The sequence below is a fragment of the Lampetra planeri genome, chromosome 46 (assembly GCF_965212315.1).
Source record: "Lampetra planeri chromosome 46, kcLamPlan1.2.h2, whole genome shotgun sequence".
Classification (NCBI taxonomy): Eukaryota; Metazoa; Chordata; class Hyperoartia; order Petromyzontiformes; family Petromyzontidae; genus Lampetra; species Lampetra planeri.
In genome coordinates this window covers 2,088,158-2,232,336 of record NC_136152.1, presented here as the reverse complement: position 1 = coordinate 2,232,336, position 144,179 = coordinate 2,088,158, and the positions used below count along the sequence as shown (strand labels likewise).

Below are 144,179 nucleotides of genomic sequence, written 5' to 3'. Positions count from 1 at the left end.
AACCATGCGCTGGTGAATGGAACTCAAAGCCAGGGTTTGTGCCAAGGTACAAACGCGATTAGCAGGAAGAAAAAAAAAACCCCCAAGCAAATATCCTGCTCAAAGAGCATTCAGAAGCAGTGTTCATCTCCTGAAAGTCCACATTCCTATGACGGGTTCGAGTCGTTCCACAGGACAGCCACTGTTGACTTCCCCCCAAAGCGGTAATCGTTTTATCGACGCCGTAGGGGCGATGATGGGCTGATTCACGCCACAAATCGGGGATTGATCTCGGCAACATCGCGAGACCGCTCGCTCTACCGCTGAGACTCGCGGCCGCGCGTTCTGTGCAGGGGGCAGCAGCGTTTGTCGGTGTCCGGGTCGCGTACGGTGGGGTCGAGTGTGGGTCACTCCCACCTCGACTTGACCAGCGTGGAAGTCGGCCACAAAGACGGAAATCCCGACTACGTCTTGGCTGGGAATGGCTCAAACGACTTCGCGTCAACTAAATGCATCTTCTTCTTGGTTCTTTCGGTAAAGTCACGTAAAAGGGAGATAATAAAATAATAAAAATAAAACATAATAAAAGAATATATTTTAATATTTTTAATAAATAATACATTTTAATATTTTATTATGTTTTATTTTCATTATTTTATTATCTCCCTTCTACGTAACTTTACCGAAAGAACCAAGAAGATGCATTTAGTTGACGCAAAAAATAAAACATAATAAAATAATACATTTTAATATTTTATTATGTTTTATTTTTATTATTTTATTATCTCCCTTCTGCGTGACTTTACCGAAAGAACCAAGAAGATGAATCCCTGCAGTCACGAAAGCTTTAAATCGGAAAAAAACTAAATGCATCTCGGCCTTCCGCAGCCTTGCGGGGGTGAATGTGACGACAAAAATAAGTTGGCAGCACGAGGAGAGGCACAGGCGGGCGGTGGTGGTGGTGGCGGTGGTGGCGGCGGTGGTGGTAGTGGTGGCGGTGGTGGTGGTGGCGGCGGTGGCGGTGGTGGCGGTGGTGGTGGTGGTGGCGGATCGCGGTGGTGATGGCGGTGGCGGTGGTGGCGGGTAGCGGTGGCGGCGGTGGTGATGGTGGTGGCGGTGGTGGTGGCGGTGGTGGCGGTGGTGGCGGTGGTGGCGGTGGTGGTGGCGGTGGTGGTGGTGGCGGCGGCGGTGGTGGTGGTGGCGGTGGCGGCGGCGGCGGTGGTGGCGGCGGTGGTGTTGGTGGTGGTGGCGGCGGTGGTGTTGGTGGTGGTGGCGGTGGTGGTGGTGGCGGTGGTGGCGGGTGGCGGTGATGGTGGTGGCGGTGGCGGCGGTGGCGGCGGTGGTGGCGGTGGTGGTGACGGCGGTGGTGTTGGTGGTGGTGGTGGTGGCGGTGGCGGCGGTGGTGGCGGTGGTGGTGGCGGCGGTGGTGGTGGTGGTGGCGGTGGCGGCGGTGGTGGCGGTGGCGGTGTTGGTGGTGGTGGCGGTGGTGGCGGTAGCGGTGGCGGCGGTGGTGATGGTGGTGGCGGTGGTGGTGGCGGTGGTGGCGGTGGTGGCGGTGGTGGCGGTGGTGGTGGCGGTGGTGGTGGTGGCGGCGGCGGTGGTGGTGGTGGCGGTGGCGGCGGCGGCGGTGGTGGCGGCGGTGGTGTTGGTGGTGGTGGCGGCGGTGGTGTTGGTGGTGGTGGCGGTGGTGGTGGTGGCGGTGGTGGCGGTGGCGGTGATGGTGGTGGCGGGTGGCGGTGGTGGCGGTGGCGGCGGTGGTGGCGGTGGTGGTGACGGCGGTGGTGTTGGTGGTGGTGGTGGTGGCGGTGGCGGCGGTGGTGGCGGTGGTGGTGGCGGCGGTGGTGGTGGTGGTGGCGGTGGCGGCGGTGGTGGCGGGTGGCGGTGTTGGTGGTGGTGGCGGTGGTGGTGGTGGCGGTGGTGGTGGTGGTGGTGGCGGTGGCGGCGGTGGTGGTGGTGGTGGTGGTGGTGGCGGTGGCGGCGGCGGTGGTGGTGGCGGTGGCGGTGGTGGCGGTGGCTACGCTGCACGTGGCCTGTGATCCATCGCCGCGAGGGTTGGTGGATCACCGCACAGATGTTGCGACACTCCCGCGCCGTGTGCGTCGTGGATGAGCCGTACCCTGGCTCTCCGGGAAAAAAGCAACAAAAAAATGTGGACTCCGCCTGTTACATCTGCAAGGGATAGCGTGTTTCCCCCTCGCACCGCGTGTGTTTTCTCCGCGTGCTCCGGTTTCCTCCCCCGCGTGCAAACGCTCATGAATTGGCCGACAACGCACCGATGTCGGCAATTGTTGTTGCCGGATCATCGCGTGGCAGCTGCTGCTGCTGACTACCCGCTCCTCTGTTCCTTCCTCCCCGCGCCACTCATTCGCCCCCTCTCACCGAGAGTGAAGCGGACACCGACGATGTTACAAGTGGACACTGTAACATCGTCGTCGTCGTCAGCAGCCACCACCACAACCCTCAACGCATCTGTCAAGTGTTACCGCCAGATGCGTCGAGCCTTGCTACGCGCGCACACACACGTGTACACACACGCACGTGTTGTACACACACGCGTGGTGTACACACACACACGCATAGTGTACACACACACACACACGTGTTGTACACACACACGTGTTGTACACACACACGTGTTGTACACACACACACACGTGTTGTACACACACACACGCATGGTGTACACACACACGTGTTGTACACACACACACGTGTTGTACACACACACACACGTGTTGTACACACACGTGTTGTACACACACGTGTTGTACACACACGCATGGTGTACACACACACACACGTGTTGTACACACACACACGTGTTGTACACACACACACACGTGTTGTACACACACGTGTTGTACACACACGCATGGTGTACACACACACACACGTGTTGTACACACACACACGTGTTGTACACACACACACGTGTTGTACACACACACACGTGTTGTACACACACACACGTGTTGTACACACACACACACACACGTGTACACATACACACACGTGTACACATACACACGTGTACTACACACACACGTGTTGTACACACACACACGTGTTGTACACACACACACACACGTGTACTACACACACACACGTGTTGTACACACACACACGCGCATTCTTTGCACGCACGTGGCCTGCCCGCAATTGCAGAACCACCAATCGCTGATGACGTGTAAGGGGGGATTGTTGTGAGTTGTCGTAGGAAATGGGGGGGGGGGGGAGTTGGTAGGGGGGGCGAGAGAAGGGGGTACAAAGGGGACCTTGTGAGGGGCACTCACCACCCAGGGTCACGTCACCCAAACGCCCAGACCGGGAACAAAGTACCCCCTTGTTTAACTTCGGGGGTTCCCTTCCTCCCCCCACTGCTCTGCCCCCCTCCCCCCCCAAGGGGGTCTTCAAGGCCGCCCATTGTGTTGCACGGGCTCAGGGTCCCCTTCTCGCTGCTCAATCAACTGGGGGTCTCTCATGGGAGAGGAGGGTGGGGTGGGTGGTGGTGGTGGTTGGGTGGGGGGGGGTCTCTAAGGGTCTCTAGGGGGTCTCCCACTGTGCACGGGGCGGGCGAGACGCGACGGGAGGGCCCCCCGGGAAGGACCCCCCCCCCCACCCCCAATGCGGGCGATTCTTCCCATCAAAGCCACCGCTGTGTGGCTGTGATGCAGGTAACGGGGGGGGGGGGTGGAGATCGCGAGAATGTGACAATCGCTCCGCCCCCTTTCACCGCCCCGCCCCCCCTCCAAAGCCCCGCCTCTACCACCCCCCCCCCCCAACGCAGCCCCCCCCCTCCACCCCCCCGCCAATGCAGCCCCCAGTGGCCAGGCAGCGTTGTCCAGGGTGGGTTGCCGGTGGTGTCGACAAGCACGTGGGGGGGGGGGGGGCTCCAGCGTCACGTGGGGGGGGGGGGCTCTAGCGACACGTGGGGGGGGGGGGGGCGGGGGCTCTAGCGTCACGTGTGGGGGGGCTCCAGAGACACGTGGGGGGGGGCTCTAGCGTCACGTGGGGGGGGGCTCCAGAGACACGTGGGGGGGGGGGGGCTCAATCGACACGTGGGGGGGGGGGGCTCTAGCGACACGTGGGGGGGGGGGCTCTAGCGACACGTGGGGGGGGGGCTCTAGCGACACGTGGGGGGGGGGCTCTAGCGATACGTGGGGGGGGAGGCTCAATCGACACGTGGGGGGGGGGGGGCTCTAGCGACACGTGGGGGGGGGGGGCTCTAGCGACACGTGGGGGGGGGGGCTCTAGCGTCACGTGGGGGGGGGGGGCTCTAGCGTCACGTGGGGGGGGGGGCTCTAGCGTCACGTGGGGGGGGGCTCCAGAGACACGTGGGGGGGGGGGGCTCAATCGACACGTGGGGGGGGGGGGCTCTAGCGACACGTGGGGGGGGGGGCTCTAGCGACACGTGGGGGGGGGGCTCTAGCGATACGTGGGGGGGGAGGCTCAATCGACACGTGGGGGGGGGGGCTCTAGCGACACGTGGGGGGGGGGGGCTCTAGCGACACGTGGGGGGGGGGCTCTAGCGTCACGTGGGGGGGGGGGGCTCTAGCGTCACGTGGGGGGGGGGGCTCTAGCGTCACGTGGGGGGGGGGGCTCTAGCGATACGTGGGTCTGTGCCATTGGACAATGCGCATCGAGGCCGCCTCTCTAGCCGAGCCGATTCCGCCACTCCGTCTCCCCGCGGGGGGGGGGGGGGGGTGCCTCTCCTGTCGTGGTTCGTGACCATCACGACGCCTCCTGCCCCTTCTACCCCTTAGACTGATGTTCTCTGCAAGGCCGTAGCCATGGAGTTAACATTGGGGGGGACCAAATCTTCCCCCACCCTCAGAAAAAAAAAAAATCTAAATTTGAAAACGAATTTCCTGCCTAAAATATTTAAAAATGCACTAACACATAGGAGGGACTTTTTTACAATAATATCTAACAGTGTATTGTATTACATTGCTCTGTTTTTTTTCTTTTTTACCTTTTCTTGTTTCATTGCTTGTAATGGCAGAGATTAGGGATTCATAAAGTACAACCATAACCACAATCATATCAACAGAAATCTATTTTATAGCAATATTATGGGGCGGGACATTTGGAGCATATTTGAATATGGGGGGGGGATGTGTGTGTGTCCCAATATATATTATAATTACGGCCTTGGTTCCAGTGGCGGCTCCTGCAAAATCTCTCGGGGGGGGCAAATGTCTGGATGATTGATAAGGATAAGGTCCACCCATGCAAAGGATAAATTAACAGCTTAAGCATGTCAAGGCAACTTCACTTCTTTAATATTAATGAAAAATAAAGTGACTCTTACAATACATCTTGTTTGTTTCTATACTCACTATTAAAACAAACCACTCAAGTTTATTTTATTAAAGATTCCACTAGGTGGCGACAAATAATATTGTTGGATGCAACGTGCTTACGTATGATGACGTAAGCACGTATGATGACGTAAGCACGTTAGTGCGAGCCCTCCCGGAAGCCATAGAGAATGCATTGCAGCGCCCCCCGTTCGAAAAAAAAACATCTTTGAATGTAAGTCTATGGGACCACTCGGGGCGATTCTCAGCCGGAGGGAAATCGCCCAAAAAGAGGCGGTACTCCACAGAACGTAGCATGACGCTGATTGGACTATATCCAGAGGCACAGTGACGGCTAGCGTGACTCTGTGGTTGAATGACATTGGTGGTGCGTCGCCCAATCACCCTAATGAAGAAACCGCCCCTGCTTGGTTCTCTGATATAAACACAAAATACGTTCTTATAACCTTACCTATGTTCTGTAATCCACGGAGAAAAATATATAAACACATTCCTGCGGAGGGAGCTGGTAGGAACGTTGGGTTGCTCAGTCAATAGCCAGGGTCAACGGCGGCGTGGTGTATTCCGCAAATATGCCCGACTGTGAGGGCGGGCACAAGCCGGCGTGAGTAGGTTAAACATTGAGTTTTATAAGGGCACCACGGGGTGACCAGCCCCTAACTCCCCACCCACCACCCACCCAGCCCCACCCTCCCCACCCAGCCCCTCCCCACCCTCACCACCCAGCCCCTCCCTCCCCACCCAGCCCCTCCCTGCACGACGGACACAATAATCCCCTGTGGGCTGGTGTAACCAGGAGGTTCCTACCAGTATTAGTTATTTAAAACACAATTCGCGCTCGTTTCCCGTTTCTTTGTTTCATCAACAAACGGTTTTGGCGAAATGACGACGGTGGCGATGACCGTGTCACGTGACTCTGGGGGGGCACGGGTTCGTGTTTCGCATTCTGTCGAAACGAATGCCGCAGCGATGGTCATCACGGGGCAATCGATGCGAATCGATCAACCTACGCTTCCCAATCCGCACGCAAGGCGACATCCCCACCCGTGTAGCCTTCACAGACCGTTGGGGCAAGTGCTGTTAGCGAGCACCGATGAAGGCCGGCACTGTGGCACGCGAGGGGGTGGGTGGCCAACACCACGCCCGGCGGCCTTTGTCTCCCTAGTGGCGATTTTTACACAGCGCACCGGTTTCCGATGATCGTCACTGGTGTTGGCCGTGAGCGGGAATCGAACTTGGGTGGCCGGGTTCGTAGCGCAGCGCGCGAACCGCTACACCGTAACTACAAAGACAAAGATCCCCCGTGTAGGCCTAATACATCGTTGGGGTAAGTGCTGTTTATCGAGCACATGGAGGCCGGCAGGGCACACAAGGGGGTGGGTGGGCCAGCACCATTCTCACCAACACACCCACTCACCCAATAACTCACCCACCCACCCACTCACCCATCCACTAACCCACCCACCCACTCACCCAATAACTCACCCACCCACTCACCCAATAACTCACCGACCCACTCACCCACCCATTCACCCACCCACTCACCCACCCACTCACCCAAGAACTCACCCACCCACTCACCCAATAACTCACCCACCCAATCACCCACTCACCCACTCACTCACCCAATAACTCACCCACCCACCCACTCACCCACTCACCAACCCACTCACCCAACAACTCACCCACCCACTCACCACACCGCACGTCATCCCTCCTCCTCCCATCATCATCATCGTCGTCGTCTCATCGACCAAAGTTCTTCGAAGCACGCAACACAATTCACAACTTTGAACAGCGCTGTTAGTTGCTGGTCACTTGGCGCCATGGCCCTTTGTGCTGAGCAAACCGTGTCATACATATACGGGTGCTCCAAAATAAATGTTAACACTCATATGCAACTATCGTTTTTAATGTTAAAAGAACGGATAATACTACACGGTAACATGATAACGTAATCTTCTTGGTTCTTTCGGTAAAGTCACGTAGAAGGGAAATAATAAAATAATAAAAATATAACATCATAAAATACAATTATTTTATGTTTTATTTGGATTTATTTTTATTATTTTATTATTTCCCTTCTACGTGACTTTACCGAAAGAAACAAGAAGATGAATCCCTGCAGTCACGAAAGCTTTAAATCGAAAAACAAATGTAATGTTAATAGCTTCAAAAAGTTAAAGAGTCTCCACTCGTTCGCCATCGTTGTCAACGCATTGCCTGGAATCTTCTCCCGGTGGTCTCCAAAGCCCGGAGGAGGCAAATTTCTCGTGGTATTGTTGCAAATTCTCAGAAGTTTAACATTGTTTTGGGAAGCATCCTGCATTACAGACGGCATTCACACAGGCGAACGTAGAGCGGCCAAAACTTTCGGAAGAAAAACAACAACCACCCCCCCCCTCCTCCACAAGCGATACAAAACAAAGGGGCAGAGCAGCGAGGCGATCAAAACCTCGCTCTGCTACTCCAAATCGCGGCGCTGACTCTGAACATCTTCCCGAAGCGCCACACCCCGAGAGAAGGGGGGGGGGAAACGCCATCATCGTCATCAGCCATGGTCAATCCACTGCTGGACGAAGGCCTTCCCAATCCACCGCCGCCGCCACTTACTACCCACACACTCACACAGAGAGTTAATCGCTCCATCTCCCACCGGTTGTCCCCTTCTCTCGCAGCGGACGAGAGAAAAAGAACACCCCCGTTACGTGCGATCAGCTGTTCCGAGCTGTCAAAAGCCACGCCGACAGTGACCAAAAACCCACCCCCTTTGTCGACTTGCCACAGCGCGGTGGGTCGCTCCTGCGATCGTCGCGTGATCCGTCAACCCCACCCACAGCGATGGGTGGATAGCCCCCCCCCCCACACGCCCGCATCCCTCTCCTTCTGCAGCCCCCCAAAACATCGTCGTCTCTTCTCTCTGTGAGACACAAGCGCCCCCCACCCCACGCGCCCCCCCAAAACCCGCGCTCACCCCCCCCCCCGCGCTCACCCCCCCCCCGCGCTCACCCCCCCCCCCGCGCTCACCCCCCCCCCCCGCGCTCACCCCCCCTCCCGCGCTTAGCCCCCCCCCCCAACACCGACAAATACCTTTGACTCCGGCCATGGTGGTGCTGGTGGTGGTGCTGCACCGCTCGAGTGGAGAGCGAGGAGCGCTCGCTGGGAGCGCCGTGACGCACGTCCGGGAGGAGACGGAGCGCTGGCGGTGAGAGACGGGGGGGGGGTAAGAGCAGTGCGCTGTTGCCACCTTCCACCACTACCACTACCATCACCATCTCCACCCGTCCCGTCGCAACAAAACGCGGACGAGTTATTTTTGGTTTGTTAAATCGGCCCGCGTGCGCTCAGCACCGTGCAGTTCGCTGAGCAACAACCACAACAAAGTTCAACGCAAGCGCCGCCGCGTTTCGGTGTTAGAAAAAACAACGGCGATTATATTCCTGTATGCCATCGTACGGGACTTGTCCCGGAAAAAGCCGGACGGGTGGCAACCCCAGGGTTGGCGAGTTGGACAGAAAACAATGGTTAGTCCTTAGTTCCGTCCTATACCCCCCCTCCTCCTCCAGCCTCGCCTTCCTACCCACATCTTACCCCACCGCATGGAACACACCGCTTTAACAGCTGTCGTGTGTACCCACGTATACTGCGGAGGTGATATACACACACACACAAATTGATAACTATAAAAACTATTGCCCCCCCATCATTAAAAAGTGCCGCGCTGGGAGATCGCACGTGTCACGGATAATTCTGCGGGAGAGGGAAAAAAATGCATCCACAGGAACAACATTAGGGGCCGTCCATAAATGACGTCACGCGATTTTGGACGATTTTAAACTATTGTCATTGTAGTACGTATTTTATGTGGCGTTGCACTCTGATGTTGTAGGAGAAAACATTTATTAAAAAGTCTATTTAATTAAGTGGAACATGTCGTCTATATTTATTTAAAGTTGCGCATTTTGATGTGACGTCACATTTCTCAAACTCCCCCCCCCCCTCGTCACACATCGTCACAAATGTCTGACCTCCCCCCCCTAGGTGCGTGACGTCATTTATGGACGGCCCCTTCGTGGTGGGATACTGTTGGTAGTGGTGGGGTATGGTGACCCAAGTTCGATTCCCACTCACGGCCAACACCAATGACGATTATCTAAACCGGTTCTGGGCCTCCCCAAGGTCGACTCAGCCTCAAATGAGTAGCTGGTGCAGTGTGTAGACATCGCCACTGAGGAGACAAAGGCGGCCGGGCGTGGTGCTGGCCACCCACCCCCTCGTGTGCCGTACCGGCCTTATTCGGTGCTCGCTTACAGCACTTGCCCCGACAGTCTGTTCAGGCTATACGGGGGATCTTTGTCTTTGTAGTTATGGTGTAGCGGTTCGCGTGCTGCGCTACGAGCCCGGTCACCCAAGTTCGATTCCCGAATCAATGTTTTGTAAACCGGGAATGCAGCCTGGTAGTCCAGGCATGAATTTTGGCAACGTGCTGTAACAAACCGCGAACCAGAACCACCACCCCCTGCCTGCCCCATTGCCACGCAGTGTATGCACCAGAGGTGTGGACTCGAGTCATGTGACTTGGACTCGAGTCAGACTCGAGTCATGAATTTGATGACTTGCGACTCGACTTGGACTTGCATAGCAATGACTTTGTCCCACCTATGAGATGTGGACTCGAGTCATGTGACTTGGACTCGAGTCAGACTCGAGTCATGAATTTGATGACTTGCGACTCGACTTGGACTTGCATAACAATGACTTTGTCCCACCTATGAGATGTGGACTCGAGTCATGTGACTTGGACTCGAGTCAGACTCGAGTCATGAATTTGATGACTTGCGACTCGACTTGGACTTGCATAACAATGACTTTGTCCCACCTCTGGTATGCACGTTGACCTTATATTCTTGGTTCTTTCGGTAAAGGCACGTAGATGGTTCAAAGAAAATAACAAAAACCCAAGACGTTTCGATCACAACACAAGCGATCGTCATCGGGAGGGAAAGAGGATGGCGATCGCTTGTATTGTTTCCCTTCTACGTGACTTTACCGAAAGAACCAAGAATATGAATCCCTGCAGTCACGAAAGCTTTAAATCACGTTGAACTTCTTTCACACCGCACGTTCGCCAATCGGAGGTGCGTGGTAAGGACATCGTGCGCTCTCCCGTTTTCTTAACATTTATTTTCACGGTTGTGCTGTACAAAACTTGGACGTGTTTTTTTAAGTTGTGCACCACGTGTTTGCTCGCCGCGATGTTCAGCGTTCAGAAGTTAAATTTAGCTCCTGAAAGAATCTCCCCGCGCGTGGATTGAAATGCCAAGGCACGTGGTACAACACCCCAACGTGTTACAAATCCCTAAGAGACACGCAACGGCGATGGTCAGAGGGATCGACGTTCTGCCAAGCGCTCACGAAGTGGTGGTGTTATTTCACCACGGTCAAGCCAATGATTAGCCACATTCAACAATTTGGGGTTTGCCGATTTTCTCAGGAAAGAATCATAGCAATGGCTGCGTTACTCATCTGGCTAAGGAGGCATCGAAGAAGCGTGGCTTATTTCATTTATTTTTGAATGCCAAAGCCTTTCGTGAACTTCGGATCATTACCACTGCTGTACAAATGAACCTTATGGCGGGACCCCGGGGTCCCAAATAAACGGAAGTCAAATCGCAATTAATTTATTTTTGGCGACTCCGTCCCACCGCGCACATCAACGCCGCGACTCACCTGGCACGGATCATTCTGTTGTCGTGTCGTCCAAACGCAAGGAGGCCGAATGCGCAAAACAAAACTTTGAAACTTTGATTAGCGCATCGTGTACAGCTCGTCGAGAGAAATCGGTTGCCGTATCGTTCGCCTTCAAGACGTAAAATGACGTCGCAACGCAGTTTGTGCGGGAGCCGGGGGCATACGGGACCCTGCCATCAGGTTCAAATTGTTGCCCAAGTTTGAATCCTGTTCTCAAATCTAAAATAAAGGCACTCAGTTCGTACCCATCTCTTGACAGAATTCTATTTGAAGCAAAGTCGTGGGGAATGAGTTACCCATTCAGGGATTCGCTTCAGGTCACTTGCACACTTTCCTGTCAAGTTTTTGTACTTCGCAGTACATGGGGGCAGCGAGTCCAAAAAGTTAAATACATTTTGCTGTATATTGCATTAAAATGTAAATGCCAGCACTTGTTTAAAAATAAATGTCAATACTTTATAGATGTTTAAAATTTCATTGTAATGTTGCATCAATTCATGTGAATTTTTCGATCAAAATACGTACGAAGCATTGCCAAAAGTCTCAGACGACGGTGTCAGCAAAGCGGAATGAGCAATCTTAAAAAATTGCTACCAAGACGAAACACGACGACATCGCGTTAATGCAAAACACAAACGGTCAGAAGCTGCAAATCAAAAGGCATTTTATACACGTTTTTATTTCAAAATACGACAGGTTCGCTAAATACAAAAATATGCTTTTTGCGTCCGAAGTAAATGCAAAACTCCTCCACGGAGGCATGTTTTCGGCTCCTATACATCATAAACAAAATCACCAAGGTATCTTTTCGTGCTAACAATAGTGACGTCGCTTCCACCGCCACTCAACACTCTGTCAGCAAGAAGAGCAATCTTTGTAAATTGCCAATGGAAAAATTACCCATGTCATGCTTGCATGGCGCAAAGGTGCAGCTGCAAAAGTGGATTATCACTTGTGAAACTAGCATTTGCAGAATAAGTGGTGCTGCGTTTGGGATACTTATTTTACATATGATGGTTTGCTCTATGCAGATGTTTAAACAACAATCCCCCATGTGAACCTTATGGCGGTACCCCGGGGTACCAAATAATAAAAAATGGCCGAGGCAATTAAATATTTTATTTCTGGGACACTTTTTTTCCAGGGGTGTACTTAACTCCGCGACTGGGGTACCAATCGATCCGACATCGGTGCTACTCCGCAATGTCGAAACGCAGCGTGGACGATTGCGCCGAAACCCTGAACGCTCGTGTGCACCGTAGTGCATCGTGTACAGCTCGTTAAGATGAGTCGATTGCCACATCACCGACCATCAACAGACTAAAAATTACGGCATCACAGACATTATGCGAGAGCCGAGGTGCTATGGTACCCCGGGGTACCGCCATAAGGTTCATAGAGCCTTTACAGACTGTTGGGGAAAGTGTCTTAGCGAGCATCGATGAAGGCTGGCATGGCACACGTGGGGGCGGGTTCACCAACACCACACCCAGTCGCCTTTGTCTCCCCAGTGGCGACGTTTACACACCGCACCAGGCACTCATTTGAGGCTGAGTCGACAAAGGGGAGGCCTAGAAGCGGTTCAGATAATCGTCACCTGGTGTTGGCCGGGTCGCCGGGTTCGTAGCGCAGCGCGCGCTAACCGCTACACCACCGCTCCACACTCATTCTATGCAGCAACAAATGGAAAACAAATTCCATTTGCATTAAAAGAGAGGACCAGAAAAAATTACACACGTGCAATGTTCTCAAAGCCAAATTGACAGGCAAAGTTGTGATGCATGCACAAGTACATACACACGGCTAGCTTTATTTACAGCCTCGCTTAGTCGTTACAATTCAAAAAAGATTTCACATTTCCAAACGCTTATTAAATACTGTGTGCATCCAAATTGAAAAATGTGAAATATGCATAAAAAAATGTTGACATTCTCTGTGGCACACTTTTACACCTTGAGCTTTAAATCATGTCGAGTTAAAACTAAGCGCATTTTTTACTAGGTTTATTAAAATGTATCTTTATTGATAAGCACAAATAAACATCCTTTAAAAAGCAAAACACCTAACAATAAACAGAACACGGCACGGCGGTGTGAACGTTGGCATGTTTCAAACAGTTTCATCGTTGATGCTTTTGACTTGTGAAATTGACAATCGATCCTGATCGTAATTAATAACAAATTACTTTGATTAGTCAGTCTACTTGTGGGGAGACGCGTGGTGGTGACGGTGTTGTTGCCCCTTGCCGGGAGGTTGTGATGACACAGCCACGCCTTTCTGCTGACTTCCCTTGATTTGTGTGAAAAACAACGAGGCTTGGTCGTAACGTAGATTGCGAACGTTGTAGACGTTACCTGCGGGAGGGGGGGGGGGGACCGGTAGCCACAAGAGGACAGCGCGGGCATTAGACACGGGGGCACAAACGTCACGAGTTTAAACGTACGTATTCCACGTTCGTACAGTGGGGAGTTTATCGGCAATATCTACGTTCACGTCGAGGTTGCTGAGCCGGTGGGGCGGCTACAGGTCTGGTTCATATCTGAAATGCTGCCAGCGAATGATGACAGTGGGTAGTGCTGCTAAATCAGGTGTGCGGGGCGGGAAGGAAGGACAACAAACTCAATACGTAAAGCAGTTTTGAAAGAAATTCGTTTTCAAAAACTCGGTGGTGTTCTGGACCATGGCTTCTGCACTCCTGCTGTAAAACTGTCGAATCTATTTGAGTGAAGTGACTCTTACCGGGCGGTACAACAAACATGTCTCCAGTCTGCAGGATGTAGTTGGAGTTGTGGATGGTAATGGCAACTTTTCCCTGTATGACGTTGAACAGCTGCAGAGGAAAACATTGCACGCAATTCATTTCCGTTAAGGTGCAAGAGTCGTTAATATCCTTTCTCGTGTTTGCATTGTGAGAAATGCATTTATACATCGCACAATGTAGAAATCCATTGTTTACATTTTCATAACTAAAACCCTTGCATAGTTACGCTGTAATAAACTTTTTTTTATTTTACCAGGTAAGGTCCACTGAGTGATGTAGCTCTTTTTCAGTAGGAACCTGGCCACAATTGATAGCTAAAAATGTAGTGGCTTATCATGTGGACATTTATAGCAACTAAATCCTTTAAACGCATGTTCATTCTAAATGTGGAGGGAAAAACAGGAGGACCCGGAAAAAGAAATCCACGTGACCACGGGGAGAACATGCGAACTTCAAATATACAACAGGCGTCAAGGGTTGGGGGATGGAACCCATGGCCTCCTGTATACCAGGCAAGGTTGTTAACACCACGGCACCATTTCAGGAGAGGTAGGAGAGTGGCCCCTGGAGAGGAGAGGAGTGAGATGAGGGGACAGGCACATGGGAGGGGGAGCAGCAGAGCAAGACGACAGGGGGAGTCACCATGCCAATGCTCACCATGGTGTCCATGTTGACGTACTGCAGCCCCTTCTCTTGCTGTGGTCGCAGGATGAAGTAGCCGCAGGCGAACGTGGGTTGACTCAGTGCCTTCCACACGCCCAACGCGTCCGTGGGCTGCAGGGCCTGCCGGTGGGGCCCCAGGTACGCGCACATGTCCTGCGTACGCACGCAGTCTTCGCGCACAACGGACATCCCCCGAATGTGGTAAGAGATCAAAGGAACGTGCAGCCTGCCAGTAGGGGGCCGATGATTGCTACGTGCTACGTCATATTTCAGATTTGGCAAATTTAGACCACGATGCCCGGCACACGACGTTGTCGAATGTTATAAGGCGATCTTGAACGTCCACTCTGAATAATAATTAATGATTGACCTAGGAAGCCACATTCAGCGAAAGGAGTAATTTGTATGTTTTTATGTAAGGATGTTTTTTCACCCAGTGAATGAGTGTTTATACACGTGTGGGGGGAAGAAAAGAAACCGGAGCACCCAGAGGAGAAATCCCCCACAGACAGGACAGACGATTTTAGTCCACACTTGTTGCGTTGCCTTCTCCCGGCGAGCCAGGGCATGGGGGCATCTCGACACCCACGGGAAAGGAGTTTCACAACGTTCACGTAAGCCACCAACCCTCGGTCTCTACAGTGCTCGATTACAAGCACCCGTCACCACCGCCAGGCTAAGCGGACGCCACGTATTTTTATGGTCGATACACCCCCCCACAGTATTAACCAGGGCGGCATGCCAGAATGAAAGCTCATGTCACTGCTTGGGGAAAGGCTTTCACTTGAAGAAGCTATAGGGAGCCCCTCTACAATGAAGAATGGTGACCTCTTTCACAGTGGCCAGAGGCCTTGTAATAAGAAAGGGTGGGCGTACTCGCTTGACCCGACCACCACGTGACCCACCATTTCGACTGTGGTGTCGCTATTTATACTACCGGATGGACAGAGGTGGAATATTTAATAAACCTTCCCATTGTTTCAACTTCCACACCAGGAGATGGAAGTGCAACCGCCAGATAGCAATCCCAGGGTAGTAACCATGACACCATTCCACTGGTAATAACTTCTTCCCCCCCCCACCCCCCATAACATTTGCATTATCCTAATTTCTTATTCTTTAATAATAATATCCACATTCCAAGTAACGCACATTTATTTTTGGTACAGCAGGCCGCCCCATGCAGTTTGCCATTGGGGGTTTGTCAGTGTGGGTTGGAGTTGGGGGTCCCAAGCGAAATCCTTTTGACAGTGGTTTGGGTCTCCCAAGTTTTGGATTTTCTATAGGGGCAAGTCCCTAAAAGCAACAACAACTTTATGCTAAGGCAGTGGTTCTTAAGCTTTACTGCAGCCTCAATCGTTAAAAAGGCTATCATATTCTTAAAATAATATTTTATTGTTTCCCTTCTACGTGACTTTACCGAAAGAACCAAGAATATGAATCCCTGCAGTCACGAAAGCTTTTAGTCAAAAGGCTATCATGTTAATGAATACTTAGGTTTGATGAAACAAAGTCATTGCACTTATGGACTTCATGTGTTTCGATGATTTACCTTCTAAAAAAATCTGGCATGTCTCGCACCCCCCCAGAAAGGGCATCTTGCACCCCAAGGGGGTGGCGTGCACCGCAGGTTAAGAACCACCGTGCTAAAGTTGAATTCATAATGGATCATCTTCATGACCGTTGTCGTGCCCCACCCCCCAAATTTCAAAGACAAACATATTGACAGAGCTATTGAATGCACTGACACCTTAGGTGGGAAAAACTCAAAACCACAATCAATCCACATTTCCCTCCCTGCAGCTCACTCCACTACCTTTTCCACTCATCTCTCTCCCCCTCCATGACTCTCCCTTCCCATCTCACACTACTCCCCTCCACTCACTATCCCCTCCATGCATTCTCCTGGCTCTCCCCTCCCCTCCAATCACTCTCCTGCCTCTCCCATCCAACTCTTCTCCGCCACAGTTACTGTCCGCCAAGGGCTGGACCACTCACCCATGACGAACTCTTCGTTCTCGTTGAGACCCTGCACAGGTGTGCCTTCATTAAAGTCCGCGAGGTCCATCTCCTCCGGTATGTCTTCCGTTTGGATCGACAGATTCACTGACCCAGGAGACGAGATATGCGGTTACTCAACAGAACCGACGTCACAGCGAACAGAAACTCGCCACCACCACCATCTGCAGCACCAACCACCACCATCGCCAGCACTCCCACCATCATTATCATCAGCACCGACACTAGTTGCACTACCCAAGCAAGAACACCAGCAGTATCACCTTCAGCAACAGCAGCAGACGGACCATTTCCACTACCAGCACAGTAGTTAGTGGCATTTTGGCTATTTTACACAGTACTCTGAAAAGCTCATCGGCAAAGATACCTGGTAGGTTGGCGTTGTGGTCGCTGGAAACGGAGAATGGTGTGACCCGTGGGTTCTTCGGTCTACGAATGTTGGTTTTCATATTCTTCTTTTGGGCCTGTTGGGGGTTCACCTGCTCTGGAGAGATGATTCCCGATACTAGAAATCCACCTGCGTCATACATTCGCACACAAAATCACCACACCAACTTGTTTCGCAAATAGCATTTTGACAACTTATACAAATGTTGGCGGTGGTCACCATTACATGGACGGCGACATTGCCTTGCGGTAGCTTGTTAACCGCTAGTTGCAGGCTCACTGGTTCGAATCCAGCAGCCGTCCCGGTTACTACTGCGAGTGCAGTAACCACACGCTGCCTGGCTTCAAAAGTGGGCGTTAAAGATTCTCCAAAGTCTTTCCCAACACTGGGCCTATTGCGCACCGCGTCAGAGTCCACATTTAAAATAAATAAATAAAATCACGCAAATTACTCAATTGGGTCTATAAATAGCAATCATCGCCCCCCTATTGGCAGCCTAAATTCCCCAGGTCACGTTTGCAAGACTAATCGTGGTGTCTTGCGTTGTCACCTGGTTAAGCAAGATAAACTTATAATTATATGCCACGCCGTCAGTAGCGAAATACGCAGAAACCACAGCATTGGTGAAGACCTGTACATGATACAATATATACTTTGGAATTTTCCTACAATGTTATTCCGACTGTGCCGTCTATGTCATGATATGTGAAATATAATTCATTTGGCTCACAGGGCTATACCAAATAAATGAAACTGAAATCATTGATTTGGCACTCACAATTGTATTGCAACCCGTTGTGTTAGAGAACAGACCTCGGAAGCAACTACCACAGAGCTACCTCCGAGATTCCTACAAGCAAACTCTGGTCCACTCGGTAAGGAGGCAGCACTTTTCAGTCCACTCGACTCCAGAAAGTATAGTTTGTCGCATGACAGTCACGACGATATTTTAATTCTCAAGGGCTGGAATTTCACCAAATTAAGCGTGGAACTAAAGTTAATGTACAGGGCTTCTTGCGCAGCCATTGGTGGCCAGGCTGAGAGCTTCAACTTACCAACCTTGAGGTTCCGGTTTAAATTACAAGTGGCTGAAATCTGGACCTCCGAGCCACCCGTTCCACTTTAGACCAGAGAATGAATGTAAAGACCTCAGCATTAAGACACACACCTGCCAATAATGACCTACAGTATGGATCGAGAGAGAAGCACACATACACACACCTGATCGCCGGAGCTTGTACTTGATGCGCTCTCCAGCCCAGAATTTCAGTGCGGGTACGCGTGTGCGCTCCGAGCGCCGCATGCCCGGAGTGTTTGTCGGCAACCCTGAAAGCGGACAAACGGCGAGTTCAGCAGCGGCAAGCTCGTGTGGTTATAAGGCAGCGGTCGGGAACCTATGGCTCGCGAGCCATATATGGCTCTTCCGGTGACGGCATATGGCTCCCAGACAATTTTGAGTTGAAAAAAATAATAATAATAAAATAAAAATAAAATCAGTTTGGAACTGATTTTAAAATACTTGTGATATTGCTTAATAATACTGTGTCATTTTAAAGTAAACAGAAATTAGTTTTGAAGATCAAATTTCTCGGGTCACGGGTCCCGTGACCAGAAGTCGCATTAAAAGTAGGACATATTTAATTTATTATACGTTAAAAATACTATATGGCTCTCAATGAAATATATTTAGAAATATTTGGCTTTTATGGCTCTCCCAGTCAAAAAGGTTCCCGACCCCTGTTATAAGGTAACGGGAAAAAGGTGCAGCCCTGACATTACTTTTCCACTCGCGCGCCACGGCTGCTGAAGGAAGGGCCCTCACGATAGAGCTCTACAAAGAACCCACACTCTAGAGCAGGGGTGTCCAAACTTTTTGCAAAGAGGGCCACATTTGATAAAGTGAAGATGCCCCGGGGGCCAATAGTTACTTTTGACATTTTTTTTACCACAAAAGTTACGTGGAAATACACTGTTATAAAACAATTTTCATTGTCACAATTACCTTTATTTTTCAAATGACAATGTAACCAAATATAAGCCACTCAGGCAAACGTGAACAACTCTAAAAACGCAATTCTGCCTTTCATTCAGTCAGATAACATTGAACAAACTGTATAGAATACCTTAAATTTCCATGAGTTTTATGATGTATTTATTCTGACAGAGCTGGCGAGCCATAAATAACACATTATAAGACCGAAGCTGCGTGCCGTATGAAATCTGCCCGCGGACTTTTGACATGCCTGCTCTAGAGTATAACTTGGCCTACGCTTTCAAGCGGCAAGAGCTGGGGAGAAACAACACTTTACCTCGCCACACGTGACCCCGTCAACACTGTCCGGGGTGAACAAGTTTCAAGTCTATTGCTTAACCAGGTGAAAGGAAGGGACAAGGATAGTCTCATTTACAAGAGTGGCCTGGGTCATCAAAATGACAAGAGAAATAACTAATACGGTGGACAAATATAAAATACACTTCGTGTAATAAACGTTGGCTAGGACATTACTGTTAACACCAGAGGAAAGTTAAGTTAAAGAAACATCTAAATAGATTCATAGTGGCGATTGTACATGAACGTAAACTGAACAGGGGAAGGGGGTCTCATATCTGTCCATTCTTTTGCCGGCTTCACTGGGAGATGGAATTGCCGACTCCCTGGATTGTAAAATTGGGGGAAAAAATACTAAATTGCCGTCACTCACTGATCTTCTTGTGGTGGTGCTGCTGCTTTTTCGGGCACTGGACTCCCTCCATAGAGTCATCCTGCATGCTCTCCTCAGAGTCTGTGAAAGCGCCGTGAGAAAATGGACAAACTGTAAGGTACGAGAGCTATTTGGCGTAGTCTCCCGGGGTGCAGGATACCTCCGACGTGCCGCGCAATGCAGCCGATGACGAAGTTACCAAGCATTCGCCCATCACCCCTCGCATTCAACGGCGCTACGTTTCTTCCTCGACCGTGTGTAATCCGATTTGTCAAGGAATCGAACCGACAATCAATTATTTAATTAATTGGATACCCAAGCTCTACTCTATAGTAACTTACAATGGGTGCCGTGATGCTTGGACGATGGCTTGTTGCCATAGACATTGTGATTCTCCAACGGTGTGCCATCCACTTCCGACCTGACACGCACGCAAAATGCACGCAGAAGAACTTGCCAGTAGATACTTCACTACGTTTTCAAGATTGATGTTTAGGTTCACTATGTATGCATCTAATCGTGCACACAGACATCGATTGTAGACAATTTATGTAAATTATAGGAGGCAAATGTTATGTTTAGGCTAATAGAAGGAGACAAATATTACAAGACAAGTGAATACAAAAATGTTTCTAGAAACAACTTATGAGCACCATTCTTCTGGGAAACAGAGGGCAAATTTGTATATGTTATTTGTCAAGTCTGTTTGTACGCTGAAGGTTAAAATGTAAGTTTGTATATTCTTTGGGCCTTTCGATAAAGTCACGGAGATGGTTCAATGAAAATAACAAAAAACTCCGGCGTTTCGATCACAACACAAGCGATCGCCATCCTCTTTCCTCCCGATGACCATCGCTTGTGTTGTGATCGAAACGTCTTGGTTTCTTGTTATTTTCTTTTAACCATCTACGTGACTTTACCCAAAGACCCAAAGAATAAGAATTCCTGCAGTCGCGAAAGCTTTAAGTCAAGTTGTAAGTTTGTACAAAAGAGTGCAAAAGACCCGACCCTATGAACTTGACTATTGCTAATTTACGGTAAAAGCTAATGGTCACAAAACACTCTGAATAATTATCGATCTTGAGGTGGTCAGGCAGTGCAGAAACAAGACAACCAAGCTGGAAACATTGAGGTCCTGGGTTCAAATCCAGACACCTGTGAGTTGTGTGTGCTGCCCCCCCTTCAATGTGTGGAACAGACTTCAATTGAAGGGATCTCCCAGGTTGTTACGGGATCCGTTTCTGTGGGCCGTTCTCTAAGAGAAAGGGTTGCAGTGCTGCGAGAGGTCCGAATGGATGCTCCGTTCTAGATTTGAAGCTTTCGTGACTGCAAGGATTCATACTCTTAGGCTTTTTCGGTGAAGTCACGTAGGTAAAAATAAATAATTAAAGTAAAAATTATAGAAATTAAATTATAAATTGCACAAATATAGAACGCTTCACGAATTTGCGTGTCATCCAAATTCGTGAAGCGTTCTATATTTTTGTGATTTATAATTTTATTATTTATTTTTACCTACGTGACTTTACCGAAAAAACCTAAGAGTATGGATGCTCCATCTCATGACATTGATAATGTAAATCAGGATAACAGTGGGGGGGGAAACGTAACATTGAAAAATAAGTGAATCCTCAATTTGATTGGGGAGGCAGAACATTTACTTTTTTTTAACAACACAAAAACATTGTAGACCACTTACGGCTCCTCTATTGATGTGTTCTCAGACAGTGTGGTTCCCACTGTGCTGTCGCTCGTGACGGTGTTAGTCTCTTGATAATCGGGATCATCATGGTTATCAGCGCTATTGTCGTAGGATTCACTGTAGACCTCCGGGGAAGGCGATGGCCTTTGAGATTTCCTTCCCTTGCTGCCCTGTGTGGCCTCAGGCCTGTCCTTAAACAATACTCCGCTTGTCCGTTGTCGATGCAGTGCCTTTTTCACAGATTCCTGGACGGAACTCTGGGGTAGCTTGTTTTGGGAGAGGTGTACTTCAGCAGAATCATTTCTGCTAGATACAAAACACAACAAAGTATTAAATCAGTGTCTTAATCCCACAATACGTCCGTTGAGATGTACACTTTATTTGCGGTTAACACAATATTTTTTACGACTCTTCAGTTTTGTATCTCTGCCTCCTTACATTTTGCTTTGTGTTTTTTTGTAGTTTTAAATAATTTGCACCGATTTCTCACATTTCCCCCACATTCGTAAAATGCACTAACCATTACTAAGGTATGTTAGTTAATTCATTTTTAAATGTTTCCGCTGGGCTACTTAAACGAGGAAGGACAAATTACAGAGACAATGAAAAAGAGAAAAAAACTATTTTGAGTGTAATCGCGAGTCAATTAAAAAAATCCATCAACTTGTGGAGGAAGGAGGGGATGGTGAGATTGCATAGTGACATGCCTAAAAGCAATTACTAAAACCTAACCTAAAGTCACCAAAGCAGAGGAATAAGGAGATCCTATCAAGGACAGGTCATGATCTCATCATCATCATCACGAAAATCATTACTAATAGTGTCAGCGTCACAAGTATCTCCTTAATCATCAATATCAACTTAAAATAAATATCTTAATATTAGGGAATAATGCTTATAACACAACTTGAATAGAAATGGGACACTTTTTTTTATTGCGACCATGCAACAACTAATTCCGTTTTCGGCTGGCCTCTTGATATTTTTAAAGGTTGGGCATTTGCTGAGCAACCTTGTAAAAAAAAGTTTACAAATGAAACACTACTATCCTATGTCTAGCCAGGCAGCTCAGAGGCAGGGCGAGCGACTGAGAGTTCAAATCCTGGCTGGAGGTCCGAGTTAGCCCATCAGCCCACCAGGGTCAATAAATTAGGGACCACTTTGTGGATAAGTGAATCAGTGATTGCCCCATTGAGAGACTGGCTCCCCCACCAATATTTGGTATTTCCACCCCTGGTTCTACAAGGCTGCAAAATAGGATATGCGTACTGACCGAATGCGCATTTGAGCAGGAAAATATACTTTTTAACCTCACCAATGAACATGAGCCGCCAATTCGGACGCAAGACTTAAGAGAGCCTCTTAATGAGCAGGTAGATGATCTGGCTCCGCACACCTTTGCTGCAGGGACGAATCCGTGTCCGTCACCATCGGCTCAGACTGTTGCTGCCACTTGCTGTGGCTTGCGGGCGTGTGCTGGAGAGGGCTCTTTTGGCGTGCCGAGCTCGGCACGCTCGCGGCGGAGGGAAGCTTGAGCCTGGAGCATGGCGTTAAGACCCTACCCACACGCAAAAGGAGATAAAACTCGTTAGGCAGATCGGTTAATTTATTACAGAACAAGTCCAACGTGGCGGCTACTCACAAAACATGTGTGCGAGTCCATGAAGATGTAAATCACACATTTTATTATTCAGCAGAACCTCTAACCTTTTCTACGAATTTACGCTGAAGTAGAGTTGTACGACTGCAGGTAGGTAATGCTCCACTGTTATATTGTTGATCCTTCCTTGGATTTAGTGACATGTACTGGCTATGTGATAAGTGTTGCTGATTGTCACTTATTCTCCCCCGACTCCCGTCCCCATCACTGCCCCCGTTGATGTTTTGCATATCTCTTATTGCACGTGTTGTTAATTCCTGTAACTTCGAGCTGCCATAAGCAAGCACAAATTATTACATTGTTTTTCTGTTCCTCAAATTGTTTTTATTTACAAACAATATTCCTTTTAAAAGAATGATATGGACTAAAATCTTACTTTTGCACAAATTAGACCCTTCTTTATTTGTTTTTGGGTTGTACCACGTATTGTTCGGTATGATGTCTGACGTTTTGCTCCACGTTTGAAGCCGAGGCTTCCAGCCAAACAAGACATGGTACAACCCAAAACACATGAGCTATACTATAGAGCACACATAGACCCTTGTTTGTTATCTTATATCCTCCAACGTGACCATCCATGCTAAACCTCACCGGCTTTGCTGCTGCTGCTGCGAGCAGTCCTTCTTTGACGCCGAGTTTGGGGTATCCATGTAGACTTCACTGAAGGTGGAGAAGGCCGAGCGATGGCCTTTCTGGGCTAGCATGGGCAGCCTTGTGCCAAAGGTGGACTTGCGAGGGGGTGGCGTCGGCGACTGCGAGGTCAATGTGCTGCCCCCCTCATTGCCACCCATCTCCTGGTTTCCTTGCATGTGCTCGTCCCACTTCTTCTGGCTCGAGACAAAGTTCACCGTTTCCCGCTGTCTCTTTCGCACGTGATGGCTGCCCTGCTTGAGAATGGACTTTGGCGTGTAAACTGGGATCGGGGCCTCCTCTCGGCCACGGCTTTCCCTCTTCTGCTTCTTGGCCGAGTGATTCGGTTTCTCAGACTTGGCAACTTTTTCCGGAGGGGACGGTGATGCAGACCGTGATGATGGAGAGGGCGATGGCGGTGAATGCGGTGGGCAGGAGGACTTATACTTATTTTGCGAGTGGGACGGAGGCTGCTGGGGGGTGGAGACCGCCGCCTGCCTGCCACTGCGATCATAATTGGGAACAGTGGAGGGGTCGATATCCGTCACAATCCACCAATTGCCTGGTGGCTTGGATACGCGACGGCCGAGCGTCGTCTTGGATTGTTTCTGCTTTGGTTTTGATATAGCCTGTGTCGGTCTCATCGCTTCCTTCTGATACATTTTATTCTTTGAAGGCAATGCCTTGCCGGTGATGTCGCCCCCACGGCGATCTAAAGCAAACACATTACAAGTAATTGACCCAACAAGATTAATATATGTGGAAAATTTCAGGGTTTTTTGTTTGAGGTGCCAGGTAACAAACTGATTCTGTGTAAGGAAATGCTAATCCGACCAAATCCATATTGTCAGGAATGTATCCCATATCTCGGACACTCACAGACAATGCACGTTCTCCATAGACACATTTTTTTTTTTAAAGCGGCCTTTTCACCATGGCGTCACATAGCACTTTAACACACGGTAAGCAACTTCCATCAGATCTGATGTCAAACATTTGAAAAGGTACCCCCCTTGTAGCAGCTGTTCCCGTGAGTACAAGGTGATGCAGCACTGAACCAGCAAATAGACATGAGTCTACTCTTTGGTTCTTTCGGTAAAGTCACGTAGGTAAAGAAAATAAAATCAATTAAATCACGACGTTTCGGACACAACACAAGCGTCCATCATCAGGTGGAATAACCACAGCAAAAAGCAGTTGCTGAAATAGGCATAAGAGCTGCTGGTAACAAGGGATTATATAGATGAGGGGGGGGGGCAAAGATAGGGAGGGTGGAGGAGAGCATTAACATCAACTGTGAAGCAGGCGGCACTTAATATTTTGCGATGAATACACCCGCAGTAAAAACCAGGGTGGTTGCCGGGCTGGAAACGCCCCAATCTCTGCAATAAGCAGCAAGCGCATTACTTCAGTGCCATGCCACCACCCCGGCAAACATACGGTTTTATAGTCTCATTTACACATGATTTTCTTCAGGCCGGATTATTGAGTTTACTGCACCCATTACCCAAAACACAAATCCACGTGCTCACCTTCCGCCTGAGAATCCGTGGATTCATCGTCTTCCACAAAACGTCGGCTGGCTTGGACTGGGCGACCGCCCTTTACCTCGGACAGTGACGATGACTCGGCACTGTCGTTCTCCTGCTCCTCTTCCTGCAACTCCTCCTCTTCGGACTTCTCATCGTCCTCAAAGTCTGCTCGCCTCTTGTTCGTGCTCTTCGGGTTGCTTTTATCCGCTGCGTGGTAAGAGGCGCTGGTGCGCTGCACCTTTAAGGAACTTGACGCACGTTCTGTGGTCTTATCAGCCACGCTCGCTATCTGTGGCGGCTGAAAAGTGCTCGGCCTCGATTTCACCAACCTGCTGCTCCCGAGGTGACGAGTAGACTCGGTTTCCTCCACTTCCACAGCCTGCGACTTGGATAACGATTTTGTCGTAACATTCGAGGCGGGAGCTACAGAGTCTTTCTTGTATGCCTTCTTACCTTCGCCGCTGGGTGTGGCAATCCTTGCATTCGCCTGCGAACCTGTGGCGGTAACAGCAAGGGCCGATGGGCCAGTAGCAGCAGCACGCGTGTCCGCGTTCACACTTTTGTTTCTCGTTACCTCTCGGTTTCGGACATTGTTTTGCTTGGCAGGCCAGATCTCCTTGGCATTATTCTTCCTCTTGGAGCGTGGCAGGGAGAGCCACCCTTCTGAGCTCATGTCATCATCCATGACCTCAAAGTCGTCGCAGAACTCATCGTCCGCCTCAAGAATGGCAAGGTACTTGCTCGTAGAGAGGTTTGGCCTTGGCGCCACGCTGCTCGCCCCGAGCAGACAATGGAAGGAGACGAACGTTAAGTCATTGTACATCAAATACATGCAATCCGATTGACACATTTGTTCATTGAAAGCTTGCCTTTTGCCAAGAGGGCAAAATCATGTTTTTTTCTCTGCCTTCTTTGCCGACTTATCAGCATTGGGTTAATTCACAAATAGAATAAGCAACTGTTGAGAAACAATGCCGAGATCAACATGGGGATTCCTCGAATACATTTTTTCTAATGAATTAATCCAGCAAAGTCTTGCTGTATCTCACTTTTTCAGGAGGGTGCGACATTGAGATATATTGCCAATTCCATTACAAAGCACTGTTGTGTGTGTGGGAGAAAACTGAAATACTTAAAAGAAAACCCAAGCATGAGGGGATAACAAAAGGTCCACACAGATGGCATCATGCAGTACCTTGAGACTGTGGCCTTCAATGGTGTTGTTTTCGGAGGGTTTACACCATGAGGTGGAGCTGCCACAGAGAGTTTTTCCGAGCCTTCAACATCGTCGAACATCAACCTGGGGACAATACAATCCTGCAGTCATTCATACAGATCCATAAACTACAACTCCCATTTTCCACTGTGCAACCCGAGCCGTGCAGTGGCCATGCCAAGCCAACCTGGAGAGGCCTCAGGAGGCACCAGGTTGTCCTTTTTTTCCACTGCAGTAACAGAGCAGTGTCATTGACGTCATGCACAATAAACGAGTAGAAACGCATATAGGTGACGTGGCTAAAGCTGCGTCTCCTCAGGTGTAACTGACTGCAGTCACAATGAACGCATCAAATAGCATATTTACAGATTCAGGCTTAAAAGTTATGTGCTTTCCACAACAAAATATATATTTTAAAAGATGAAAGGAGTTGCTTGCCTCTTTTTGGAAACAGCGCCCTTGAGCACGGAGCGGGGACTCGGCATTTCATAGACTCGCGACACCGAACCAGTGGGATTCTGTCCTCTGTCCAACTCGTTGGTGACACGGGGAGTGACCTTATTCAAAACCTTGGACAACAACTTGCAGGTGGAAACAATCTTGTCCGGAACAGCGCTGTGCCTGGTTGGAACTGCATCATGTTCTACGTCATAACCAAGATAAAACGCAAATCAGCACTGATTAAGAGCAGCATAACCTTCAATACAATTCACAAATGATTACCACAGAATGCGTAAAATAACATCTAAACAAAGGGTCCGTTTTCGTAGTTGTGATGTGTGTTCAGGTTGTGCCACGTGCAGAACTCTTTCTAAATAAGCTCCCAGCAGCGAAACATTGGACATCGTGTCAAACACACCGGTAAAAACCTGAAGACACAATGGAGAGCTGTACACAGCTCAATCACAAAAATCCTACGCAATTTTTAATTTCTTCCTTTGCACGTGACCGTCTGTCCCTTCCTCCAGCTAAACGCTTGTCTAATAATATGTAGTATGGCCGGGGTGGAGGGTGGGCATATTGTCAGCGCGACGCACAAACTCGGCTCATCGCTGTGGGTTCCACCCAGCCAGACAGGAATCCAGGCATGGAGCCAACAAGCAATTGAAAAAAATGAACCCGTAAAAACAAAGTTTTTCACTATAAATCCTTTATATGCGTGGCATCGGTTTTATTTTATTATTCATTTCAGTTTTTCTTGAGTAAGAGTTTCATTTTTATCACATTGGTATTTTAAATTAAATGAACATTTTTTTTTCCTAAAAAGTGGGAAAAAAATTCACGAAAATAAATTGTCACGCACAACGAGTCTGTGTGCAAAATGTCAGCTCGATTGGATCACGGGAAGTGGGTTAAAAAACGACCGAAAGATTTGCACGGTCGTAAGCGCGCAAGCAAGCAAGCAAGCGAACTTAATATAAAGGATTTAAAAATAATAATGTACGATTATTTTGATATCCATCAATCAAAGGGCCTTTTGGATCAACGTCTCTTGCTTAACTCATCAACTTTTTAACTATTTCCATTTTTTCATGCGCTAGGATTGTATGACGTGTTTAAACTCATATGTCATTTATTGGCAAAATCCCTCCATAAATACTGTGGAACATTCAGTACAATACACATCATGCAATCCTAGCACATGAAAAGATGGAAATAGTTCAGCAATTGATGAGCTAAGCAAATTACGTTCACCCAAAAGGCCCTTTGATTGATGGATATCATATCATCATACAATATTATATATTTTTTTAAATTGCTAGCTGGCTTCATGCCTGAATTTCTGGCTGGCATCGCTTTAAGTACCCACAAACATGGTTATCAAAACGAATCTTCTCCAGTCAGACAACCCGAAACACTCCTTGAGCTTACCTTCATCCAAAGTCTCTATTTCATCCAATTTCAGCCGGTCCACAAAAGCCTGCTCCTTCAAATGTTCCTCCCTCTGCTGTAAAGAAGCAACGCTGTTATCGAACTACGGCAGTACGCTTCAAAAGCTTCAATCGTAACAAACGGGAAATTGAAATATAGAACAAAGCATTACCTGCTTCAGTGACTGGCCAAAGGATTCCTCTCTTTGAACAAAGGTCCTATGAACATTGTTCGTTGACGGCCTTTTCACAGAGTCAGCCAGTCCCAGACTTCTGCGTGCGTTAGCTAGCATCTGACTTTCACAAGCATCAGGCGGCGCTTGGCTTCTGTGCACGTCAACCGCCACGTGGCTTCTTCGTGGGTCATATCGGTGTAGGCTTTTGCGCAAGTCGCCATGCGGGGCTGGGCTTTTGTGAACATTGCTCCTGTTTTCGGACCCGATTTCTGGGATGAAGGAAATCTCGTCACCGCTGTCCTCAGCTGCAAAGGCAACAAGAGGTTGTGAGCACAAACGTGGCAGCATCAGAAATGCACCCCTGTAGCCGGCATCTCCGATTACCGCGGCTTGCTATGTACGGTGCGACAGAAGTTCAACATACATATAATACACGCAAGCTTTACTTACGTCAGACCAGGCAAACGGCGTATGTTCATTGTTCTTTACACAGAATAACAAGATGTTACAAATATTGTAGAAGCCACTGAACAAAAACAACAATAACACAAACAAGCTTATTACAAAGTCAGGCTAGTAATGCTTAAAAATGTATAACAATTATTAGTAAACTTTGACTCACGTAAATCAGCAAAGTAGTCGTTGATGTTTGCAGCACCATCCCAAACATTTATATTAAGTTGTCTCCCTGTCCGCCTGTGGAAATTTTTTAGAAGGGACACAAGGTGTTAAAAATGTGATGAGACACAAGGGGGTTAAATACCACACTGAGATTCTGGCCTCAAATCTGAGTTGCAGTTGCCCAAAATTAAACCAGGTTCATGTGGATGGGGTCAGCTCGTTATGCACAAAAAAACATCACATTGTCTTCATTTCACTTCATTTGGATACATTCCAATGCTAACATTTAAAAAAACATAATAAAAGATTGTTTTTCCGAAATTCAACAAATGAAAGTACATTTGAGCCGTGCCTCTCTTAAGTTTTGTAACGTAATTTTCTGCTCTTCTCACTGTAAATTGGAAGTAAAAATCATCCGTATCATGAACTGATACTGACAGCACAATTGGAATACAAGTGGGAGACAAACACAATTTTAAATGTGAATAGAGCTACAACAACAATTCAGACAGGATGTCCGGGCAGGTTGGGGAGGTTGAATCAACCCATCATCCCTCTGGGGTCGATATTATACTCATTGGTTTGTGGCCAATTCAAAAGTGGTTACCCTATGGATGGATTAATCTGGACTTTGCACTGGCTCGATAGGGCTGTAAACTGGAGGTACGCACACAACCTCAATGTTCATTCGAGCCGAAAATCCCTTCCACTCCATGTCCACTCACCTTCCAAAACGAATGTCCGGGCATAGGCTCCTCTGCATACTTTGTGGACGACTCTGGAAATGAATGTCAAATGCACAAGCGACTAAAATAAGAACAGAAGTCCGACTGCTCTGGTAATCCGCGGTGGATTTAAAACGCTCATGACCTGGAAACCGTAGATGTGGGGCTAACGCAGCGCTGCAGTGAAACGCGGAGGTAACATTTCATTTTACTTTGCAGGCATTGACGGTGCGCTTTTGCCATTGCTATGTATTACATCTTCACCCTCGCTCCATCTGAGATGTGGGCACCAATTTCCATGCTTCTGCGGCAGCTCCAATTGTCTCCTCTTCTCAGGGAGAAGTGCGGAAATTTGCGTCCGATTATGTGGACAGCCTCATTCATTACGCGGGTATCCACCTCCGTGGAATTAGTCTCGTGTCACGCTCTGTAATCCGTATATTTCCCTGTATTTTTTTTATTTTCGGCTATTAATGCACATCTTTCGCCGTTTTATTCTATCCAACCCCTAGCGGTGCGTCGTGGATTACAGGATCCGATCCACGATATGCTCCCACCCACATCAACGTGGATTAATTGGAGTTCTACTATAATCGTTGTACACGTGACATTACACACATTTACATTCGTCGCGTACGTAATTTACGACCAAACAGAAATGGTAAATGATACATTGCAAAACAATGCCTATCTGCTATTTTAGTGTTTATGTCATTTACCTCTCTAATAATCAGTAACCATGGCCTATTCACTGCTGGATAACAATATCCCTTCCCCTACGGTTCCTGAATGACGAAGTCCACCTGTGGAGCATATTTTTAATCTTGCATTCAATGGTGTGACCGGTGTTAGCCCTCTTCAAAATCCCAAGCCAGACGAGTGGGACAGGACAATCATAATACGGAACCAGATTGTCTCCATTGAACCAAAACAGAGGACATTATAATGCAGCATACATTGCCACCATCTCTTATATTACACATGTATGTTTTGGGTTAGATCGCGTCAATATGTGTCGTTAAACCTCCCACCACCCGACACGGCCAATTAGTAAGGTTTGTTACGTAAACAGAACATGCCAATGCGTTACTGGTACAGCACACCGGTGTGCTGGAGAGCAAACTCATATTTGCAATCTTATATCTTTATATTTGCACTTGTTTACCCAGGAAAGGTTCACTGAGGCTCGTGACTCTTTAGTTAGAGGGTCCTGCCAAGTTTTTGAAGCGGGGACCGATGTCTGTTGTGTACAATATACAGGTAGTCCTCGTCTTACGATGGAGATGCGTTACGACGACCCCATCGTAAGTCGAAAATAGCCTACCCTCCAGGAGTCTTAAAGAATGGTGATAATTTAGCAAAACAGAGCAATTTACAGTACCGTACTGTATAAACTATATACTATGTGTATTTATTAATTACAATACTGTATTGCACCATAAAATGTAAAGTAAAAAAAACCAAGGTAAATTCTTAGCCTACCTAAATGAACTGCAATTTAATAGAAAGTGTTTTCAGGAAACAATCCTATCTGCTATAAAAAAAAACTTTTAACATGCATTGAACGTATCGTATCGTGGTAACCTTAAAATGAAATCGCTAAAGCTACGTATCATACATGCAGTGAACGTATCCTAACGTATATTGTACTGTGCTCACCAAGATTATGTCCGTCGTCTGCGAACTTGAACGATGTTGTTGATGGCAATTTTGTCGTATAGCTATCGCCATCGTAAGATCGAAATAGCGTAAGTCGGACCGTCGTAACTCGGGGACTCTATACAGGTTACCGCTACTACGATCCCCTTTTGAAACGTAGCTAATTTGGTCCAATCCCCGAAGCAGCGGCGGTCATTCCACATTGCTATGACAGGGTCACGGCCACGGCCTCTATTACCATTATAATCATCACCCCGTGCTCAATCCACTGCTGGATTAGTGAAGGCGGGGAGAGCGAGAACCCCACCGATGTTGGCTGTGGAACCAGCACGACAACAACTCGCCACTAAGTGGCGGTGACGCCACCACGACGCTCGTGCCAGGCTAGGTGCACCTTGAGGTTGACTGTGATAAGTGGCTGATGCACCCCCCGGTACACGCAGAATCGTGAGACAAATGCCTTCTTCGTGCAACAGCGGTAAGCTCCAAAAGGTTGATAGTGTTATCGAGTGTGCACAGTCTGCGTTAGCGAGTCGCACACGAAAGTATTTTTGTAGAATGTGTTAAGACTTTTAAACAACGAACACGGATTAAGCTCGCGGTAGAGACATCGCAAACTCACCGCCCCCCGACTCGCTCACTCACTTACCATAGTCGTCTAGTCAAAGCCGGCACAAGAACGACGTTCCGGCGAGGCTCCTTTTCCTTCATAAAATCTGAGAACCGAAGTTTAAGCGATTAATTTTGTAAATTTTGCTAAACTTTGTCGGGGCCCTCGTGAGGAGAACGCCGACCGAGCTAAAAAATGGCGCCAACGGCAACGGGCGTTGGAAAGGCGCAGCTCCCATTGGTCAGTTTAAAATCCGTAGCGGCCAATGGGGGGCCGGCTTACTGGTTTGATCACGTGACCCCGGGTGGGGGGAGGAGCTATGTTCATAATAACAAGAATAAATTTCGAAAATAATAAAAATATAAACCGATAAAATAAATTTCGATTTAAAGCTTTCGTGACTGCAGGGATTCATATTCTTGGTTCTTTCGGTAAAGTTATTACGTAGAAGGGAAATAATAAAATAATAAAAATACAAATATTAAATTCTCACGACGTTTCGATTGTAATCTGATGATGATTGCTTGTGTTGCAATCGAAACGTGAGAATTTTCTTGTTTTATTTTTATTATTTTATTATTTCCCTTCTACTTGACTTTACCGCAAGAACCAATTAATAACACATTCCTGCGGAGGGAGCTGGTAGGAACGTTGGGTTGCTCGGTCAATGGCCAGGGTCAACGGCGGCGTGGTGTATTCCGCAAATATGCCCGACTGTGAGGGCGGGCACAAGCCGGCGTGAGTAGGTTAAACGTTGAGTTTTATAAGGGCACCACGGGGTGACCAGCCCCTCCCCACCCAGCCCCACCCCTCCCACCCCCCACCCAGCCCCACCCCTCTCCACCCAGCCCGACCCCTCCCATTTTTTGATGCACGACGGACGGACACAATAATCCCCTGTGGGCTGGTGGAACCAGGTGGTTCCTACCAGTATGAATCCCTGCAGTCACGAAAGCTTTAAATCGAAATTTAAAGCCCACTTAGGTATGATCTTATTGTTGTTCAAAGGCGACCTGGCCACAAATGATAGCTCAACAAAGTGGCTTCTCTTAACAGTATATAGTACTGTAGTTGATATATACCGTACATTTTACGTTTTTAAATTACTGTATTATAAATCACTTGTTATTCATACTATACGAATATTGCTCATTTTAATGATGCTTTTCTATTGCATTATTGCTTTTATTATTGGCAAAATACGATAGAACAACCATTGCAATAACAAACGATTACGCGAGAATACTGATGTGGACTCGAGTCATGTGACTTGGACTCGAGTCAGACTCGAGTCATGAATTTGATGACTTGCGACTCGACTTGGACTTGCATAACAATGACTTTGTCCCACCTCTGGAGAATAGTATTCATTGCTTAAACTATCAACACATTTCAATGAATATCTCGAGTGCACAGATATCTCTGCTGTCGATATCCACAGTATCCCCCAATTCATTCTTTGCCTTAGGTTTCAGGGGCGATGCGTCGACAAGGCAGCGGAGTGCAGCCGTGCCACGGGGTGTACCTCTTCTGCCCACAACATTCCGGTCATGCGGAGGCCTCTCATCCAGCAGTGGATCTGCACCAAGGGCTGTGCACGTGGCAGGTTGTGGTGGTGGTGGGTGTTGTGCACGTGGCAGGTTGTGGTGGTGGTGGGTGTTGTGTACGTGGCAGGTTGTGGTGGTGGGTGTGGTCACGTGGCAGGTTGTGGTGGTGGTGGTGGGTGTGGTCACGTGGCAGGTTGTGGTGGTAGTGGTGGGTGTTGTGCACTTGGCAGGTTGTGGTGGGTGTTGTGTACGTGGCAGGTTGTGGTGGTGGGTGTGGTCACGTGGCAGGTTGTGGTGGTGGTGGGTGTGGTCACGTGGCAGGTTGTGGTGGTGCTGGGTGTGGTTACGTGGCAGGTTGTGGTGGTGGTGGGTGTTGTGTGCGTGGCAGGTTGTGGTGGTGGTGGGTGTGGTCACGTGGCAGGTTGTGGTGGTGGTGGTGGGTGTTGTGCACGTGGCAGGTTGTGGTGGTGGGTGTTGTGCACGTGGCAGGTTGTGGTGGTGCTGGGTGTGGTTACGTGGCAGGTTGTGGTGGTGGTGGGTGTTGTGTGCGTGGCAGGTTGTGGTGGTGGTGGGTGTGGTCACGTGGCAGGTTGTGGTGGTGGTGGTGGGTGTTGTGCACGTGGCAAGTTGTCGTGGTGGCTGCACCGGCGCTGATGTTCTGTAGAGGGAGCCCGCACCCCATTGGCGCGTGCCACAAATACACGCTTCTGCATTGTCGTCTGCAGAATCAGAGTCATTTATTTAGACTGGAGGAATCAGTTGTCCAGTAGGGCTGATGTTGTGATGTTGGCGACTTCATATAGCTCCTGTGTGAGTCTATGGGTCTCAGTGCGAGTGTACGGGTTCTTCTTCTTGGTTCTTTCGGTAAAGTCACGTAGAAGGGAAGTAATAAAATAATACAAATAAAACATAATAATTATGTTTTATTTTTATTATGTTTTATTTTTATTATTTTATTACTTCCCTTCTACGTGACTTTACCGAAAGAACCAAGAAGATTAATCCCTGCAGTCACGAAAGCTTTAAATCGAAAAATGTACGGGTTCTGTATGATAATCTATAGATGTGTGTGAGTCTATGGGTCTCAGTGCGAGTGTACGGGTCTGTATGATAATCGATAGATGTGTGTGAGTCTATGGGTCTCAGTGTACGGTTCTGTATGATAATCTATAGATGTGTGTGAGTCTATGGGTCTCAGTGCCAGTGTACGGTTCTGTATGATAATCTATAAATGTGTGTGAGTCTATGGGTCTCAGTGTACGGTTCTGTATGATAATCTATAGATGTGTGTGAGTCTATGGATCTCGGTGTGAGTGTATTAATTCTGCATGGTCATCTATAGATGTGTGTGAGTCTCGGTGTGAGTGTAAGTCTGGACAAAACAACCCCCTACCTCCTCGTTGGTGTCGGACAGCAACGCTGTGGTGGGCAGTGCCGTGGGGGATGAGCCAGTTTAGATTGGCGTCATGGCGTTTGTAGCCACCACAGCGGCCAAATGGGGGCTCTGGACCCGTGCGAGGGGCTGGGTAACCCCTCCACCTTCAATTAATTACCACCAAACCACGTTTAATTTTTTTTATTAATAAGCTTGTGCCAGAGGCCCTGGGGGGGACAAGCGTCTATGACGTCTCCTGGCCAAACCCAATTTGGCGGAGCCAGGAGACTGAATCCTTACCCTCGGGGCTCCTCCAGAAACAACAAAAAACCACTACGGGTGCCCACGAACGCTCACTGCGGAGGAGAGGCTGCCACTCCTCTGTCGGGAGCTGGACCGGTACCACATGGATCTCTGTGGTATTCAGGAGGTCCAGTGGACCGGCTCTGGCTCCTGCCACCATGAGGGGTGGACAATCCTCTACTCGGGGCAGGAGACTGCCAAACAACAGGGAGTGGTTTTTCCTCTGAACAAAAGAATGAAGGGGGTGTGGGAGTGTGGCGGTGAGGTGTGGGAAGCTGTAAGTCCCAGGCTGCTTTGGGCTCACCTTCCCATCAACCAGAGACGAGGAGTGGTGGTCGTGGTTACTTATGCCCCCACCGAAGACGAACATCCATGGAGGGATGCAGGTAAGGCCGATGAGTTAGATGCCTTCTATGACCTCCTGTCACAAGTGCTAGCTAAAGTGGCCCCTCGAGATAGAGTCACCTTGTTGGGTGACTTCAATGCCCAAGTTGGTCATGATGCTAGCACCTGGTCTGGAGTGATTAGAAGGCATGGGCCAGGTCAGCTCAATAACAACGGTAGGAGGCTGCTAGATTTTTGTGCACCCCATGGGCTTGTAATTACCAACATTCTGTTCCGGCATCGGCACATCCACACAACATCATGGATGCATGCTGGGTCCAAGCAAGAACATCTGCTGGACTACATAGTGACGGAACAGCGGATGCTGGCACATGTACTTGACACCAGGACCTACCGTAGAGCTGATCTGCCCTCTGACCATCGACTAGTCATCTGTAAGATGCGCCTGCCATTCTTACCCTTCGATGGTGAGTGTACATCCAGGACCCCATTCAAACCTATAGTGGCATGGTCTCAGCTAGCTGATGAAAGTTGCAAGTGAGAATTTCATCATCGCTTGCGGCTGGGGTTGGTGTTGTCCCCCACTCCTGATGTCGAGGGGTAATGGGTGAGGTTTAGGACTGTGGCTCATGCAGCTGCAATGGCTGCTTTGGGTACATGGTCCAGACCTCCCCAGAGACCCTGGCTGACAGAGGAGGTGTTCAGGCTGGCTGAAAAAAAGCGACAGGCCCACTCTCATTGGCTACAGCATCCCACGTCAGAGAAAGAGGAGGATTACAGCAGCCTTCGGTCGGAGGTTCGGATAGCCGTGAGCCACTCCAAGGATGGGTGATGGTCGCGGGTTACTGAGGAGATGGAGTCTGCCTCAATGGCCCGCGATCACAAATCGCTCTTTAACTCCATCAAAAAAGTAACCTGCAGCGCCACACCTATTACCATCATTAGGGGAAAGAACGGTGATCCAATCTCCGACCCCCAGGAATAGGTTTGCAGATTTGCTGAGCATTTTTGTGAGGTCCTGGGGGAGGGGAAATCCCTCAGCCTGGAAAACAACATGGTACAAAGTGGGGATGACCCTGCTTAGGCTGCGGTGCCTCAAATATGGGAAGAAGAAGTCACCCCCTGTGAGTGGCTGGTTGAGGTGCCATCTGTTGAGGAAGTAGTGAAGGCGATCCGGAGTCTGAGACCAGGAAAGGCACCGGGCAGAGATGATCTCTCAAGCGAAATGCTGAGGGAGGGTAGCGTTTGTGGACAGACTGCCCTACATGACATCATAACAACAGTCTGGACCATTGTACGGGTTCCGCAGGATTGGAAGGATTCCCTGGTGGCCCCCCTCTTTAGAAGGGGGACCGCACAGACTTTAACAACTACAGGGGCATCCCACTCCTCAGTGTGCTGGGAAAGGTCCTGGCAAAGGATTATTCAACATCGCCTTGCCAGGCACGCTGAGGAGAGGCTTGCGGAGCCCCAATGTGGTTTCAGAAAAGGGCAGTCTTGCACAGATGCCATATTTTCTGTTCGTCTGCTACAGCAGAGGTGTAGGGAATTCCAACAAGACCTACATCTCTGCTTTATTGACCTGGTCAAGGCCTATGATACCATCAGTAGGCATGGGCTCTGGGTTGTTCATTGTGCTTTCGGAGTCCCTGACCCTCTGCTCATGATCATTAAGGACCTTCATGATGGTGAGAGTTCCCGGGTAAAACTACGTGGCCGGGAGTCGGAGCCATTCCCTGTACACCTTGGGGTGCGACAGGGATGTCCTCTGGCTCCCACATTATTTAACATCCATTTCGACCACGTAGTTTGCGAAGCCTTCAATAACTGTACTGGAGTATTTTCCATCTGGTACGGATACAATGGGAGGCTGATCGATGCCCGGGTGCGGTCAAGGGATGGCTCCCTAGTTGTCAACCATGTTATGTATGCCGATGATCTGGTAATAGCTCCTCACTCAGAGGAGGAGTTGGAGGCGCTGCTGCTGAACTTGGAGCTTGCCACTAAGAGGTGGGACCTTACCATCAGCCCCACCAAAACTAAGCACCTTTCTGGGTATTTTGTACCATTGGACACTCCACCCCCACAACTCCCAATTGGTGATAGGGTAGTTGCGGACAGAGTGTAGAGTTTCCCATACCTGGGCAGTGTGCTCATGACCGGCTCCGGTTTAACAGCAGAGGTCTCACTCTGAATCAGTCGAGTGACATTATCTTTTCATCGGTTGCGTAATGCTGTGTGGAAGCTACCTGGTCTGTCAGTCCGCACAAAGCTTTAGGTCTTCTCAGCCATGGTCATTCCCTCCCTTCTCTACGCTTGGGGGCTATCCATTTAGTATGTATACATGGAGGGGGGAGGGAGGTTAACCCAAATGCGTACGTTTGCGTATGGGGGGTCTACTGACATTGTACGCATAGGAAACGGAGCGGGGGGGGGTGAAGCCTCGATAATAATTTGTCTACATTGGCCTTCAAATGAGCCACAGTTCAGTGTCTTCAGCTGCCAGACAACAAGCCCTGCCGGGAGAAGTGGGACTGTGGGAGACGTGTCATTTGTGTGCCACCGTGCCGCTGACTGCAGCTATCACGCAGCTCAGCAGTGAGTCTGGCATAGTGTGGCGGCCTGCCCCGTGGATTACACATCTTTCAATTTGGCCTCACTGCAGACTGCCGCTGGCTCAAGAGTAAAACGACACCAGCGCATTGACACTACTGAGTCAACTGACAGTGAGAATTATCAAATGCTGGATGATGATGATCACGTCAGCGATGCTGTGGATATTGAAGAGGTGGCCCAGCAGACTGCAACTGACGTTGGTGTGCTTCAGCCTGACACTGCGCGTGTTGACGAAATTCCTAGAATACGTAACCTGTTCGACTGGGTTCAGTCATATATTATCAGAGGATGTTTTTTGTTTGCATTCTGACCACAAGTATTGTGGTTAATGCAGACATCATTGCTTGTCAAAAGGTTTCCGTTTTGTTTGCTAGAAAAGGGGAAAAACCTATTCTTACACGTTAATATTATTAATCCTTGATCGTTTCTGTGTGGATTAAATATCATCCGTTCTTTAGGATTCGGGGGCGGGGTGCGTCAAGCGTGCGCACGTACGCAGGTGGGTGGGGGTGTAAAAAGTACGCTGTGTGTACAGGGAGGGGGGGAGGGGTCAAGTTTTGACAGATTTTTGCGTACCTACTAAATGGATGGCCCCTTGCGAAACGTGGACCCCCCCCTCCCTAATGAAACATCTTCGCCGGTTATAAACATTTAGGCTGGCCTGCCTACGATCCATCCTGGGTTTAACCAGGCTGTATTGTGTGAGGAGCTCACAAATCCATGAAAGATCTGGACAAAGTCCCATCGGTGAGCTCCTCCGGCAGGCAAGGCTGCGTTGGCTGGGTCATGTAGCCCGCATGCCCAGCCACCGCATGCCTAAACAGCTTTTGTTTAGCCGGATCAAAGGAGCTAAACGGGCGCGGCACGGGCTAGAGAAAAGATGGAGTGATGTGGTACAGGAGGATGTGGAGCTGAGTGGACTGGCCGATGACTGGTACCAGCGGTGTCAAGATCGGCCCCTGTGGAGGAGTCTCGTGAAGGATGCTGCTGGGCAGTTGGAGGCAGTCGCCCTCCAACAACGGAGGGCGGAGGAGCGACGCTCACAACAACGAGCGGAGCGCCGGGTGGCTAAATCATAGCATGTTGGCACAGTAGGGGGCACAGGTGGTGCATCAGCCAGTCATATCAGTCAGTCGGCCCATGGCACCTGGGTCTGCCCAGTGACGTGCTTTGAGGTCAATGACTGGGGAGGCACTGGCTAGTGTCAGAGCCAGATTCACACACTGAGGGGGGCGTGTCCTCACTGAGGGGGGCGTGTTAGACACGTCCTCCTCAGTGAGGCAGATGTGATAGCTGCCTCCCCTGGTGCTTTTTAATTGCAGTTTCATGACGAGACCAGCGAGCCTAAATATCTTTATACACATACGTGAAATAAGTTACCTGGAGTATGGAAGGCGAGGACATGAAATGAAGGGGTCTACAAACATTACATTGGTGACATACTGAGATAGTAACAGGCACGCGCTTATTGCCCGTGCTCCATCCAGTTACAGAGGGGTTGCGCAATCAGAGGGGAGGCTGAGCTCGTCGCTGCCTCACCTCTCGTCTCTTCCTGTATTTGCAGCGGAGCTCCGCAAATTTGGCGATTTTGACGATAAAAATGATTGGAATCGTACAGAAATGACATCTAGCTTGAAAACTTTATATTTATTTGATTTGATTATTCTTTGTTTTTTTACTTTTCGTAACAGCTATTTTCATTGGAGTACGACAGGTGAGGCTCTGTCTCCCCCGCCAGTGGTGTCAAGATCTGCCCCGTAACCTCCGGCCAGCGGGCGTTCGACACTTCACGTGGCCTCAACGTGCACCTAGCCTGGCCCAAGCGTCGTGGTGACATCACCGCCACTTAGTGGCGAATGGCTGTTGTTGTTGTTGTTGTGCGAGCCTTGACGGGGAATCGAACTGGGGTCGCCGGGTTCGCATCGCGATGATCACTGCACAAGACGAGCCCAAAATAATCGACAAATGCAATTCCGAGTGAACTCCGACAGAACCCAATTTGTAAGCCTCTTTGCTGCCTGTTGAGAGATAAGTTGTGTAAATTGCCAAGCGAGCCATCCATTGATATAACTGGCCATAAGCTGTTGGTTTAATGTCTCAATGATGCAGTATTCAAAGAAGAAATGTTTGAGCTTTGGATTGGCACATCTTGCGCAAGTTATTTGCCGTTCTAAAACCATTACAGCTTAACATTGCCACGATGGTTAGCGCATTGTAAAATGAACCCATAAACCTTGGCTAACATCAACAGCGAGTGCTGTGTGACCCGACCTCAGGTCAGCAAAACACACACACCGGCCAGTGTGGTGAAGTATGGTCAAACAATCTCCATAACCAATGAGGTGTGGGAGGCATATGCCCCATCCCGCAAACGGTTACCATTGATCCGAGTTGGTTTTATGTACACGAAATGAATGCGTGAATAAATGTTATTCTTTGCTTCTTTTCGGTTAAGTCACGTCTAAAAATAAAATAATAAATCAAAATAAAACAACACATTACGACGTTTCGATTGCAACACAAGCAATCATCATCAGGCATAAAAGAAATAGCAACAAAAATCTAACTAGAAAACTATAGACCGACATACAAGCAGACAGACATCACAACGGCACACATAGAGAGGAGTATACAGGCACACGAAAATTAAATAACCTAGTAAAATATTGAAATGTGATGCAATACAACACAGAGAGTCGGTTAACACACAATTAACGCATGGCCTGGTTGACTACGTGTTTCAAAATTTGCTAAGTTAGAATTTTAAGTGTGAGCAACAAATATCTAACTAGAAAACTATAGACAGACATACAAGCAGACAGACATCACAACGGCACACAGAGAGAGGACACAAATCGGCTGTGTGAGCAACAAAAATCTAACTAGAAAACTATAGACAGACATACAAGCAGACAGACATCACAACGGCACACAGAGAGAGGACACAAATCGGCACAAAGAGATGGTCGTTTCTGTGACGGTCCCTTAAATATAGAGAGGAGGGGGAGGGGACGGGGGGGAGGGAGAGGGCGGGGAGATCAATGGGTGCACGCCAACGTACTCCTATTGTAAGTGAGATGATAGACGCGGCACGGGAGGCAAACCTGAAAATTAGGACAAACGCGGCACGGGAGGCAAGCCTGAAAATTAGGAGACAAGCACACGAAAATTAAATAACCTAGTAAATTATCGAAATGTGATGTAATACAACACAGAAAGTCGGTTAACACACAATTAACGCATAGCCTGGTTTATTACATGTTTCAAAATTTGCTAAGTTAGAATTTTAAGTGTGAAATTTCAAGGAGAGGACACAGGCAGAGAGAACAAATAGCCAAAATGAAAAAAGGATAAGTTTAAAACTTCCCCGTAGAGTGGTTCAATCTTAATTTGGGAGCTTTCGTGACTGCAGAAATTATTCTTGTATGTCTGTCTATAGTTTTCTAGTTAGATATTTGTTGCTCACACTTAAAATTCTAACTTAGCAAATTTTGAAACACGTAGTCAACCAGGCCATGCGTTAATTGTGTGTTAACCGACTCTCTGTGTTGTATTACATCACATTTCAATATTTTACTAGGTTATTTAATTTTCGTGTGCCTGTATACTCCTCTCTATGTGTGCCGTTGTGATGTCTGTCTGCTTGTATGTCGGTCTATAGTTTTCTAGCTAGATTTTTGTTGCTATTTCTTTTATGCCTGATGATGATTGCTTGTGTTGCAATCGAAACGTCGTAATGTGTTGTTTTATTTTGATTTATTATTTTATTTTTAGACGTGACTTAACCGAAAAGAACCAAAGAATAATTTCAGCAGTCACGAAAGCTCCCAAATTAATAAATGTTATAATTTATCCCGTGAGTTTGGTAACCGAGGACCAGTCAATGGTTATGCAAATTCCTGCTCTTTGCACAAGCCATTAAATATGAATACACAAGTATAACCCGTAAAAACAAAGTTTTTCACTATAAATCCTTTATATGCGTGGCAGCTAGAGTCCTCTCGTCCTCTGGCTTGAGATGGCTGCCACCTATGGGTCAGATGATTGCATTGCACCATTAAGCAATTGGTAATTAAATATAATATTTTGTCCTAAAAAGTGTAACATTTTGGGAAAAAAATTCACGAACATTAATTGTCACGCACAACGAGTCTGTGTGGAAAATGTCAGCTCGATTGGATCACGGGAAGTGGGTTAAAAAACGACCGAAAGATTTGCACGGTCGTAAGCAAGCAAGCAAACTTAATATAAAGGATTTAATAATAACAATAAGAACGATTCCAGAATCGAGATGTTATCGCCAAAATACCTTTTTATTTTTGTCAAAATGTGTAAAGAGCGAATCATCGCTGAACACAAACTCCATCCAAGCATCGATTTCACCACGTAAATTCTTAAAAACAAGAGTGTCCTTTATGACGCAATAAATCACTCTTACCCTTGTGCCCCTTTGCACGCGCACCACATTAATCATGTAACTGAACAAATAGCCCTCTCCTACATTTAGACCTTATTATAAAAGCAAACACACTGTCCATACGTGTCGAGCGGTATTTATCTCTGATCCAACAATCCTGCTCACGCACAAAGTTGTGAACTCGGAGGAACCCGTGTGCTCCAACCTGACGAGTTGCCGTCTGGCTAAACAGAATGAATCTGAAGCACAATCACACGTGGCGTGGACAAACTGGGGCCGGCACGGCTTACGCCAGAGGTCGCAACCGGGTACCCGATACCCGTACCCTACCCGATACCCGGCTACCCGTACCCGGCCGGGTAGCCGTTTGCGACCCTGGTGCGGCCGGGTACGGGTAGGCCGTGAGTCACTGGTGAGAAACCGTTTGTCACTCATTTCGGGTAGGGTACGGGTAGGGAACGGCTACCCGTACCCGGCCGGGTACGGGTACGGGTAGCCGTTCCCTACCCGGCCGGGTACGGGTACCCATTTGCGACCGTGGTGCGGCCGGGTACGGGTAAGGAATCAAAACCCGTTTGCGACCTCTGGCTTACGCTCGCCGACGCGCTTCCACGTCGTGCGCTTCGCCCTGCAAGCCGTGCGCTTCGCCCTGCAAGCCGGGCCCCGCCGCTTATTCTGGGAAGGAGCTGGAGAAGTTACCCGGGCGAAACGTCGGACATCGCGGCCCGAAATCAGCGGCGCCCATCGCCGCAACCGTGCGCAGTTGGTACGCGCGGGGGGCACGACGATCTACTCTCGCTCCAACCCGCGACCAGATGTCAAATCTGAAGAGCAGAAATCCCGGGCTATAAAGATTTACACGCACACACACACATTGCACGTACTGCGGTGTTGGGGGGAGGGGGCGGCAGTGATGGCACAGCGGTTTGCGCGTTGCGTTATAACCCAGCAACCCGCACCGAGCGACGAGGTGAGCGAGGCGTGGTCAAACAAATCCCACGACCCGCAAGTTGCGAAGAGGCGCATATCCAAGCAGTGGATTTAGAAGAAGAAAAAAAATCGGGCTAAAATTTTCATGAAATGCTACATCATATGCAGCAAATGCATTTCATGGCAATAACAGTTGTTCGATATGCAAACTTTAAAGTGGCTCCCTGTTCAAATTAGCATTCGGGGGGAGGGGAGGGCTCATCTCCTGTTTACAGTCCTGTATCGCCGGTTGGTGGGAATTCCACATTCCTATGGCGGGGGAAAGTAGATCCAGAGAACAAAACACATTTGACTTCCCCACAAAATGCTGTGCTCGTTGTAACCACACCGAGGAGGGACGATGGGCCGAAGTCAACCCCCAACCAGGATGTGAGAAGTCGGAAGCTTTCGATCGGACACCACTCGCTCTACCTGCGGAGGCCACTTGGAGCTCGCCGCTCAAGAATTGCTGCACCCGGCGGGACTGCACAGGAACGACAGTGGCAGTCGGTAATAATAGCAAGCTAACGTTTAAGCTATAAAACTTACTCTTTTTATTCTACTCACCGAGCTGCACATGTCTTTTCCATAAGCGACCTGGCCAACAAATTACAGCTCAACTTAGTGGCTTATCACGTGGAAATTTACAGCAGCCAAATGACTCTAAACGCGTGTTTCTAAATGTGGAGGGACAACCGGGACTCGGAAAATGATTCACGCGAGCACGGGGAAAACACGCAGACTCCAAATATACAGCAGCAGGCGTCAGGGGGTATCGGGATCGAACCCACGACCTCCTGCATACCAGGCGAGGCAGTTCACATCTCGCCACCGTGGCACTCAATGCGCGAGTTTCACTGTGCATTCTGATAACCCAACTGCAGCAGCAGCAGCAGCACTGACTAGAGCCGATAACAACCACGACAATATTGTGGGTGGAGGCAATTCCCCATACCGAGAGGTCGCCGATAATCGACCTAATAAATAAGAAATAAATAAAATCACATGTTTGGGTTTTTTGGCAGGTGTTTTACGGATGAAGGGCGATCCATTCATAGATACCCCACCAACACCGTACTTGTGTAAATTGACCGAGATTTGGTTGCGGACGCGGGAGACACGCGGAAAGCTTTAAATCAGAATCTGATCTAAGTCTAGAATTTCTTCCCCAATTATTATAGTGGGGTATCTGTAAATAGATAAACTCTGTATTTTTGCACGCGATCCATTCGCTGCTGGTAAAAGGGGTATTTTAGTTTGCGTCTCATAACAGGGCGATCCATTTACAGTCACCCCACCGATTTTCGAATGTCACTCCGAAACCTCCTTCTCAACGGCCGCGTGGATACCGTGACAGCGGATGGCTGCCCCGTCTCACAGAGCAGAGGGTTTTAGAGATGTCACGAGCGTGTTGAGATGTAGCGGGGCTTTCTAAACACTACTGTTGTTTTTCCTACTCCCCACCGTTTTCTTTCGGTGGGCTTCACGTATTAGCAAAATGGCAATGAAATCGGCACACGCGACGGTGCCGGGTGGATTAATGCCACGTCGCCAGACCGTGAAAGGCGGTTGCGGTTTGGGGGGAGACTTTCATCCAGCAGTGGAGTGACCATGACCGAGGGTCATTGCGACGGGGCCCGGCCTGGTGCCCGTCGAGCGTTGGCCGCTCGTTCGATTCCAGCGGGTCGCCCCGGTTACTACTGTGGGAACTCGCAAGATTAGGCCAGTGTGTGCCCGGGCATCAAGGTCCACGTTTGAAAAGATTACCTGGAGATTTCAGCGCTCGACTGGGATTGACACACACACACACGGCAAAACCATTGCAGACGACGCGGGGTGAAACACGTTTGTCCTTGTTAGCCTTGCGCTTGAAGAATGGCACAAATATCCAATGCACTAAATATTGTACCAGGAAGACGACGCGATCTGTAAATGGAACACCCACCATACAAATATGGAATAAATAAATCCGCGTTACAGCACAAACCAAATCAAGGTGCAACGATTTAAAATGGTCTCCCTGCGTTCTTAATGTGCACATCGAATATTTATTAATTATCCAAATTGTGGCCAGGCTGCGGTAAGTCCTTGCCAGAGGTCGCAACCGGGTACCCGATACCCGTACCCTACCCGATACCAGGCTACCTGTACCCGGCCGGGTACGGGTATGGGTACCCGTTTGCGACCCTGGTGCGGCCGGGTACGGGTAAGGAATCAAAACCCGTTTGCGACCTCTGGTCCTTGCTTAACGCGTGGCGGCGCTCACACAACTCGTTGTCGCGATAACACGGCTCTCCTGCGTTTGGGAATACTTTTCGCATAATTCGGAACGCGCATCCCCAGTACAACGCGGTTTCCCGAACGGTCGACTATCAACTACTTTCTTGAGCTGCTCGGCTGAGCGGAGTGATGCAGCGGGGTGTAGTACCAAAGTTGTGTGTTTGTGTGTAGGAGTAACACCGTATCTCGCCAAACCGAATATATTCATGGGGAAATAGTTTTTGCTTACAAATGCTTTTTCCGCTCAACGCGACGCTTTTCACGAACGCATCTACCGCGCGTTAAACGGGGACTCGCTGTGCACGCTTCACGGTGAATTGCACAAAGCGGCGAGAACAACAAAAGGCGATTGAGATGCGCCGGCGATGGAGAACCGAGACGGCCAGAGCGCGCGAGCGAGCGAGAGAGAAATTCTCGAATTGATTGAACCCAATCCCGAATCGGTAACATTCGTCCGCTACTCGTCGCACGCCTGCACCTCTCTCGCCCATCGAAGCGTCGCCCACTCCTGTCCCGAGATCGAGCAGCTTTTGCTGTATGCAACGAAACCCGACGACACGCGACGAGCATTCGCCAACGGCCCACGAATGTAAACAAATAAATACGAATCCACAACCTCGCGAACGTAACGGACGATCGCAGATTGGAGCGCTGTCCGCGCGATGACCGACCTGCATCTCACCTCAAGGACATCTGAATGGGGGGCCGCCCCCCCCCCCCGCCACCACAGAGGCCGCAGCTGTTCCCGTGTGCAGAACGACATCATTCAACACCTGGCCTGCAGGCGGGCACGAGGCCGCTAGTGGGGCGGCGGGGGGGGGGGGCGATCGCGGCCGTGTGCCTGATCTCATGCGAGCGTTGTTCTATCCGGGTCGTCCCTGCCGATCGTGCCTCCGCACCGTCGCGAGTCGACCGTTTTCACATTCCTGTTCCCTTCGGGCCGTGGCGTAAGTTGTGCGTGCGGTGAATAAAATTAAAATCTACTGAACGAAGAAAGACAAAAAAACAACCGACCCACGTAAAACGAGTCATATTGCCATCATTGGGATTTCAACCCCGGGGTCAAAACACTCCATGGCCACAATTCGACGAGGTCGCAAAAACACCGAGCAGCAGCGTGGGCGGCGCCGCCAGCGGCTTTCACTTCTGCTTGTCCACGACCACGGCGGCTTCGACGGGCCCCGGGATGGGGACGGGCGGCCGGCCGCACCGCAGCCACGGCCGCTTGAGGGCCCCCCACATGAGCTGCACTTCGAAGGGCTCGAGGCTGTGGACGAGCAGCACCTCGCGGTAGTAGCACGGGTGGAAGGACGAGAGGCCGTCGTCGCCCGCGCCGGCCTTGGGGTTGTGAATGCCGGCCGTGCGGAACTCGGCGTTGCGCCGAGGCCCCAGGCCCAACAGCTCCAGGCACTGAGCAACCACGGCAGGAGGGGTGGGGGGTGGGAGGGAGGGAGACATTGAGACGTTGAGACATTGGCGACGCGTCCGACTTCCCATCGTCCGCGTCAGGGTGGGGTTGGTGGTGCAGATGAGGAGGGCGATGCGGCGTCGCGAGGCACGGCGGGGAGATGTCAACTACCTCGTCTGGTATGCAGGAGGTCGGGGGTTCAATCCCGACCCTGACGCCTGCTGCTGTATATTTGGAGTTTGCGTGTTCTCTCCATGGTCGTGTGGAAATAAGAATCCATGCGACCACAGGGAGAACAAGCAGTCGAATGAACGCGTGTCGATTCTAAATGTGGAGGGGGCGCAAAAGCGGAAGGGAATCCGGTGAAAAATTCCACGTGGCTACCACAGGGAGGTGTCGTCACGGTCCGGATGGAAGCCAGAACCCCATCAAGCTGCGTCGCCGTGGCGAGATGTTAACTACCTCGCCTGGTACGCAGGAGGTCGTGGGTTCGATCCCGACCCCGACGCCTGTTGTATATTTGGAGTTTGCGTGGTTTCCCTGTGGTCATGTGGATTTTTTTCTCCGGGTCCTCCGGTTTTTCCCACCACATTTAGAAACGTGCGTTGAGACTATTTCGATGATCTTGCTGCTATGAATGTCCACATGATTGGGCCGCTTAGTTGAGCTATCATTTGCGGCCAGGTCGTTTTTGAACAATAAGTGAATACCTCAGTGGACTTCGTCTGGTAGGATGGGGATGTTTTGATTTAAAGCTTTCGTGACTGCAGGGATTCATATTCTTGGTTCTTTCGGTAAAGTCACGGACAGTGCATATCATTATCATCATCAGAGTTGTTTCTTTTTGTTTGCATTTTTGACTGCTTGTGTTGTGGTTATTGCAAACATGATGCATTGTATAAAGGCGTCAGTTTTTGTACCAGTTGAAAGGGTTAAAACCTATTACTATATTTTGCCACTGGTAAAGGAGGTCTCATAGTGATTGGTCACGAATTGGCCGAAAACGTCCCGAGACAAATAGAAACCCAACGTAGCTGCAGCACCCCTCCTGAGAAAAGATTCCTACCACAACCGTGCGGCTTTCCTGAATAAATAACCGACTTATTATAATTCTTACGAGGATCATCCTCACAGGAACGATGGTGCCCAGTCACCGACGGACGCACGCGCTCACCTGGCCGAAGAAGACGTCATCGATGGGGAGCAAGGGGACGGAGGGGGCGGCCTTGCGGATCTGCAGGGCCGTGTGGCCGCTCATGACGATCCCTCCGCCGCCCACGTACGGAGGGTAGCGCTCGCTCTGCTGCACCTGCACGGGCACGTAGTACCTGGGGGCGGGGAGGGCCACACGGATGGCGCACGGTGAGATGGAGGAGCCCCGAGCTCCTGGGCTCCAATCCGGGTTAAGGCCGCATCGGGTTGATGGTCCCAGGCAGGTCGGCGATGACTTACGCGGTGAACCCCGCACAGGCTCGCATCGATTCTCAGAATGGGAGAATGGCCAAACCGGATTTTGGAGTGTGGCAAGTTGATGGTCACACGAAGGCCGCACGAAGAAAAAAAAAACAACTTAGAAAGTTTGGCTATACTCCAGCTCGGAGAATAAAATAGATCGGTTCGACTGCCGCCGTGGGAGAGTCTCGCGCGCGGTGCCCGGGCCCTATGGGCGAGCAGCAGGGTGCAGCAGGGTGCAGCAGCATGGGACAGGGTGGGACAGGGTGCAGCAGGGTGCAGCATCGTGCAGTAGGGTGCAGCAGGGTGGGACAGGGTGGAGCAGCGTGGGACAGGGTGCAGCAGGGTGGGACAGGGTGGGACGGTGCAGCAGGGTGCAGCAGGGTGGAGCAGGGTGGACGCAGAGGCAGCGTTCCGTGCAGCACTGTGACAGTTGCGTCTCTCGCTGCTGCTTATTTAGCGAATGCTTTTTCACGCGTGGCCTCCACACAGAGCACCAGATACACAAGGACAAATATCCACGTGTCAGTGTTCTGTCGGCGGATGGTCGGCCCACGTACTAAATTAACTCAACTGTTTTTATGTTACCAGGTAAGGTACACCGAGCTATTGCAGACGAGAGCCGACGTAGCAACGCATTCAAGCTCGGCCGCGACGCGCCGAATTATCCACACAGGAGGAAACCGGAGCTCCCGGAGAAAGGCCACGCCTCGCGCAAGGGGGCAACGCTCGATCCCCGTACAGATGGAAACAGGCGGCGATTGGTCCACCTGATGGACCGATCCACGGTACGGAACCTCCTCAATGCCCACGGGGAGAGGAGTTTTCAGCGATCTGTGATCCTCCAACCCTGGATTACCCCAACGCCACGTTAAGAACCCCGACACCACGCTAAGAACCCTGACACCACGCTAAGAACCCTGACAGCACGCTAAGAACCCTGACAGCACGCTAAGAACCCCGACACCACGCTAAGAACCCCGACACCACGCTAAGAACCCCGACACCACGCTAAGAACCCCGACACCACGCTAAGAATCCTGATACCACGCTAAGAACCCCGACACCACGCTAAGAACCCTGACACCACGCTAAGAACCCTGACACCACGCTAAGAATCCTGACACCACGCTAAGAACCCCGACACCACGCTAAGAACCCCCGACACCACGCTAAGAACCCCGACACCACGCTAAGAACCCTGACACCACGCTAAGAACCCTGACACCACGCTAAGAACCCTGACACCACGCTAAGAACCCTGACACCACGCTAAGAACCCTGACACCATGCTAAGAACCCCGACACCACACTAAGAACCCCGACACCACGCTAAGAACCCCCGACACCACGCTAAGAACCCCCGACACCACGCTAAGAACCCCGACACCACGCTAAGAACCCCGACACCACGCTAAGAACCCCGACACCACACTAAGAACCCAGGCTACGCAGTGGCACTCACTTGCTCCAGGTGTGTCGGATGGGCCCCACGTTGGTGATGACGTAGCCCTCGAACATATGGTGTCCCGGCGTCTCGTTCGACGACGACGACGGGGGGTCCCAGCTGGCCGCGCTCGTCGTCACGTACTCCACCATGTTGTCGCTGTTGACGAAGATGTCGTCGTCGCCGTCGAAGATGAAGCGCGTGAGCGGGCAGCGCTCGGCCATCCAGTCGAGGAAGAGCAGCTGCTTGAGCGTCAGGTTGTAGAAGGTGTCCAAGAAGTTCCACTGCACCACGTCGTTGTAGAGGCGCGACTCCTCCTGCAGCAGCGCGTTGAGGCGCAGGCGGCGATCGCCCGGCACGTCGGGCACCACGCCGAAGAGGAAGACGCGCCGCACGATCGAGCCCTGCGCAAGGGGGGGGGGGGGCGGTGGTGGGTGGGGGGGGGTGGTGACGGATAATTCGTGAGAAAAATGGAAACTTCCCACGGGCTGCTGGGAGGCAGCGTGGTGCCGAGCGATCGCGAAATGTCGAGAATTTTAAAAATGTAGTGATTCCCCCCCACGTGAGCGCAATTGTTCGTCGCGCGACAGAACATTATTTCTCATTCCCAGAGCAGAAATTCAGCCGGAGTGCAGAAACGAAACCGAATTCGTGCGGTCGTTGGGGAACCAGGCTGAGACCACAGACGACGGAGCCAACCAAATGGAGTTGTCACGACGTGGGCATACGTGCCAGCCGATTTGGTTGATCAGCAAACCCGGAGGAGGAGGAATGTTGGACCATTGGAACGTTGGAAGTATTTGTCAATATTTTGCTCGGGCTTTTCAATATTCCTCATCCTCCTCTCCTCCGTTGACGCTGGGCGGATTTCAATTGTCACGTTCGCTCACGCCGCGACGAGCCGATCCGCCCGTTGCCGTCGCCAGCGGCGATGCGGTTCAAGGAGCCGAGCACAAGTGCCGACGTTTGCCGCCGGCCTGGATGCACTGCCCCTCTCGGTGTGTGCGTCGCGTTAGAGATGAACGCCGCGCTTTGTTCACCGTCAACGGATGACGGAACCCGACTCCGTTCGGCGTCTCCGAACTAAACTATATATTTGTTTTATTTTAAGAGGTAGAGGCACACTGCCCCCCCCAACCCAACCGCCGCACTGAGCGACGTACAGCTCTTATTCAGAAGCGACTTGGCCATCACAAACGATAGCTCGACGTGGAAATGTAGAGCAGCGAATACTCTGAATGCGAATGACAATTGGGTTTTTTTAACCCTCTTATCTGGCAACAAAACTGACACCTTTGTTTTTTACAAGGAGTCATGTTTGCATTGACCACAATACCTGCGGTCGGAATGCAAACAAAAAACACAACTCTGACAATGTATGCACTGTCCTTGAAATTGATTGGTCCACACCCGAGACAGCTTGACTCTTTGTAAAAAAAGGCGTCAGTTTTGTTGCCAGATAAAAGGGTAAAACATCAATTATCATATTTTGCTACTGACAAAGGAGGTTCCAAGACTCTGAATGCGCGACGTCGATTTCTCAAATGTGGCGGGGGAAGCCGGAGGACCCGGAAAAAAATCCACACGACCACAGGGGTAGAGAGACACGCAAACTCCAAATATACAGTTTAACACGGAGGCTTTCGCGACCAATATCATCCACAAGAGGTTTTTTGGGTTAGATAGCGTAAATATATGTGTCGTTAAAACCCGCCACCACACGACACAGCCAACTAGTAAGGGTTGTCATGTAAACAGAACGTGGCCAATTCGTCACTAGTACAGCACTAGTGTGTAGTTTAGTATTGTAGTGTATAGTGTAGTGTATAGTATACTAGTACAGCACTCGTGTATACTGTAGTAGTGTAGTGTATAGCGTACTAGTACAGCACACCGGTGTGTTGGAGAGCCAAGCCACAACATTTACAATCTGAGTACGACGTTTCGCCAGTGATTGCAACTAGCTTCATCAGGCGACAGCCAGATTTGTGTTCCTTAAATAGAGGCGGTCAGGGTCGGGATCAAACCCACGACCTGCTGCATACCAGGCGAGTTATTCACATCTCGCCACCGTGACGTTCAAGATGGGGGTGGCCCGATCAATTTCGTTCTCAATTCCAAACATTCGAGCTCAACACGGGTCACAGCCACGGTGCCTAAACTCTGGAATGCATTTGTTTGTTCGCCAATCTGAACATTCCACGACCCTGCTACCGGTGTGACGGTGAGCACCAGGGGTTTTCCTCCCTAGTCATCTCACCACTGTTGGATGAACGCCTCCTCCTCGTCACCACCCCCACCCCCCCCAACGTCGTCACCGTCTCTCGCGACGCTGCCGACGGAACGGCTTGCCCGCCGGGCCGCCCGGAACGCGAGCCGATCTCGGTCGGCTCCGTCTCCGCCAGCGGAAGGGGGTTCCTCTCCTCCCTCTCGTGCGCGCTCCGTTTCTTCGGGGTACCGCCCGTGTCTTAAGTCTCAACCGCCGCGTCGTCGTGGGCCTGCGTGGGCCACCCTCCCTGCCACCCCCTGCCCCCCTCACTTCTCTCAACAGCCACTCTCGCTTCCTTTCGCGTCTCTCGGGGCGACTCCACGGCACGCGTCGTCTTCGCACACTTTTTCGGTTTCCGTCCCGCCGTTCGTTCGGCTTGTCTGCAGTTGCCACGTGCGTCACCCGGACGTGTTTTTTTTTTACACACACGCCTCGAACCGAACAAACGGCGAAAATTAAGGGCCGCCGTAAAACACGCGGACAGAAAGGCTTTGTTTGCCGCGCGACCAGGGCACTCCGGGGCGAGGACATTTTATCGCTCGCAAAACACGCACAAAATGCACATGCGGTTTAACAAATCTATTTTACGAGGTAAGGCCCCCCCCCCCCCACTGAGCCATACAGTTCCTTTTTAGAAGCGACCTGGCCACAAATGATAGCTCAACCAAGTGACTTAATCACGTGGACATTGAAATCGCAGCCAAAATATACTCTAAACGCACGTTTCTACATGTGGAGGCAGCAACCGGAGGACCCGGAGAAAAATCGACGCGACCACGGGGAGAAAGACACGCAAACTCCAAATATACAACAGCAGGCGTCAAGGGTTGGGATCGAACCCATGACCTCCTGTATACGAGGCGAGGGAGATAACATCTCCTAGCCACCGTGATGATGACGAGAGAGAGAGACACGCAAACGCCAAATACACAGCAGCAGGCGTCAAGGGTCGGGATCGAACCCACGACCTCCTGCATACCAGGCGAGGTAGTTAACATCTCGCCACGGTCCTGGCTTCCATCTGGACCGTGACGACACCTCCCTGTGGTGGCCTCGTGAAATTTTTCTCCAGATTCACCTCCGCTTTTGTGCCCCCCTCCGCATTTAGAATCGACGCGCGTTCATTTCACCGCTTGCTATTAATTCCCCACGTGTGGGGATGAGATTGGCCATTATCGATGAGCGATCATCATCATCATCGCGTGTGGCCAGGTGGCCTCCAAACAACAGCTCATAGCTCAGAGGGCTTTACCCGGGCTGGATAACAAAATGGTTTGGCTCGTCCCTCCGACCGCGCGTTCTTGCCGTGCCTCGTGGCAGTACGGTGTCCGAAGTTTCGCTCGGCTTACCGGTGCGGAACCTTCGACAGGAACCGACGAATTGACGCTTTCGGCAGCGGGATGGCGTGGAGACGCGGCATCACGGACCGAAGCGTGCGGCGGGAGAGCCGCTACCAGCGCGGTGCCATCGTGGGCACGGAACTCTCGCGTGGGACTCGGATGTTTGTTTAATGGAGACAAAGATTCGCACGCTTTGCAGTTGTGCAGCGCATGAAGCCGTTTGCCCTTCTGCACCAGCGCAGTGTTTGAACGGTCGTTGTCAGGGCTCCTCAACCCTCTCCCCCCCATGCCACACCGCACCGTGCAAGCCTGTGACGGACTGTTGGAGCAAGTGCCGTTTGCGAGCAGCACCTATGAACGGCGGACGGCACACGGGTGGGTGGGTGGCCGGCACAACGCCCGGCCGCCTTTGTCTCCCCGGTGGCGATGTTCAGACACCGCACCAGCTACTCATTTGAGGCCGAGTTGAACTAGGGGATGCCCAGATCACGGTTCAGATAATCGTCACCGGTTTTGCGCGTGAACAGGAATCGAACTCGGGTGGCCGGGTTCGATTCCACCACGCCGCACGTGCGTGCGAGCCGACGCCATCTGGCTTGTGGGGAACAAGATAATCTCGGGCACGAATCTCGGAGTGTTTCCGTGTCTCTTTGTCTGCGAGTAGAGTCGTGTCTGCATGTGTGTCTGTGAATCTGCTCGACTGTTGCGGTGTATAAACGTCGCCACTGGGGAGACAAAGGCGGCCGGGCGTGGTGTTGGCCAGCCACCCCCCTCGTGTGCCGTGCCGGCCTTAATAGGTTCTCGCTAACAGCACTTGCCCCAACAGTCTGTTAAGGCTACACGGGGGATCTTTGTCTTTGTCTGTGCGTGTGTGTCTGTCTGTGCGTGTGTCTGTCTGTCCAAAGGAGAGGAGAGGGGTTGGAGGTGGCGGGGCTTTGATGAGCCACGGAACCGCACGGAGAAGAACCGCGCGCCCCTCTGAAGCAACACAAACTAGACAGCACAAACAACACAAACTAGACAGCACAAACAACACAAACTAGACAGCACAAACAACACAAACTAGACAGCACAAACAACACAAACTAGACAGCACAAACAACACAAACTAGACAGCACAAACAACACAAACTAGACAGCACAAACAACACAAACTAGACAGCACAAACAACACAAACTAGACAGCACAAACTAGACAGACGACACAAACTAGACGACACAAACTACAAACTAGACGACAAACTAAACAACACAAACAACACAAACTACACAAACTAGACAAACTAAACAACACAAACAACACAAACTACACAAACTAGACGACAAACTAGACAACACAAACAACACAAACTAGACAGGCGACACAAACCAGACGATACAAACTAGACAGACAACACAAACTAGACAACACAAACAACACAGACGACACAAACTAGACAACACAGACAACACAAACTAGACAACACAAACAACACAAACTAGACAACACAAACTAGACAGACGACACAAACTAGACACAAATCAGACGACACAAACTACTAGACGTATGTGTTGTAAACTTTTTAGACAGTATATAAAGGGGTTATTTTTTGAGTAACCTTTTAGATCGTACATAAAATGGGTCACTTTACTAACTTTATTAGAGAGGAAGTACAAGGGGGTAACCTTGTTAACTAGTTATAAATAGCATATAAAAGGAGTAACCTTTTAGTAGAGGTGTGGACTCGAGTCATGTGACTTGGACTCGAGTCAGACTCGAGTCATGAATTTGATGACTTGCGACTCGACTTGCATAACAATGACTTTGTCCCACCTCTGCCTTTTAGATAGTTATACATAGTATATAAATTGGGTAACTCGACTTTTTGTTCGAAACTATTGACAACGATGAGTGGGGGGGGGGTACTGGTCCAGATGAAGCAACACCCGTCCCGAACATTTCCTTGTCAAAATAACCTTGAGGGGGGGGGGTAACCTTGGGAGCCCCCCCCCACACCCCGTGGTGGAAATTACACATTCGTGCGGCGAGGTGGAGTCCATCCACGGGTACGATAATAACACCGTATGCGAACTAACAACTGACTGTTATCCGCGCACGAAGGCAAGCGTAGTGCTCGATTTTTATTGCTTTTTAAAATAAGACGCCGACCCATTTCGTTGAGTAAATGGAACAATGAGGACACACGCGTGTGTGTGTCTGAACCGGTCCTGGGCCTCCCCTAGGTCGACTCAGCCTCAAATGCGTACCTGGTGAGGTGTGTTAAACATCGCCACGAGAGGGACAAAGGCGGTCGGCCGTGAAGGCCACCCCCGTTCCCCACCTCGTGTGCAGTTGCCGGCCTTCATATGTGCTGCTCGCTAACTGCACTTGCCCCAACAGTCTGGTAAGGCTACACAGGGGATCTTTGTCTTTGTTTAGAAGTGGGGAGCGGTGGTGCAGCGTTTCTCGCTACGAACCCGGCCCTGCCCCGAGTTCGATTCCCGCTCACGGCCAACACCGGTGACGATTATCAGAGCCGGTCCTGGGCCTCCCCTAGGTCGACTCAGCCTCACATTCGTACCTTGGTGAGGTGTGTTAAACATCGACACGAGGGAGACAAAGGCGGTCGGGCGTGGTGCTGGCCACCCGTTGGCCACCTCGTGTGCCGGAGACGACCTTCAGAGGTGCTGCTCGATAACGTCGCAACAGTCTGCGAAAGGATTTCGTGACCGCAGGAATTCGTATTCTTGGTTCTTTCGGTAGTAAAGTCGCGTAGATAGAAAATATAAAAATAAAACAATGTATTTCCGCCTGATGAAAACTCGCTTGTGTTGCGATCGATACGTCGTGGGTTTTTATGATTATTTTCATTGTATGGTTTGTAATAATATTTTATTATTTATTTTTTTACATTTTCTATCTACCTGAGTTTACCGAAAGAACGAAGAATAGTCTGTTAAAGGCTATAACACGGGGAGGGGTGGGGTCTGTTTAGAAGTTTGTAGCGCGATGCAAGCCGCTTAGGGATTATCGTCTCCATAAGAGTTTTTTTTTGATTATATTAGTCGCAAAAGTCTACCACGTGTTACACGACGAATATTCTCTCCCCCGTTGAAGGGGGGAGCATGTTCACAATGGTTCACTGCTACGTTCCAGTGTTTATGGACGCCTTAAAGGCAATTGGCAATTTGACTCCAGGCAAGGGGCGGATTTTAAGCAAACAAAAGAACCCACTAAGCGACAGATTAACCACGGAATCGGCTTTCGCGACCGATATTTTTGGGGAAGGGAAGACCGCGTTTTCTCTGCATCGTTTTCCTTTTGAGGAACAAGAGCCAAAGGGCATTTGCTCGATTCGGAAGTTTTTTTTATCGGCTCGTAGAAAGGTAACCTCCTCCCCCAGACAAGGTTTGGTGGTCAGCGTATTAACAAACAAGTCGCAGGAGGTAGGGACGTACTAAAACTGGCAATAGTGGAAGCTACAGCCTCGCACCACGAGAGGTCCTCGAAATACGAAAACGATTAGCACATAATTCGAAGTTTCAAGTTAGTCGGATGAAAACAATAAAGAAGGATTGGGGGGGGGGGATGTACAATCATCTAAAACAGATAATTTAATTCCGATAAGACGAGAAATATCTAAGATCCATCGATGGGCCACAGCGTTGCCATACTCCGGCCCCGAGTCGACAGGCACAGAGAGAGAGGGGGCATGGGACCCCTACGGTCGGACGAGGGGATGGGACCCCTACGCACGAGGGGATGGGACCCCTACGCACGAGGGGATGGGACCCCTACGCACGAGGGGATGGGACCCCTACGCACGCGGGGACACCGCCACGACGCTTCAGGCGAGAAGGCTCGAGGAGGAGGAATGCGACTTTGTCGAAGGTCGAGCGAACAGCGAGGCGCACGAGGAAGTCGCAGCAACCCACGAATTAATACATTCGCCCGTGGAGTCGTCTCGGGGCGAAAAGCTTACAAAGTTGGATTTGTTTAAAAAAAATAAACCGTAAACCTTTGTCCTCAAAAGTTCAACAAACCGATCGATCGAGACGCTGCGTGGGCAGCGTCGTACGAGCCCACACATTTGTGTGGCCCGAACAGGAAATATAATCGGCGACGTTTCGAGCAATGCCCCCCCCCCGGCCCCCTGGCACAACACATTCGTCACTAACACGGTGGCCTTCAATGATAAACAAAACAAACAAAACCCCATAATGGGATACGCTTAGGGCAATGTCCCTTAATCGTAGCAGGAAGTAACACAAATACATCTCCACACAGTAGCGCGCTGCATGCGATTTCCCCACACGCACTTTGCGCAGGGATGGATAAGAGGCGGCGGCTATGGCCCGTGAAGGGGGGGGGGGTCGAGACTCAATGCGCAGAGGGGGCCGCTGCATCTCCGGAGAGACGGGACGAGGGGTACCACCACCCTGAAGATGGATCCGTGAGATCGTCTCGAGGAAGCCGAGGCGAATTGTCGCATCGCATGAGCGCGAGATGGCGGCGGCTGGAGGCGTCAGGATGGTTTTCATCCAGCAGTGGATTGACCATGCTCGACATTTATTTGCTAACGCGCGGTGCGATGGCAGCAATAAGCTGGGAAGTTAAAGGATACGAGCGGGAGGGGCTTACGGAGATCATTGGCGTCGTCCGAGGAAGAAACGCAGGCTACAATGGAGTTAAATTTCGATTTAAAGCTTTCGTGACTGCAGGGATTCATCTTCTTGGTTCTTTCGGTAATGTCACGTAGAAGGGAAATAATAAAATAATAAAAATAAAACATAATAAAATAATATAATACAATGGAGTTGTTCGTGTGTTCCACGGTATGAGTTTAATTGCCACAATCGCACTGCGGCAATCTATTCGATTCATCTTCTTGGTTCTTTCGGTAAAGTCACGTAGAAGGGAAGTAATAAAATAATAAAAATAAAACATAATAAAACAATTCTCACGACGTTTCGGCCACAACGCAAGCAGCCGTCCTTCGCCTGAGGACGGCTGCTTGCGTTGTGGCCGAAACGTCGTGAGAATTGTTTTATTATGTTTTATTTTTATTATTTTATTACTTCCCTTCTACGTGACTTTACCGAAAGAACCAAGAAGATGAATCCCTGCAGTCACGAAAGCTTTAAATCGAAATTTTATTCGATTCATCTTCACGGATGTCTCTCCGTGCGTCTCTACGAGGAGTCCGAAAATGAGCGCGGACCGCGGTGAAGAAGTCCCGAATCCAGAGACGAGACCGAGGGGTCGCGAATTCGAATCACGCCCGAATGATAGCGGTGGTGGGTGGGTGGTGGCGATGATGAAGCCGGTTGTCGTCTCACCTTGATGGTTCGCTCTTGTCCCCACGTCCTGCGGATCACATCCCTGCGTGCAAGGTTCCTGGCGTCGCTCTTGATGGCGATGAGGAGGGTCACGGGTCCCGGGTCGCACTTGGATCGCCGCGGCTCCAGCACAAGCTCGAAGCGGCGGCAGTGGCGGTGCGTCAGGAAGTTTTGGATCATCCCCGGCAAGCTCGAAAAGCCCTCCACTGCGGCAGCCACGCTCGCGTTCGAGACGCAGAGGTCCGAGTGGCCGTCCCAGCTGGGCGCCGAGCCGGCTGAGCGCTCCTCCCAGAAGTTAGGAAAGAGGTCCTTCTCGCGATCGAAGTCGCCCCCTCCTCCACCTCCTCCACCTCCTCCACCTCCTCCACCACCACCGCCGCCACCGCAGTCTCGAGCGCCGTCGCAATTCTCGGCGGCGACGCGATGAGAGTCGTCGCGTTCGGAGCGCTCGGTGGGGAACTTGACGAAGGTGATGCTCAACCCCACCTGGCTGTAGATCGCGCCCGAGGCCACGATCAGGAGGAAGAGGCACGCGGGCAGCCACGTGGGGAGACTGCGGGGAGCCGTCATTGTTGTCTACAGCGGCAGCAGCAGCAGCAGCAGCGGGGAGAGGTGGACGCGTGTGGGACTCGAGCGATGGCGAAACGGAGTCACCAGGTCCGAGGGAGGCGCAGCAGAAGTGGCGGTGGTGGTGGTGACGAGAGGGAGGGATCACTCGTGGGATCACTCGTGGCGTCATATCGGAGCCCCCACCCCTACCACCTTCCCCCCACCCCCCCTACCACCTTCCCCCCACCCCCCCTACCACCTTCCCCCCACCCCCCCTACCACCCCCCCCCCCCCACCACCTCCCCCCCCCCACCACCCCCCCCCCCACCACCTCCCCCCCCCCACCACCTTCCCCCCCCCACCTCCCCCCCCCACCACCTTACCCCCCCCCCACCACCCCCCCCCCCCACCACCTCCCCCCCCCACCACCTCCCCCCCCCCACCACCTTCCCCCACCCACCTCCCCCCCCCACCACCTTCCCCACCCCCCCCACCACCTTCCCCACCCCCCCCACCACCTTCCCCCCACCACCTTCCCCCCACCACCTCCCCCCTCCCCACCACCTTCCCCACCCCCACCACCTCCCCCCCACCACCTCCCCCAACCCCTACTCTATTGACGCGTTGCGACATGAATAATAAAAACACATCATGGAGATTGTATACTAGAGATTACATCTAATTAACATATAATAGCTTATGCGCTAAACATATACAAATTATCTTACCTGTAATAGTCATTCTCTGTCTGAGTGTGGACGAAACTTGTGACGAATTTAACACGCGAACCGTGGTGGTGAGCCTGCAGCACTTTAAAAAGTCGTTAAAAATTGACAATGCATTCCCTTTTATTATTATATTAGCGGGAAGTACCCGGCGTTGCCCGGGGCGGGGAAATATATTTCAAAACTTCTCTTAAAAACATAACAAATACACACACACAATAAGCTATTGTGAAATCCCGGCGTGCCGTTTGTCTGTCCATTTGTCCATCAACAAAATTATAAGATTCACCTGAAGACGGAAGCTTGTGTTGCCTTGTGTTGCCTCCGAAAAGTCGTGATTTTTATTGTTTTATTTTTATAAATTTTTTTACCTACGTGACTTTACCGAAAGAACTAAGAGTATAAAAATTATAAGATGCTTGAAGAAGTCCTGAATCCAAAAGTAATAGAAAGTGGCGGGTAAATAGTCGATCTAAAAGGATTCCTATAATTCCCGACCCCCCCCCCCTCCCTTATATATATATTTTACGACTATAGTCAGTAGATACTACTGTAGAGTCAGTAGATACTACTACAGAGTCAGTATATACTACTGTAGAGTCAGTATATACTACTATAGAGTCAGTAGATACTACTGTAGTCAGTATATACTACTGTAGAGTCAGTAGATACTACTGTAGTGTCAGTAGATACTACTGTAGTGTCAGTAGATACTACTGTAGAGTCAGTAGATACTACTGTAGAGTCAGTAGATACTACTGTAGAGTCAGTAGATACTACTGTAGTGTCAGTAGATACTACTATAGTCAGTAGATACTACTGTAGTGTCAGTAGATACTACTATAGTCAGTAGATACTACTGTAGTGTCAGTAGATACTACTGTAGAGTCAGTAGATAATACTGTAGAGTCAGTAGATACTACTATAGTCAGTAGATACTACTGTAGTGTCAGTAGATACTACTGTAGAGTCAGTAGATACTACTGTAGTGTCAGTAGATACTACTGTATAGTCAGTAGATACTACTGTAGAGTCAGTAGATAATACTGTAGAGTCAGTAGATACTACTATAGTCAGTAGATACTACTGTAGAGTCAGTAGATAATACTGTAGAGTCAGTAGATACTACTGTAGTGTCAGTAGATACTACTATAGTCAGTAGATACTACTGTAGAGTCAGTAGATACTACTGTAGTGTCAGTAGATACTACTATAGAGTCAGTAGATACTACTATAGTCAGTAGATACTACTGTAGTGTCAGTAGATACTACTGTAGAGTCAGTAGATAATACTGTAGAGTCAGTAGATACTACTATAGTCAGTAGATACTACTGTAGAGTCAGTAGATACTACTGTAGAGTCAGTAGATACTACTATAGTCAGTAGATACTACTGTAGAGTCAGTAGATACTACTGTAGTGTCAGTAGATACTACTACAGAGTCAGTAGATACTACTGTAGAGTCAGTAGATACTACTATAGTCAGTAGATACTACTGTAGAGTCAGTAGATACTACTATAGTCAGTAGATACTACTGTAGAGTCAGTAGATACTACTGTAGAGTCAGTAGATTCTACTGTAGAGTCAGTATATACTACTGTAGAGTCAGTAGATACTACTGTAGAGTCAGTAGATACTACTATAGAGTCAGTAGATACTACTGTAGAGTCAGTATATACTACTGTAGAGTCAGTAGATACTACTGTAGAGTCAGTAGATACTACTGTAGTGTCAGTAGATACTACTGTAGAGTCAGTAGATTCTACTGTAGAGTCAGTAGATACTACTATAGAGTCAGTAGATACTACTGTAGAGTCAGTATATACTACTGTAGAGTCAGTAGATACTACTGTAGAGTCAGTAGATACTACTGTAGTGTCAGTAGATACTACTATAGAGTCAGTAGATACTACTGTAGAGTAAGTAGATACTACTGTAGAGTAAGTAGATACTACTGTAGAGTCAGTAGATACTACTGTAGTGTCAGTAGATACTACTATAGAGTCAGTAGATACTACTACAGAGTCAGTAGATACTACTATAGAGTCAGTAGATACTACTATAGAGTCAGTAGATACTACTGTAGAGTCGGTAGATACTACTGTAGAGTCAGTAGATACTACTGTAGAGTCAGTAGATACTACTGTAGAGTCAGTAGATTCTACTGTAGAGTCAGTAGATACTACTGTAGTGTCAGTAGATACTACTGTAGAGTCAGTAGATACTACTGTAGAGTCATAGCAGGTGCCACCACAGTCAGTATGCACTGCTGTAATCATAGCAGGCACCACCACAGTCAGTATGCACTGCTGTAATCATAGCAGGTACCACCACAGCAGTATGCACTGCTGTAATCATAGCAGGTGCCACCACAATATGCACAGCTGTAATCATAGCAGGTACCACCACAGCAGTATGCACTGCTGTAATCATAGCAGGCACCACCACAGTGTGTATGCACTGCTGTAATCATAGCAGGTACCACCACAGCAGTATGCACTGCTGTAATCATAGCAGGTGCCACCACAATATGCACAGCTGTAATCATAGCAGGTACCACCACAGCAGTATGCACTGCTGTAATCATAGCAGGTGCCACCACAGTCAGTATGCACTGCTGTAATCATAGCAGGTACCACCACAGTCAGTATGCACTGCTGTAATTATAGCAGGTACCACCACAATATGTACTGCTGTAATCATAGCAGGTACCACCACAGCAGTATGCACTGCTGTAATTATAGCAGGTACCACCACAATATGTACTGCTGTAATCATAGCAGGTACCACCAGTCAGTACGCACTGCTGTTACATTTTTAAGAGTAGTTTTGAAATATTTTTAAGACCCGGGCAACGTCGCGTACTTCCTGCTAGTATCTTACATATATGTGTAACATCATGAAGACAGATTCCCATGCAAGGCGCTCCGGTGCCAATGTTTTGGGGTGGGGGTGTGATTTATAAACGCGTCGAATTATAAACTCGTGAGAGTCGTATCGGTCAATAATCACGTGTATAATCTGCCAATGTAAAAAATTAACCCGTAAAAACAAAGTTTTTCACTATAAATCCTTTATATGCGTGGCGGCTAGAGTCCTCTCGTCCTCTGGCTTGAGATGGCTGCCACCTATGGGTCAGATGATTGCCTGCCACCATTAAGCAATTGGTAATTAAATATAATATTTTTTTTCCTAAAAAGTGTAAAATTTTGGAATTTCACGAAAATAAATTGTCACGCACAACGAGTCTGTGTGCAAAATGTCAGCACGATTGGATCACGGGAAGTGGGTTAAAAAACGACCGAACGATTTGCAAGGTCGTAAGCACGCAAGCAAGTGAACTTAATATAAAGGATTTAAAAACTAGAATTTAAACTATTGTTTTTATTTGACCAAGTAAGACCCCGCTGAGCTGTGTAGCTATTTTTCTTCTTCCAGACGCGACCTGGCTATCACAAATGGAAGCCCAACGAAGTGGCTTATCACGTGGACATTTAGAGCAGCCAAATCTAACAATGTGTAGAGTAAAATGGGGACGTGACGTCAGGTGTGCCGTTCAGTGCGGTGACGTCACGTCTCCTAGGGTACTTAAGGGATACCCCGTGACGTAAGCGGGGTCACTGTGGGAACGGGTAGATTAAGTAGGGTGAAGAGGGAGCCAGGGGTAGAGAGAGGGGTCGAGTGGTGAGTCTGGGGAGAAGCCGGTGGTAGCCGTAGAGGTGCTTCTCTCTCCGCTCGGTGGAGTCGGCAGAGTCCACGATCCGACACGAGAGAGAGAGACCGGAGCTAGCCGGCAGGGACCCGGACTCAAGAGTAGGACCCCTAGCCCTTGGGAGTTGTGTACCCTGCTGTGTATTATTGATAAGCTTTAATAAACCCTGGCGAAAGCCCTTGACTTACCTCCGTCTCAGAGTGCGTCCGTTGGAACTTCTCTACAAATGCAACACTCAACAGATCCACGCAGAGCCACTTTGCTCTGTTGTCATCTCGCACACCAGCCGAGCACTCCAGGATATTCACGGTATTGTATTACTTGTCTTTATTGTTTATTTAGGATCCGGAATACTTAGGACAAACGTACCCACCACACACACACACGTAGACTCTATCGTATATATACACAGGAATGTCAAAATTGTACAAAAAATCAAAGAAGTTGCGTGTAAAGCTGTTTTGGGTGTGAACCAGAGGTCGCAACCGGGTACCCGATACCTGTACCCTACCCGATACCCGGCTACCCGTACCCGGCCGGATACGGGTACCCGTTTGCGACCTTGGTGCGGCCGGGTACGGGTAGGCCGTGAGTCACTGGTGAGTAACCGTTTGTCACTCATTTCCCAACGTCTTGTCTCTTCTCACAATTCAAGTTCCTAGAATCAACCCACCCGCGCCTGCAACATGGCTTCATCCCAGAGGTCGCAATCAGGTACCCGATACCCGTACCCTACCCGTACCCGGCCGGGTACGGGTACCCGTTTGCGACCCTGGTGTGGCCGGGTACGAGTAAGGAATCAAAACCCGTTTGCGACCTCTGGTGTGGACAGAGAGAGAGAGAGAGTAGTGGGGGCAAAACAGTCCGACTGCGAGATTGCTCAGTGGGAATTAATCAATTGATGCTCAATAATCAGTGATGATGAAGCTCTCCCTCTGGTCGTGTGCCATCACATCATCACAAGCGAGCATCGGATCAAAAGCGAAATAACACCAGGTCTGGACTTCGGGTAGTAGGGACAAGCTATTAGGTGAGGGTTGACTCAACCCAATCAATCCCCCCCCCCGAGGTCGATAAAATAAGCACCACTTTGTGAAGAAGTTAACAGTAGGTGTCATATGTATTCAGAACGTATTTCGCACCGTACGTAGCCAATCGTGCTTATCGGATGTGTGGATACGGTGCCCCTCCGGAATGCGGACTTTCCGCCACTGAGAACGCACTTGGCAGGGCTGTAAACGGGAGTTGGGCACGGATGCCTCAATAGATGGGCACCGATGGCTCAAGATAAATCAATGCTTGATCGAGCAAGGAATTCGCCCTGCCGACTTCACAGTCCCCCACCCCCACCCTCCTTAACCGCTTCGGTCCATCGCAGTGAAGATACCCCCCCCCCCCCCATAGAGCGTCACGATCCTGGTAACAACAACAAAAATGTGATTGTATTGATTGGATGACTCGATTATGACCTTCTCTCTCCTTTGTATTGTTTTCACATTTTATTGTTGTTGTATGGATTTGTAGTTTTTCACCCCGCATGAGGAGCACAATATCTATATCCAGAGACGTCTAACGGGTCGCTGCAGGGGCTCACGGCAAATTCCAACTGTGGGCCCCACAGACGCCTTCAAAATAAACTGGAAGTATAAACATCGGACACCGTGAAGTCAAAGCACGCCCTCCCCATCGCCAAAGCGCGGGGCCCGGGGCAGTCGCCTCGATAGGGGCCATCCATTGAGTAGGTACGCAAAAATCTGTCAAAACTCGACCACCCCCCCTCCCTCCCTGGACGCACGCGGACTTTTTACACCCCCACCACCACCTGCGTACGTACGCACGCCTGACGCATCCCCCCACCCCCCCCCCCCGAATCCTATAGAACGGCCGATATTAAATCCACGCAGCAACGATCAAGCATTAATAATATTAACGTGTTTAAGCAAACAGATAGTCCACCGCCGGACTATCTAACTCATTTGAAGGCCAATGTAGACAAATTATTATCGAGGCTTCACCCCCCCCACCCCGTCTCCGATGTGTACATTGTCAGTAGACCCCCCTCCCATACGCAAGCGAACGCATTTGGATTAACCCCCCCTCCCCCCTCCATGCGCACGTACTCAATGGATGGCCCCAGACGCCGTGCCCCACCTCGTGAGGGCTCTGGGACATACCCTTCGCACAAAAGGGACAATCGCCATGGTCACCGGATTATAAGACGCACTCCTCACCGCCTTTGCTTTGAAATGCATGGGGCTTGGGGTGGGATGCGCCTCGCGGCGTGGAAAACACGGCAAGAGCTCGTAGGCGGTCATCGATTAATCGTTACACGCATCGACTAACCACCACCACCCCCCTCCGCCCGGAGGGACAATTAGCGCTAACCATGAGGTCAGCTTCTGGTCCCCCCCGTTTGAACCGCTCTTCCGCTGGTCGCTTGTGTGAAGTTGAACACGTAGTCGGTTGGGTTGGATCGCGTAAATATATAAATGTGTCGATAAACCCGTCACCACCCGACACAGCCAGTTAGTAAGGAGAGGAAATCCACATTTACAGAGTACGATAGCCAGATCACGAATCTTGCTGTCGCCTGATGAAGCTAGTTGTAGTTACTAGCGAAACGTCATACTCAGATTGTAAATGTTGTGGCTTTGCCCTCCGACACACACCGGTGTTGCTGTACCAGTAACGAATTGGCCACGTTCTGTTTACGTGACAAACCTCACTAATTGGCCGTGTCGGGTGGTGGCGGTTTTAACGACACATTTATATTTACGCGTTCTAACCCCGACAAAAACCTGCCTTGCGCTTGTGGAAGGTCGACGGCCACTTTGGCACTCGGTAGCGATCGCACCGAGCAATGGACCGTGTCACACCGGCGCGATTAGGTCACGTCCACACGCACGCCGGCCGGCTCAGTGTATCAAGACATCCGGCGACCCGGATAAAAGGGATTTTCCACAGCTTTGCACACCGCGTCCACGGCAGCTTTGACTTTTGTGGAAGTGGTTCCAACTCACATGCGCTGCCACCTCCTGCACCCCCCCCCCCCCCACAGTCTACCAGCACCCCAGATAAAATATCACACCGCATCTTGGATACCTTTCACTATGATGGATTGTGACTTCGAATATTCAATATTTTTTGTTCCGTTCGAGTCTGCCAGGTTTGGCGGATGGGGGGGGGCGGGGCGTCTCACACCTGGCATCCCGGCACCCATGCGGGCACTTGGCACGCTCAACGCGATCTGGTCACGGGAACATTTTTGGCCGGAGAAGCATCGCCGAGTCTCAAGGGCTTTTTACCCAAGAGCTGTCCCCCTGCTTTTGGGACGTTGGGCCAAGTCCGTTAAATATGAGGAGTGTTTCGCGTGCGATAAGATGAGGGAGGGGGGGCGGAGGGAAACTCCCACCATGACCGCGATTCGATTATTGAACTCGCGACTTTGAATTATGTTATCACAACGATCGATTCATGATGCGTCTACCACTCGGTGTGCACTTTCTGCCCTTGCGACATTGGTGGCACGCCCGCAGCCTGGCACACCTTCCACAAGAAGGGCAAAGACAGGTCGCCCTGATAAAAAAAAAAGGGATGGGTCCAAAAAAATGTATGGGTCACCTTGAGGGGGCTGATAATTTTTGGCCAAAAATAAAGAACATATCGAGTCGGTCAGCCTTTGAGCCTCCTGAACAATGCATCGTTTAGTTAAGAATGTGGACTTGAGACCAGTTGAATTCTCCCACAGCAGTGTGCGTAGCCCGTCAAGCAAATGCTGCCAATGCCGTGGAATGAAAGCGCGAAATGCCTGCGAATTTGCATTCTCGAGTTTGCCGTTGGTAACCCGTGGCTTGTTGCTCAACTAGCTGGGTAAAATTAGACAACCAAAACTGGCTGTGAAGTTATATTGTCACCCCCCCCCCCCCGTGACAATATAACTTCAAACGCCGCTCGTAAAACGTTGCTGCGGAATGGCAGCGAACTGTACCTTGGTTGGCAAACTCCGAGAGGTTATTCGCTTAAAGTCGGTTTGTCGACCCTCACTCATCCCCTGATCTGCTCGCTGCCGAGCACAAGCAGACCCCCCTCTCTGGTGGAGAGCCCCACTTGAGATGTTTTATTTTTTTCCGGGGTGATAAATTCGCGCACGATTCCACCTCGTAACTGTTTTCAAATTTATCCATAATTTGGGGGAACTCAACCCCCCTACCGTGAAATAATCCTTTTGCCGGATCGCGCAGCGACCACGAAGCTTTGCTCGACACAACGAATGGACGGAGCGAGCTGCATGAGCCCGGCACCGGCGGCCTCGACCAAGGTTCGTAGGCAGTGGTGGGAAAAAGGAAACCTGCCGTTGGCGTTTGCTCAGTGATGCGACCTTAGCACTCGTCCTCTCTCTTCAAAATACTGTTCCATTCCCCACGGAACCGTGTCGAAACCACAACGGCAAAGCATTGCGACGTAAATAACTTCTCTGAAGAAACTCAGTTCTTGATAATAAAAAAAAAAGAAACGCCCGCTCTTCCGCCGGAAGCGCGTTACACAACGAGACATCGTCCGAGAGCTCGAGCCGAGTTTCTTTCCATCGGGGTCGGACGCACGGCAACGATCTCGGAGTTGGTGAGGGGTCGTTCCGCTACGAGGGGCAGCCAAGATGGCCCATGAAGCAGGCCACCGACAGGCCACTGCTTGTCCTGCCCACCTCGTCCTGATTAGCGTGGGGATGGCCGTCTCATCTCCCACGTCCCCACACCCAGGACAGGCCGCCCCCCCCCCCCCCTCCCGCACGCCAACCCGGGGTTGCCACCCGTCCTGGTCGTCCTCTTTGTGAGGTGGCGGCCCTCCTGGGAAACCTGCGAGTCTTCCCAGGGCTTTAAAAGTCCCGGTGTTTGCCAATCGTGAAATAATTATTACCACAACACTTTCAAGACCGATGCTTTTACATTTCCGTGGGCTTTGTTAGGGGAGACCACAAACTGTCCCAGGTGAGCTCGGTTTAAACGCCTCCAGCTCCGGCCGACCGTTCTGCTCACGTTACAGAGGTTACCACCCACCCACCCCCCCACCACCCCCATCCCACCCAGCAGCTTTTGCAGACGCGTGCAAGCCGGCCCGACAGTCAAACGTACATCATAACCATCGATCAGGCTCGCCGCTACGTTTACGACACAACACGAAGGAATGACGCCACGGTGACAGGGGGGGGGTTGCGAGGGAAAGTGCGATGCAAAAAACCTAAGCAGCGGCTAAATAGGTCGTGTGAATCGCTCGCTAGAAATGACGCGCGTCCGACGCGTGTGCAGGTGGCTGCGATGATTCGACCTCGCTGTTTGCAACGTCTCGCCGGCCGGGCTCCTCCACTCGGTGTCGCTCCATCGATTGCACGCGCCCCCCCCCCCGCTCCGTGCCAGCGCTCTGTCAGGTTAAGATTCCAGGCAGCGCTACCCGCATCACCGCTACCGCCCCAAAACCGCAGGTTGGGGGGGGGGGGAGCGGGGGGCGCTGGGTTCCGTGGCTCGGCTCGAGCGACGAGCGGATGTTGATCGACCACCGAGTGATGCTGCTGTTTGTGGCTGGCGAAAATTTCCGCTTGCGTGGAGTCCACCTCGTAGTTTTCACATCCACGGACGCGGAAGCAGCTGCAGTTGAGCGCGGTGGTTGGATGTTGGACAAGCGACGGCGGCGGCGGCGGCGATCGCCTGTGCCGACTGCACGTGCCGATCTACGTCTCACAGGAGCCGGTCCCGCGACGCAAGGCCCATCGCGCCGTCAAGGTTCACAACTTTACACGACAGTGACTCGCATGGCTGTGTGTGTGCACGCGAATGAACGCCGACGTCATCCGTTCAAGAGGGTTAAGTTACGGTGAGATAAATTATGACGTGTAAAACAACACGACGGCTTCTAAAGCACCCTGTCCCATCAAAAACTCTGACGATCATTTGAACGATTTAATTCCGATGTCATTCGCAGAGGAGGTAACTCAAATATGTTTGCCCCCCCGTCCCCCCCCAAAAGGTTAAGTCGTGATGAGATAAATTATAAAGCGTGTGAAAAAATATATATAACGCGACACAGATAGAAGAAGCCTGTCCCCACCAAGAACGTCAAGACCATCTGACCGATTGCATTCCAAAGTTGTTCCGTCGGAGGCTGTGCGACCCACCGATCCGCGCGTCGCCGTTTGGGAAAGTGTATTTGGGAAAGTGTATTAGGACAAGGCAGCAGGGATATTGCCACGGTCTGCCATGGGTTACGTTACAGGTCACTCGCTCCACACCGCTCTTGCTCTTTCACCACCTCCGCACGCTATACGGTATTATATAAGCGTAGATTATCGGTATACTAACCACACACAGTGTATGCCACATTGAGAAGACTCGGACTGTGCGTGTTGCGCGTATACCGGACGTACGCATGAACAACATCGTTGTGGAGGAAATGTGCAAGTAAAAAAAAAAATACTAATTCCACCCCCCCGGCAAGCAGCTGCCGTGGCAGCAGCAGCAGCAGCGAGCCTCAAAGGCGAGTGTCCCGCAATTCCCGATTTCTTGGAAATGTTTTAACTTCCCGCCGCGCGTGGTACCCTTATTTACACCCCGCAGTCTCACTCATTCCGCGGCAGGTGACCTCGCGGCACATCGCACGCGTTACGCAGAATACCGCGCCAAGACCACGGAGATCGGAGCCCTCCGTGCCCGTCAGCCGGTCGCGTGCGCCGTGCTACATGAGCGAGCGCTGGCCCTGGTTTTCGAATTCTGCCCACGCGTCGTTCAGCTCCATGAAAATCATCTTGGCGTACTGCTCGTAGGGCTGTCCCGTCGCCTGCAAAGGGTCAGAGGGGGTCACAGGGGGGTTCACATCTCGCTGGTTAATCGGATTTCCGTGACGGCGTCAGTTGCAAAGACGTGCGAGGTTACGGTATCACGGTTCACGGCAGGACAGGCGCGTCACGAGTCGCGACTTACAGTGAGTCTTTTACCCTTTTATCTGGCAAACAAAACCGACACCTTTTTTGTTGCCAGATAAAAGGGTAAAAAAACAATTATCATATTTTTTACTGGCAAATGAGGTTCCGATGGTGTAAATGCTAACCCCGAGCTCTCATACTCTGATGGTGCATTGTCTTTGAGTTGTGCGCCTTTTGGCGTCATCTGGTCCAACACCATGTGAGACTAGGCTCTAAGGAAAGATGTCTCGAGTGTGGACCAATCAACTTCAAGGACAGTGCATACATTATCAGAGTTGTGTTTTTTGTTTGCATTATGACTGCAGGTATTGTGGTCTATGCAAACATGACTCCTTGTAAAAAAAAGTGTCAGTTTTGTTGCCAGATAAAAGGGTAAAAAAACAATTATCATATTTTTTACTGGCAAATGAGGTTCCAATTGTGTTACAGCGAGTCCTCGTTTAGCGCGGGGAGGATGCGTTCCTGTGAAGTGCCGCGCGCTAAGAGAAAAACGCGTTAAGCAAAAAAAAATGTCCCCATAAATAATGTAACGTTAAAGTCTGGCGAGATACGATGTACTACTACGCACACGCAGTGAGATGGCGGGACAAACAACTGGGGGTATGCTGCCGCGTTACTGTATCATTCCACATACCGTGTCACTCTGCACGGCCAACGCAGCTCAAGGAAGTAGTCCGTCATCAACGGCTCAAGAAAACACGTAATAAGGGTGCGCACGTTTTACGTTAGAAGAACCGCATCGTGGCGAAAACGCGATGGAGTGTGAACACCAGAGGTGTGGACTCGAGTCATGTGACTTGGACTCGAGTCAGACTCGAGTCATGAATTTGATGACTTGCGACTCGACTTGGACTTGCATAACAATGACTTTGTCCCACCTCTGGTGAACACCACGCGTTAACAAGCCACTGGATCAATGCACTTTGAAAGCAAGATTGAAAAAACTCATTTCTATAAAACTGCTTTTTGTGGTGAGTTTATTGTCCTTCTCCCCCCGCACCTCCGATTAGCACGGTTGGCCCCGTACTGCGCGTAAGAATTTCAACGTACGCACACGTACAAAAGCGAAAGCTTGCCGTATTTTAAAAGTCGAGCAGTGAGAACACGCACGCGAAACGCGTGCCAGTGCTAGGGATCGTTCCGCACGGCCCGCGTGGTGCGGGGGGCTCACGTGTTGTTATGAATGCACGCGCGATGGCGCCGTGATGCTCCGTTCGCTCGCCCGCGCTGCTGCGGTCGGGTCGGTCCTGAATCTTGAGCGAACTCCGCCCGATTGACTCCCTTCGAACGTGCGACTCCACGAGTTGTATACGTAACGCTGCGTGTGTGTGCGGTGTCGTGACGTGTTTTTTGCTGTACGTGTGTCGCAAGGCACCTCCTTGCAATCCAAGAAGTGAATCAATTCAGACTCTGTCTTCTCGACAGACCGGTTTTCCACCTGAGGACGGCTGCTTGCGTTGTAGCCGAAACGTCGTGAGAATTTATTTTATCACGTTTTATTTTTATTATTTTATTATTTCCATTCTACGTGACTTTACCGAAAGAACCAAGAAGAAGTGAATCAGTCTTAATGGATTATCCATTTCAAAATAACAAAGCCTTCCTTTGTATTTGCCCGTTCCGCATGTTCCGTCTCTCGGCTATTTGTACCGTCTTGTTTTTACTGCATTATGTGTTCTGTGTTTGACGTTCTGTCCCGCGTGTGTTCCGTCCATTTGTTCCGGTCTCCATCTTCCTTGTAAAGAAATGAACACGGTAATTGCGTTTCGTGATGTTGTGTTTTATTTTGTACGCATCGCTGCACTTTCCGTTTGAGTCAACATTTCCTGAAAAAGCGCTTCAACTGCACTTCTCTCTCAACAATAGCGTGTCACGAGTCTTCTAATCAACAATAGTGTGTCACGAGTCTTCTAGTCACGACGGTCTGGGTCTAGAATGCTTTTAATGCATTCCCTAGTAGCTGAGCAAAAACGTCCCCTTCTTAGTCCGCCTCTTCTGCAGCCCCCCCCGACCCCTTCATATGTCCCCCACGCCCACTGGCGGAGCCAGTGGGGGGGGTGGGGTGGCACGTGCCCCCCCAATGATCCGATCGAAATCCTAATTTCAATCGGATCATTGGGGTTTATTAGTAATAAATCGGCATTTTGCAACACCCACTGCCACTGTGTAGCATATTATTACGTGTCAGGGACTCTATGAGATGATAGGACAATAGTCTGAGTCCATAATTGGCAATAAGTAACGGCAAAGCGGTTATAAGTGACTCATAGAATTGTGCGCAGTTGCGTATACACGTGCACGACTTCCCTGAAGGCCTTCAGCAAGCGCGATGCCGATCACACGACGCGGTCCAAATTCGACCCTCGATCGACGGCTGCGCCATCGCGGCCATCGCGGCACACGCGTCGAATAAAAAGCAAGGGACAAGTCCTTCCTTACTAACAACTCCTCTATCATTTTTCATTGCTGGAGGGGTTGCCCCCCCTACATGAAAATCCTGGCTCCGCCATTGCCCGCAGCCCCTCCCCTTAGCCCTCCAAAGCCCGTACCTCCCCACCCCTTTGCCTTCGTCCAGTGGCTAGCGCATTGCGCTACGAACCCCGGTTACCGGAGTTCGATTCCCGCTCAAAACCATCGTCCGTGCCAAATATCGTAACCGGTGCCAAATATCGTAACCGGTGCCAAGCATCTCCTCCGTGGATGCTTGGCAACTCTTAAGACCGTGGCGGCCTTAAGAGTTGCTCACGAATGGCCCTTGACCCGGCAGGCTGTGTAGACTACACGGGGGGAGCAGAGTAATTGTGTGCGTGCGCGTGGGTGCGTGTGCGCGGTGCGTGCGCGTGTCACCTTGTCAGGATGCACGATGAGCACCGCCTTGCGGTAGACTCGCTTCACCTGGTCGGCCGTGACCAGGTCGGCCATGGTGACTGGCCGCCACTTGGACTCGCCCTCCCACAGCACGGCCTGCAGAGTGGACAGCAAGGCGCGGATGTTCCGCTCCTTGCCTTCGATCCATTCAAGAAGCTGAAAAACACAAACAGAGCACCCCCACCGCCGACCCCACAGAGCCATTAGAGCCGGGCTAGCTGGCACTCACGCGACCTCGACCTTGACCACCCCCCCAGTCAGCCGACGTCAGGACCGCTCTTCGTCAAGGAGCGGTGGTCAGCGTGGGGTCATCGGTGTCGTAAACGGCTCACGGCCGAGGGGGCTTGACACTCCACACGCAGTTTACCATAAGACTCATCATTAGCGCCACTGGGCATGATACAACACATTGCAAATTACTGCTTTGTTACGCATCACGTGGCTTTGCTTGAAACTGGGAGCCGTACCTAACGGGCAAGGCGTCTGCCTGGAAAAACCCGGCAGCTCACCAGCACCGATGGTCAGCCGTGGCCCGGTATCAAACTCGCGGTTGCAGGGTTCACGGCAAAATAAATGTCTCGACGCCTATTCAAGAAGCCGGTTCAGGTCACGTGGTTTTTCTGGTTTCCAGACCTCGACCCGAAGAGGCGCCTTTTGGCGTCATCTGGTCCAACACCATGTGAGACTGGGCTCGAAGAAAAGCTGTCTCGGGTGTGGACCAATCAATTTCAAGGACAGTGCATACATTATCATAGTTGTGTTTTTTGTTTGCATTCCGACCGCAGGTATTGTGGTCAATGCAAACATGACTCCTTGTAAAAAAAAGTGTCAGTTTTGTTGCCAGATAAAAGGGTAAAAAAACAATTATCATATTTTGCTACTGGCAAAGGAGGTTCAAATGGTGTAAGGCAGTTCCAAGTGAAGCGTCGCGGAAAAATGTGCCGAATTGGGCTGTGAGAGTCCTTCAACTCAGCGGTAGACGGGATGAAACGGACGGGAACAAATCGGCTGCCTGTCCAAGTGGTGGCCACATCACGACGTGGCCCCAGTCCAGAAAGTATCTCATAAGTCATATTTGGCTACGAAAACTGGTCTGTTAACTGTCATTGCGAAATACAAAAATATATATAATGCAAGATTGCATTGCATCACGACCCAAATCTGAGAGAGATTCCTTTGTCTATAAACATCTGGCAGTTTCGCCACCATTGATTCAAGCGAGCCGGACTGCCGATGAGACAATGTCTAAACCGGTCCAGACGTTTCCTTGTGTTGAATCAATGCTGTTAAAATTAAGCACTCCCAGAAGGCCGTGTGGCTTATGGGAAGTGTAACCAAAATGTTTGAATTGTTTTACATGGAGGGACAGATAAATATGAATGAGGTGCAGTCGGCTTGTTAATTTCATTACACGTATTTTTGTTTATTATCCCAGTCGAGTTGTCACAGACTCGTTTTCTCGGCATTTCATTCGAAAAAAAAAAAATCGTAGAGGAAGGAAGCCTTGGCTCTTGGGCCGCTTGCGTCTCGCCCATAGCGATTGCCTACTGCGGCCGGACTCCCCTGGCACGACCGAAAGAACGTGGGGCGCGCATCGTATCGTCGGCTCCTTTATCGGCGACCCGGGCGTCGGCTTCTCTCACGCAGTCGCCCGTCACGGTGGGTAGCGCCAGCCCCAGCACAGCCTGTTCGGGGGCGAGCGCCGTTTGCGGGCGCCCGTTAAGGCCTGCGCGGCGCAACAGTGGGCGGGGTGCGGGGGCCTGGCGAGCACACACACGCCTGGCCGCCTTTTTGTCTCCCTGGCGCCGACGTTTACACGCCGATACGGGAAGAGCCAGTTACGGTTGGGTCGAGCAAGGGGAAGCGCACATGGGCTCGTTTCAGATAACACTGGTCAACACGCTTTTTCTGGCATAAGGTATTCCAACGGTTTTAAGGTAATTTTGGGATGCTGATTCCAAATCTGGCATCAGCTTTTGTCTATCATGATGAAACTTGCTTTGTTTGAAATATTTCCGTCAACAGTTTTGTTCCTCCCATTGTTCACCGTCTACAATTAAACTTTCTATGCAGAACAGCTTCAGCGTATTCCGACTCCGTCCTTACAGAGATCAGCGAGGGCACCGCGAGCGTGGGGGAGCTTGCTTTCGATCCGACGACGCGCCGCGGCATTGTTACCGCCGGCTTTGCGACTCGCTGCAAGCGACCGTGCAGACAAAGAGGAAGTGCCCCCCCCCAAATGTTTTGTCTCGATCACAATCCTGTGGGCGTCTTTCGCAAATAACAAGAATGGCTTCATCACGTAACAAAAAATATGCAAAGGATGATTCACCCACGGCACCCCAACTCTGGATTTGGGGAGGGGGGGGTTCGTGATTTGCATCACATTTTAGTTTTGATTTCTCTATCTCGTAGAAATTTAATCAGTTCCACGCTTCAATAATCGTGTGCCGCGTGGGTGAGCAACCAAACCTGTTGCCTCTCCTCGACTTAGCTGATGTCACGCTTCCGAAACAGAGCTGTATAGTAAAGTAGCCGTCATCTTGAAAGCTACTTTTGATTTGCCAAATCCTTCCGTTCTGCCACATGCTTCACTCCTTACAAGCAAACTGCTTCACTTATGACTGTGATCTTAAACATTCAAGACCGGTTATCTCCTCCTTTTAACTAGGAGGGAGTGTCATTGAGCCAAGTTCATCTTTACAACCACCATTCACCACTAAGTGGCGGTAACATCACCACGGCGCTTGTGCCAGGCTATGTGCACGTTGAGGCCACGTGAAGTGTCGAATGCCCGCTGGCAGGAGGTCACGGGGCAGACGCAGGTGCCATGGGTCGACTGACTGAGATGAGTGGCCGATGCACCACCTGTGCCCCCTACTGTGCCAACTTGCTGTGTTTTAGCCACCTGGCGCTCCGCTCGTTGTTGTGAGCGTCGCTCTTTTGCCCTCCGTTGCTGTTGGAGGGCGACTGCCTCCAACTGCCCAGTAGCATCCTTCACGAGCCTCCTCCACAGAGGCCGATCTTGACACCGCTGGTACCAGTCATCGGCAAGTCCACTCAGCTCCACATCCTCCTGTACCACATCACTCCATCTTTTCTCTAGCCCATGCCGCGCCCGTTTAGCTCCTTTGATCCGCCAAATAAAAGCTGTTTAGGCATGCGGTGGCTGGGCATGCGGGCTACATGACCCAGCCAACGCAGCCTTGCCTGCCGGAGGAGCTCACCGATGGGATTTTGTCCAGATCTTTCAAGGATTTGTGAGCTCCTCACACAATCCAGCCTGATTAAACCCAGGATGGATCGTAGGCAGGCCAGCCTAAACGTTTCCAAACGGCGAAGATGTTCCATGAGCGGGGTCCATGTTTTGGAAGCGTAGAGAAGGGAGGAAATTACTGTGGCCGAGAAGACCCGAAGCTTCATGTTGAGCGACAGACCTGGTAGCTTCCACACAGCGTTACGCAACCGATGAAAGATAATGTCACTCGACTGATTCGGAGTGAGACCTCTGCTGTCAAACCGGAGCCGGTCATGAGCACACTGCCCAGGTATGGGAAACTCTCCACTCTATCCACAACTGCCCGATCACCAGTGGGGAGTTGTGGGGGTGGAGTGTCCAATGGAACAAAATACCCATGCAGGTGCTTTTGTTCTTATTTCTTTTCGCTTCTGCGCCGGACCTCTTTTGCCGTCGTTTGGCTACCGTAATTTTTTTGGCGACGAGGTCACTCTCGCCAGCGGGAACGCCCCCATCTTTGGTCCTATCAATTTCTCCCCGGGTCAAACTGAATCACCTCCAGCTTGACTTGATTTCAATTGACGAGCCAAAGGGTTGCGAGCTCTGGCGAGAGACCGGGCACTCTCAGAGTAAACGCGTCGCACCCTGCACGAAGCGCAGCCCTTGTTGCGATAACCCGAAGGGTTTCTCTCCGTAGGTCGCGTGCAGCCACGCAGCCAGCACATTGAATAGTGATGAAGTAATCTCGGAATTTAAAAGTAAAACATTATTTTTTTGTGCCAACACATACGCGTTTTTTTTTTTTACAATCGCATCACAACCGCTTGCGACCATTTCACAGAAAAAATATCCCCACACGTGACGTAACACGCAAAGAAAAAAAAATAACCATTCAACCATCAATGCCTGTGCGTCCCTGCAGGCTTCCAAGTGTCAAGTGTGACAGAACAGGTTATTATTTATCATCATCATACGAGACTTCTCAACAGCCGGAGCAATCCGTCAGAGAGACGCGGCCGTAACAAAAAAAAAACTCCGTGCAATGTAAACCCAGGGCAGGCAGTTTTGACGGCGGGGCCAGGGATCAAAATGACGAAGTAAACAGGCGGCCGAAAGCGCTGGGACGGCGTTTTGAAGAAAAAAAAAACGATTACAGGGTGTGACACGCCAATGCAAGCCACGAGGATTGCCTGCCTCCACGTGGTAACGAGCACTCTCCAACTCTTGTCGTGCGCCCCATCTCTCAGGCCTCTCTATCTATTTCCTCGCTGTGAAGTAGGGCCACATATTGTGTGTGTACATGTATTACACGTTGCGACGAAAGGCCACGGTGTTACTGACGAGTGCGTCATGGCGTTATTTCCAGAACTTAATTATATAAAGTTCATAAATGTTAAGGTTAATCTGGATTTGAAGCTTTCGTGACTGCAGGAATCCTGGTTCAGCAGTTTCCCGCTGTGATTGTCTCACCTGATGACGGTCGTGATCTATTATTTTCTACCTACGCGACTTTACCGAAAGAACCAAAGAGCACGTCAAGATGAACTTTGAGAATTTGTGCCGCCTCTGTGCGACCGCCTCTGTGTCCGCTCAGCGCATGGGAACGGGGCGACCGGGTGGTGACCAACCTTACAAATGCGTGGAACTCCTCAAGGAGTCGCAAAGGGAGGATCGTGGAGAGGGCGAAGACAACAACCCCGCATGTGGATGGTGATGAAGAGAAAGGAAGTGACTACACCCTGCATTAACACTGCCCATGGGCGATGCAATTTACAACTGAAGTGACCGCTGGAATGATGGGTTCCTTTGTCCCGCTGAGATATCAACTGCAAGACCGGTTCCTCCCCTGCCCCCATGCGGTTCAAGTCGAGGAATCCTTATTCAAGAACTTCCACTGGGAAAGAAGAGACTCGCGGCGTCTGCTCCGGCAAGATGCAAGTGGAGCACTGCTCGTGTAAGTAGCTGCCGCTCTCGCAGAGCTCCGAGTACGCTGCTCGTCCAGCTTGTCGAGCGACTGCACAAGGCACAGCCTCCGAGCGGGACTACGAGCGGAGGCAACGCGAGCGGACGCAACCCTGTCCATTCACAGTGTGCGCTTCCAAGCAGCTGTGAGCCCAACGCCGTCACAATGCGGAGCGAGCGATCGCTAACGAGCCGCTCCCTGCACTCCCCTTTGTTGCGCTGGGAATCGAGCGCAGCTCTGGAACCACACCCAAACCCCAGGTCAATTCACTGCTTTTGAGCGCACTCGACAGCAGACATGCCCATTGAATTGTGGCGAATTGCAGCATTTCTGTTTGCGCGCTTACTAGAAAAGCTTTCGCCGTTATCAACGTGGCCCGCACCTCTGTACAATTCGCAAGAGGTTAACTTCACTCTGGACAGCCAAGTCCGGTGGGCAAGGTGACCCTGGCGTGGTCCCTGTGAAGGGCGCACGATGCGTAACCGAGCCGCGACCACGGCATCTCCGTGTGCGTGCGAGACCGCAAGCAACACCGCGGGACAACGCGAGCTGGAGAGGCGTGCGACGGGGCCGCAAAGGGCGCCTTCCGTCAGGACGGGCTTGGGCCCGAGTGTCCAACGGCAGCCTCGTCTGAAGGTTGCGGCGCCTCGTGCAGCGAAGAGCGAGACTGGTGGCGTACTCGGGGCATCGCGTGCTCGCGCAAACACGCTGTTGCGCACACAGAGAGGGGCGAGGCGGAGGTCTGGCCTCGCTGGCAGGGCTCAGCCATATCGTGTGCGTCCGCGCAAATGTGTGGGCAGTGCTTGGTTTTTGAATAAACAAAAAAAAGAGATGTTTTTAAAGCCACCTTGAGCTTCTCGGGGTCCATGTCCTTGGCCATCTCCTCCTTCATCATCTCCTTGATGGTGCGAGGCTGGCGCCGGTCCTTGCCGCCGGCGGACGAGAAGCCCTGCTTGGAGAGGAGGTCCTCAAAGTCGCTCTCCAGCACCTTGGGCCGCGCCCCTGCGTGGTTGCGCACACAAAGCACAGCGAGCTCAGCTCAGCACCTCTGTCAAGCGCCGACAACAAACCGCTCCGGCAGGGCGGCAACGGCGGCGTCCACACTCGTGCCTCGCAGCAATAAGCTCCTGGGTTCGATTCACGCTCCCGGGCGCCTTTCTGTGAGAATTTTGTATCTTTTTTCCTCCCTGCTCTGCATGGGTTTCTCCTCCAGGTTCTCCAGTTTCCTCCCATAGCTTAACAAAATGTAACTATGTCAGCGGTTATTGGTGCAACATCTCAATGCTGGAAAATTACCTACTCTACTCATTTGGGATCACACATCGCAACGTCATCCCTAGCTGCAAATAAATGGCACGGCCCTCCTGATAAAAGTGCCTTGAGCCTCAGTGAGGCTTTCCTGGGCGATCGAGCGTAAGGAAGGAATCCCACCGGGACGGTGCCGTGGTGGTGCGATGGTGAACAGCGCACCGGACTTGCAAACCAGAGGTCGCCCATTTCACTCGGTCTCCCGGCGCGTCAATGGAGAAAGTTAATCAAATCCCCGCCAACCGTTTCTGTCCGCCCGTCAGTAGAGATGGATCCAACCACGGTTAGTTAGACTGGCAGGCCTCATGCGGTGGTGGTAAAGTGTGGGGACTGCCACCTCTTCCAAAATGCCTGGCCCGAGTGTAAGAGTAGGCCAAACTACTATCTGGAGAGGCCTCTCCAGAGCTCCCTCGAGTTGAGTCCCTTCTGCCAGCGGTGTCGTTAGCAAGCCATTGCTGGGCTGCACCTCCACCTTGCCTAGAGGGGTCTGGGTGAATCAGAGGGTTCAAGTCGGCACCGCTGAGTGTCAAGTCGGCACCGCTGACATCCTGGGTTCCAATTCCCATTTCACGCACTCGTGATTAAACCGGATGCTCAAGTGATCGTCTCAGCCTGATCATTATCTTATTGATGGTACGTAGACATATATTTATATTTAGCCTTTCATGCCATTTGGCTAATTGTAGACAATGGTATTGCTATGTTTCTACTTTGAATGACATGACACGCATATTCGTGCAGGGCAGACAAGGACACTGCCTATTGTGGGGATAAGTGAATAATTGGAGTGGCCAATCTTTGATGTCATCATCCGGGGATGTTCTCTGAGGAAGGGTCTTTAAAAAAAACGCATCACACGTGGAATACATGTGGATGATCCCGATCGACTGACATGAATTCTAATGGTATTCTAAAAGGGCGACCTAAAATTGGCTCCAAAGTCTTTTTGAGTTTTTGCTTATGACTGGAAAAAATAAAAATGTACAAACCTGAAATTGATTGGCCTCACTCAGAGGAACAGGGTCAGCCCTAAGCTTGAAGTCCATTATCGGCACACGGAGTAATTTGTACACCCTGGGGCCGTGCCCGCGCGTGGCGTACGACACTCATATAAATTGGGCGATGTCGCCTACTCGGCACTGCCTTTAACATCGGACTCAATGGAATTTTCCACTGAATAGAAACACTGAGAAAGCATGCGGTGGGGTGTCAAAACAAGAGCGGACAAGCACACACAACGCTCAATGGGCTGCTCGCCAGCTCCAAAAGCAAATAAATGCGTGGCTGCATGAAAAGAGGGGGGAAAAAAAAATCACATTTCAAAGAAAACTCACTGCGCCGAAACATCACGCGTGCTTTTGTGGACTCTGACAAACCAACATGACCTCGAATGTTCCGGTTAAGGTGTAAAATAGGCGTGAAACGCACTCATAAAATGGACATGAACTAATACTACAAACTTGACGTTGCCCCGTGGCTCAAAGCTCCGAGCACTTGAGAGTTGGCACGCCAAGGATCCTGGGTTCGAGTTCAGATTTCTCAAATGGTTTGCCAACTCGACTTTTATTTCGCGAGTTCTTTGAACGCTGCCCCGTGCTTCTCATCCCCGTTAGACGTTACGATGCCTACATCTGCATACAGAGTCTTGAGACTCAGTAAGGCTGCCCCTTGTTTAAAGGGAATAGCTAGTTTTTTTTTTTATTGGATGCAAGTGTGAACGATAGCCGTATCGGACATCAGGACATCTAACCGGCATCATCATTGGTTCACTGCAGCTCAAAAGACTCGGTCCCATAAGGTTAGGAGGTGCCCATGTGCTCGGCATTTGGAGGCCTGAAGACCAGAAACGGTGATATCGCCAACAATGTGTTCAGAGAGGCAGTTCTATATCTGGACAGCAGAGTGAAGAAGAAGTGAGCTTCTGTCCAGGGAGCATGTTCTGGCACTGCGAGGGGGGGTGGAGGGGCAAGGGCATGGCTTGGCAAGGTATTGTTATTATTATCTGAATCAGTCCTGGACCCTACCTTTACCAACCAACACTGACCAGCGTGGTCAAGTATGGGCAGACAACCCCCCATGGTAGAAACTGTGTAGGGGACCACCTTCATCCAGCAGTGGATTAACAAAGGACTGAGATGTTATTTATAATTGTTTATAATCGTAAGGAAATGCTGGTCTTGGAACACATTTGACTCGACTGTTCGTGTCAAAAAGGTAAAAATTGCTTCACAATAACCAAGGAAACATAATTGTGTTTATGTTTTAAACAACTGTGTTATGACATACACAAATAGCCTCTATTCACGATCAGCTAAAAGCCCTCTGAGCGGCGGTCATCAGAGGTGAGCACGCCCTGTCACAGATACGGTGGGTGGCGAGTGACATCGGAGAGGGGTCCCTGCCCTCGCCCCTCCCCATTCACCAACCGGCGCTGCAATCAGGAAGAAAATGACAGCACGTGTGGCTGAACACATTCTTGGGTGAGGTTGTGCTGTACACAGCAAACGCCACCGACCCGCAGAGGTCACAACCGGGTACCCGATACCCGTACCCTACCCGATACCCGGCTACCCGTACGGCCGGGTACGGGTAGCCGTTTGCGACCCTGGTGCGGCCGGGTACGGGTACGGGTAAGGAATCAAAACCTGTTTGCGACCTCTGCCGACCCGACATCTCTTCCTTCCCCCGTGCTCCGATGCGATCCGATCACGTGGCATCGGATACGCCTGGTTCCGGGGGCGGCCCGGGTACAAGCTCGTCAGCTCTCTTACGAGAGACGCCGGGGGACACGGTCCGAGTTGGCGAATCGAGCCGAGACCACCCCACCCCCCCCCGCCCCCCTACCCACGCTGCTCTTGTCGCGCGGTGGCCTACGCCCCCAGCAGGCAGCGGATTGTTGAACAAAATTCGCGACGAAAATTTTCGTCGACGGAAAGTGTTTTTGTAAATTTAACGGCGACTACGGGCGGATAAAAAAAAAAGTCAGCGAGCGCGACGATGGCTATGGCTGAACGTAGAAACACACCGACACTGGCGTCGGTGACGCGTCCAGACCTTGAGGAAACATTTTCCAAACCGATACATCACGCCAGAAAAGCATGAGTTTCAAAACACACGCAGTAAAAACTTGCGCGACACTCCACCTTTAACCATTATGCAATACGCCATCAGTGGATCCCTGAAGGTGCATGACCTTTTAATTTTTATTTTTGCGTAATGCGCAACACCGCAGTGTTTTATTACACAGAAAGCCTGGAGGGAAATCCTACACGCCCCTCGCAGCACCGAGAAATAACTGGATTCGCGTTTTTGACTAAACGTCCACCCCCTGTTCTCGTCATCCAGACGAAGAAGAGAGCAACTCGGTGAAACGCACCGACGTCTGCGGAGGGTTGGCGGACGAAGACTACGACAGAAATAAACAACGGCGGCCACGCAGAGAACGCACCGAACCCCGCGGCTCTCTTGCCGCGGTCTTCCCGGCTGCCGATGACGCTGCCCAGGTTGACGTTGTAGTTGGGCTTCGCCGGAGCCTGTTGCTGCTGTTGCTGCTGCTGCTGCTGCGGTTGCCAGGTCGGCGCCTGCGGAGCTCGAGTTGCGCTCGGCGCCGTGCTCAGCTTGGGTTGCCCCGCTCCGGGCGCTGCTGCCGCTGTCGCCGCCGCCGCCGAGCCCTGTGGTTGGCCGGGCCTCGGCTGGTGGTTGCTCGCCGGATGAGGACTTTGCTTGGGAGAAAACAGGTTGCCACCTAAAACGACAACGTCCGGTCACGGGCGCGCTAACGGGACCTCACGCACGCAATCTCTCGGAGACTTATCTCGGCTCCGGCTTTACAGACGGACGACAACGGACGGGATTGCGAGTCCACGTGCGGGTAACGTCTCTGAGGCTTGAGACGTCATCGTGGCCAAAGCCGTTGATGCCACCACACTTCCTCCTCGCTACCCGCGTGCTCTACTCTACGCCAAATCCCGCAAGCCGCTGCACGGGAGAGACGCAGTGACCACCGACATCTGCCCTGACAGTCTCATCCCGACATCTGCTCTTTGACTCGCACACAGACCCCCATAGACACAGAGAAACCCATAGACTCACACCGAGACCCACAGACTGACACAGAGACCCACAGATCTGCGCTGACATTCTCATCCCACCGTCATTGCCTCAGCAATCGGCCCTCTACCCCCTCCCACACGTGCGTCCCACCGAGCGCAATGACAGAGGGCGGAGGCCGCAGTGGTTATGCCTGTGCCTCACAGTGAGAAATTGCAGGGGTCAATTCCTGCACCCGGGTGCTTGTCTGCGTGTGGGTTTGGTATGTTCCCTCCCCATCTTGTGCGTGGGTTACCTCCAGATGGTTTCCTCCCATAGCTAAAAACAAATCCCTATACAATGTGTTGGCTAAATTACATTCACACATTCTAATTGCTGGACAAACGACCTGCAAATTCCTTCATTCGCGGTCGCACACAAAAACACCTGCCCCAATTGTAAAAATACTTGACAGGACCCTCTGGACTTTACTGATCAGACAATAGCATAAATAAAAAAAAGAAAAGCACAGAGGTGAGGGTGTGGCATTTGACCTGCAGGTAGGCCGGATCCCAGGCTGGCCAGCTCCGCAAAGGGGTCAAAGGTTTTCGGTTTGCCGGGCTGGGGGGCAGCCGTGGAGCTTCCCGTCACACCGGTTGAGGCTGCGGCAAAAACAAAACCAGCGGGACGATGAGTGTTCTGGTGAAAGGCTCGGAGTGGTGCCGAAGCGAAACAGATTTTTCTTTTTACACACATCCCATCGGCCACGCGGCGTATTTTACAACTCGGATCCACATCAAACAGTGGGAACGTCCGCACTGACGAACACCTGGAACATAACAATAGGTTTAACCCTTTCGTGCAATAAAACAGGTGTTAAGATGTTAAAACACCAGCTTGGCAGCGAACCATCAAGTTCTACACCGTTTTAACTGCATGCCTATACAGGTCACCATACTTTGATGGTGATGACTGTGAGCAGACAACAGGCACTGCCATTTCTTGTACAGGCACGATGTACATGCATAATGCAAATGCATAATGTATGTTTGATTACCCTAATGAATAACCCAAGCTGTAATGGTGTATCCATTGTAATTTATATGCAAATACATTAACTCCTCCCACACCCGATTGGTTCACAGGTGACGGCATCACATTTATCCCCCATCTATTTCAATAAGAGGATTTCTCCATAACACTGGCTGTCGCCTGATGACGATGACTGAAACTAACAGTGAAACTTCTTGGTTCTTTCGGTAAAGTCACGTAGAAGGGAAGTAATAAAATAATAAAAATAAAACATAATAAAACAATTCTCACGACGTTTCGGCCACAACGCAAGCAGCTGCTTGCGTTGTGGCCGAAACGTCGTAATTCTCACGACGTTTCGGCCACAACGCAAGCAGCTGCTTGCGTTGTGGCCGAAACGTCGTGAGAATTGTTTTATTATGTTTTATTTTTATTATTTTATTACTTCCCTTCTACGTGACTTTACCGAAAGAACCAAGAAGATGAATCCCTGCAGTCACGAAAGCTTTAAATCGAAATTTAACAGTGAAACGTCACAGTACTCGAATTGTCGATGTTGTAGGTTTATTCTCCGACCCACCGGTTAGTGCTGAACTAGTAACGAATTGGCATGTTTTGTTTAAGCGACGAACCATACTAATCGGCCGTTTATTTCCGAGATCTAACCAAAAAAACCCCATCTTTTATGGACAAGGATAATTCTAGATTTGAAGCTTTCGTGACTGCAAGGATTCATATTCTTAGGTTTTTTCGGTAAAGTCACGTAGGTAAAATTATTTTTTTAATAAAAGTAAAATTACCCTAATGAATAACCCAACCTGTAATCGTTATTTTTATTTTACTTTTATTAATTTAAATTTTTTTACCTACGTGACTTTACCGAAAAAACCTAAGGACATGGGTAATATTGGTCGCGAAATCCTATGTCTTAAACTGAACCAATACTGCGGAAATAATGCACTCCCAGAAAGCCGCGTGTGGCTGACGGTCTGCGTACATTTTCACGAGGAGGGACAGATCTGTGACGGGGGCGCGTCGATTGGCTGCTTATTTAGTTTGTCGCGAATATTCTCTCGGACGCCGCCACCGCCGCCGATGATTACGTCGCCGTGCGCAACGCGCCAGTCGGCTCACCTCCAGTGGCCGGCTGGCCGCCGCCGCCGGCGCTCCACGGCTGCGACGGCACGCTCGCGGTGGACGCAGAGGGCCCCATGTCCCACCCGCCGATCAGGTCCGGTTTGCCGGGCTCGGGGGTCTTGGCGACGGCGGGCGGCGCAAACCCTCCTTGAGCAAACGACAAAGCGTACGCGCAAGCAAGCGAAGTTTCCCCCGGATCGGTTCTGCGCGCTCAAAGTTCACGAGGTCTCGGGCGTTCACTTTCACTCGGAGGAGGCGAGCGACTCGAAGGGCACACGGAGGTCTCGTTCGCGACCGTGACCTCGGCCAGCGAGAACGGGCGGCGACGCGGCCCGGCGGCGGCGAGTTCGCCGGATCGAATTGGGCGGGCCGCCCCGGTTAACGCTGCGGGTGTATTAACCGTGAACGTACGTCTCGCCATCTGCTACGCGGGGGACGTTAAAGAGCCTGCGTGACGTCATTGAAGAGAGCGGGTCATCGCGTGCCGGCGCCACGGTGCCGTCTAACGGGAATCGCATTTTGCACGCAAGCATTGCCGCGTTGCTCATCGCGGGGGCTGTCGGCATCTCACCCAGACTGAAGAGGTCGGAGTTGGAGCCGTGTGCGCTGTGTACGAGGGGGGCGTTGGGAGAGAGGAACCCCCCAAACAGGTCACCGGTCGCCACGCTCGGGGTGGGACCCAGCGAGAAGGGGTCGAACACGCCACCTACAGCGCCACACGGGGTCACACGGGGTCACACGGGCGGAGGAGGACGAGGAGGAGGAGGGTGACGAATGCTTTTGTCTGCAGAGGAAGTCCTCCCGGCACGGTGCTCACAATGCCACCGCTTGTGCAATGGCACGTCCGAACACTCGCACAGACACACAACGCGTGCGCGATCGACGCACCCGACTCCTGGGGTGGCGGCTGCACGCTGGGCTGCGACGGCGGCGCGACGGGCACCGACTCGGAGAAGAAACCTTCCGAATCGGCGACTCCTCCTCCTCCTCCTCCGAGCAAGTCGGCGGTGGCCGTTTCCGTCACGTGCTGCCGGCGTTGCTGCTGGCGCTGCTGCTGCTGCTCCCCGGCAAAGAGGTCGCTCAGAAGGTCGGCGTTGCTCCCCGACGCCTTCATCTGCGACGTCGCGGCGGCGATGGAGGGCGACCCGTCGTGGGTGCCCAGGCCGAGCAAGTCGACGGTCGGCGCCGGTGCCTCCGGCTGCGATGCCGGCGGCGCGGCGGAGGTGAAGTCGGCGTCGAAGAGGTTCTCGGCGCCGTGCCGGTCCTCGGCAGGGGCGAGCCCTTCCACGGAGTCGGCATAGGCCTCGCCGTCGCTGCCTTCTCCATCGCTGCACAACGCTTCCGCCTCCTCTCCCTGGTGCTCTGTGAATGGGGAACCGCGTGTGCTTAGTCACTGTGCTTTTGATCATCCATCGTTCGAAGTGCGAGCCCACGGACACTGCTTTCACACACAAAGCCTACAGACCGACATGGAGACGCAGGCACACACAGAGGCCCATAGCCTAAAATATATACGCGCGGAGGTTCTGAAGTGTAAGTGGACTTGACCATCTATCACCAATCGTCTACCAAATAACACCATCGATATACACGGGTGTTGCAGGATTCAAACCGGCTGAGTCACTGTCAATTTAATTATAGCTCTGAAAATGTGACAACATTTTTGGCTTACAAAAGAACTTTGTCTGCAAGGTATAGTAAAGGAATGTCAAAAGCATAGTAAAACCAAAGCTATAAAAACTATTTGTAAACATGTTCTGGAGCCTACTTTAAACGGGGCCCATTCCTCACAGCGGTGACAGACGCCGTTACCGCAGCCCCGAATGAGCAGCGCAAGAGTATTTGTAGAAAAAAAAAAGCAGACTGGTGAAAATCTTAAGCTGAATCTACTGCATGGCGGCAGGTGAGATTTATGGTCAAGGTTCACGGTCACGATTTATGGTCGGGCGTGGTGCTTGTGGCTCACTCCCTCGTGTGCCGTGCCCGCCTTCAAAGGTGCTGCTCGCTAACAGCATTTGCCCCAACAGTCTGTTCAAGACTATTCGGGGGAATCTTTGTCTTTGTGAGTGAGGGAGTGCGAGAGCATGAGAGAGCGAGTGTGAAAGAGCGAGTAAGAGTGTGAGAGAGCGAGTGTGAGAGAGCGAGTGTGAGAAGAGAGAGTGAGAGATTGTGAGAGAGAGTGAGAGAGTGAGAGAGTGAGAGAGTGGGTGAGAGATAGAGTGGGTGAGTGTGAGTGGGTGGATGAGTGTGAGTGAGAGATTGTGAGAGAGTGAGAGATTGTGAGAGATTGTGAGCGAGTGTGAGAGAGTGAGATTGTGTGAGATTGAGTGAGATTGTGAGAGAGTGTGAGAGTGAGAGAGCGGGTGAGAGTGTGAGTGAGAGATTGTGAGAGAGTGAGTGAGAGTGTGAGTGAGCGAGTGTGAGATTGTGTGAGATTGTGAGATTGAGTGCAGTGGGACCCACGCTCCCAAGCGGCGCTGGAGTGGGAGTTGCTGCTCCCCGGCTCGTCTGGTTCCACCGCGCTTGGATTCTGCGCTGGACTTCCGGAATCGTACTGCGTGCCGGATCCGGGCTCCCTGGGCAGCTCTGGTTTGCCTGAAGCAGGAACACCCCACACGCGGCTCGAGTGAGATCGGTGTTTATATTGTTTTGCAACAAAACGCGAGCCCGGTGCATCACGCCGAAAGATTCCAGTTACGGTGTGCGGAGAATCCGCGGGTTAATCCATTCTGGCGCGACGGAACGACAAAGGGGGGGGCAGATCGGTATTTGAAAAAGTTCCACCCCGTGGAATTCTGACCTCGGGGTTAGAGCACCACGCCCCCACTACCTCTAGGAAGTTCTCTCGCAAATCCTGTTTGGTTGGTTGTGCGAAGCGTCAAGTAGATGCCTGAAACCCGTCAGACAACACAATTAAAGCAGACGCAGGGTACGTCTCTGTTACATTCCTGTGACCATCTGCCCCACGGCACCAACAAACTCTGGACTGTTTTCGACGTTCAGTGTCTCGCCAGGAGAGCTGGGCTCGCTTGTATCATCAAAGCTGGGGAGCTACCACACCTTGAGGCAAAATTATGTCAAGCGTAACGCAAAATAATCATTAGCGTCCTTGCAGAGAATTTAAATAACAAAACACACAACAGGTCTCCTTCATTATCCATCTCTCCACGTAAAAAAAATAAAGGATTCTTTACACAACTCATTGGCCCAACACCCTTCTATCCCTCTAGAGAATCCATCTCTACGTCTGGGCGACTCCTTTCGTGAATTTTTTTCCGTTTTCTCTTAGTGTCAACAACTTGTGCTGCCTCATAGCAACACAAGTTGACAGAAAGAGTTGAGTTCGAAATCAATCAACCTTCGCGAGGGTTTGCCCACCTCCCACACCCGTTACACAGAGAGCACTTAAGTAGTAGTCGGGCAGCTGACGGGCAGCTGTCGGGCAAGAGACGGACGAACAGACAAAACGTGTCTAGGCGGTGGGCACCGAACGAGGCGAGAGTGCTGATCTGCTCGTCGCGGCTGGAGAAGAGCGGCTTGGGGGTGAGGCCTCGCGCGGAGAAGGACTCCCAGGGCTGGGCCGGGTGCGGCGAGGGGCGGTCGCGGGGCTCCACCTCGAGCTCCAACACCACCTGGAAGAGCTCCGGGTACTTCTCCTGGATGTCGCACGCGTCCAGGTCGTACCTGCGCGACCGACGCAGCGTCCGCGAGGTCGGGGGTCATCGGCGTGCCACCCTCGGACGGCGCCAACGGCTCGCTCGTCCTCCCCGCTGACTTTCCGAACGGCCGCGCGGCCGGATCGCTCTGCAAACTGCGCAACTTCGATCGCCCGCGACCGCTTTGTCCGCACCCGAGCGGAAAGTTGCGCAGCAAAGCACGTGGTGTCTGGCCACGCCCTCGACGGCATAGGCCCGCCCCTTATTCTGTCAGCTCCGCACCCCCCCCCAAACTCCCTATATCAGGAATCTAACGAGCGAAATCGTAGCTCACGATTGAGCACGCGACGACACGCGTCACTACAGATCGCGGAGCAGGATCGCCCCTCTTGAGAGTCGAGTCCGTCAATCTACCGGTTGCGCAACAGCTCGCAACCGATTGCAGACGTTTGCATGCAAGCGATTCGGTTGCACGCAACCGAATCGCGCAACTGATTGCTCAGGAATGAAGCCGCCTTGAAAGCTATTCAACTGGAGTTCACGCAGCAAAGTCATTGCGCAGGTCTGCGCCAATCGTTACAACTTGATGATCCCTCGCTGCTAGCGAACATTCTGTCGGATCCACACAAAATAATTAAATTACAAAAATGATGAAGTTATATAAATGCCAAACCATCAATTACTCAGAAAAAACACACTGCAAAGCACTCCTTTAACAGAAAAAAGCTATTTGTGTACAACTGCGATGACCAAATTTGCAATTTCACGAATGTCAGAGAATTGAATAGTTCATCAGAAAGATTAAATGCCAGCACGCAGTAAAGTACGAGGTCAAAGTGCAAAGCTGGGCCATCTTTGGGCGTGTGGTTGGAACCGTTGGGAGCTACGGTTCCAAGGACAATCGTGACTTAACCATGTTTTGAGAAACAGACAACACTACAACCATGGATTAACGTGGATTGGATTTCTTGTGTTTGTCACGTCGCGACGGCCGTACCGTTTCTCAGTGAAATTAAAGAACAAAACAGTTTGCCGCTCAGGAACACGATCCGCACCCAAACCGGCTTTTCAGCTAATGTGGGCGTGCAGATTAGCGAAGCAATTTACGCAACACAACACAATACGCACTTGGAAAACTTGATGGACGTGGCGTTCCTTGGTATGAAGCCCGTGTGGAACTGGATCTGAAACACCTTCATCGAGGTCATCTGAGAAGCACACGGCGGGGGAGTAACACGTTACGTCTCGCGTGCCTAGGCATTTTTTGCTCGGCTGAACGAGTCGACAATTTAACTTTTTTTTGTATGTATTCGTCGGGGAGGAATGCGTCTCCGCGGGTGACGTCCGCCGAGGAGATGGAGTGACGAGATCGGTTCGTGTGCGGGCGCTCAATGGATCGGTGCATCGCAGGATCACGAGAAATGGTGGCGACGTTGGGAAGGCCTTCGTCCAGCAGTGGATTGACCACGGCCAAAGATGACGATGCCGGTGTCGATAAACGATGGTGGGTACCTTGGCCTGCAGGCGTCCTCCGAGTGTGGACCTTGCGTGGTACATGATGATCAGGATGTCGCCCGACACCGTCACGCCCATGGGAATCACCGCCTTCTTGTCCTCCACTTGGAAATCCCTGCAAGCATCCATGCCTTTACTCAGCGTCATGCCCTTTACCTAGCATCCATGTCCTTTACCCAGCGTCCATCCGCTTTAGCCAGCGTCATGCCCTTTACCTAGCATCCATGTCCTTTACCCAGCGTCATGTCCTTTACCCAGAGTCCATGCTCTTTACCAGTGTCCATGCCCTTTAAATGCCTAAATGCCCTTTAAAAGCGCCTTCACTTGAGGGGGAGGCTGGGAGGCTCAAAGGTCCGAGCAGTGAGCTGTCAGCGCGGCGGCCACGTCAGCGACCCGGAACGGATTTCCGTGCCCAACAGACCACACCGGGCATCACTCTCACTGTGGCAGCCGGGTCGGTCGAAAGAGGCTGCGCACCCACACTACCCGACTGTGTCGTCTCACCAACGCGGTGTTCCACCACCACCACCATCGCCACCGCCACCGCCACCGCCACCATCACCGCCGCTGTCACTACCACCACCACCACCGCCGCCACCTCCGCCGTCACTGCAGGGCACAGCACTCCACTTTTTGCTTCTTCCCACGCACTGCACCTCGTTGGAATTCCCTCCTCTAGCGTCTCTTGTCCCCAAACCCTCAAAGCCTTGCTCAATTCAATACGCGTGTCCTCGACTATCATCTATTAACAACTCTGGCAGTGCTGTTTGTTGCTGGTTGCTCGACGTTTTAGACCATCCGCCCCCCACACCTCCCTCCCCCTCACCCGAGTTCTTCCCGCCACCTCCGGTTAGAGCTGCCCATCCATTGGCTGCCGAGCCGTTCGTCAATTCAAATTTATCAACTGGGATTACACGGAGAAATTGCCGCCCCCCTCTCCTAGTGGCAGACTAATCCCAACGTCCCCCACCTACCCCCCCGTTTGCAGGCCAGGTGCTGAGTCACTTTGTGCCGATCAGGGACAGCTGCCACGGGGGGTCCCCTTTCAAATGTGTTGGGAAGAGATGTAAGATCGCGTATCGCGCGTAGAGAGGGCGGCTCCATCAAAAGCCAATAATCGTTGATTTTATCAACGGAAAAATGTTAACCCTTTCCCGATCCGAGACAACCGCAAGTTGCACGGTGGCTCCTGTTCACCAATGAATCTTGGTACACGCAAGCGGTTCGGTGTTAATTCTATGCAGAGAAGCGAAGCGCCGTTCTTTTTCCTGCAGAGAACCGTAGCGACACGACCTCCGCACACTACGATAGCAGCGCCAAACTGTGCCACACTCCCTCCCGCATGGCCTTGCGGGAGCCTCGGTCAAGAAAAATCAACGTCAGTTTTTCTTGCGGTTCCGTTGTGATGACGTACACGTACGTTATCGTAACAGATCCGGAAAAAAAAACTGCTGACGTACGCGTATTCCGTCATCGGAATGGGAAAAGGGTTCATTAACTTCCCGAGGAAGCCCCCTCCCGACGTCGGGCGACTCCGAACAGCGGGCACCTGCGTCCGCGGCGCGCCCACCTCATCTTGTCGTACTCCTGCGAGGTGGTGAGGATTCGCTCCTCCCCGACGTAGACCTCGCAGAACGGGCGGCAGCCGTTGCGCTGCTTGTTGAAGAGCGGCACCGGAGAGAGCGTCACGGAGCGCAGGCACACGGGCTTGCCGTGCGGGATGATGGGCTCGTCCGCCACCATGTCGCACACGTACTCGATGTAGCTGCAGCAGCGCCGGCGGCGCACGCACAAAGACAGAGAGACCCCGTATAACCTCAACGGACTCCTGGGGGAGGTGCTGTTAGCAAGGCTGGCACGGCACGCGAGGGGGTGGGTGGCCAGCACCACGCCCGGCCGCCTTTGTCTCCCCAGTGCCGATATTTGCACATCGCATCAGGTACTCATTTGAGGCTGAGTCGACCTAGGGGAGGCCGAGGACCGATTCAGAAATTCGTCACTGGTGTTGGCCGTGGGCGGGAATCGAACCCGGGTTGCCGGGTTCGGAGCGCAGCGCGCACACTCGTACACATTCGCGGGGTGCCATCAATTTTCAAGCTCACGTAGTTTAATTAACTTCCTGAGAACTCGAGACAAAACAGGATGAGTGCCGTTCGAAATTAGCTGTTAGAGCATTTCGTCTGCCAGTAGTGGTGGTGGGGGGGGGGCGATGATTGCTACGCATAGTTCCAATCGAGCAATTTGCGGTGTCAGTTTCGAGTTTGGCAACCCCGACGCTGCTGGCACACTCACGAGGGCCTCCTCTTGCGAATGTTGCCCGGCGGGATTTTTGACGCGACCCCCACCGAAACAAGCGCGGCGTCGCGTGGCCGCCTCTCTCTCTCTCACCGCTTGTGCGACGGCCAGATTCCAGGAGGGCAGCGGCGCAGGCTGTACATGTAGAGCGCCGCCTCGGCAGTGCTGAAGAGCCGGCAGAAGCACAGGAAGGAGCACACCGCCACCGCCGACACGGCACGCCCGTCCTAGTCCAACGGGAAACGCGTCAGTGTCGGATATAGTCGTCGTCCCCCCCCCCGCCCCAACGCTGCCACCGCCGCCCCCTCTAGTTCCCGATGAGTGCTGCCAAGAAGCTTGCAGCGATGGGTACAGTGAGGGAAAAAAGTATTTGATCCCCTGCTGATTTTGTACGTTTGCCCACTGACAAAGAAATGATCGGTCTATAATTTTAATGGTAGGTTTATTTGAACAGTGAGAGACAGAATAACAACAAAAAAATCCAGAAAAACGCATGTCAAAAATGTTATAAATTGATTTGCATTTTAATGAGGGAAATAAGTATTTGACCCCTCTGCAAAAATGTTGTTGTTGTTATTCTGTCTCTCACTGTTCAAATAAACCTACCATTAAAATTATAGACTGATCATTTCGTTGTCAGTGGGCAAATGTACAAAATCAGCAAGGGATCAAATACTTTTTTCCCTCACTGTATATCACTTGCGTGCCGCTTCGAAGTCGTGGGCGTCATGTGGCCACGGGCCGTACGAATGAAGCAGCGGGCCAGGATTTAAACCTTGTGTGTACGCATGTTGAACTTCTTTCGCACCGTACGTAGCCAACCGTGCCGATGAGAGGTACGCGGGGGCGACTTCCTCGGAAAAGCACGCCGAGTCCGAGGGAGGTTCCTGCTACATCGGGATGTTTGGCCAACACCGATGACACTGTGTGCTTTCGCTCTGGGTTCATGAAAGCAGAGAACCCAGAGGAAACCCTTGTAGAACAGGGGGGAGAACGTGCAAACGCCATGCAGAAAAGCGCTTTATTTGAACTCAGGCACCTAACCTGAGACAGGTTAGGCCCGAGTCGGGATTTTAACCCAGGCCCTTCTTGGTCTATTTATAATTTTATATCTTACCCTATTACTTTCAATAAAAAGCTGCTTATTTGGCAGCTATACTTTTTGATTACTGAAGGGGATGTCTGTTGCTCAATGGCTAATAATAGTGGAACTAGTCGTATGGCAATAAAAAAAAGGCCATACAACAATTTAAAAAATTATCATCTGAACACCATGGTGTTAACAAGTGCAGTGTCTAACGCCTATTATCCAATTGGATAACAGGCTTTCGTGACTGCAGGAATCCATACTCTTTCCATCCACTCTGTCTTGCCCCTGGCCTCTCTCTGTACATGCTATTTAAAAAGGGCCGTAACCTAAAAGGTCAACGCTTTTATTTTTGTCCTTTTACAGCCACACACGAGCGGTGCTGTGGAGCAACGTATAATTGAGTTCCCCAAGGCAGCGAGGCACGGGCGTTCCCACTGCGCCACCGTGCCGCGCCCCGGTACAGCCTGCAGGCCATCGCTTCCTCGTCCTGAGAGAAACGCCGACCCGGCCGACCTCACCGATCCCGCCGACCCCACAGACCCCCCCCCCCCCGACCCCCTCCGACCCCACCGACCACCTCGGAGGGCGAATTCCGAGCGAGCGACGATGCCCGCGAGGGGACGACGCGGCTGTCACTCGCACGTACCAGGCAGTGCACGACGCAGATGTTTTTGGGGTCCTGCTTGAGCCACACGAGCAGGTCCTTGCAGAAGGTGTAGAGGCAGCCGAGGTTGGGAGCGCGGCGCGTCGGGAAGGCGTACTCCGAAACCTGAACCGCGCGGAACAAACCACGACACGGATGGCTGAGACGCGTGGCGGCGCGCTGCTCTGCCGCCGTTGTATTTGACGCACATTCTTCGAGTCTGTTTACGCGCAAGTACATTTGTCACGGTGTGGACCCAGGTCACCCTTGCAAATGAGGCCCCGAAGTTGGTCTCTTGAGTTCTCCGCTTCGGTTGAACAAAATTAACACCTTCGTAAAAATCTCTCTGCGGCTTAAGTGCGACGTCTGTTGAGTCGCTGAGGTGGGGTGCCCACGTCCACCCTCATCACGGAGCGTTAGTCAAATGAGTCGCTCTGTTATTCGCGGACTTTATTCCCGTAATCTTCTTCTGCTGCTGCTGCTTATCTGCTCGTTCCATCTGCGACTCAAGATCAAGATGTCAACGGAGCCAAGGCCGTTGATGTCACCACCACCCAGAGGTCGCAACCGGGTACCCGATACCCGTACCCGGCCAGGTACGGGTACCCGTTTGCGACCCTGGTGCGGCCGGGTACGGGTACGGGTAAGGAATCAAAACCCGTTTGCGACCTCTGCCACCACCACCACGCTTCCTACCCCCCTCTTTCCAGATGCTGCAGCTGCCACGCAGCCGTAGAGACGTGCCCTCAAACACCCGCCCTGACAGTCTCATCCCGCCGTCTGCTCTTTGGTCCTCTCTTCCCATCGGTAGCCGGACTCGAGGAGGCCGCTCCGATGCCGGTCTCCTGTAATCGGCCCCCTTGTCTGTCTTGCATGGGGGTGATGTGTTTTTTGTTCTTGCTGTTGCGAAATTATAGATGAAAATTATAGCTTAAAATTATGTGCAAATGCTCTCTACCAGACTTGTGCATTGCTCATCCTGTCTGACCAACAACATACCTAGCATTTATCTCAGATTACTGGGCTCAAATCCAAAAAACTGTTTTTTTGCTTTATTGTCCAGCCATCCGAACCCTTCAGTAACAAAAAGAGCAGCTCTGCCACAATAACCCCTTTTTTACAGTAAAGGCACATCTCTTTCCGAGTCCAAAGTGGTTTCCATAGTTGCTCCACATCAACATCAGCCATAGAAAGAAGACCCTTAATCATTATTGTGAATTCCATACCGTCCAATAGCAGTGGAGTGGTACATTGATACACGGCAAATTCGTCAACTCAAAATACACATATTGGATGTCACACGTCACGACTCACATACGTCGTGTGGTGCATGTTGTTAGTAACTGCTGACATACTTTGTGTTGTGCAAGTTGTACGTGACTACTCATATACTTCGTGTGGCGTACGTTGTACGTGACGGGTTGGCGCGACTCCTACTACAGCCACTTGAGGCACGACAATTCACCGCAATGTAACAACTTGAATCCAACTGCGATCCATCATTGCGACCATTCAGTCGATATTCTTTCAGACAATTCGCCTCCGACTTCCCACATTTGTCTCGCCACATGAACAAATCTTTTCTTTCTATTTTTACACATCCTATCAGCCACACGGCCGTCTGGGAGCATGCAATTTCAGCGAAGTCGATTCGACGCAAGCAAACTCTGGACCGGCTTCGACATCCAGTATCTCATCAGCCGAGTCATGCTTGGCAAACACCCTTCTTTTTTGCTTTGATTTCTATTCGGTTGTTTTTTGCTCCGATTTACAAATGCTTCATTTTTGCACTTGTTTTTCATACGATTGCTTGTGTCATTCTATGCGAACCAGGTCATGCTCGCTAATGAGACTCTATCCTCGTCCCTTGGGTTATCAGCTGGTGAAAGCAAATACACTTGAAACTGGAACGCTCTTCGACAAATACGAGTCCAGGATTTTATTTCCGAAGGCTTCGTTAACCATTTCAATTCTGCGTTTTGCTTTCTGTAGAAACACCGTCAGATGTAACAACAAGGCCTACAGTCGAAGAAATATTTACGTAATTACTGTTATTAATTAAAACTATCACGTGGAGCGAGACAGGGATGCGGAATGGTCATGGGCGTCATGTCGATAACGGCTTGGGGTGGTTAATTGCTTTGCTCAATGAAGGCACATGTGCCAGCGAGTTTGCAAGTCCCTGCGCAGCCGAGCACGATGACTTCACAATTGCAGCCCACGCTCACCGGGATGTGGCTGAAGCGCGATGGTCGCACAAGCCAACACAGGTGGGCGACGTTTAAATGACGGTGACTGTGACGACGGACAAGAAATGTAATGATGATAAAAACGATGATGACAATATTCACGACGATGATGATGTCAGTGATAATGAATGGCGATGATAACATTCTAATAACACAAACAAAATGGCAATGACATCAATGCTGATGCTCAAATTATAAATAATAATATTTGCATGATTTTTTAAAATATATATACATAGCGGCGTCATTCATGCCGAATTTGTAATGCTTTTCAATTTTCGCTCGGAGGCACGGGAAGGCACAGACACGCGCTTGGGAAGGTGACCAGAACCAGCACCAGCGATTGCCCAAGTTCTGTGATCCTACATTGGGATGCTTAGCCAACTCCATGAATGATGAATACGAAGATAACGCCGCAGACAAGATTTGGTGATGACGATATCAATGGCGTCAAGGAAAATTACAAAGACAATAACCGCAATAGCTACAGTGATGGTTTCAAAAACGACGAAGATCACAATAACGCCGCAGACAAGGGCTACGATGATAACGCTTCCTAGCGGCAGCTGTGGCACGGAAAGCCGGCTGTACCCGGTTGTGGAAGCGCGCGGGGCGGTAGCCACGCTGGCAGAGGTTGAAGACGGCGTAGTGGTCGGGGTGCCGCGAGTCCAAGTACGCGCGGACGTCCTCAATGTGGTTCTTGAACGCCGACTCGACTCCCTCCGCCGGGTACGACATAACTGGGGAGATGCGGCCACAACGCGTACAGCCACAACGCGGGTCAGCCACACGACTCTGGCCGTACCACGGTCAGCCACACGACTCTGGCCGTACCACGGTCAGCCACACGACTCTGGCCGTACCACGGTCAGCCACACGACTCTGGCCGTACCACGGTCAGCCACACGACTCTGGCCGTACCACGGTCAGCCACACGACTCTGGCCGTACCACGGTCAGCCACACGACTCTGGCCGTACCACGGTCAGCCACACGACTCTGGCCGTACCACGGTCAGCCACACGACTCTGGCCGTACCACGGTCAGCCACGCCGTTTCCCTGCCGCACCACTGCAGCCCACACCACCTCAGCAACACACACAGCGATTAAACCAACTGCGTACAGCCACACCGATTCGAGCGCAGGGCCACCGGTAGCGATCACAAAGCCCACGATCCCCCGTGTCGCAAATTAACGGACAGCTAGGGCTGTAAGCGAGTAGCACCTATGAAGGCCGGCACGGCACACGAGGCGGAGGGTGGCCAACACTAAACCTGGCCGCCTTTGTCTCCCCCAATGTTGATGCTTACACACCACACCAGGTACCAATTTGAGACTGAGTCGACCTGGGGGAGGCCCAGGACCGGTTCAGATAATCCTCACTGGTGTTGGCCGTGAGTGGGAATCGAACTCGGGTCGCCGGGTTTTTAGCGCAGTCTGCTAACCGATACACACGCTCACCGTACCCTCACACCGCACTCTTAGAAAGACCATCACCAGCAGCCTCCCCATTGTCGTCCACACCACCACAAGCCATATACAAAACGATATACAAAACTAAATGCACCACCACTATCCGAGCGAGGATAAACAAGTCGGTTCGTCTCAGTATGTCCGACACCGCGGTATTTAACGAGCATTTTTGCTCTCATCAAGGGAGATGGATAAACGATTCCTGTGAAAATCATTGTTTTAATTGGTTGAAATACGATGCGCAAGTAGAACGCCTCATAAATATCCCAGCAGCGATTGGCCGCGTCTCTCTCTCTCTCTCGAGAGAGGTTGCGAAATGCACGTCTCGCAAGTGAATGTCGATGCACTGGTCCACGGACTCAAGGCCGCACTCACCTGCTACCCGCGTCGTGATGTACGAGATGTCCAGGTCTCCTTTCGTGTAACTGAAACGATGACCACATTTTGTTAAAGCACTGCGCTCCGTGCGCCATGAAGCGCCACCAAACAAAACACAACCATCAACCTACAGTCAGTGCCTCCAAAGTATTTTTTTTTTTAAGTGAATCGGCCCATTGGCCCTCCACACTTCACCAAATCAATCATCGGAAGCACTGCAGATAATCCAAATACAAAGGAGGCCGTCAGGAGCCTGTTCGTAGGCCGCGGCGAGACAGCGCGGCTGCGAAAGCGGCGCTGCCAAGGGAGGGCTAGGGCAACCCCCCTGGATCAATGTGGCCGGCTACCTCTCGGGCGAGTTCGTTAATAGCGACACAACTTGACGCTCAAGTTCCGTTCATATTGGGTCATCTGTAAGAGAGTTACCGTGACCCCCATCCTGATACGGACAGACGGACAGGAGCGATCGAGCAGACGCACGGAGAGAGCGAATGCATTACGGTTTCAACCTTAATCGGAAAGTGTTCAAATGTAGAGTTTGTCTTCGGGGTTTTGGTTCACTAACAAGCTGTCCAGCTAAAACTGGACAGCGCTGAAGCATGTTCATCTATTACTGTTATTACTACGCTTGTCTACCCAGGAAAGCATCACTGAGTCTCAAGACTCATTTTCAAGAGGGTGCCCTCCTATTGAGTAAATTGCAGGTATTTATTTTATGCATTGCGGTGTTTGGCCCAGACTAGTTACACTGAATGTTTTATGTTTGGCAGCTATGGGAGGAAATCGCAGAACCTGCAGGAAAGCGATACAGAACCGGGGGAGAACTTAGAATCTCCACGCGGAAAGGTGCCCGAGTTGGTAATGGAACCGAGGCCCTTCTTGCTTTGAGGCACAAGTGTTGCCGCTGTGCCACTGTGCCGCCTCTCTGCCTTCAGCTGCAAATACAATCCGTTTCACAAGCTAAATTGCACGTAACAATCACGTGGCCGCACAACTTTCATGAGGACACCAATGGAATTGAATTGACAAGTGCTACACTGGGTAATGTATACAACACATGTAGAGCCTTCGCGTCAATCCACTGCTGGATGAGGGCCTCCCCAAACCGTGCGGGTCACAACAGGTGTGTGTGTGTACGTACGTTGAACTCCATTCGCACCACCGTACGTAGCCGACCGTGCTAATCGGAGTTGCGGGGTGTGAATCGGAGGTGCAGGCTACTACAATGAGTGTTGCAGCGGCCTACAACAGGCGTTCTAGGCTGCTGCGGTGCTACGCTGTGAGCAGCAGAGGGCGGTGCAGCAACGTCTATCGTCGAAGGGAATTCATTGCGCTTCACGTGTGCGCTCCCCGCCTTCGCCAATCCGTACAGACTCGCGTGGCATGGGGAAGCCCTCTTTCAGCAGCGGCTCGGCGAGGAGCGGCACCGTGTGCATACGGCAGTTGAGGCACCTGAGCGTTACCGCAAAACCTGCGTACAGTCAGGTCAGCGCCCTTCTACTCCAAGCTTCGACCCTCCGGCACCAACCCCAAGCACCCAAACGAGCCCTCTTCCCAGGGGTCCCTCCAAGCAAAGCCCCCAAAGCGAGCCCCCTCCCTATCGCCGAGTCTCGACTGTAGCGGCAAATCTGCCGCATTCGCGAGACCTCCGGCAACCTCCTCGGCCTCCACCTCCTCCGCCCATGAGGTTCTCTCGCTCGGAGAAGCTGGCGGCCAGAGACAAGTAGAGGAAGGGAGCCTGAGGCTGCAAATGCATCTTGGATTGGCCGGGAGAGTCCCGGTGCTTTCAAAAGGTCTGTCCCGGTATCAGGATTTTGTCTCCACTTGGGCAGTCGGAGCAACGTGAGTAGTGGGCGGGGCTATGTAAAAGTAGGCGAGGGTGGGAGTGGGTGCCAGCTAGACCACGTGTCCTCGATGCCTTGCGATGGGTGTCTATTTGGTGTTGCCAAGTCTTAACGCCTGTGTTCTTTCCGCAAAGGGTAAAGCCTGTTCTTCTGTCATCACGTGTCACTGGTTGAGCCTCCTCCCCGATATTTGGTAGGCCGTAAGTGAGCGTCGTGGCCAGGGTGCTGCAAAAGTTGGCATTGCCAGCACCTTAGCTCCCCATTTTTTCACACGTTCATCACAGTGGAACTTCAACAGGAGGCGGGTGACCGATGGCGCACGGTGGTCAAAAGCCGAGATGACAAGCGAAGGCATTACGCGTACACAGAAGCTGATGTTGAGCGCAAATAAAAAGTTAAAATCATGCGAAGAGGCAATGGGATTTACCTGGTGCTGAGGGTGGCAGGAGCACGTAATCGGCGAGATGGACATGGTTATTCACAGGTGAAAGCAACCAAGCAGGGTGTTAAAGTCGATTGCAGAAGCATAAATAACAAAAAACACGCAAAAAAACGATCAATGCAAAATGCAAATCAAGTGATATGTCGCCACCTAGTGGCACACAGACAAATGTGCATGCATGACCACGACAACCACCCCCCCCCACCACCCCCCACTTCGATCGGGGCACCACGAAAAGGGTGTAAAACCAATATCGTTAAAAATCTACAATCCAGGTCAGCAGCTCGCCGATCGGAGGTTGACTCTTAAGCAACGAATTCGGACAACCTAATTGGTGAATTTAAATCACCGCTTTAAGTTAATTATAATTCATTAACGAGCATAGGGGGTCAAGAGTGCATTGAAAGTGGGAGTGGGGGGGTGGGGAAGGTTCGAAAGCAAACATGGGAGGCAACTGTCCGAAACCGAAAATCGTGACGAATCGTCGCGTGGCGGCGAGGGAGTGAACGCCACTGCACGCCGACGAGGGTGTGCACCAAGCGATCGGCGCGGCGGGGAAAGAGAGAGGAGGTCTCTGCACGGAGCTGCGAGCGACACACCGGCGCCACCATCACCGCCGTGCGAGTCACTCGTGCCGACCCTTGCTTTAGAGAGGCATTGGTGGCGGAACCAGGGGTGGGAATTCCATAAACCTATGTCGGGGGCAGCCTATCCGTAGAATAACCACTGTTGACTTTCCCCGAAATGCGGTGCTCATTTTATCGACCCCCAGAGGAATGATAGGCCGAGCCAACCCCCCCTAACTGGGATTTGAACTGGCAACCTTCTGATTGCGAGCCGCTCACTCGACCATTTAACTGCGCTGTCCACTGCAACGCTCCTATCATTTCACTTAATTTCTCAATGTTCTCATTTCTGCACGTTTCATTGGACATGTGTTTAACTTCAGTCCACGGCTCTGGCTAGATTCGCTCACGCACATGATCTCTCCCCCCACCTTCACCCTGCGCGCTCTGCAGCGCCAACCAATCCAATACGGACGTCGCCGTCGTCTCACAAACCCACGGGCTGGCGAGGCTGCGAGCGTCACCCCTACCCGCTCGTCACGCGCAGCGAACATTCAAACCCGCTGCATCGTTACATGGCGGGATAGTGAGAGGTGGCGGTGGTGGCTTGGCGAGGCCTTCGTCCGGCAGTGGATTGACCATGGCTGACCATGTGTTTTTTTAACTACCAAAACCGGCGCAAAATAAACGCTCCGAGATTGCGGCGGTGTTTTTTTGCCAGGGTCTTTGGAATGCTCATTCCACACGGACAGCGCATTCCAACGTGGCACGCCCAACGAGCCAGCCCTACCTCACCACGCAATAATCGTGACGCCGGCATAACAACTGTTCGGGCACGTGGGGGGCACGCGGTGAGGGGGTGGGGGGCAACGCACGGGGTAAAGTACAGGGCCACGGCGGACACATAAACTAAACTATTTTTATTGTAGCACTGAGCTATGTAACTCTTTTTCAGAAGTGATAGCTCAACGAAGTGACTTAACATCATGTGGAAATGTATAGTAGTCAAATACTCTAAACGTGTGATGTCGATTCTAAACGCGGAGGGGAAAACCGGAGAACCCAGAGAAAAATCCACGTGACCACGTGGAGAGAGAGAGAGAGAACAAGCAAACTCCAAATATACAGCAGCCATCAGGGTCGGGATCGAATCCACGACCACTTCCTCCATACCAGGCGAGGTAGTTAACATCTCACCACCATGGCGGGGGGGGGGGCGCATACCTGGTGACCGACTGGATGACCTTTGAGGACGTGTCCTTGATGTTGCTGAAGAGACGGCCTGCGCCGCCCTTCATGATGTCCAGCAGCCCGCCGACCTGCTGAGGGTCGCCCTCCGAGCTCGTGGGGCCTGCGGGCAGGATGGCGCCGCGAGTTACGAAAAAAATTTGCCATCACGTCGCCGCGGTAGCAAGAGGTGTCGCGTCGGCGGCTTGGGGAAGCCTTCATCCAGCGGCGGATTGACCATTGCTGATGATGACGATGACTTGTATATAACCCGTAAAAACAACATTTTGCGTGGCGGCTAGAGTCCTCTCGTCCTCTGGCTTGAGATGGCTGCCACCTATGGGTCAGATGATTGCATTGCACCATTAAGCAATTGGTAATTAAATATAATATTTTTGTCCTAAAAAGTGTAAAATTTTGGGGAAAAAATTTCACGAAAATTAATTGTCACGCACAACGAGTCTGTGTGCAAAATGTCAGCTCGATTGGATCACGGGAAGTGGGTTAAAAAACGACTGAAAGATTTGCATGGTCGTAAGCGCGCAAGCGAACTTAATATAAAGGATTTATAAATGAACAAAGTCAAAAGTGATTCCTTGCTCAAATGAGCATTGAGCCATTGGCGTGGTCCATCTCCCATTTCCAACCATGCAGAGCCGGTGGTGGAAATTCCACATTCCGAAAAGCAGAGGCGAGTCCACTCATAAGGACAGCCGCTGTTGACTTACCCACAAGGTGGGACATTTTAACAACCAAAAATGGGTCGAGCACGTGTGCCGTGTCCCCGCGTGCGCCGTGCCCAGGCATGTCCCCATGTCCCCGCGCCCCCGCGTGCCGTGTTTTGATACGAACCGTGTGGCTCCATGCGGTGTTCGGGCGCTGGCTGGAAATTAGCGGTGACAGACGGGGAAATTCCAATGCCCAGGGAGCCTCCTCCGTCAAACAACTGAGGAAGCACAGGCAGAAGTACAAATGTGATCGCACTCAATGCCTTCCACATCCTCCAGACTGGCCTGGCCCTGCCTGCCTCTCATCTCACTCAACTCCCCCACAAACTCTCCTCCATCTCCTCTCTCATCTCACTACTGCCCTCCACGCACTCTCCCATCTCACCTCTCTCTACTGCTCTCCACGCACTCTGCTAACTCTCCCTTCAGTCTCCCTAGTTTTGCTGTTACCCACCACACCTGGTCTTCGTGCACGGCTGAGTCGACATCGGGGAGGCCCTGGACAGGTTCAGATAGCACTGGCCACTTTTGTTAGCCATGGCTGGGAGTCGCAACTCAGTCCGTAACGCAGCGCCGCCAACCGCTACACTACAGCTCCCCACACAATGGCACGCAAGCACAATAATACACAATAACACACACCCACACACATAACAGTCGTTCAACACTATGTAGCGATGACATCACCTTGATATTTATGCCAAATTCAGAGTGCAGCCCAGAGCAGAAAGGACGCATACAAAGACACAGATCCCCCATATAGCCTGAACAGACTGTAGGGGCAAGTTCTGTTAGCGAGCACCTATGAAGGCCAGAACGGCACACGAGGGGGTAGGTGGCCACCACCACGCCCGACCACCTTTGTCTCCCCAGTGGCGATGTTTACACACCGTACCAGCTACTCATTTGAGGCAGAGTCGACTTAGGGGAGGCCCAGAACCAGTTCAGATAATCGTCACTGGTGTCGGCCGTGAGCGGGAATCGAACCCGAGTCGCCGGGTTCATAGCGCAGCGCGCTAACCGCTACACTACCGCAGAAAGGACGCGTACACACACGTATAGACACACGCACGCGCGCACATGCACCCACGTGCCAACACAACCACAAATGCACGCACGCGCGTGCACACACACTCCGCAAACGGCAGCCTTGCCCTGGAAATGCGAGCTGTTCCACCGTGCTCTCAGAACCAAACGACACGGCAGCTAACAGACATGCCCCGCCAGTGTTTGTCCCTAACTGCAGGGAGCATCAAAGAGTCACTACGCGCTGTCCTGGCGGCTATTCTGTACGTAGCTGCAAGGGACGCCGAGAGGGGAACCGTAACAAAAAATAAATACACAAACGCTCGCCGGCTCAAACGGCTTGCGAGATCAAACGGCGCGCTCGACCCTCATTGGCTAGGAGCGTGTCACAGGGGAAAGCCGGTGTGGGGCCACGCAACCGGATTTGAAGGTGGACAACCGTTTAAATCGGATTGGTCAACAGGGTAAATTTGAAAGGACGCGGGGAAAACTAAATGCAAACGAGGGGCTCACCCCGTTGGGATGAACGAAGCGGATTGGTGGAGTTTCAGGAAGGACGAAGAGCGGAGAGAGACGGGGGTTCGGGGCCGTGCCCGAAACCGAGTGATTCCCTGATGTTGCGACGAGCTGCTCCGGCAGAAGCAATGGAGACCAAGTTGAGAGGACCTTCCCACGCTGTAACTCCTTAAAGTATCTTCGATGGCTCGTGCGAGTTTGTTTGTCAAGGTGAACAGAGACGTTTCTCTGAACCTCCGGCCCAACAATTAGGGTTAGTGGTTGATTAGTCAAGCAATCCAACCGATACTCGGTCGGAGGAATCCCTTGCATCACGTGTAATGAGTGTGCTGCATGGGCAGACGCCTCCTATTCGGGCTACTATCGCTACTGCAATGGTTACTGTTCCCGCAAGCTTAACACACCGATTCGACGACACAGTCGGTCTCTACCAGGCTGACTGTCGTCTCATCCGCCACACTGTGTTCTACCACCACACTGCAGGTCACAACAACTCACCGACTCACTGACTCACCCATCAACCCACTCGCTCACACGTCTGCTCCCTCACTACACTCATCCAGCCACTCGCTCACCCCAACACTTCTCTTTTTGCTGCTTCCCTCCCACTTTTCCACTTTGGATTCCCTCTTTCCATCGTTTCTGTCTCATAACAATGACCTTGCTCAATTCAACACGCGTGTCCTCGACTCTCATCGATTACAACTCTGACGGTGCTATTCGTTGCTGGCCGCTCGACGTTTTAGACCTTTGGGCCTGTGCCGACGTGGCGATCTTCCTCCTCTCCTGCCCTGGCCGACACAACGTCCACCTCTCGCTGCCCCCCTACCCCCCCCCCCACGTCAGCTGGCCCCCACCTCCGCCACCTTCGTACGGTTCAGTCACACAGCAGAGGTCGCAATCGGGTACCCGATACCCGGCTACCCGTACCCGGCCGGGTACGGGTAGACGTTTGCGACCCTGTTGCAGCCGGGTACGGGTAGGCTGTGAGTCACTGGTGAGTAACCGTTTGTCACTCATTTCCCAACGTCTTGTCTCTTCTCACAATTCAAGTTCCTATAATCAACCCACCCGCGCTTGCAACATGGCTTCATCCCAGAGGTCGCAATCGGGTACCCGATACCCGTACCCTACCCGACACCGGCTACCCGTACCTGGCCGGGTACGGGAACCCATTTGCGACCTTGGTGCGGCCGGGTACGGGTAAGGAATCAAAACCCGTTTGCGACCTCTGCGCTTCCATTGGCCGCTGCGGCGCCGCTAAGTCGATGCATCGGTGCGCGTTTAGAGACCGCGCCGGGCGTTTGGGTTTGACGGTGGGGGGGGGGGGGCGGCCGCTCACCTCTGTGATTGGCAGCTTAGGGTTGACGGCGCGCGCAGTGGCGATCTCCTGCAGCTGAGCGATGACCTCCGCTATTCCTGGCCGTTCATCTGGGTGCACCTTCAGCATAGAGCCTTGAGAGAGAGAGAGTGTAGACATGCGTGCCAGTGTGCCCGGGGTCTTGGTTTAAGAACAATGATGAAGACGACAGCGAGTGGCCGCTGGGGGGTCTTTAACGTCCACTGTGAAGCAGACGGCGCTTATTCTATGGTCAATGCATCCGCAGTAATAACCGGGGTGGCCTGTCCGATTCCATCCGCAAACCTCTGCAACAAGGCGGGGGTGAAGGTGCCATCACTGGGCCAGGTTGCGGCACGACAATCCTACAGGCCTGTTGTCCATACACTGGCTGGACAAAGGGCTACCCGTGCTGTCTAGAGTCGTGGATGTGGTTGTACCGTACTTCACCACACTGTAAAGGGACAGGTCGGTGAAGTTGGGGACAGGAGACGGTCCAGGAACGGTTCAGATGTCGCTCTCTTTGGACGCCAGAGTTGGGAGTCGTCGAACGCTGGTCACGCAAATATAGCCGCGTCAATAAACAATGCTGCGTTCAACCTTGGTTCACCCAGCCCTGCGGAAGGACAGCAAGTCTTGCTCGAACTACATCATCCCGACTTGCTATTTCCTGATGCACGTAGCAGGTTTCACACACGGGAGACGTTGACGTGTAGGTCGCTGGGTTCATGGAGGGGTGCGCGCTAACCGCTGCACCTCAATCTCCGAGTGCGAGCTGCCGATGGCGAACATATTCATTCCTCTACTCTGTATAAAGGTGTCAGTTTTTGTACCAGATGAAAGTGTAAAAACCTCTCATCAGCCGTGCGGCGTTCTGGGAGCGCATCATTTCAGCAGCGTCGGTTCAAAGCAAGCAAACTCTGAAACCGATTTCGACGTACAGCGTCTCATCAGCAATCAGGCTTGGTTGAGTCAACACCGGTGAACTGCCCAATGTTTACAGGCGCGGACGCTATTCTGCTATAGATGGGTCCGAGTTCGACGCAAAATGACACGCCGCGTAACACAACAATCGTGAACGTCGTGGAGAAAATAAGCAACAAAGCAAATAAGCAGGAAAATCCCGCCTACTTAGCACAGCCGTCCCCTCCAGATAAAAAATATCAAAGTCTTCTTGGTTCTTTCGGTAAAGTCACGTAGAAGGGAAATAATAAAATAATAAACATAAAACATAATAAAATAATTATCACGACGTTTCGGCCACAACGCAAGCAGCCGTCCTCAGGTGAAGAACAGGTCTGTCGGAAAGACAGCGTCTGAATGATCAGCAATCAGGCTATCTTTCCGACAGACCTGGTCTTCACCTGAGGACGGCTGCTTGCGTTGTGGCCGAAACGTCTTGAGAATTATTTTATTATGTTTTATTATTATTATTTTATTATTTCCCTTCTGCGTGACTTTACCGAAAGAACCAAGAAGATGAATCCTTGCAGTCACGAAAGCTTTAAATCGAAAAATATCAAAGTATTCTCTTTCCACATCCCATCGGCCACACGCGGCCTCCTGAGTGGGGGCGCGGGGTGGGGGGGGCGTGAGAGCGTACGGATGAGCGGGTGCAGGGCGGCGTAGCGCGTGTCGCCCGGCGGGATGCTGAAGTTGCCGTTGATGATCCGCAGCTTTGCTCCGTCCTCGAACGGATGCTCCTGGAAGCAGAGCAAGTAGAGGACGCAGCCCAGCGCCTGCACGGCAAGTGGAGGGGGGAAGGGGGGGTTGGGGGGGGCATGCGGCATTCAGCGGTGACGGGAAACCGAACGCGGACGCCGGGACGACAATGGTCGCCCCGCGACCGACAAGGCAACCCAGGCGGCGGTCGATCGCCGTTCATCTTTTAGGCCGAGGACCTCGGTGCTGGATGCTGCCATCGAATCACCGGGCGATGCGCCCGACCTGGTTAGATCTCGGAAGCTAAGCAGGGGTAAGCCTGCAGAGTGCTTGGATGGGTAGGCGTCATGCATCAAGCCACCTGCTGGTACCAGCTGCTGCTGGGCTGCGTGGTGGACAACAGAGGGCAGTGCAGCCATGTTTGTTGATGCACTGTACTGAATCAAAATGCTCCTTTCCTTCACCAGCCCACTCTGCTGGGCGTGAAGTACAGTCAGATCACGACGATGACCCACGCGGCGCGGGGAGGACATCATCCAGCAGTGGATTAACCAAAGGCTGTACGCGTACCCCCGGTGGTTCAACGGATCGGTACAATGTGAAGTTATAATTTGACTCAAGAGTGGATTTATATTTTGTCTTGTTTGTACCATCACCATGGTTCTGTCTCAGCCATACCATTAGCCTCAAGGCACATGGGCATTACGGTAGTTTGCGTTTCATTTCCAGCCCTTTATTGGTCTAATGCTGTATGAAAACCTCTCTACCACACATCACAAATGCTTTTTTTTACCATACTTCCCCACAATGGTTATTGTGGATTGGCAAAGGAAGATGGTACAGCACCAATGTTAGACATGGCCAGGAATCGAACTCGGGCAGCCCGGTTCAGAGAGCAGTGACCTAACAAATCGAAACATTTGCATTAAATGTAAATGAATGCAATTGTTTACTACAATGCTCATTTAAATAGCCATTGAGAATCTTTATACGTGGGGTGAATCACATGTGTCAATGTGACATAGGCACAATGGATGTCAGAGTCTCTAAGGGATAACAATATGCCCTTAATAACTATTCAGAATCACAGCTCGAGGGTGTAAAGGATAGATAAGCGTTCATCGTTGGAAGCGAAGCAACCTAAAGATTAACCACCAAGCATGAAGCACAACCAAATGCTCAACTTATAATGACTGCAAAGCACAAAGTGCCGCAATGCCGAAGCCAAGCGACGCACAGCACCACCATACAGTAAACCGACATTCATCTTAACCGCTGACAGCAGCACAGAGCTATTGGGCTCGCGCTCGACACACAACATCGCGCGCATGTTACAAACCGTTCACCGTAATCGAGGCAGATTTCGCAACTCGCTTCGACCGTTCGCCGGGGTGGGGAGGGGGGGGCGGCGAGCGACGAGCCGAGAACGAAAACCCCCGGCGAGCGGCTACAGCAGCAGGACTGGCGTCGGCATCACGGCGGTGCGCGCAGCCGCAGTGTCCGTCGGTTGTTGTCGCGACGGATTTCCACCCGCCGCCGCTTCGCTCACCGTGCGAACGGGGGGGCAGGGCCAGGCGCCTTCTCGCGCTGGTACGTGATAAAAATACGCAACGCTTCCAGGGCTGCCGCCGCTGCTGCTGGCAATGCCGCCGCCGCCGCCCTGTGCTACGCGAGAGGCATTTTTATTCGCGCCGGGGCCAACCGGCAGACGCGGTGCGACCTTTGTCTCAAGGATTTAATCCCGGCCACACCCACAGAGGGGGGTCACAGGGCAGCGGCAGATCATGTGATCCGATCGCATGGCTGAGCAGGAAACGCGTTCGATTGCTAATTAGGACGGAGCCCGTGCCAGACGCCCGGGCGTTGCACAATTAATTATCGGGTTTGTAAGAGTTTAAGAGCGTGCACCAACCTCCTGTACTGGTGCCATGTCAGTGGGTGGAATAATGGCGCATGGTGGTTCGCATGCTGCGCTATGAGCCCAGCTAAATTCCCAGCCAGTGGCAAATGATGTCAGAACTGTTCCTGCCTCCCCCATCAACAACCAACCTTGACCAAAGTGGTGAAATATGGTCAACCCACCCCCACCAACTGACACAGCATGGGGACGCATTCATCCATCCGAATGAGAATGATTGGAATCATTTTTTATATTCGGCACGAAATGATTCACCCTCCAAACACACCAATGCTTTGATGACTTGTCAAACATTGAGCATCGCGAATGATTTTAAAGGAACAATTCGTCTATTTTCTCGCGTTCGCCTTCTCAGCTGCCGTTTCTAAAAATGTTCCGTCTCAACTGTATAGTTTCCTTCACTCCATTATCCTCCACGTTGCATTGGCAAATATGTTCGCATGAATTGTAAATAGTCCATACTTCCACGCATTATCCAATGCACGTATCACGGAGCTTAGAAACCCACCAAAATCTGCGAACCAATGCATTGTAACACGTTGTATATTGCAGTGACCGAGCATGCAATAATCAGCATGCAGATGTCAACTCTCTTTGATGCATTGAGTTTCCAGTCAAGCCTGTGTACTTGAATAAATCATCCATTGTCTTTTCCCCCACATTTATTTTTTGTATTATCCTGACCGTGCCGTTGGCGTCGCCGCCGCAGAGCGAAATCGGCGAGTTGGGTGCCTCTCGGCCCGGCCCCGAACCCCACCCGAGTGTGCGGCGAGAGGAGCAGACGAAGCCTCCTCGCTCTCGCCCACTCTCCTCCCACGGGAGAAGCCACGCACGGCTGACGATGTAAAATAATAATAATAGTAATAATAATAGTTCAATTTATAACGCGTGCAAATTTGCGGACGTAGTGGCCGCAACTCAGAGGCGCGGAGCCAAGCTCAGAGTCGCTCGAAAGCGTGATAGTAGAGGTGAGTTTTTAAGTCTCTCTTGAAGGAGGCGATTGAGGTGATGCTGCGAATGTGCAGAGGGATATCGTTCCAGACTGTTGGGGCTGCCACTGAGAAGCGGCGCATAGACATGACCATCCTGGATCTTGGTATCAAGAGGAGGTCGTGAGTCGCGCTGCGCAGGCATCTGCCGTGCGCTGAGCTGCAAGTTGTCAATAATGAAGAAAGGTACGGCGGGCAGGCGGATGTGAAGGCATTGTGGCAGAGGCAGGCGGTCTTGTATGTGACCCTACTGGCGATGGGTAGCCAATTGAGAGCACGGAGACAGGCTAGTGAGTCGAGACGGGGATGAGTGTGGGCAATGACGATGCGTGCTAGGTTGTTTTGGAGTCTTTGAAGTTTCTTTAGGTTGCCAGCAGAGGTCCGGACTAGGACGGAGTTGCAATAGTCAAGGCGAGACCCAACTATGCAACATGCCAATTTCAGTAGAGATGAGAGGATGTATGTGTCTGAGAGCCTTCAGGTGAAAGTTACATGAGCCGATGCCGACAGTGCCGTGGGCCCGCGGCCCCCGTCGCAAACGGTCGCCATTGTTCCAAGTTGGCTTGATGGACACGAAACAAATGACGTCGTGAGACGAAAGGATCCATTCGGAAATGCGATCCTTTGTGTTAAGACAGCGGCCCACGGAAACGGACATCGCGGAGCTAAATCTGAGATCCCTTCAAACGACCTCTGGACAGGACATCAATATACGTGTCCTGGTCGAGTGGGACAAAAAAGGAAATATTATTATGTTATTATGTTTTCAATAGATCCAAGGCCTTTTCATTTCAGTGTGCACATTTGGTATATGCAGAGTTGTGATTGTCTGTCTTTGTGGCAGTGGTTCCTAAAATGTAGCAAGTTGGCACAGTAGGGGGGGTACAGCTGGTGCATCTACCAGTCAGACCTGGGTCTGTCCCGTAACCCCTGTCAGCAAGCATTCGACACTTCAAGTGGCCTCAAAGTGCACCTGGCTTGGCACAGGCGCCATGGTGATGTCACCGTCACTTGGTGGCGAATGGCTGGTATTGTTATTGGATCGGTGGCAGTGGTGGTGCAGGGGTTAGCGCACTTCACTATGAACCCGGTGACCTGAGGTCCATTCCCGCTCATGGCCAACACCAGTGACGATTATCTGAACCACTCCTGAGCCTCCCCTAAGTCGACTCTGCCTCAAATGAGTACCTGGTGTGATGTGCAAACATCGCCAGAAGGGAGACAAAGGCAGCTGGGCGTGGTGAAGGCCACCCACCACCTCGTGTGCCCTGTTGGCCTTCGTAGGTGCTGCTCGCTAACAGCAGTTGCCCCAACAGTCTGTGAAGGCTACACGGGGGGATATTTGTGTTTGTGCGCGTATGTGTGCTGTAGGAAGAATAGGTTTCATCCTGCGACTTCTCCACTTACACCTCCACCAATGTTTATACAAAGACAAAGCTCCCATGTATAGCCTTAAGAGGTCGGGTTTGTAGCGCAGCGGGCTAACCACTACACTATATTCACACACACACACGTATATATACCCTGCAATATGCAGCAACAATTCCCTCGGAACAGTTAAACAGAAGCTGAGTGGGATACGGTGAGGCACACACCGATACCCGCTATTCGCCACAAAGTGACGGTGACGTCACCACGGCGCCTGTGCCAGGCCAGGTGCACTTTGAGGCCACGTGAAGTGTCGAAGGCTCGCTGACAGGAGGTCTCTGGACAGACCCAGATGCACACAACAACAACCGTCATTCGCCACTAAGTGGCGGTGACGTCACCACGACGCTTGTGCCAGGCCATGTGCACCTTGAGGCCACGTGAAGATTGATCGTAAGCCGGCCAGCCTAAATGTTTCTAACCGGCGGAGATGTTCCATTAGGGGGGTCCACGTTCTGCAAGCGTAGAGAAGGGAGGGAATGACTGTGGCCGAGAAGACCTGAAGCTTCGTGTGGAACGACAGACCAGGTAGCTTCCACACAGCGTGACACAACCGATGAAGAAATAATGCCGCTCGACTGATTCTGAATGAGACCTCCGCTGTTAAACCGGAGCCGGTCACGAGCACACTGCTCAGGTATGGGAAACTCTCTACAACTACCCCATCACCGATTGGGAGTTGTGGGGGTGGAGTGCCTGATGGTACAAAATACCAGCACACACCCACCCGTTCCACAAGACCAAGAAACGATTGCAGCGTGGCATGCGGTAACCTCATCGCAGGAAGACACGTCTGCGTGAAAAAAATTGCATGTACGACAAATGCATATAACGACGATATATAAATTTCGATTTAAAGCTGCTTTCGTGACTGCAGGGATTCATCTTCTTGGTTCTTTCGGTAAAGTCACGTAGAAGGGAAGTAATAAAATAATAAAAATAAAACATAATAAAATAATTAAATTTCGATTTAAAGCTGCTTTCGTGACTGCAGGGATTCATCTTCTTGGTTCTTTCGGTAAAGTCACGTAGAAGGGAAGTAATAAAATAATAAAAATAAAACATAATAAAATAATTAAATTTCGATGTAAAGCTTCTTTCGTGACTGCAGGGATTCATCTTCTTGGTTCTTTCGGTAAAGTCACGTAGAAGGGAAGTAATAAAATAATAAAAATAAAACATAATAAAATAATTAAATTTCGATTTAAAGCTGCTTTCGTGACTGCAGGGATTCATCTTCTTGGTTCTTTCGGTAAAGTCACGTAGAAGGGAAGTAATAAAATAATAAAAATAAAACATAATAAAATAATTAAATTTCGATTTAAAGCTTCTTTCGTGACTGCAGGGATTCATCTTCTTGGTTCTTTCGGTAAAGTCACGTAGAAGGGAAGTAATAAAATAATAAAAATAAAACATAATAAAATAATTAAATTTCGATTTAAAGCTTTCGTGACTGCAGGGATTCATCTTCTTGGTTCTTTCGGTAAAGTCACGTAGAAGGGAAGTAATAAAATAATAAAAATAAAACATACTAAAATAATTAAATTTCGATTTAAAGCTTTCGTGACTGCAGGGATTCATCTTCTTGGTTCTTTCGGTAAAGTCACGTAGAAGGGAAGTAATAAAATAATAAAAATAAAACATAATAAAATGAAATAATTCTCACGACGTTTCGGCTACAACGCAAGCAGCCGTCTTCACCTTGTAGCCGAAACATCGTGAGAATTATTTCATTTTATTATGTTTTATTTTTATTATTTTATTACTTCCCTTCTACGTGACTTTACCGAAAGAACCAAGAAGACGATATATAAGCGTACGCGTTCACCAAGAAGCGCTGTGGACCGCCAACATGGAGGATAAAAGCTTCAGGGTTTAATTCCAGGGCGGAGGCAAGCGCGTCGGGAATGGCTGCTTGCGCAAAGCGCAATCGTCGGTGCATCGTGCCGCACAAGTAAATACCCAGCCACGCGTAAACAGGAAGGGCGGGGAGAGAGGGAGGGTGGCTACAAGCCAGCAGTAAAACAAGGAAACTCGCGCTCATCACAAACACTGCCCCCAAAGGGGAACAGACAGAGGCAGTAAGTAGGCGACGTTTCGGGGAATGGCCCTTCTTCACAGCAGTGTTGAGTTTGTGTTGGAATTTGTGTTTGTGCTACACAGACATGAGCTGTATGCGAGTGTGCGGGTCTCGATGTAAATCTTTGGTTTTCTATGTAAATCTATGAATTGCAATGTGAGTCTACGTAAATCCATGGAGCTCTAAGTGAGTGCGGGTTTTTATGTAAATACATAGGCCGAAATCTAACTATTGATTTATATATGACTCTATAGGTCTCTGTGTAAGCTGTGTGTCTGTGAGCCTGCATCTCTCCGTGAGGCTGTGTGTCTCTGTGCGAGTCTAGGGGTTTCTACATGAATCTGTGAATCTCTATTTCAATCTGTGGATCTCTATGCAGGTCTATGAACTTCTATGCGAATCTACGGGTCGATGCACTGGTGCCGACGCAGTTATCGAAAAACTTTGACGTGGACACACGAGTACGTGAAGTGGCGTCACGTCGCGCGACTCACCCAGATGTCCTGCTTCTCTGTGATGGGAAGATTCGAATACAGATCGAGCATCTCCGGAGTCCGGTACATGGGAGTGGTGTTCCTCATGATCTAGACAGGAATACATGCGTTACGATGGTCTGACTTACGATATTTCGATCTTACGATGGCGATAGCGATACGACAAAATATTTTACATTTCGCGCGGCAGGCAAACGCAGCAGCGTACGAGGTACGATACTGTACTTCGTCATCACCATCCTCCTCTTCCGACAACTAAGTTAATGTAGCCATCAACAACCTAACATCGTTCAAGTGTGCAGACGACGGACTGAATATTGGTGAGCACAGTACAATATGATACGTTACGATACGTTCAATGCATGTATCATACGTAGCTTTAGCGATTTCATTTGAGGGTTACCACGATACATACGTTCAATGCAATCTAAAAGTTTTCATAGCAGATAGGATTGTTTCCTGAAAAAAACTTTCTATTAAATTGCAGTTCATATAGGTAGGCTAAGAATTTACCTTGTTTATTATTTTTAATTGTACTGTGCAATACAGTATTGTAATTAATAATTACATACAGTATATCGTTTATCCAGTACGGTGCTGTAAATTGCTCTGTTTTGCTAAATTATCACCATTCTTTAAGACTCCTGTGTAGGCTAGGCCATCTTTGACTTACGATATTTTCGACTTACGATGGGGTCGTCGTAACGCATCTCCATCGTAAGTCGAGGACTACCTGTATTCACATCCACACTGATGTCGGGGGGAGAAGCCGGAGTCACGGTAACTGCGCAGAGCGGTAACTTCTTGTGTATTCGTCGTATTTTGTTGGCGGGGGCGCGTCGGGGCAACCCACCTCCTCCTCCACCTCGGCGCGCTTCTGCGCCGACCAGCTGTAGTCCGGGTAGTGGCACACGGTCGTGGCGCTGCCAAAGTCGCACAGCTTCACGTTGCCCTGCGAGCTCAGCAGCAGGTTCTCCACCTGCAGAGGAAAGCGCCGCGACATCTTGAATGCGACGCTACGATGATCGGTCACGGCGACGACGATTTGGAACGGCCAACGCAAATTCAATTCTAAGTAGTTGAGCCGTTCGGTTCAAAAACAGAATGAGAATATTTATTTACACCCGAGGAGTTGCATAGCCTGAGAGTTGGTGAGCTGCAGATTCAGCGCCTTAAGGTTTTTATACGAGACGTTCTGAAGGGCAGCCGACCGGACAACCGGACTCGCCAGCGCGCGGGAGTGAGCCGCAGCTTCCCACCGCACCATGACACTCAGTCTTCACCATCGTCAGCCATGAGTTATTCACCGTTGGATGAAAGCCTCCCCTAGCCGTCGCCACGTTTCACAGGCCTCCGATTTACGATCTATGGTTAGTATCGGGCACGCGAGCTGATTTCATCGCTCCGTCTGCTGCTCGGTGGACATGCCGTTGGGTGTATTCCCTCCTTTGTCTGCCACTCCATCATTAGTCTCAACCATCGGTTATCATTCCATGAAGCGACGTGTCCTGCTCAAGCCCATTCGCTCTTGCCAAGACGATTGTGACGTCGTGGGTCACCGTCCGCGCGAACGCACCTTGAGGTCTCGGTGGATGACAGGCGGCTTGAGGCGGTGGAGGTGCTGTACGGCGCGGCACGCCTGGTAGAACACCTTGATGATCGTGTTGCAGGGCACGGGGCCCCGCAGCTCGACGCGCTTCAGCCCGTCCGAGAGCTGACCTGCGGAGCGGCACGTGCGCGCTCGTGTGTGCCACTGCAACGGCACCGCAGCAGCAGCACGGGGACAGGCCGGCGCGGTGGCGACAATCCGTTTCCCCAGACTCGAGCGCCGTTCTGTCTGGAGTTTGTGTGTTCACTCACCCGCCAATCCCAGCCGCCCCACCGCTGTTCTGCAGGGTGTGTGCGCGCATGTACGAGTGTGTGAACGTGTAGAGCTTGTAAATTATTCCCCTATACTGGATAGGTTTCCTAAAGGTTCTCCGGTTTCCTCTGAAGGCTACAAAAAAAACATACAAACTAACTTCCATTGGCCAAAGTAATCAATGCTGAAATTACACTGCAAATGACTCCATTGAGATTGCGTAGCAGCAGTATCCACATCATCCCCCGACTGCGGAAACTTGGCAAGACCCTCCTGAGAAAGTGTCTTGAGACTCGGCGAGACGACGCGTGAATTGTGCATCGGCGACGGACCTTTACAAAGCTCGGTGAGGATGAGGAACTCAGCCCTGCCCGTGTCGGACTCCTCTTTGCTGATGGAGGCTGCCGAGCTGAACTGCACAATGTTTGGATGCCCGGACACTTTTTTCTGGGTGCGCGGCAAGTTAAGTGCCACTCTTGACGGCATCAGCAGTTCCACACATTTCAGTACAACCGTGGCCACGGTATGAACAGGATAATGAGACAAACTGCACAATGCCGTGTGACGTTATGACAAGAACGCGCGGTTGGTCTAATGCTTCATCATTCTAGATTTGAAGCTTTCGTCACTGCAAGGATTCAAATTCTTAGGTTTTTTCGGGAAAGTCACGTAGGTAAAAAATGTAAATTTAAATTAATAAAAGTAAAATATTTTTTATTTATTTTACTTTTACTAATTTTATTTTTTACCTACGTGACTTTACCGAAAAAACCTAAGAATATAATGCTTCGTCAGTTTAACATGCTTACACAGCATCATCGAATTTCCGGTCTGATCCAGGGGTGGTGTGCCAAGGTATTTCAGTTTGGTGATTTACACCAAATGTAGCCCACACGCGGCTTGAAATGTTATTGATATTGCTCTTCTTCAAATCACACAAGTATTAAAAGCAATACGAAACAGAGGCGACAAAACACCGCTAAAAAGCACCGAAACATCACGAGCCAATTCTGGAGCGCGGAATCTAACGTGACGGTCGGTACTTCTGCAGCGCGGAGCTGGGGGGCTGCACTGGCGCGCGACGTTGGCGCGCGGCGTGGAGACGCAGCCGGCACTGCTCTGCCGCTCACTCCAGCGAGTTTCGTCAGCGCAAGTTTATTTATTTTTTTCGACTTATAGGGTCCTCAACGGCCCCTCCCACCACAAACTCCGTTACATGTGGGACACGGTATATCCCGCTCGTGTTATTTCGAGGTTACACAGTATAACAGAACTGAGTCTATAAGGCTTTGTTACATATTTTAATGAATACTGATCATTAAATGGACAGTTTGCCGTGCAGCAGTTCGGGCTATTGATCAGCCAAGAGGCTCAAGAACAGGATATGCCACTTAACGCATCTTGTGTCTACTGTGAACACGAGGCACCCGCGATTTTAATCGCTGTGCTTTTTGAAAGTACAAGGGGAGAGCTGAGGTGACCGGGGGGCTCGGAGGTCAGAGCGATGAGCCAGCACCGTTGAGATGCTGGGTTCAGATCAGGGCAAGCTGCATGTGATTAAACCGGGTTCTCAAGTGTCGCGGGTTGATGGACTCAGCCCAGTCACCAATGACTCGTGGCGCCCCACAATGGCGAGATGTTAACTAACTCGCCAGGTATACAGGAAGTCGTGGGTTCGATCCCGACCCTGACAGCTGTATATTTGGAGTTTGCATGTTCTCCCCGTGGTGGCGTGGATTTTTCTCCGGAACCTCCGGTTTTTCCCATCCACATTTAAAACATGCGTTTAAGAGTATCTTGCTGCTATAAATTTCCACGCGATAAGCCATTTCATTGAGCTATCATTTGTGGCCAGATCGCTTCTGAAAAAGAGATATTTAGCTGAGTGGGCCTTACCTGGTAAAATAAAAATAGTTTAGTTGCATAGAGACCCAACGTCAGGCAGAGACCCACAGTCTCACTCAGACCGAGTTATGATTAAATGGGGTCTCAAGTTGATGGCTCTGGTCCAGTCAAAAGAGACCGCAGAAAAAACAACCTTGACATTAAATTTGGTTGTGTACTTAATTTGGATTGCTTCCAACTCTCCCAAGAATTCAACGATTATCGATTATCGGTTTACCTGTCATGGGATGGATATTACTCTCATATGCAGAGTGGGTGGGAAGGTTCTGCTCCCGACTGTGAGTAGACCTTAGGTCACTTGAAGGAATATCAGAGGTCGCTGTCATGTAGCACGTTCAATAAAGGCGCTACATACACATCTAGATAAGAAAAGGTTGCACTGCTCTGAGAGAAATCTGAATGGACACTTCATCTCATGAAATGTCAAATAAAAAACGAAACTCCAAGAGACCATGAAGGCAAAGATGCTGGAATGTAAATTACTTTCACTTCAACGAGTGGTAAATTGGCTTTGGCTTTTAACGTGTCAATTGAATGTGAACTCTGCACTTGTATTCAGGAAGCACTTTGAAAACACATGAGGGTACAGATACGAGACTCCATTCCTCCACTGTGAAGGTGAAAGCCCGTTTCATCTGCCAAATCGCCACTTCGAATTTCACAATGACGTTCTGTAAGAAACGAGCGAAAACCTCTACATTTTACACTTTTTCAGGCAGACACCGGTCACCGGTCGTGGCAAACCAAACTCGCAGTAGCGGTGGTTGCGGGGTGCTCAGATAGCCGATTCAGTGTCAAGAGCATCGAGCCAGAACCTCCGGAGAGATTCTCGGTTCGACTCGGGGCAGCACCCATGATGGAACTGGGTTCCGAAGTTTTGTGAAATTAAAAGTCTCATTCAGGGCACCAATGACCTCCCTGTACCCCACAACCACCCCCCCCCCCCCATCCATTAGTGCAGTGCAGATAATAAGCCGTTGGAATTTGGCACTGACATCTGAACTTATCCTGAGCACACTGGGCCACTCTAACCTCAAAACCGTCGGTGATAGCCAGCCAAGGATACCATCAGGTGCACCTCCTGAATGATAGCCTTGCTCCTCTCCTCTTCATCTGACAGCAGCCTCTGCAATGTGCAGACATCCATTCAAAACAGAGGCAAGGCAAGCTACGTTTATCCTGTTCAACCGAGGTGACAACTCAAAAGAGTCCAGAGTATTATGATTTACAAGAGTGACTGCCGGTGATCAAAATGAGCGTCAAGTCAACTCGAGCAAGGGATTGACCACGGGGTGGCCAAGAGTGCGGTGGCAAAGTATAAGTAATATTTTAAAAAAAAAATTTTTTAACTCGCTTTAATTAAATGTACCGTACTAGTAATGGAAGAACTCCACGACTCCAGGAAGTGGCCCCGAAGCTTGCCATAACGTAAGGGACCGTGGCCAATTACAGCCAACGTCAGATTACCGTGGACAATTAGAACCAAGCCGAAACATAACATATAAAAAATAATGTTTTAAAATATATGTTTTTTTATTATAGAATATAGTATTGTCATCAGTATGACATAAGTATACCAAGTTTGCAGTCGATACCACATTGGGAAGTGGGTAAAAATGTAGTTACAAGATTTGAAGATACAACGACAACAAGAACAACAGAGGTTAGTTAAATAAAAGCGTGTAAAAAGAACATACAAACAAAACCTAGTCGGGAAAAGTCACGCACGCGAATGGATTCAGTAATGCTTCAAATGTGCAAGTATCTCCAGAAGTATTTCAGATGTATTTAATTAACAGCTCTTATCTGTTTACCAGGGCCGTTCTCGAACACGGTTTAATGCTCTGAAGAAGAACCACAGCCCAAAAGGTTCATTGAATATTTTTTTTTCCATTTACGACTGCAGTGTTATTGACGACCGTTCCACATTTTCTAACACGGAGGAGTTGCACCGCCGCGCTAGAATTCCCAACGAATTCTGCGTCTCATGAAGAAGCCGCCGATTGCACAATCGGGACATCACACAATTTCAACAAGAGCACATCTATTTTGATGTATTCGTATCGTTAGGCGCGGTCATGCTGAAGCGTTTTACAAACATCTAATTGCACTGTAGATTTCAGGTAAAATTATGACGGAATAAAAATTTGGTTCAAAATTATTTCTAAACATTTTCTGGGGCACGACACCGATCGCACGCTCACGCTACGAGGAGGGGAGAGGATTTTTGGAAAACGTCTTTAAGAAAAAAACAATGATTATGATTGAACTGAATAAAAGTTTGGGTGCACCTTGAGGGCATACTCTTTGCCATTGCCGACATCCTGAGCTTCATAGACGAATGCAAAGCCTCCTGTGAACGCGAGAACACAACATTCGTTTAAAAATTAGCCGCTAAATCAACTGCCCATTCTTCCTTGAGAATCATTTTAGCCAACAGTACATCTCTGCAGCTTTTCTCAAGAGGCACACACACACACAAGGCAACAGTTCAGAGTCCTTTGGCATAAACAGGAATACCTTGAGCCAACCAAACAGTTATGAATAGACAAACGAAAAATATATAATATTCAACAGGGTAAGAGAATTGCACTAAAATGTAAATACGAAAATAAAAGTGATTTCTTGCTCAAATTATTGTTGCGGCAGTGCAATGATCATGCCCTGTTTACAGCCCTGAGCCAGTGGTGGAAATGCCACATTGCTATGGCGGGGGCCAGTCTATCCAAAGAACAACCACTGTATACTTCCACAAAGTAGTACTATTTTTTACACTTTCACCAACCCCCAGCCAGGATTTGAACTCATGCCGCCGGGTGTTAATCCACTGCTGGATGAAGGCTTCCAAACGGAATTAAAGCGTACATTAAAAACATGCGTTTGGAGTGACCCGGTATGATGAGATCCGCGCGCTGATTAGCACAGTTGGCCACGTACGGTGCGAAATAAGTTCAGCATACGCGTGCATATGCTGCGGCAACTCCAAACCCCTCCGGGTGTTTGACCGGCTTTTAAAATCTCGCACATCTCATTCATTCGGTTGCAAAACTGGTTTCTGGCATTTCTTGGCAACGCCTTACTCATTCTGCCCGTTTACCTAAACCTACCAATGACACGTCAGAGGCAGCATGTAAATGGGATGGGGTTTGGTGACGAGAGGCTAAGTTCACGGCCCTGAAAGCCACACAACGCCGCCGCTGTTGTGTATCAATGGCTGGCCATCGCTAGAAGCAACGAGCCCATTTGTTCGTCTTGTTCTACCGCTAACCATAAACCTGCATCGATCCCCGCCGCACCGAATCCTGATTGCCCTATCCTGACCTATCCCAATGTCTCATACCTCGAAACCCATATGGCGTATTCCGTATTCTTGTACAGGGAAATTGAGTTTTCAGGTGGTGGGAAGTTGTGGGATGAACGTTGAGCCTTATAATGGCACGGGGTGACCAACAATGTCTGAACTGGACTTTAATAAAGGTAGGGCACTGATAAGGGACTTACTCCGTACACTTAACCGCGGATTTATACCATCCCCACAGCTTCAACCCACCGTCTGAGTTCCCACCCGTGATGGTCAACATTCCGACTTTTGATCCTGACCCACAAATCCATTTCTCGACCCCCTGACCCTCACCCAATGTCTCCTCTAACCCCTAAACCCGACACCAATGTCTAACACCTAGCCCGCAAACTCTTGCGTTCTAACCCAAAGTGAGTCCATCCCAACACCTATCATCACCCACAGGCTCCCCCTAACCAAAGTTGTTATCATCTGTAACAAACACAAACAGCGCTTCAAAGCTCATCGGCTTTGTATATCCCATTCCTGTCAACACCTTATCCGTGCCCTACGTTATTATATACCAATTCAAACCCTATTGGTGACCCCGTGCCCTTATACATCTCAAAGTTCATCCTACAAAGTCCCATCACACGGGAGAAACACAAACAAATAGACAAAACACAACTTTGTTCCCCGTATTGAAACGGCTGTACGCCGTATGAACCTCAAAACTCAATTTCCCTGGACAAGAATACGGGGAAAACCGTATGGGCCGGCAGGTATTATGGTGTAGTGTATAGTGTAGGATATAATAGTGTAGTGTAATGTATAGTAGGGTATAGGAGTGTACAGTAGTGTGTAGTGCATACCTGTCAACCCCTTATCAGTGCCCTGCATTACAGACCAACCCAGACCTTATTGGTCACTACGTAAAACCCTATAAATCTCAACGTTCATCCCACAAAGTCCCATCAGGAGGGAGAAACACATTTGCTGCCCTGCATTGAGACGTCCTACGCCGTGTGAACATGAAAACTCAATGTCTCTGTTTCGATTTAAAGCTTTCGTGACTGCAGGGATTCATCTTCTTGGTTCTTTCGGTAAAGTCACGTAGAAGGGAAGTAATAAAATAATAAAAATTAAACATAACAAAAATAATTCTCACGACGTTTCGGCCACAACGCAAGCAGCCGTCCTCAGGTGAAGAACAGGTCTGTCGGAAAGACAGCGTCTGAATGAGACGCTGTATTTTCGACAGACCTGTTCTGAATGAGACGCTGTCTTTCCGACAGACGCTGTTCTTCACCTGAGGACGGCTGCTTGCGTTGTGGCCGAAACGTCGTGAGAATTGTATTTTATTATTTTATTACTTCCCTTCTACGTGACTTTACCGAAAGAACCAAGAAGATCAATGTCTCTGCACGAGAAGAACACACACACACACAGCGGGGTAAAAGCCGTGATGGGCCGGCAGATTTGTGGGTGCGAATTTGGCTTTGTGGTTTCTCACCCTCGGCCAGTACGGCCTTGACACGCAGCTTCTGCTTGCCCAGCTCCACCGTGTTGCCCACGAAGTCCTTCTCGTCTCGGGCCACGTTGCCTCCGAAGAAATCGAAGGCCGACTGCAGGATAGACATTGTGGTGGTGATGAAGTGTGATCCGTTTTTGGTGATGTTAAAAAGTTCAGGGATGGTGTTATGATGTGGGTGATGGTGAGAAACGTTGTGAGTGTTGATGGTGGTGCTAGCTGGTGGCGATATTGGTGATGGCTTTGATGGTGATGATGTTGTTGGTGGTGTCTCGTGATGGTATTGTTGATGGTGGTGATGGTATTGGTGATGGTGATGGTATTTGTGATGGTATTGGTGGTGTTGGTGGTGTTATCGGTGATGTTGGTGGTGATGTTGTTGTTATCGATGTTATCGATGATGTTGGTGATGGTATTGGTGATGTTAGTGGGGATAGTTTTGGTGATGGTATTAGTGATGGTATTGGTGATGTTGGTGGTGATGTTGATGATGTTGGTAGTGATGTTGTTGATGTTATCGGTGATGTAGGTGGTGATGTTATCGATGTTATCGATGATATCGATGATTTTGGCGATGTTGGCTCAGGTGGCCCGGCCCGGCGAGGCCCCGCGTCCGCGTTTCCGGATCCGCGTCGGTTTGTATTTCCCACTGCGGATGCGCGCACCCGCCGCCGCCACATTGGCTCGCGTGAGACCTCGTGATTCGTCACTTATGCAGACTGGGAAATATGAAACGAGGGGAGGGGGGTGGTGGCTCGAGAAAATAGGGGGGCTAAAGTTCGAGTGGGAGGAAGGAGGGGTTAACGTGGTGACGTCATTACGCTCATGACGTCATCGCGCCAAAGCGTCACCCGCGCGGACGAAACAAACCTCGGAAATTTCACGCGCGGTGACGTCATCACGCGTGCCGGCGAGCGTGACGTGCTTAATGTGTGGTGACGTCAACAGCGCGGTGACACGCTGTTGTGACGTCATCCTACGCGAGGGGCGGGGTACGTCGTGCCCCGGGGGGGGGGGGGGTAACCATAGCAACCCCCATCACTGGAATTGACCCGGACATTTTTATACATTTTTATCCTGGAGATATCCGATGAGCTGTGAATACCTTTTTTTGACAGTGCAACGTTTAGGAAAGTTTAGCAAATCACTAAAAATAAACAATTTTTTACTTTATTTTACGAGGTTAAAGCCTGCTGAGCTGTTAGCTGCTTTGTTCAGAAACGACCTGGCCACAATTAATAGCTCACCGAAGTGGCTTATCAACCACACCGGTCACAGCTAGTTGGTGAATCTTGGAGCACAGCAATTTAGAGTGGATGTGTCAGCACTGCCCTCTGCTGCCCGCCACGTAGGAACGCAGCAACCTATAGCACCCGTTATGCACAAGGGTCGCCCATGCAAATCACTAGCCAGGCTCAAAACCTGCTTAGCTTAAAGTATATCAGTGTCCATTATCTTATTCTTTATTTCGTATGGGTTAATAGCAGCAGATTAAAGATGCGATTTTAGATTTTGTTAGGGGCCGTCCATAAATGACGTCACGCGATTTTTGACGATTTTTGACTCCCCCCCCCCTCGTCACACGGCGTCACAAAGTCAGACCCCCCCTCAAATATGACGTCACAAAGCTCTGCCCCCCCTCCCCCAAAACCATATTTCCATTTTGAAAATAAAGCATGCTTCAAATCGCTTTAAACTATTGTCATTGTGGTGCGTATTTCATGTGGCGCTGCACTCTGATGTTGTAGGAGTGTTGTTATAACCAGAGGTGGGACAAAGTCATTGTTATGCAAGTCCAAGTCGAGTCGCAAGTCATCAAATTCATGACTCGAGTCTGACTCGAGTCCAAGTCACATGACTCGAGTCCACACCTCTGGTTATAACAATTAGTGTTGTTATAACAATTCTATATTTAACACGTAGGCTTTCGCGACCAATATTATTCATAATATAGATGGGCTAAAGAAGTGAATTATTTTGTCCTTTGAAAACGTGACACATTTTTACTGTTTGGCCGTGTCGGGTGGTGGAGGGTTACGACACATTTATAAATAACGCGATCTGACCCACAAACCTATATTATGAATTCTATATTTATTTTAAGTTGCGCATTTTTATGTGACGTCACATTTATCAACCCCCCCCCCCCCCTCGTCAAACATGTCTGACCCCACCCCCCCTAGGTGCGTGACGTCATTTATGGACGGCCCCATATCCACTCAATTGTCTGTTCAGAAGCAGAGTGGGCCTCGGGACTGGTTACGATTGCGGGTCGATGGTTTGGGTTTCATGGCCATACGGCGAACGGCCCTTTCAATACGGGCAGAAAACAAAGAATGTGTCTATTTATATTCTTGGTTCTTTCGGTAAAAAAACTTAATTTGGAGCTTTTCGTGACTGCAGGTATTATTCTTTGGTTCTTTCGGTAAAGTCACGTATCAAGATAAAATAATAAATTAAATTAAATACTAGCATACGACGTTTCGATTGCAACACAAGCAATCATCATCAGGTATAAATTAAATAGAAACACAAATCTAGTATACTTAGAAATGTAATGTAATACAACAGAGAGTCGGATAACATAACAGTCAACACCCTACCTGCTTGATTACGTTCTTCCTGAGAATGCAAAATTTGAGAGAGAGATCAAACACAGAACCAGAGACATATAGACAGACATATAAGCAGACAGAATCTTTCGGTAAAGTCACGTATAAGGGAAATAATAAAATAAGATAAATATAAAACAATAACAATTCTCACGACGTTTCGACTGCAACACAAGCAATCACCTGATGATGATGATCACCTGATGACGATGATCACCTGATGATGATTGCTTGTGTTGCAGTCGAAACGTCGTGAGAATTTTTATTGTTTTATATTTTTTATTATTTTATTATTTCCCTTCTACGTGACTTTACCGAAAGAACCAATAATATGAATCCCTGCAGTCACGAAAGCTTTAAATCAACATTTAATGTGTCTACTTGTTTGTGTTTCTCCCTCGTGATGGGATTTGTAGGATGGGCGTTGAGATGTATAAGGCACACGGGGTGACCAACAATGTCTGAATTGGCCTGTAATAAGGTCGGGCACTGATTAGGGGTTGACAGGTATGCACTATACACTACACGTCTACACACTACTATACACGAAACCCTACTATACACTACACTATACACTACTATATCATACATTGACAGGTATGCGGTCCTGATTGGGTTGATGGTCGAAGGTTCAAGTGTCCACGTAGTAGTCGCAGTGTTTTGCTTACAATTGTTTGCAAGCCTCACCCGCGTGTTCTGCAACAGGGTCATGCCAAGTTTTATTTCAGTAGGGGGCGATGGTTGCCACTGCTGCTGCTTTGTGTTCCAAAGACATTGCCGTGTAAAACGTTGACATTTGGCAAATGTAGGTCACGATGTTTCTTCGAATAACGCCTCGGGATCTTTAACGTCTACTGCGAAAGAAGTTCAACATACGTACACTATACCATACACTACACTATACATTACACTTGTATACAACACCCTACATTACCCTACACTATTCTTTGGGTCTTTCGGTAAAGTCACGTAGATAGGTAAAAAAAATTACAACAAAATAACACTATACATGATATCACTATACCATACGCATTACACGAACCTAAACACGACACCACCGATTATCGCGGTTGGCTACGTACGGTGCGAAAGAAGTTCAACACACATGCATACACGCGGCAGTATTGACCAGGGCGGCCTGCGGGCACCGCACCGCGAAACCTTCACGACGAGCGGCGAGCTGGTGCCACGACTAGGCCCCGTGTGATTTTCAGAGTGCTTCAAAAAAATATTAACATTTACATGGGACTATCGTTTTTAATGGAAAAAGAACAGATAATACTGCACTGTAAACACATTCCTGCGGAGGGAGCTGGTAGGAACGTTGGGTTGCTCGGTCAATGGCCAGGGTCAACGGCGGCGTGGTGTATTCCGCAAATATGCCTGACTGTGAGGGCGGGCACAAGCCGGCGTGAGTAGGTTAAACGTTGAGTTTTATAAGGGCACCACGGGGTGACCAGCCCCTCCCCTCCCCACCCAGCCCCATCTCTCCCACCCCCCACCCAGCCCCACCCTCCCCACCCAGCCCCTCCCCACCCTCCCCTCCCTACCCAGCCCATCCCTCCCCACCCAGCACCTCCCTCCCCACCCAGCCCCTCCCTGCACGACGGACGGACACAATAATCCCCTGTGGGCTGGTGTAACCAGGAGGTTCCTACCAGTACATGATAACAAATGTAATGTTAAAAGCTTCAAAAAGTCAAAGTCTCCACTTACTCGCCATCACTGTCAACGCATTGCCTGGAATCTTCTGCAGGTGGTTTCCAGAGCACGGAGACACATTTCTCGTGATATTGTTGCAAATTCTCAGAAGTATTAAAAAAATTAAGCACCCCGTATATTCGATCGAACCCTTAAAACGCGTTATTATGAATAAGCGTTGGTCGCGAAAGCCTGCGTGTCAAACTGTGCGGTGTTTTTACGTGCGCAGGAGAGAGATCTTTTTTTTTACTGGTTACATCAAACTCCTAAAACGTTTCTTTTGTGGGTTCGAAAGGCCTTAAGGGGCCGTCCATAAATGACGTCACGCACCTAGGGGGGGGGGGTCAGACATTTGTGACGATGTGTGATGAAGGGGGGGGGGGGTTGAGAAATGTGACGTCACATCAAAATGCGCAACTTTAAATAAATATAGACAACACGTTCTACTTAATTAAATAGACTTTTTAATAATTGTTTTCTCCGACAACATCAGAGTGCAGCGCCACATTAAATACGCACTACAATGACAATAGTTTAAAGCGATTTGAAGCATGTTTTCTTTGGGGGGTGAGGGGCAGAGCTTTGTGACGTCATATTTGAGAATGGGGTCTGACTTTTTGTGACTCTGTGTAACGAGGGGGGGGGGGGGGGTCAAAAATCGTCAAAAATCGCGTAACGTCATTTATGGACGCCCCTAACAACATCTAAAACCGCATCTTTAATCTGCTGCTATTAGGGGCAGCGATACGGCCAACGTTCATAGAAACTTTCAACGATATTAATCACCAAACAGACCGAGTGATGAGAGACCCGCTCGTCGAATGTTCGTCTAGAGCTCTCAGCTCAGTGCCGGATTATCGTAGTAGCAAAAGTAGCTACACATGCTACGGGCCCAGGGCACGGGGCTTTAGGAGATGCAGCCCAGATGCCTCAGCCAGATGGAGGGCCTCCAGAGAATAAGTGAAAAGTTATTTCATTTGTGAATGCTGAATTTTATTTGTTGTTAGCCTTGTAAAAAAGTTAATTTAATTTTTCTTTAACTTTGTTTTCCTTAAATTTCGATTTAAAGCTTTCGTGACTGCAGGGATTCATCTTCTTGGTTCTTTCGGTAAAGTCACGTAGAAGGGAAGTAATAAAATAATAAAAATAATTACTTCCCTTCTACGTGACTTTACGGAAAGAACCAAGAAGATTTGTTTTCCTTTTGAAAATATTACTGGGGGCCCTCACAGGACATGCAGCCCAGGGGCCTACAAATATATTAATCCGGTCCTGTACAGGCCCCACACTTTCAAAGGCCCTGCACGAAATGCTTTCAAGCTACAATTCTGGTTCAGTGATTCTGCACTTGCTCTATTACTATAGTACTATACCGCCTTCAACTTTTATGAACGACTGGGTGTTTAAGTAAAGTCACGTAGGTAAAAAATGAAATTAAAATTAAATATTTTTTTATTAATTTTAATTTCATTTTTTACCTACGTGACTTTACCGAAAGAACTAAGAGTATGAATCCTTGCAGTCACGAAAGCTTCAAATCTAGAATGGGTGTTTAAGGTTAACGATGTGTCGTATTATCTGGCTGTATAGCAAATGGAAACATGCAATTACTTTACTGTGCAAGTAAAACATTTGTGTTTTAATATTTACGTGCTTTTTATTTAGGGCCCCTTCATAACATATGCTACAGGCCCCGCACTACCTCATTCCGGCATTGTCTCAGCCCCTGAACAATTTAATAAACCCATTTCAACGGAGGAGAAGGAATAGCAAAACGCCACGAAATCTCTCCTGATGCCCTCTCATGGTCAGCAGCAGACCATGACACTGGCGCCTATAGCTCCTGAGCCATATTGCTGCCATAATACGCAAGGCCTAGAAGCCACAGATCACCGAGCAAGACATCTCACCAGCGTGGAAGAGTAGGCCAAATACCTTCGACGAGAGGAAGGCCCCCTTGTGCAATCAGTGGCATGAGCAAGACATTGTAGGGCTGCCCTTTTACCAAGTGAACTCCCATTAACTTAAGGCGTCGTCATACAACCAGGCTCAGTTGCAGGCATATGTATGTATGTTGAACTTCTCTGGAACTGCACGTAGCCAACCGTACGTATCAGGATGAGAAAGAAAGGAAGACTCCGTGTGGATATTGTGAAATTGGCGCACATGTTGCTTGTCTTCATGGTCAAGTGTCGTAATTGGAAATCATTTTAGTGGCATCGAAAGCCGACGCTCGCCGGTATTTCCCAAGCTAAAAAAACCCCACTCTGTCTGGCATTGCCATTTGAGATGATTAAACATTTTGAACAAGTTAGGCGGGTTCAGGACCGGCCAATGTGGCCGTGGGTAGCAAGTCTTCCCGTGCGCATTTTAAACCGCTAAAAATAAAAAAAACCTGGCACACGAAGAAAGGATTTGGTCCGTGGAAGGTGGAACGGAAAAACCAACTGTGGTGACTTTTTTTTTATGGTGAGCGCACAGCTGCGGTCTTGCAAAAATAACGATGGTGGCCCCATCGGTCTCGCAGGGAGAAATGGAGAAGCCGAAATGGAGAAGCCGTTTGCATATATTAGCTAATATTCCCGATAGCGGTGGTTCGTATAATCCAAGTTCTGGGCAACCGTTTGATCGATGAGGCCACTCTTTTTTTTTTCTCTAGGGCAAGCCTCTAATAGCAACACAACTCTATGCAAAAATTTCATCACATGGGACCATCTTTTTGTTATATATATATAAAATATCTTTTTTATTCCACATCCTCCCTCACACCATACATTGACGGGTACAGATCAACGTCCTGTGCGGTAGTTGCAGGGGCATTGGCGGTTTCAGGCATCAGTCTCACACCCGATATGGGACCATCTTTACGATGAGTTATTGGCGACAGAGTCCAAATTTTCCCAATTCAAAAATTACCTGCAAATTAGCAATCGTGGCGATCACTACGCCCCGACTGGCAGTCAATGTCCCCGCTGACTCGCCCTGCAGAATTCTCACGGTCAAACAAAATCGACTTGAACAACCGCAACAGACAGACAGGTGGAGCTAATGCCTTCGGACTCTCGGCCATCATTGGAAAGGGCAACGAATGATATCTCGATGAGTCAAATCGCGACCGCCGAGTTGTGACATCTGACACTTTGCCGAGCCACGGGACGGGTGTGTCAATCGTCGCAGTCGAAACCCACAGAGGCTTTGCGTGACGTTTCCTTCCACGCAGGGACACACATGAGCCAAGCGGATGAGAAAACTGAGACTCCATCCGGACGTTGTGAAATTAGCGCGCTTTAATGCTTCGCTTTACTCTGCAGACAAGTGTCGTAATTGGAAGTGATGTTATGGCATCGAGAGCGGATAATCGCTGCCATTTCCAAAGCTTAAAAAATAATCTGTCCAGCATTGCCATTTAAATTCCTCGGACAAGTCGTCCAGGGTCAGGATGAGCCAATGTGTCCATGTGCAGCAGAGTCTCCGAGTGCGCAATTTTACTTTGCACGTAGTCCATCCCGTGCCACTGACGCACCGGCCTCCACGTGTCCACAGTTCCTTAACACACCGGACTTTCAAGATCTGTTCTTACAGTGCCATCACCTCCACAAACATCTGGCTTTAGGTCTTCCTCCTCCGTCTCCGGCGGCATTGCCTGCTATTTGCCGTCCTTTCTATCGAGTCCCACGATGGATAGGTGGCGGTGAGAGCTGGGGGAGTGGTGAGCAGGTTGATGTTGAGTGTGCCTTGGTGGGGGAAGGTGCGGGGGGGGGGGGGTCCCCTTCAGACGAACGAGCGGACTTGGCTGGAGATGAACGCGTGGATTTCGGGCCACACCTTGTTGGTCTCCGTGCCCGCAAAGGTGTGCAGGAGGCCCCTGCTGCTGCTCGACGCACAGGACAATGGCAACAACGACAGGGGCATGGGTGACGCTGTCGCTAGCAGGTCGGGCGGCGTGGTCACGGTGGTGGTGATGATGATGATGGATGATGGCTGCAGGTGAACGGTGGAGGACGGGGGCTTAATACAGGTAGGAACAACAGGTTCCACACTGCCCACCAGGGATTATTTGTCTGTCTGTCGTGCATATCCGGAATTCCGCCCACCCAAGCACCTCCCCACCGAACACCAAGCTACGTGTTTTCTCACTGAATTTTGTCCGGGCCGCTGGGTAGGCTGGGGTAGATGACACGTGACCGGCGGCCTCTGCCACAGCCGAGAGGGTATACTGGACGTGGTGTTCTGGGTCTGGGAATATTTCATAAGGCCGCTGAAATGAATCCCTGGGTGGAGGATGGTGATGAAAGATGGCGATGAATGACGATTTGGGTGAAAACGATGACGTGAAGTGATGCTGCTTGCATGATGGATGATGATGATGGTGATGATGGTGATGTTGATTGGTCGAGGGCGATGGTTGTACACGATGGATCGCTACTGCGATGGTGAAGACGAGATGGTCGTGCAAAGGTTTTCACGGTTGGGGCTGGGAGCTTCCTATGTCTAAACGATTAGATGACAACATGACGCTGGAAAGTGATGGATGATAGTGATGCACGATTGGTGGAGGGTTGCAGATGATGGTGACAGTTGCAACTGCTGACGCGCACGCTGACAACAGCGACAACAGCTGCCATCCGCCACGAAGTGGTGGTGACGACATCATCCTTCGCGCTTGTGCCAGGCTAGGTGCATTTCAAGGCTCGCTTGCAGGAGTTCATGCTGACAAAACATAAATAAATATCCCCGATTTGGCGAGCGGCTAAATGGGGATAAAGGACGACACAGCACGTAAGGGAGTGGTGTGGCTAGCATCATGCCCGGCCGCCTTTGTCTCCCCAGTGGTGCTGTTTACCCATCATACCAGGTACAGTAAAACCTTGGATTGCGAGTAACTTGGTCTGCGAGTGTTTTGCAAGACGAGCAAATTTTTAAAATAAATATTAATTTGATAAACGAGCGAGGTCTTGCAATACGAGTAGTACGTGTAGACGCTTTGTCTGCCGAGCGTCACGTGATCACAACTGATATACGAGTGCTTTGATATACGAGTGCTTTGGATTACAAACACGTTTCCAGAACGAATTATGCTCGCAATCCAAGGTTTTACTGTACTCATTTGAGACTAAGTCGACCTCGGGGAGGCTCAGGACCGGTTCAGATGATCGTCACTGGTATTGGCCGTGAGCGGGAATCGAACTCGGGTCGCCAGGTTCGTAGCGCAGCGTAGCGCTTATCGCTACACTACTGAAATTCTCACACGCCTACACACACGCCTACACACACGCCTACTCAAACGCCTACTCACACACCTACTCACACACCTATTCACACACCTACTCACACACCTACTCACACGCCTACTCACACGCCTACTCACACACCTACTCACACGCCTACTCACACGTGTACTCACACGAGCGTACTCACACGTGTACTCACACGAGCGTACTCACACGCCTACTCACACGCGTACTCACACGTGTACTCACACGAGCCTACTCACACGCGTACTCACACGTGTACTCACACGCCTACTCACACGTGTACTCACACGAGCGTACTCACGCGAAGTGGTTGACGAGCGGCTGCGTCCTCTCGCGATACTCGCGGAGTCGCGCCACCACCGTGTCGGGTCGGTCGTCCAGCCTCTGCGTCAGCGGCTCCCCCGTCACATCGTCACGGCCCTGGGGGTGGTGGGGGGGGGGGGGGAAGGGGAGTGGGGGGCGGGGGGAAGGGGGGCCACGGGGGGTCATGAGAGAGTTGGCCCCCAAACCTCCCCCACCTGAGAGAGAGAGTCCCACTAGAGCAGTGGGTTCTTGACCTTTACTGCAGCCTTGCACCCATTTGGGATCTCAGTCGTAAAAAACTAAATGTAGAATGTTCATACATGCACAGGGTTTGATGAAACAAAGTAAGTTGTACTTACATGACCGTGCTTAATTTGCGTTTGTGATGATTTACCTTCTAAAAAAAAAATCTGCCCATGTCTCTCGCACCCCCAGGTTAAGAAGAACCACATTCACTATCAATAACCAATAACCACATTCACTATCAATAACCAACAACCACATTCACTATCAATAACCAACAACCACATTCGCTATCAATAACCAATAACCACACTCACTATCAATAACCAATAACCACATTCGCTAACTATGACCAGTAACCACATTCACTATCAATAACCAATAACCACATTCACTATCAATAACCAATAACCACACTCACTATCAATAACCAATAACCACACTCACTATCAATAACCAATAACCACATTCACTATCAATAACCAATAACCACATTCGCTATCAATAACCAATAACCACACTCACTATCAATAACCAATAACCACATTCACTATCAATAACCAATAACCACATTCACTATCAATAACCAATAACCACATTCACTATCAATAACCAATAACCACACTCACTATCAATAACCAATAACCACATTCGCTATCAATAACCAATAACCACATTCACTATCAATAACCAATAACCACATTCGCTATCAATAACCAATAACCACATTCACTATCAATAACCAATAACCACATTCACTATCAATAACCAATAACCACATTCGCTATCAATAACCAATAACCACATTCACTATCAATAACCAATAACCACACTCACTATCAATAACCAATAACCACATTCGCTATCAATAACCAATAACCACATTCACTATCAATAACCAATAACCACACTCACTATCAATAACCAATAACCACATTCGCTATCAATAACCAATAACCACATTCACTATCAATAACCAATAACCACATTCACTATCAATAACCAATAACCACATTCGCTATCAATAACCAATAACCACACTCACTATCAATAACCAATAACCACATTCACTATCAATAACCAATAACCACATTCGCTATCAATAACCAATAACCACACTCACTATCAATAACCAATAACCACATTCACTATCAATAACCAATAACCACATTCGCTATCAATAACCAATAACCACATTCACTATCAATAACCAACAACCACATTCGCTATCAATAACCAATAACCACATTCACTATCAATAACCAATAACCACATTCGCTAACTATGACCAGTAACCACATTCACTATCAATAACCAATAACCACATTCACTATCAATAACCAATAACCACACTCACTATCAATAACCAATAACCACATTCGCTAACTATGACCAGTAACCATAACCTACAGCCATTACCATCACCTATAGTCCGTCGGTCCGTACCGCGTTCCTGGGGGGATTGTAGTGGGTGTTGTAGACGCGGCCGCTACGGGCGTGAATCCAGCGGGAGGAGAGGCGCTCTCGGATCGTGTCGGCGGGGACATCGAGGCACAGCACCGCGTCCAGACGCACGCGCTCGCACTCCAGGGCGTGCGCCTGGGGCAGCGTGCGCGGGAATCCTGGCCGAGACGCAAACACGAGGAGATGGGAACGCCAGGGTGGCGAGATGTTAACTGCCTCGCCTGGTATACAGAAGGTCCGTGGGTTCCGATCCTGAATCTGACAGCGGTATATTTGGAGTTTGTGTGTCTGTCTCTCTCTCTCTTCGTGGTCGCCTGGATTTTTCTCCGGGTCCTCCGGGTTTTCCCTCCACATTTCGAAACGTGCTTTTAGAGTATTTGGCTGCGATAAATTTCCACATCTTCTTGGTTATTTCGGTAAAGTCACGTAGAAGGGAAATAATAAAATAATAAAAATACAACATAATAAAATAAAATTTTCACGACGTTTCGGCCACAACGCAAGCAGCCGTCCTCAGGTGAAGAACAGGTCTGTCGGAAAGACATTCAGACGCTGTCTTTCTGACAGACCTGTTCTTCACCTGAGGACAGCAGCTTGCGTTGTGGCCGAAACGTCGTTAGAATTGTATTTTATTATATTTTACTTTTATAATTTTATTATTTCCCTTCTACGTGACTTTACCGAAAGAACCAAGACGACGAATCCCTGCAGTCACGAAAGCTTTAAATCGTGAGAATTATTTTATTGTTTTATTTTTATTATTTTATCATTTCCCTTCTGCGTGACTTTACCGAAAGAACCAAGAAGACGAATCCCTGCAATCACGAAAGCTTTAAATCGTGAGAATTATTTTATTGTTTTATTTTTATTATTTTATCATTTCCCTTCTGCGTGACTTTACCGAAAGAACCAAGAAGACGAATCCCTGCAGTCACGAAAGAAGCTTCAAATCGAAATTTCCACATGATAAGCAACTTTGTCGAGTTGTCATTTGCGGCCAGATCGCTTCTGGAAAAGAGCTCAACAGCTCAGTAGGCCTTACCTGGTAAAAATAAAAAAGTTTAGTCTAGCAAAAAAACTGTGAAAGAATACAATGATTTAGATGGCAGGGGCATGCACGTACCCGGCACATCGCGTAAACAACATCAGTGGGGAGGTCCCCTTTCCGCACTCGTGTGCCGTGCCGGCCCCTGCCATGAGTGCTCTCGCTAACAGCACTTGCCCCAGCGGTGATGGGTGAGGGTGAGAGTTGGGGGGGGGGAGGTTTTTGGCCTGCAGAGAAACTACCTCGGCCAGCCCCCCCCACCGCAAAAGCCGCGCGGACGCACAAGACGGGGAACTCGGAGCGAGAATCCCACAAGGGACGAGCGGATTTAATGCGCGGCCCACGGTTTCGCGCTGTGTGGTCGCATTTACATGTTGGAGTGTTTCCAGTTTTTTCCCTACCCCCTGCCCCCCCCCCCCGCTGGAAATCACGGCTTCCGTTCTTTTCCCGGCAGCTCGCGCCAAGATCCCGAGACCCGCGCGGCAGCGTTGATAATTATCACCGGTCAACACACTTTTTCTGGCATAAGGTATTCCAACGGTTTTAAGGTAATTTTTGGGTGCCGATTCCAAATCACATCAGGAGATATCAAATATTGCAATTTCAATAAAAACTGCAGAAGAAAAATATTAAATAAATGTGGATATCTACATTAAATTATATTATAAACACACTATCCTAAAAATACAGAACCATATTTTAACACTAAAGCAGTCACTGACTCGCAACAACTTGCAATCATAAGTGACAGAGTTAATTTCGGGTAAAATCAATGAAAATGGGGTATGCCGATAGCATAAAAATGAGATGTGATAGAGCAAATCTGAGATCAGATTTGGAATCAGCACCCTGAAATTAGTCTAAAACAGCTGCAAAAGTCCAGGCCAGAATTTTTTGTTTTGTTGACCAGTGTAATTATCGGATGGAAGTTGAGTTGGTGAGGCTGGCTGTGGGAGAGGGTGGTGGGGTTCATAATGTCCGTAGCAGAGCCACGGACTCGCTGAACCCGCGCCGCAGAGAGCCTGGGATCGAATCCCGAGTTACAGCTGCGTTGAAACCGGATTCTCAAGCGGAACGAGTTGATGGTATCACCTCGGTCAGAATAACACGAAAAGAAAATGTGTATATATATCCACACACCACGTGAAATCAGCTTTGTCACTTAAATTAAAAAGCCATGTTTGGTAACCATGCAACGAGCATATCAGAGGCGCAGAGCCGGTACCGCTGAGATCCTGAGCTCGACTCTCCGAGCTTACAGCCTGCCCACTCAGATTAAAGTGGGTTCACAAGTGCAGTGAGTTTTCCGGTGTCAGCTCGGTTAGAATAATACTAAAAAAAATTAACCCGTTAAAACAAAGTTTTTCACTATAAATCCTTTATATGCGTGGCATCGGGGCGGCTAGAGTCCTCTCGTCCTCTGACTTGAGATGGCTGCCACCTATGGGTCAGATGATTGTGTGCCAACATTAACCAATTGGTAAATAAATATTTTTAAAAAATTCCCTAAACAGTGTAAAATTTAGGAAAAAAATTTTCACGAAAATTCATTGTCACGCACAACGAGTCTGTGTGCAAAATGTCAGCTCGATTGGATCACGGGAAGTGGGTTAAAAAACGACCGAAAGATTTGCACGGTCCTAAGCAAGCAAGCAAGCGAACTTAATATAAAGGATGTAATTATATATATATAGTACACACCACGTGAAATCATATTCTTTGGGTTTGTCGGTAAAGTCACGTAGATAGGTTCAAAGAAAATATCCTATCTGCGTGACTTTACCGAAAGACCCAAAGAATATGAATTCCTGCAGTCATGAAAGCTTTAAAATCACGTGAAATCAATTTGTCACTTAAATTCAAATCAAATCCCGGTCCTGAGAATTAAAAAGCCACGTGCGGCAACCATACAACGAGCATATCAGAGTTCGCAGAGCAGCTATCGCTGAGATCCATGGACTCGACTCGGAGCTTACAGCCTGCCCACTCGGATTAAACCGGGTTCACAAGTGCAGCGAGTTTGCTGGTGTCAGCCGGGTCACGTGTGGGGTGTCGCCGCACCGTCCAGCACCCATCCCTCGTCACCGCGCCGCTGCAGCTCCCGCATGACGAGGTGCGTGATGAAGTCGTCGGGCACGAGGCGACCCGCCACGATGTAGGAGCGTGCCCGGTGCCCGATCTCTGCACGCGGACACACGCAGCACGCAGCACAACGGTGATGCCTGGGGTCACACGGGTAACCCTGCTTGCTCGCCTGGATAAAGGCGTTCAACTCGAACCAGACAAGCCGGCTTGGATTGGCGGCAAGAGACAATGTCGGTGTGGCGAGCGGTGTCGGAACAAGGTCCTGTGCCTCCCCTAGGTCATCTCAGCCTTAAATCAGTACCTGGTGTGGTGTGGGTGTATGAGCATTGTGCAAAATGCGGTCGCGCATGGCGCTGGATACCCACACCCCCTTTGTGTGCCGTGCTGGCCTTCATCGGTGCTGCTCGCTAAAACAAAACAACAACAGAACACTGACCCCCCCCCCCCACAGTCTGTTGCTATACGAGTGGCGTGGAGGCAAGGGACGGAGAGGCGGGTCCCGGCGCGACCCCGGCTCCGTGTTCCGGCACGGGCGGCCGCCCTTACCGTAACCCTCGACGGTCCCTGCCGCTCTCTCACCCCCACCACCACCACCACCCCCACCACTCCCTGCCGTTCTCTCACCCCAACCACCACCACCCCCACCACCACCCCCACCACTCCCTGCCGTTCTCTCACCCCAACCACCACCACCCCCACCACCACCCCCATCACTCCCTGCCGTTCTCTCACCCCAACCACCACCACCCCCACCACTCCCTGCCGTTCTCTCACCCCAACCACCACCACCCCCACCACCACCCCCACCACTCCCTGCCGTTCTCTCACCCCAACCACCACCACCCCCCACCACCACCCCCACCACTCCCTGCCGTTCTCTCACCCCAACCACCACCACCCCCACCACCACCCCCACCACCACCCCCACCACTCCCTGCCGTTCTCTCACCCCAACCACCACCACCCCCACCACCACCCACACCACTCCCTGCCGTTCTCTCACCCCAACCACCACCACCCCCACCACTCCCTGCCGTTCTCTCACCCCAACCACCACCACCCCCACCACCACCCCCACCACCACCACCACCCCCACCCCCACCACCACCCCCACCACCACCACCCCCCCCACCCCCACCACCCCCCCCCACCCCCACCACCCCCCCCACCCCCACCACCACCCCCACCCCCACCACCACCCCCACCCCCACCACCACCCCCACCCCCACCACCACCCCCACCCCCACCACTCCCTGCCGCTCTCTCACCCCAACCACCACCTCTACTCCCTGCCGCTCGCTCACCCAACCACCACCACCACCACTCTCTGGCGTTGACCGCGTTCCGGGAAGCCGGAGGGCAACGTTCATGGTGTCACGCTCATCACCCACGAGGGAGCCATTACCACGGCGGCTCGCAGTGGGTAGGAATACGAAGAATCGTGGGAGGAACGCGCGGAGCCGCAGGGGATGGAGAGAGAGGGAGGTGGCCACCACGTGGGCCACACGAGGAGCCCGTGGCACCCAATCGATATTGTAGGTGAAGGCGCAGCCCTGCAACTGCTTTCTTACCTTTGGGGCAGGGACGGTGATGGGGGGGGGGGGCAGTTGTCCGGCTTGAATGATTACTTCTGTGATAGGAAACGTGTAGTTGTAAATAATAATGATGATGATGTATAGCCCGATTGTTAATCCACTGCCCTGCTTTACAATGTGGTCCTGCAGTGGAGTCCTTCAACAGAGCAGGAGGAGGAGCATCAGCACCACACGAACTCTCTCCCTCTCTCCTGAAGCTCTCTCGCCCTGGCCAGCAGCAGCATCAGCAGCAGCATCAGCAGCAGCATCAGCAGCAGCATCAGCAGCAGCATCAGCAGCAGCATCAGCAGCAGCATCAGCAGCAGCATCAGCAGCAGCATCAGCAGCAGCATCAGCAGCAGCATCAGCAGCAGCATCAGCAGCAGCATCAGCATCAGCAGCAGCATCAGCAGCAGCATCAGCAGCAGCATCAGCAGCAGCATCAGCAGCAGCATCAGCAGCAGCATCAGCAGCAGCATCAGCAGCAGCATCAGCAGCAGCATCAGCAGCAGCATCAGCAGCAGCATCAGCAGCAGCATCTCCACATTGGTGTCTAGCTCCTGAACCAGACTGCTGTCAAGAATACAACAGAATCCACTGCTGGATCACCGCGTGATTAATTCGATGCACGGCATTTGCCCACTATAGGGAAGCTTTGCCGAGTCTGTGAACCAGAGGTGTGGACTCGAGTCATGTGACTTGGACTCGAGTCAGACTCGAGTCATGAATTTGATGACTTGCGACTCGACTTGGACTTGCATAACAATGACTTTGTCCCACCTATGAGATGTGGACTCGAGTCATGTGACTTGGACTCGAGTCAGACTCGAGTCATGAATTTGATGACTTGCGACTCGACTTGGACTTGCATAACAATGACTTTGTCCCACCTCTGCTGTGAACTCTTGCCCAGGAGGGTCCTGCCACACTCGCGACCTTACGGTCAACTCCGTTCACGAGAGTTTAGCTTCGGGTTGGAAGGAAAACAGGGAAAGCACGGAGAGACCCCCCCCCCCCCCACCACGCAATGGAATGGGTTAACACGGAAAGCACCGCACAGATTGATTCAACACTCTTGCTGCACTGCTGTCTTCTGGGAGTTTCTCAAATGTGTAGCGTGTGTGGGGTGCGGTAGTGTAGTGGTTAGCGCTACGCTGCGCTACGAACCCGGCGTCCGGGTTCGATTCCCACTTACGGACATCACCAGTGCCGATTATCTGAACCGGTCCTGGGCCTCCCCTAGGTCGACTCAGCCTCAAATGAGTACCTGGTGCTATGTGTAATTATCGCCACTGGGGAGACAAAGGCGACCGGGCGTGGTGTTGGCCACCCAACCCTTCGTGTGCCGTGTCGGCCTTCATAGGGGCTCGCTAACAGCACTTGCCCCTACAGTTTGTTACAGGCTATACGGGGGATCTTTGTTTTTGTTGTGAGGTTCACCAACCCAAGGTCAAGCACGCACGTGTCCGGGTCTCACGTTCCTTCCCCGAAATCGCGATAACAAAAAAATATTTTAAAATAAATGGTGAAACAAATCAAAGTCGTCTCCTTATACTTAACAAGTAAACCCGTAAAAACTAAGTTTTTCACTATAAATCCTTTATATGCGTGGCATCGGGGCGGCTAGAGTCCTCTCGTCCTCTGGCTTGAGATGGCTGCCACCTATGGGTCAGATGATTTTCTGGCAGCATTAAACAATTGGTAATTAAATATTTTTAAAAAATTCCCTAAACAGTGTAAAATTTAGGAATTTTTTTTCACGAAAATGCCTTGTCACGCACAACGAGTCTGTGTGCAAAATGTCAGCTCGATTGGATCACGGGAAGTGGGTTAAAAAATGACCGAAATATTTGCACGGTCCTAAGCAAGCAAGCGAACTTAATATAAAGGATTTAAAAAGAAGCTCTCGTGATTTTAATAACACGCAGAAAAAAAAGGTTGTAATTACCCTCCGAACGTGATTATGTCACACACAGTCGGGACATAATTAAGTTACGCGCAGACTGTCCCGTTCGTGTGACGACTCACGACCGTGGCGGTCACCGTGGGGCGCCCAAAATAACTCCGGGATTAGAGTGCCAAGGGTCCCCTGGCAGCCCCGGGGCAGCCGGGCAGGGCGAGCACGTGTCTGCTCCTCGTGCCGGCCACGGAGAGAGAGAGATAGGGGGGGGGGCAGCGGTCGCGTGGGTGAATGGAGAGAGAGAGAGGGCGGAAATGAGAGAGGGGGAGGCGGGAGACAGAGGATGAGAGGGGGAGGGGGGTAAAGAGAAGGGATTTAAGGAGGTGAAGAGAGAGAGGGGGGTGTAAGAGGGGATGAGAGAGAGAGAGCGGAAGAAAGCGACAGAGGATGAGAGACGAGGGGATGAGAGAGGGGATAGAGAGAGGGAGTGAAGAGAGGGGATGAGAGAGGGGATAGAGAGAGGGAGTGAAGAGAGGGAGTGAAGAGAGGGGGTGAGAGAGGGGAGATAAGAGGGGATGAGAGAGAGCGGAACAAAGTGACACAGGATGAGAGACGAGAGGATAAGAGGGGATAAATAGAGACAGAGAGAGGGGGGGAGTGAACGAGAGAGGATGCGAGGGGGATGAGATGGGGGGGGGGGATGAGATGGGGGGGGGGGATGAGATGGGGCGGGGAGGTGTAGGGGTGGTACCGGTCCTCCGGTAGATGTGGTCCCGCAGTAGCTCCCCGCTCGCCACGCTCGTGATGCCGAAATGGAGGCGGATTTTGTGGGCCATGGTCCCCTTGCCCGAGCCCGGGGCCCCGAGTAGGGCCAGCCGGGACACGGGGACACGCGCAGCCATGGACGTGACAGCGAATCGACCGCAGGGAGCGAGGGCGGTGCGGGAGAAAGGTGGGGGGGGAGACTGAGAGAGTGATGCGGGGAAGGAGGGAGAGGGGAAGGAGGGAGGTGCAGAACGAGAGAGAGCGAGTGAGCGAGAGAGTGAACGGGAGGTGGGGGTTTACATAAAGCTAAGTTTAAATAAATAAAATATTTTTTTACGAAATGATGAACGAAGCAAAGTGCCGACTACACCGAGCATCTTCTTGTTTCCACTGATCGTAAAAAAAAGGAGGGAGGTAGGGATGCAGGGAGGGGTGGTTGAGGGGTAGCGATAGAGAGGGAAGGAGAGCCGTTGGACTGCGAGAAGGGCTGC

General features: G+C 50.5%; 5 protein-coding genes across 11 annotated transcripts in view; all 5 read right to left on the bottom strand.

Moving 5' to 3' along the window:
- Positions 1-8,810, bottom strand: part of LOC144733309 (leptin receptor overlapping transcript-like 1) — a 17,242-nt gene extending 8,432 nt beyond the window's left edge. Inside the window, exon 1 of the mRNA XM_078615141.1 lies at positions 8,391-8,810. Coding sequence (XP_078471267.1) covers positions 8,391-8,406 — 16 coding nt within the window. The 5' untranslated portion in view covers positions 8,407-8,810. The remainder of the gene's footprint in view (positions 1-8,390) is intronic.
- A 2,900-nt stretch (positions 8,811-11,710) lies between these two features.
- Positions 11,711-32,209, bottom strand: CENPC (centromere protein C). Of its 3 annotated transcripts, none has more exons than XM_078615138.1 (19): positions 32,026-32,209; positions 29,718-29,770; positions 28,994-29,067; positions 28,369-28,676; positions 28,197-28,272; positions 26,763-26,967; positions 26,304-26,408; positions 25,109-25,878; positions 23,538-24,288; positions 22,683-22,844; positions 21,284-21,592; positions 19,926-20,005; positions 19,585-19,665; positions 18,104-18,208; positions 16,862-17,011; positions 16,474-16,581; positions 14,470-14,645; positions 13,791-13,881; positions 11,711-13,405 (listed from the first exon to the last, which is right to left on the bottom strand). In XM_078615138.1, the coding sequence occupies exons 1-19, from the start codon at positions 32,026-32,028 to the stop codon at positions 13,251-13,253; spliced, it is 3,762 nt and encodes a 1,253-aa protein (XP_078471264.1). In that variant the 5' UTR covers positions 32,029-32,209; the 3' UTR covers positions 11,711-13,250. The 3 variants fall into 3 exon arrangements, with proteins under 3 accessions (XP_078471264.1, XP_078471266.1, XP_078471265.1); XM_078615140.1 differs by having other exon boundaries at positions 21,284-21,589; XM_078615139.1 differs by having other exon boundaries at positions 28,197-28,269.
- A 10,257-nt stretch (positions 32,210-42,466) lies between these two features.
- On the bottom strand, positions 42,467-59,786 carry LOC144733314 (N-acetyllactosaminide beta-1,3-N-acetylglucosaminyltransferase 3-like). The gene is made up of 4 exons (XM_078615151.1): positions 59,074-59,786; positions 50,164-50,549; positions 48,421-48,574; positions 42,467-47,248 (listed from the first exon to the last, which is right to left on the bottom strand). Exons 1-4 carry the CDS (start codon positions 59,641-59,643, stop codon positions 46,979-46,981), a joined length of 1,380 nt encoding a protein of 459 aa, XP_078471277.1. The 5' UTR covers positions 59,644-59,786; the 3' UTR covers positions 42,467-46,978.
- A 10,212-nt stretch (positions 59,787-69,998) lies between these two features.
- LOC144733311 (cyclin-G-associated kinase-like) lies at positions 69,999-125,399 on the bottom strand. Of its 5 annotated transcripts, XM_078615143.1 has the most exons (29): positions 124,724-125,399; positions 122,222-122,283; positions 120,997-121,056; positions 118,358-118,472; positions 117,741-117,883; positions 117,018-117,143; positions 116,165-116,254; positions 109,197-109,332; positions 107,597-107,709; positions 104,837-104,930; positions 103,982-104,108; positions 99,903-99,952; positions 98,646-98,794; positions 95,809-95,931; positions 94,166-94,299; positions 93,348-93,542; positions 92,282-92,386; positions 91,775-91,892; positions 91,391-91,470; positions 90,094-90,290; positions 89,070-89,201; positions 87,495-87,968; positions 87,178-87,312; positions 86,604-86,753; positions 84,992-85,099; positions 83,857-84,153; positions 79,948-80,102; positions 73,879-74,055; positions 69,999-70,886 (listed from the first exon to the last, which is right to left on the bottom strand). In XM_078615143.1, exons 1-29 carry the CDS (start codon positions 124,848-124,850, stop codon positions 70,785-70,787), a joined length of 4,074 nt encoding a protein of 1,357 aa, XP_078471269.1. In that variant the 5' UTR covers positions 124,851-125,399; the 3' UTR covers positions 69,999-70,784. The 5 variants fall into 5 exon arrangements, with proteins under 5 accessions (XP_078471269.1, XP_078471270.1, XP_078471271.1 ...); XM_078615144.1 differs by lacking the exon at positions 92,282-92,386 and having other exon boundaries at positions 124,724-125,398; XM_078615145.1 differs by lacking the exons at positions 118,358-118,472; positions 120,997-121,056; positions 122,222-122,283.
- Positions 125,400-131,770: 6,371 nt separating this feature from the next.
- LOC144733307 (GTP:AMP phosphotransferase AK3, mitochondrial-like) lies at positions 131,771-143,967 on the bottom strand. The gene is made up of 5 exons (XM_078615137.1): positions 143,675-143,967; positions 139,426-139,545; positions 136,302-136,477; positions 134,611-134,729; positions 131,771-132,925 (listed from the first exon to the last, which is right to left on the bottom strand). The coding sequence occupies exons 1-5, from the start codon at positions 143,823-143,825 to the stop codon at positions 132,826-132,828; spliced, it is 666 nt and encodes a 221-aa protein (XP_078471263.1). The 5' UTR covers positions 143,826-143,967; the 3' UTR covers positions 131,771-132,825.
- Between the last annotated feature and the right edge of the window lie 212 nt (positions 143,968-144,179).

Excerpts from the sequence above, each read along its gene's own strand:
- CENPC (XM_078615138.1), bottom strand. Across the intron at positions 16,582-16,861 it reads CCACAACGCCAACCTACCAG|TGAATCTGTCGATCCAAACG; the intron begins GTATCTTTGCCG and ends CTCCTGGGTCAG. Across the intron at positions 13,406-13,790 it reads CATGTTTGTTGTACCGCCCG|GTAACGTCTACAACGTTCGC; the intron begins GTAAGAGTCACT and ends CCCCTCCCGCAG.
- LOC144733314 (XM_078615151.1), bottom strand. The coding sequence starts at position 59,643 with ATGACGGCTCCCCGCAGTCTCCCCACGTGGCTGCCCGCGTGCCTCTTC. Across the intron at positions 50,550-59,073 it reads GACAAGAGCGAACCATCAAG|GGCTCGATCGTGCGGCGCGT; the intron begins GTGAGACGACAA and ends CCCCTTGCGCAG. Across the intron at positions 47,249-48,420 it reads ATGACGTCTTCTTCGGCCAG|TGCCTGGAGCTGTTGGGCCT; the intron begins GTGAGCGCGTGC and ends GTGGTTGCTCAG.
- LOC144733311 (XM_078615143.1), bottom strand. The coding sequence starts at position 124,850 with ATGTCTATCCTGCAGTCGGCCTTCGATTTCTTCGGAGGCAACGTGGCC. Across the intron at positions 109,333-116,164 it reads CAGAGAAGCAGGACATCTGG|GCGCTGGGCTGCGTCCTCTA; the intron begins GTGAGTCGCGCG and ends CTTGCCGTGCAG. Across the intron at positions 99,953-103,981 it reads GTCATCCAGTCGGTCACCAG|TTACACGAAAGGAGACCTGG; the intron begins GTATGCGCCCCC and ends TCATCGTTTCAG.
- LOC144733307 (XM_078615137.1), bottom strand. The coding sequence starts at position 143,825 with ATGGCTGCGCGTGTCCCCGTGTCCCGGCTGGCCCTACTCGGGGCCCCG. Across the intron at positions 136,478-139,425 it reads CGAGGGATGGGTGCTGGACG|GATTCCCGCGCACGCTGCCC; the intron begins GTGCGGCGACAC and ends CGTCTCGGCCAG. Across the intron at positions 134,730-136,301 it reads ACAATCCCCCCAGGAACGCG|GGCCGTGACGATGTGACGGG; the intron begins GTACGGACCGAC and ends CACCACCCCCAG.